The following is a 111885-nucleotide window of genomic DNA, read 5'->3' as shown; positions in this document are numbered from 1 at the left end:
CTCTCTGGTGCTTCCCTCTGCTGTTCAATAACCAAAACCAGGGCAAGAAACAACCCAACTCAACCAAAGCACCGTGTGACGTCTGTGCCACGGGCTGACTCGGTGCCTGTGGCTGTAGGCAGGTGTGGTGATGAGTCAGGATCCCCCCATCCCACCAAACCGCCCATGGGAGCCGCCTCGATCCATGTGGGAGCTGCTTGGACATGCTTCAATGCAGTGAGAAGACGGCGTGTGCTGGGCCAGCGCCGGGGGGCTGGGACGGGGGTAGGTACATGCTGGGGAGGGACTCTTCCTTAGGGACTGTAGTGGTAGGACAAGGGGTAATGGGTTCAAACTTAAACAGAGGAAGTTTAGATTAGATATAAGGAGGAAGTTCTTTACAGTGAGGGTGCTGAGGCACTGGAATGGGTTGCCCAGAGAGGTTGTGGATGCTCCATCCCTGGCGGTGTTCAAGGCCAGGCTGGACAGAGCCTTGAGCCACATGGTTTAGGGCAAGGTGTCCCTGCCCATGGCAGGGGGGTTGGAACTAGATGATCTTAAGGTCCTTTCCAACCCTTACAATTCTATGATGATTCTATGATGAACATGGGCTTAAGGAATCAGTGCGAGTTTTCCTGGTGAGGTCATAGGGAGCTGGCTCATGCCTTGACCCAGCAGGGAGCCGGGATTGCTGGAGGAAAGCAAAGGGGAATTTTCGAGGGATGCGGAGGGGATGGGGCTGGTGCACACTCAATCCTGCTTTTGGAGCAGAGTCTGGCCGCTTGGTCCTGGGGTTACAGCCTGGGCACAGGACAGGTAAATGCACTCTCTGCCTGCACATTTCCCATGGTTTCGTTTTGGACGAGGGGGTTCTTCACCCCCTGCCCTCCCGTGTCGCTCAGACACTCAGGGAGCGTAACACACACTGAACGTGTTTGAATTCACCCATCACTATTCCAGAAAAGCACCAATTTTACCTTCTTTTGAGCAGGCATCTCTTTGTCCTCTGACTGTAGGTTTTCTTCTGCTGACTGTGATCCTCTCTGTTGTATGTCCAGGATTTCCCTGCTGACACTCACCCTGTGCTGCTGCACGTGCTGTTTCTGCGGTGACCTGAGGATGGGACCGAGCTCATCTGGTGCCAGCGCTGCAGATGGAGAGCACCAGCACCATCAGGGAAGCAGAGGTGAGGCTGAGGAAGTCAGAATGTCTCAGAGCAGGAGCAGAGAAGGAGCTGAAGCATCCAGGGCAAACCACCCTGTGCTCAGCTGGACTGGGGTGACAGTGACCTGCGAGAGGACGCAAGGCTCGGGCAGGGGAAGGGGTGCTGTGGGGCTCAGGACAAAGCCATTGCCACAACCACCACCTCCTATGGTGGCACTGGTGATGCTGATGGGTTGGACCCTGACCTGCTGTGATGCAGCACCAGCTTTTGCTCATCCCACTATGATTTTCCAGTCCTCCTCTGCTACAGGAGATCTCCATATGTGTTTGTTTCTGTCTTAGCCTCTCATGGCTCTCAAGGGGGTGAAGTCTCAAAATGAGCAGAAGCAGAAGAAGCTGAATCCCTGCATTTACAGAAAACAGTGACCGAGATGCCCTGACCTGCTCTGTGCCACCAGTGAGCCTGTGGCTGCAGTGGGGCAATGGGCTCTGTCACTCTGCTCATGGTGGGTCTCCTCTCACAGCACCGTGGCCAGGCTCTGGTGCCACCAGCCTTGGCTACGCACATGGGACCAGGGAGATGCTTTTCCTCCCATGGGATCTCACCTCATTCCCTGCTCTTGTTTCCTCCCCTTCTCAGTCTGTAATTTCTGTTCTCTCCTTGTTCAAGGAGCTTCCTGAGAGCGGGATGTCCCAAAGAGCAACCAGAGGCACAGCAGACATGGCCAGATCCCAGCCTGGGCTGGTTGGATGCAGGAAATCAGGAGCCAAGGACCAGGCAGTGGGATGGTGTCAGCTCAACGTGCCAGGTAAGGGGATGGACAGTCCTCTTGGGCTGAGTGTGGCTCATAACCATTGATGTGCATGCAGCCAGGGCTGGGTGGAACTCTGCCTCCTCATCACTTCTATTTCTTGTAATGAAATAAGACTTTTTTGCCTCATGTTGGCCAAAGCCAGAATCAACCGATAAATCCTGCTAACGAAGATGTAAAAACCCCAGTGAAAAACATTAATGAAAAGGAAATGGTTTTGTTTGTCAATATTATTCCTATTAAAGAAGCTCAAACACTGTCGCCGAAGAGTCCCTGTGTCAGAGCCTGTCCAGCCTCAGGGTGCAGTGTGAACTGGGGGGGTCATGCACCCCCTTTTCCCTCACTACCTGGGCTGGGGCCCTTCTTTACCCATTGTAAAATGTGATGAGCTTGCAAAGTCCCACTTTTCAAAGGCAGAGTAAGGTGGGAGGAGGTGACAGAACCTTTCATCCCCACCTCCCTGGGCAGATTCAGTGATTTGGGAGTATTTCATACCCAGCAGACCTGTTCAGCCAGTGCTGTAGCATCGAGTCAATAGTTAAAAATGGAGCTAAAGAAACATTAGCATGAAATTGTCCTTTTTAGCAGAACCTTGGACCAAGTTCTTGTGGTGGTTACAGAGCTCAGCGCTGTTACTTCCACTTATTTCCAGCCTTTGCTTCCAAGCAAGTGCTGGCAGGAGAGTTGCCCTTTACAGAAGAGCTTGGGTTTACCCTCAGAGGCTTAAAAGGTCCCTTACGGGAATTCACAGAGCAAACAGGGTCACGTCTGAAGCATGTTTCTTCTATTTGTTCAGCCTTTGTTTGCTCCCAAGGTACTTGGCCTATAATGCTCGGTCTGGGCACTGCCTCCTCTTAGCTTGAATAAAAGCAGAATATACTAATACACCCTCTGATGCCCTTTATCTTGCATCAGCGTTCTGGGAAACACGGTCAGGAAGCTTGCAGTGACTACACCATAATACCCTTACACAACCCCCTGACTGTTTAGAACCGCAAGTGCTTTAGGTATTATTATCTGGGTTAATATAAAACAGTTTTCCCAAAGCAGCTGTTTGTTTACCCTTTAAAACGATGGCTTTTTCCATCTTACACAATGTTTAGGGAGATGGCAGGCACAGCTTGTTGTGTCTGACTGAGGAGTATTGGAAATCAGAGACCTCGTAGTGTCATCTGGATGTGGAGGAGAATCTGGGTCCTGGTTGTTGTGTGTTATGTCCCTTATCCCCACTCACGAAGAGCATCCAGCAGCCAACATACTGGGTGCCAGCAGTATCCAGTGCTTAGTTTGGGGCTTTCCCAGCTGCTGGAGCTCTAGCTGTGCCATGATTTAGCTGTAACGCAAGGGAATGGAGCCAGGAGACTGGATCATTTTTCTATGGAAGTGCAGGGAATGATGACTGTCATGGCAGGAGGTTGGAACTAGATGATCCTTTCCAACCCTAGCTGTTCTATGATTCTATGACTTACCAGCTATGGCTGTGAGGATGTGAGCTCAGCGAGGATGTGCATTGGGTGGGCTGGGTGCTGCTGCCGAGTCTCAGGTGTGTGGACTTAAAGCTGTTTTCAACCATGAAGTGTAAGGGACTAGCTAAGGGTTTGGAGAGCTCAGCTTGGCCTCAGGGCCACACTCCAATGAGCTGGTTCAGCTTCAGTCAGATCATACAGACAGCCCAATGCTGGTTTCTATTTCTCCGTAGCTCCTCCTGTGATACTGGAGTTTGGTAAGTGATTTATTTGCCTTCTCTCGGCCTTCCCAGAAGTTAAGACAAGGAGTATTTATTAGGAAATCTGGAGGATAAGGAGTGTACATTCCCTGCTTCATGACTCTGAACCTGAAAGAACAACTTAGCTCTGACAAGATCAAACCCAAGTTCTTCTTTCACCCAGTTTCGTGTGTCGTGCACTGACAGGACATCATGCAGGAACAACCTAGGCTGTGATTCAGCACCTCTTGTTTACAGAGATCCCCTGCCCTCTGACACAGCACTGGCGCTCACGGGGCAGTGACAAGGTCCTCCTCAGGCTGTGGTGAAGCCTGTCCTGTGATCCTGCCTCTCCTCGTGGCATGGAGATGAGCTGTCAGAATTTCCACCACGCTGAGGATGTGGGTGCAGGCTTGGGAGAGCTGAATCCTTGCAGAGCTTGGGGCTGCGTGGGATCACCCGCTTTTGATTCAGTGTTTGTCCTTCCCCTTGCTTTCATCTCCAAAGCAAAGCTCTGGTGTTAAAAGTGTGCTGTTCTGTTCACGTGGGTATTATGTGTAACCACTATCTCGTGTTAAAATAAGCCTTGTTCATGTCAGAGGAGCAAAGTCTTTCAACAGGGCAGGAATAACCCTTGGTTATAGGAATAACTCTTGGTATGTCACAGATCATTGTGGTTCCCTGATGGAAAAGCAAGTCTAAGTGTGCTTTGGTCACAAAACCCGGCAAAATTTGGGAGTGAAACACAGTGGCTGATTGTATTCATTTGACTGTTGCTGTTTAATGGGGCAAGCAGCGAGGAGGTGCCATTTGTACCACCAGTTTCTGAGAATAACAAATTCCTTATTTCTCTTTATGACTGTCTTATGGAACCCCCCTTTTTTGGGTGTGCTAAAAGAAATCTACAGATGGTATCAGGTGATTTGACTTCTGAGAACTAGCAGGAGTTCCTGGCTGTGAATTGAGCTTTGATCACAAACGGGAACACAACAGAAAACAACTCGGTCGGTTTCTGTTTCAGGGAAAGCAGTTAAGGATACACTTAATTTTGCAGTGAATCTACACTGAATTTAGTTTCTCCTCAGAGCAGTGCTTATGGTGTATTCTGAATACTGACGTCTTGGGGCTGCACCGGAGCCACAAGTGCCAGTGGTTTCAATCCGTTCCTCCACATGTTCAGCTGAAGGATGCCACTTCAGATGCTGAAGCTTTTTCTGTGCTGCTTCCCCAGTGCTGGGCAATCCCCAAGCAAGCAGTGAGTACAACCCCTGCGTGTAGATGCTCACTTGTGCTTCACATTCCCACAGGTGATTCGGCCCATGAGGAACAAGGGTTTAAGCCCTGGAGTCCTCCTTGGCATGGGCCTGCTTCTGTAATGGCCACGGTGGCTGAAGCAGCTGAGAGAGGAATGGATGGAGAAAGCATAACTGGTTGTGGCTGGTAGAAAGAACTTACCATCTATGGACTTGCTCATAAAGAAGTCATGAGTTACTAGTGTCAGTGAAGGTTACTACATATTCATCCAGTGAGCGGTTTGTTTCAAGGAAAGGATGCTTCATCCTCTGAGTTCTTAAGCAAATTTATCTACTGCCTCATCTTCACAGCTACTTTTGATAGCATGTGGCAACGCAACTGTGGGAAAGGCTGCAAAGGCAGCCTCGGGAAAGGAGGTGGGAAGGTGGCATTTGTCAGAGGAGGCTGGTAACAACGCTGACATTTGGCGTGGCATCAGCAGGTTTAGGAAAGGCAGTGCAACCGAGACGGAATGAGGAGATTCCGCCTCCAGAAAGTGCTTTTAGTTGTGCTTAGAAACAAACGTCAGGCAGAATTCCACAACCAAGTACTTCACTGCAAGTGTTCCTCCTCCTCTTGTTTCCACTGGAGGAGCACCCCATTTATGGAAGGAATTTAGGTCATTCTTCCCCCACTGATGTTGCATATACTGCGCTGTCCGAGCTTTCTGTGCCAGTCCTGTCATGTTCCCACAAGAGGTTCTGATGGCTTTTAGTACCAATTTGGTTTTCTTCCATTAGAAGATGTATGATCAGCCCTTCCTTCCGAGGTAATGTGTGCCATGGGTGAAGGCTTGGGACCGGATTTCAGGTGTGGGAGAGCTGGGACTGTACCCTTGTGGTTTGGGATATCAAAAAGCCAAAGTGTGCACAGAGAAACTACTGGAGAGCCCCCAGCAGTTGTCATGGAAGCTGGTTTTACCAGAGAGGGTTTTCAGGAGCACAAGGGGCAACGCTGCAGGAAATGGCTGAGGTCCAGCCAACAGAACAATGTGTGAAACACACCAGGAATGTTTCATGTGGGATTTCCAACTTGTCTAAAACCCCAGTGTGATAAGGCACCTGCTCTGGTTTCTCTAATATCCTTTATCCTAATGAGAGCTTGGCAGAAGGCAGAGGCTCGTCCCCCCTCTCCGCTGCCTCTGATCCATGCCTGGAGATGGATTTGAGCCAGATTTTAATAGAAAACTCTGCCAAAAGGGATTTTGAGAGAACATCCAGCCTACAACCTGTCCTGTGGCAGGGCCAAGTCCGCCTGCTCTTCTTGTCCAAGCTGCTTCTGGGAAACCTGCAGACAAACACACACACGAGTAATTCCTTTCAGTCTCTGAACACGGTCCCAAGACCGAGGGCAAACTCAGTCTGTGGTGCTTCTTTCAGTGCAAGCTGAGGAGCACGAGCAGAGCTGCAAGGGGCAGATCCCACTTTCCTTTCTGTGTGGACAATACTGTGGTGGCTGCCAGTCAGCATCATCCACCCTGATCAGGCTGCTGGAGCCAGGTGAACACATCACCTTGTGTGGGCATGGGATGGGTTTAGGTAGTACCAGCAATGAGTGTGTAACTTGATTATTCTGTGTCTTTCCATAGATCCAAATGAAGATGAAATCACCACCACGTAAATAGCACTGTGATCATCAGAGTATCCAAAAGCATAAGTGTTTTAGGAACGCTCTTGCCTCCCACTGCTAACAGCTAATAGATGTTTGCACAGCAGGAACATTCCAGCCAGGTATGAGAAAGTTAATCTTCTGCCAATGTTCAAATAAAGTAAGTAGAATAACTAGCAGGATTATTAGCCACTTCCCTTTCCCTCAGTGTAAAGCATGCTAAAGGAAAAAGTGATCACTACATCCAGGTGATGAATCTGTTTCCCCTTGGGAAGATAAAGTGCCTCTTCAGAGAAAGAAATGGCTGTAACATTCTGCCCGGGTGTGGGGTTAGGGTTTTCAGACATCTGAAAACCTGATTACATTTGAGCTACTCAGAAGCATCCTTGCCTTGGCCGGAGGCCTTGCAGGGGGGTCACTTGCAACACAAAAGCATCTTTAATAGAAGTCTGTGCTTCTTGTAAGGGGTTAAATAAAGCACAAGTCTAAACTATGATAAATTATTGATTAAATTACTGATCAAAATATAAAATAGTTATCAGCTACCAGCATATTACCTTTGGCTATCCCAGTGGGATTCTTTTTTAGTGGAGCTTATGCACTACCATCCCTTTTGAGAAGGCTTTTCTGTGCCAGCTGGGTCCATTGATCTGCACTGAGGCATCATTAAGAGGTAGAGACTGAAGCTGCAATAAACCCAGCTGAAGGCAGAAGCCATCCTGACCTTGTGTAGCCATTTATAACCACACAGAGCAGATGCAACCAAAACCCCGCTGCTGACTTAGCAGCACTCCAGCCTTCATGCTCCATAAAGTAACTGCTCAAGGTACCTGCTCAGAGAGATCCGAGCCCAGGCTGTGCTTGCGCGGTGCGATCCTTATCTCATACCTGACCCAGCAGCTGCTCCAGCTGGATTCCTTCACTGCAGTCATGCTGCAGCACAGAGGACACAGCAAAGCAGTTCAGCAACGGCCTGTTTTACCTGCTGGCTTCTCCAGCGCTTGGGAGAGCTTTCAACAGTATCAGGTATCTGTGGTGGTGGAAAAACCTGACTGTGAAGCTCTTTCCTAAAGCAGACGTTGGGAGCCAAGCAGCTGCCTGCGTGTGCCCCGTCACATAACCAGTTATTGCTCTAGAAGCTACACTGCGTGATCCCACATTTTTCACTGCTGGTTTCGGAGAAATCCTCCCCAGTTTTCCGTGCACATCAGAGCAGGCTCATACTTCTGTATCACAGCTGAAGAATCTTTCTGAGAACTTGGAATTTGCTTTAAGACCTCCTGCTGATAGGTGCCACAAAGCAGTCTTTGTGTCTAGATGCTTGTGAGAACAGCTAGAGCCTCAAATTCAAAACTCTTTTTTTTCCTCCCTGGTCTCCTAGGGAATAGGGAACGGAAGAGATTTGAGAACAGTATTTGGAAAGCTTGGAAAAACCCTGGTGTCTCATTAATCAGCCATTTCAAATTACTCAAGTGTTTTGTCTTTCAGGAAAGTCACTGTTTTCCATCTTCAGTTTAATTGTTAGCATCGACCCTGCCAACCAAAACAAGAGCCAGGACCACAAGGATACTCAGGCTCTCCGAGATGGCCAAGTGAGAAGTCGCTGGTGTCCAGTACTTTTGTACACTTCAAACTCTCAGCCCATCACGTGCAGCACCTGGAGAAGGTGCCACCTCTTACGGTAGGTGAGTGGTCTTCAAGGGATCCTCTACATTCAGACAGTGTGTAAGATTCCTGAGGTGGCGAGTCACCAGCTCTACAGGAGCCCAATGACATCTCTGGTGTCTGGGTTAGATCTACCACAGGCTAATTGTTCTGGGATATTGATATGGCACTGACATTGGCACCATTCATATTTAAGCTTGGGTACTGTGTTACACAAGCAATGGAAAGGGATTTGCTATCTCACCTGACATTTTGCCTAGCCTTCTCCTATCCTAGCGTTACTGAGGAGGAGTGAGAGTCTGCTTTCCAGTATTCAGTTATTTCCACTGACTTGATGTGCTCAATGACACAGTCCAGCTGCCCTCACTCTCTGACCCAAAGGGGAGGGAATGAATTATGGTCTCTTAGGAAAACATTCTGCAATGAATTGTATGCAGAACATTCAGCAGGAAGTTCAGCAGAACAGTTCTTTGACAGAAGCCATGTCTCTAAATAAATACTACTAACTTGCTCAAAGAGAGCTTGAACAATGTCCTCTTAGCAATGTGAGCAAACCAGTGCCAGGAGTAGCTCACCCACTGCCAAACTCCTGTAAAAAACACATGTCAGAAGAGATATTTGGGGAAATGTTAGTGATACATCAGCACAGTGACTAGCTGGGCAGGCTACATAAAAAGTGAGCACTATTTGACTTTGAGAGCTGCCTTTCTGCTCTTTCTTGCATGGCAAAAAACTAGAGGGTTAAGTCCCACTATTTCCAAACATCAGTTTTTTCAGCAAGAGAAGTTCAAAGAAGTAGGAAGCTTTATTGCATACTGATTTCTCCCTGCCTAGAGCTTCAGCTTTCAGCCTAGATCACAGAGCGGGCCTCAATTCATTCCAGTTACAGAAGATACCAATTATGCTTATCATTAAAGAGAATGCACAAGAGAGAGATTGGCAGTCAAAGCAAGGCAGTGCTTCTGGAGCTCGTGCCCTGGTCACAATACCCATTTTAAACAGTGTACCCTTGTGCAGTTCTGGCTTCCATATCTGCATTTACCACAGGTAAAAGTTACAAAACAACACATCGACTGAAAATGGAGTTATATTCAACACTGTCCCTCCCCATTATACAAACAGCAGCATAACAGGGCCAGTAACACCCCCTACAGCAACCCTGGGCTGGAGCAGTGTGGTATCTTCTCAGTTTGAAGGGACAGCCATTCCCCAGGCTCTCCTTCCCCTTTCATATTCACCTACACAGTTCCTTCAGGAGTTCCTTCATCTCACTGGCCTCCAGCCTGTTAGACTAACAAATCAAGAACCACAAAGTAATACAGTAGAAAATTAAGTCCTTTGCATCTGCAGCAATGTGTAGGTTGCTACTCGGTCTGTGCTCTCAGGCCAATGACTTAATACTTATGGTAAGAGATTCCCACCCCCCCCACCCAGTTGGAATCCTTTGCTCAAGTATTTTAGACACAGAAAGAGAATGTCTCCAAATTTAGGAAAGAATCAGGTGTAATAGAAATCCAGTGGACCACCTTCTTTAAAGGGAACACAAAACTGTGTGGAAAAAGACTGTCCATTCCTTGGCTGACTTGGAACTTCTTACGTGATGTCCTTCTTCCTTGGGGGCCGGTGAATGTTCCTCACCACACACTTCACCATCCACTCGATTCCTTCGTTCACTCCCTTGCTAAGGAAATAAATAGACAAGATTTAAAACCAACGACAACCAACCAAGAGCAAAACCATGGCTCATGCAGCCCCTGAGCCCCTACAATAGCAAGTAAAAGGTTCTGCCCTGCAGTTATTTATTGGCATGACTATGTTAGCTTCTCACACATGCAAACAATGGAAGGCTGACTGCTTTTAATGAGTATAGAAACTCCATCCTTACTTTGGAGCCTGTACAAGTCTACATCCCATTTAATTAGCCATTAACTCTATGGAAACCTTGGGATGAGCAAGCATCACACCTCTGCTCTGCACAGCTTCCCAGCCAGGACTTCCAAAGTTCATGTTAGTGCAAACTCCGACAGAGATTTTGTAAGGGAATTCCACACAGAAGTGTTCGTACAAACTCCACAGCTGAAAAGGTTGCACTGGAGAAGATTATTATCTAATACTTCTCTTCCAGTCAGTGCTTAACCATTGTTCTTGTGGCTATCATCTGCTGAATGGCATTTGAGTCTTAGCAACGCACACAACAGAGGTTTTTCTCCTGGTTTAAGCAGCTTTTCTTATCCTTTGCAGTAGCTTGTACACTAATACAGATAAAACCCAAAGAAATCTGAAAGCTCTGGATTCAGTACAGGCAGCAATTCAGGCAGGAGAATTTCTGGCCATCCGGAACAGTACTTCTGACTTATGCCAAATAGCACTTTTCACCCAAAGAACTGAAAGTTCAACCAAAATATTACAAGACTCAATGTGCAATAGTGACAACAAGGTATCAGGAATCTAGTGGGTTGGTCAAGGTCATGGCAGCAGCTGTGTGTGTGCAGCTGAAGAAGAATCAGCCTCCCAAATGCTGGTCTGCTCTAGTCACTGTATCTTAAACCACTAGCATCCCCAGTGTAAGAGCACTATTGGAGATTGTAATATTATCTACATAACAAAGCTCATCTGCACGCCAAGAAATCCAAAAGCAAGAGCATAAATTACCACCACAGCAATGGAACACTACTCATGTCTCTGGCAGTGTCATAAACAGCTGTATTTCCAGCAGATTTCTTACACAAAAGGAGGAGCTGCAGCAATCAACGACTGCAAAGATTATTGTGTACAGGGAAGGGATGATAAAGGACAAGAACCAGCAGCTCCACGTTGCTGCTCTCAGCCAGTCGTGTATTTTCATTGTGTTTCATATGTGGGATTTACAGATGAAGTTACTGACCCTGTGCAAGTCCAAGGTTCACAAACAAGGATCTGTATCTGCTGGGAAGGCAGCACAGCTCTCCCTCAGGACTATTAAATCCCATAATACTGCCCCTGCTTGTTGCGACTCCCTGCAGCTGCTCAGTTAACCAGCACCCCATCCGTTCTCGTACTCACCCAGTAAGAGCAGAGCAGGCTTGGGTCAGGCAGTCTCTCTTCCCAATTTTGTTAATGCAGTCACTAAATGCTGTCTTGATGTCAGGGATTGACAGGCAAGTCTGCAAGGGAAACCAGAGAAGAGCTTGCTTTCTACACTACAAGAGATGGTGAGCTTTCCTCCCAAATGAATCCTACCACATCCACAGCTGTGCTTCAGTCAGGGGTGGCACAATGCTGTAAGGTCAAACCACTCCAAGAGGACACCTATTTACAAAGCCTTCTGAACTGGTAGTTTCACAACTCCAGCAGCCTGGAGACCCACCTCTTTCACCTTGTCCATCTTTGAGGCCTTTGACAAGTCCACTTTTCCCACAGCAAAGTGGTGCTGTAGCAATTTTTTCCTCCAGTTTAAATCCAGGATAATCACTTCTCTTTTCACCCTCTGGTACAATCATGGCTTGCCCTACTCCCACAAAGCTGTCAGCCATTGCTCTCCATAGAAATCTGCATCAGGAAGAGTCTTGCCCCTTGAGGAGATTTTGCACCATTCGCACTGTTACAGCAGAATGTTGCGAATCACAACCTACCCCTGCTTTGGGGGAATGTCCCTTTCCCTTGGATGAAGTACAGTAACACCACTGAAGCACCCAATTCAGAGAAAGCCTTGGTTTAGTTTTTAAGGGGAAGCCATGCCTGGAATCTTGTCTTACAGCAGAGGATGAGGCACATTACCCATCACTTCAACGAGGAGCATCTGAGCTTCTCCATGCTTGGAGAAAAATGTCAGCTGTGGCTTCCCCAGTTCCCGCTCTTTCCACCTCCATAATCCCCGTTACAGAAATGTTTGTTTAGAGATGTGTTTTGTTTTCTCACTGAAACCACACCAACCAAGAGCAAATTTAGGGAAGCTGGGTCTGTAATCACGATAAACACTGCACCAACAATAAAATCCACAGCTGATGGTATCTACCACGCATTCCAGAGGAAACTCACACAACTGGACAAATCTAACTTCCCAAAAAGAATGCACCATAAACCATCTTTTCATGAAGGCTCTTGAAAGGCAAAGTGGTAGTCAGGACTGACCTGCCTGCACAACCAAATTCCTTTTATGAAGGGTTCAGCAACCCCAAGTTAAGATTCAGTAACAGCACACCTAGAAAGGTACCAAGCAGCAAGGTTCCGTTTCTGGAGTCACCTGGAGAAAAGCACGAGCCACTGTTTTAGGGGAAAAAAGGTTGAACTGTAGAGTCTGAATCCAGTTGCCAATCCACTGCAGGAAAGACAATGCTGCTTCAGGATAAAACCTGAAGTTCGGCTCTTTGGCCATCTCAAGAGTAGTCAGTTAGCAGAATGGAACTAAGAAACACCAGAAAGGATGGACAGCCTGGGTAAAACTATTTAATAAAGATTTTGAGCAGCCTGACCTATGTTCTGTGCCATCTTTTACAAGCTCATTTTAAATGGAAACTTCAGGTGGTTTGAATTAAAGCAGCTGATTTAAATCAAACAGGGAAGCCTGTGGTATTCAAGGCTGGAAACTTGGCAGCCATGAATAAGGGCTATTTCCTAACAACTGTATGGAAACTTGACAGTACTATGAGTCTTCAAATAAGTGCTGCTACTACCGTGACTCCTCTCGTTTTCCAAAGACGTAAGGAGGCTTCCCAGCATTCTGGAGATTCCAAACTACATTCCTAAGACGTATTTGAAGATTAGGAAGGCAAAACTTCCTCCCAAAGACATCACACAACCTCCAGTTATTTTCATATCCTATTTTTTCCGCTCAGTTTTTCCAGTATTAACAGTGTTCCAAAATGAGCCATTCTATCCTCAAGTTTTAACAGTTCGTTGTGCTCAAATACACAGCTTTTCTAAACCTTTAAATGGCTGCGTTCACATTAAAATGGCAAATACACATTCTTATTTTGCAGCTTCTTCTGCAGTAGGTAAGCCAGACACCTGACATTGTCTGACTTGAAAGGGACTCCACATGAATCATTATATATTGGGCATTTAATTCCCCTGCAAAGCTTTCCTTTAAAAACCAAACTCCCTCCCACAACACATTAATTAATTACAGAATGATCCAGTTTTGAAGCTGCTGTTAAACACAGAGCATTCCCCTGGTACAACCCCCCCCCCATGTAGGTGTTCTATGCAAACTATGACTGTATTTCACCTCCAAATACAGCCAAAGCCCTCTCCTGCCTGGCAGTGCTGAGCAGAAGCAATTTACCCCTGGGTAGTGGTGCCTATTAACAGCAGAATTCTTTTCTACAAGGAATCATCATCATCATGGCCAAAACATTCTTACACTTGATGCAAATTCAGGCATTTCAGGCACCAAGTCAGAACTCTGGTTAGCTTCCTGTGAGGAATGTAAACTGTAAAAAGACATAAATCCATGCCAGATGTACTGCTGCTGCTGTATTTCACCACACGTCTTCTGTTGGCCTTTAAAGATGAAATCATGATGAATTATCATCTCTCATTTGCAAATACCAGCAAGGTTAAGATACCACTTCTCCTCCCTCATCATGATCCGCAGAGGGAGGCTGGTGAGAATTCCCCACTACAATTATGTGTCTGGAGATTCAGAGCAGAAAAATCTCTACCAATGTTAATCCTGTAATGCCCAGTTTTCTTCAATTCTCCTAGATCAGTGGGAGAGAAACAGACTCCTAGTTTCTCAACCTTCTTTAAGTGAACCTGAACAAATACTGAAAGATGAGCTATGGTCCCCTTAACGATTTGTTAACAGCATCGATGTCTCTGCTCTGTGTCCATATCCAAGATCATACTCTAGGAGTAGACCTCTAAATATACAATTTAAGTATTTATTAAATATATAGAGCAAAACTATACCAAGTGATACAGTTTATAATCTCTTGGCACAGTTCTACAACTGCATAAAGTTTATATATAATCTCTTGTCACAGTTCTGTGACAGCATAAAGGCACTAAATCTGTGGGCTGGTCCCTAAAGGGATTCAGTTGTAGTTTTTGAAAGCCTGTTCCAAATACCTCTTTCCAGTCATGTATGAAGTCTGCTTGTTCTCTCATTTTTCTTTAGTCTGGCCAGGGTGCCAGAAGAGCTGGTGTTTGCAGTACAGCCCTACCAAAATATCCATACACAGCCATAAGGAAAAATGGAGCAGCTTTCCAGGTCACTGCATACAGTGTATTTCTCACCAGCTAAAGGCAAGAGTGCAGACTGCTCCCTGCTGTAAAGCTCTAGTGTTGCAAGGAAATATGAGAGTATCACACAGAAAAGACACAGCAGTGATCACGGCGAAGTCAGGAGCATCAATCAGCAGTTCTGCCTCAATCTCATGCTCTCTCTTAAGTGGAATTACTTCTATTTCTATGAAATATGGAACTACTTCTATTTCTATGACTAGATAATGTTACAATCATGCAAAAAATCTGTTGTGCTGCACACATGAAGCACAACCAAATCCTCCTTTAAAGCCAAAGTGGTTTCTATGGAATTCTCAAGTATTCCCACAAGCACATTCACTGAGAGAGGTGTAAATCCAGGGGAAAGTACCTGGATGCATTTAGGTGGCTTTGAAAGCATCTAACTCACCATCATAATCTGAGCACCACAGCAGCCAGGGCTGCTACCTCCAAATTGCTCTGGGAGTCTCTGGCTCCATCTAGAGGTAATCGCGGCGAACTGCAGTACTGAATTCCAGGTACAATGTGTGGAAAAGAGGTGGAAAACACGGAAAACACGGCACTCAACTCCGTGTTTTCCATGCTGGAGGAGGTGAGAACTGCTCTGGATGTGCCACTTAAGCAGCCACTAACTTGTCAAACACAAAGCAAGAGTTTTGCAGTTCTGGATATGCTACAAAAATCCAAATTACGCTATGAAGAAAAAGCATTCCTTGGAACTCACTGCTGGTTTTGATGGAATGCTCTGAGACAAACAGAATGTTCCATTGAACAGATCTTATCTGGTTATGGGAAAGGGATTATATTGCTTCACATGCATTTGTTGGGCTGTTCCCAGGTAATAGCAGAGCAGCATAAACAAAGTGCACTAAACGTCATTTTGCTGAATAAACAGGAAAAAACACTATCACAAGATAACTAAATCTGGTGCAAGAAAGACCCATCATAGCTACACAGTCTGTTATCCTTACATAAGAAGTTCAAAACAGCTAAGATGGAGTAAGCTGTACTAAGCTCATTTATGCCACTGGAAAAGGGTTGGAGGAGAAAGTCAGTTAAAGCTAAATTCAAAGCCATTATTCCCAGCAGTGGGAAAGTGCCACAGGATCAGCCAGAAAACATGAAAATAGTTAACATGAATGCAGAGCTCAACTTTTCCAAGGCTTATTTGCTCACTTAAGAAGTAATCTGCAATAATCTTACCTCCACATCCTGCTTGTTGGCCAACACCAGAATGGGAACCCCTCCAGAGCCTCACTGGTGATCATCTTCTCCTGTAAAAGCACAGGAACAAGAGCAGAGGTTTAGTCACTTCTGGAAGATAAAGTTGTGCAAATGCTTGACACCAACTATGTGGACCTGGGAAGGAAGCAAGAGGCTCCTTCAAGGTCATTACAGGCCACAAAGGTGAGTCTTGCGTTACAGATAAGAACAGGTTTCAACAAGAAAAGTGCAAAAGCACTGCAGATGTGTCATCAAGTTGGCCACACAGCTTTCCTTCAAGGACACAGGATATGGATGTGACAGCAATGGGAGAACTGTGCCCCAGCACTTCATGAAATCACAGGTGCAGATAAAACACAATGTACTCACCAAAAGCTCTTTTAGATTCTGAGAGCCTCTCCTCATCCGTGGAGTCAATAACATAGATCACCCCGTGAGATTCAGCATAATACTGGAAAGGGATAACCACACATTAGTGCATCTATCCACTCAATTTGTTCCTCTTCCTTGATTTTCTGGGGTGAAATTCTGATACACATGGAAGAGATCAAGCACTTGGAGCCAACAGTCTCCACAGTACACATCTGGAGGAATGGTGACCCACATAATGCACTTCTTTTTCTGTTTGTACTTCAGTACAACAGGTGAAAAGCTTATCAGTCCCCCCAAAACCTTATCTCTACTGGCGCAAACCCTCAGGTATGGGTTGGTAAGTGCTGTCTGTAAACACTAATGCAAATATTAAGCATTATCCTTGTTGATCTTGCAGAGATATAGGTGAACCTCTGGAAAAGTATTCATGCTAAATGATTAGGGTTACCAAGAGGCTGCATCATTCCTGAATGATTCATAATGCTTCTAAAAACCAACTTCTCTAAGAGACAAAACATTTCTAAGAGAAAACAAATAAATCTCCTACCTTGTCCCAAAGAGACTGTAGCTCCTCCTGTCCCCCCAGATCCCAGAACATGAGCCGAGTTTTGCCAACATCAATAGTACCAACCTACAGGGAGAGAAGACAAAATCCAATGAAATGAAAAGTGTTTTCTAAAGCCACAAACACCTGCAAACCCCCCTAAGAAACGTGGGGTAGAACAGACTTCCAGAGGAACAAACCACTCCAGCGGAAATTTAGCTTGATCTCAAGAGTGTAAGCACTGAAGTGGAGTAACTTGGGAGGTTTTAAGACTTCAGGGTTTTTTAACTCATAAGCTAAGAAAGCTGATGTTATTCTCTTACAAAAGACACAGGGAGTTGGGGGATTCAATTTCTACTTCCAGGAACTATTTTGCCCTTGTCAATTATTGAAACATTTCAAACAAGAACCAGCTCTTGTCTAACTGCAGCAACGCTGAAAGAATTCCAAAGAGATTTACTTACTGTTTAAGCCTACAGTGGTTGTGATTTTGGACAGGCTCATCCCTTTGTAGTTCTTGTTTAAATCGAGTTTTAGTTTTGTTCAAGGAAGGTCTGAAAAGGAGTAAAAAAATGTATTTAGTGTCAAACTGGGGTAATCCCAACCCAAACCTGCCTTTGTATTTCTGCAGAATCCAGCTCCAACAGACAGTGCTGTGCCTAACCTTGGAACAAACTCTTCTTGTTCCCAATTTTAGCAAGCAAGAGAAGGGATCACGGGTGATTATGGGATTAGCAAAGCTCCAAATACAACCTTCAAGGCTTATGCTAAGTTTTAAGTAAGAGGGTAAAGTTGCTGCTTTGGTATGACATGAACTAAAATAACTCACAATACAGCTGAAGAAAGAGTGACCTGTCTGCTGGATGTTTGGAATTGCATGTGCCCTCCACACAACCGGGTCATAAACAGCACTTACAGTTTTCCCAGGCATTGTCCAAACCAAGGATTAGGACGCAGTACTCATCCTCTGGAACATGTATTATATAGAGCCCGGACAGCAGGGTATACATCCTGCTCCTGCAACAAGTACCAGGAAACATTAACAAACAGATCACTCCCAAGAGTCTCTCATTCCACAACATGTTTCCCAACACCAGATAAACAAATGACGTTTTTCTTTTATCAGTAACTGTCATATTTCAGCTAATCCAGGCAAGTCACAGATCCAAGGGAGATTTGTGTGAGCAACTCAAGACTGAGTCTTCAAATGCCAGTGAGGGATTATCTTCCAAAGAGCTTAACCTCTTTCTGCATGTTGTACCCAGTGTCCACTGCAAACACAACCCTCACTTAGAAAACCACCCTGTCTGCTTCTGGGCTGCTTCAACAAGAGCTATATAAAACAGTATCACGGGATCTTTAATGGTTGAACTGAAGGCAGTGTATCTTAGAAGTGCATAAAACCTCCTACTTGTCTTAATTTAAGTCTTATAAAGCAACAAACTTCTGTTATGGTATCCACTATCCAAGTGTTTTGTCACCTTACAATGCCATGAAGACAAGGCAGGTAATGTAACTAGCCAAAAGCACAAGACTAAGAACCAAAGTGACACAAACAGTGGCACAGGGTGCTCAGAGAAGCTGTGGCTGCCCCATCCCTGGCAGTGTTCAAGGCCAGGTTGGACACAGGGGCTTGGAGCAACCTGCTCTAGTGGAAAGTGTCCCTGCCCGTGGCAGGGGGTTAGAACTGGATGATCTTAAGGTCCCTTCAACCCAAACCATCGAGGATTCTATGACAAGAGTTGCTAACACGCAGGAAGAAGCACGGGCACCAAAAGCTACGTGTGACTCACACAACATTGCAACAACTCTTCTGTTTCAATACAAAGGGAACCTCAAGGCAAAGACTTTGAGATGCAACCGTCTCCGAGCAAGTGTGCAGATAAATAAGCAATTTGAAGCCAAACAGCGCTCCCTAAAGGGGAAAAAACAGTGTTCCAGCCCACGAGTCACGGATTGCTGGGAATGGGGCACGCGGGGTGACGACGGGGCACCTCAGGGGCACGTCCCATGGCAGGCACCGAGGCCGCAGGTTGGGGACAACCCCTCGGCCCTCTCCCCTTTCGGGCCACCAAGTGACCTTAGACGGGCCCAACTACCGCCCGGACCAGGAGACCCGCCGCCACAGCCTGACGGGGGACAAGGGGGGAACCGGCCCTCACCGCCATTTCCCCCTCACGGCGCGGGGCCAGCTCCCGCACCGGCAGCACCTCACGGTCCCGCGCCATGAGGGCCCCGCCGCCCCCCGAGCGCGGAGAACAGCGCCCGAAACCCGCGGGCTCCTCACCAGGTACCGGAGACACCGCCCGCCGCTCTGCTCCTCAGCGCTCGCCATCGGCACCGGCCGCCGGCGCCATCCCCCGCGGGGCGCGCTGGGAAATGTAGTTCTGGCGCCCATGCGGGGCGTTGCGCGGTGAGGTGACGAGGACTACAACTCCCAGAATGCCCCGGGTGAGCAAGCCCTGAGTCAGCCAGAGAAGCCGGAAGAGGAGGTGATGAGGGTGTCATGGTGGCGGTGCGGTAGGGGAAGGGGGCGCTGAGGGGTGAGTGGGGCCGCCGCGGCCGGGCCTGGTCGGGAGCTGCCGCCACCGCCGGGACGGAGGGGTCGCGCCTCAGCGCCCGGGCTGCGGGAGGAGCGGTGTCCCAGCGCCCCGGAGCGGGCGCCGGGGCGGGGGAGGGCAGAGCCGCGCCGAGCCCGGTGTCTCCTCGGCCTCTCCCATTGCGTTTCGCCGCCTCTTTGCTGCGGGAGCATCGGCCTGGTTCCTCGTGAGGGAAGAAGCAGGACGGGGGTGGATGGTGGCTCCTGCGGACAAGGGCTTGTTATCCAAAAAGTTGCTCGTTGTAAGTAACTTTGGGTCTGTGCTGAGTTTCCTTAAAGGACACGTTTAAACACGCCTTTGTTTTGCTGATAATGGATGAAGAGAGTCTGGAAGCAGCGATTCAGACCTACAATGCCCAACTGCAGCAAGTGGAGCTGGCGCTGGGGGCAGGCCTGGACCCATCCCAGCAGTCGGACTTGATTCAGTTGCAGGAGGACTTAAAGCAGCTGATAGAACTGACTGAATCCAGCCTGGTGTCTGTCAAAAAGAGCAAGCTTCTGGCTACTCTAGATACAAACGCTGCCTCCTCCTCCACCCCAGGAGGTCTCCTGGAGCAGGGCACCAACCCAGACACGTCTGCCCAAGACGAGGAATATGCTGCTTTTAAAGAAGCCATCGCTGAGCTTGGAACTGATGAGACCCCTTCAGTTGATAACAGCGAGATGTCATCAAAGAGGGATGAGGAAACTGATGACCAAAACGAATCAAAGCACAGTGAAGAGGAGAAGGAGTCTGACAGAGAGGAAGAGGAGGAGGAGGAGCTGAGTGGGATGAAGGTTAAAGCCCCCTACTACAGTTCTTGGGGGACCCTGGAGTACCACAATGCCATGATTGTGGGGACAGAGGACTTGGAAGACGGCAGTGCAGGGGTGCGAGTGCTCTACCTGTACCCGACCCACAAGTCTCTGAAGCCCTGTCCCTTCTTCCTGGATGACAAGTGCAGATTCAAAGAGAACTGTCGGTAAAGAAGGAAAAAGGGGTGGGAGGGGGTTTATGTCCTGCTGCTGCTGTCATTCAGAGGGATAAACCTGCTCTGGAAGTGCCATGTTTGGCTTTTTACCTAATGAAATTTGGCCTTTTTACGGTTTTAAAGCATGTCTTGGTGCAGTGGCATCAGCTTGGCTGTTTGCTTCAGCTGATGCAGAGGTGAGATGGGAAATCCCAATGGGAAAGTTGCAGAGAATCAACTGCACACGATCAAGTGGCTAAATTAATAACTGATTGAGTATCCTGAAATAAACCAGCAAAGCTTGGCTGTTGATGGTTCAGGCATTCATGAGAGGCTGGAGAGTCTCCAGCTGTGGAGATGTTCAGAACTTCACTGGGTGAGGCCTTGAGCCGGAGGTTGGACCAGAGACCTGCGTATCCCTGTGATCCTGCTTGTCCCAAAGGAGCAGTGGACTTTTCTACTGGATGTGTCACTAGCAAAGAGCCTAATGCTCTGGGCTGGGAGGCAGTCTTCATTACATGACATAAATAATATGTTCAAGGTGAAAAAGTAATAACTTCTGTGGCCTTAGAGCAGCTCCAGTGCCTAGAGGGGCTTTGGACAAGGGCCTGGAGGGACAGGACAAGGGGAATGGCTTTAACCTGCCAGAGGGGAGATTGAGATGAGCTCTGAGGCAGAAGCTCTTCCCTGTGAGGGTGCTGAGGCGCTGGCACAGGGTGCCCAGAGAAGCTGTGGCTGCCCCATCCCTGGCAGTGTTCAAGGCCAGGTTGGACACAGGGGCTTGGAGCAACCTGCTCTAGTGGAAGGTGTCCCTGCCCGTGGCAGGGGGTTGGAGCTGGAGGAGCTTTAAGGTCCCTTCAACCCAAACCATTCCATAATTACCAGTGCAGACCCATCACCCCTGACAACTTGTTTGCATTCCCTTTCAGGAGGGAAGGCATTTTTATTTCAAGGCTGCTCCAATGAGGTCAATAACTCCTCTTCCACCTTCCCTGGCAGGTTTTCCCATGGTCAGGTCGTGTCTGTGGAAGAGCTTCAGCCATTCCAGGAGCCCAACCTGAGCACCCTGGAGGTGGGCTCATCCTGCCTGGCGAAGCACAGCGATGGGATATGGTACACAGCAAAGATAACTGGTGAGTCCGAGTGTGCTTTGCAGGATTCGGTGTGGAAGATGGAGGCTGATGCTTATGTGGATGTAAAATTGGCTGTTTTGGTTAATGGTACAAAGGCTGCAGCCCTGCACTGGAAATCTTGACGTAGCTGAGAAAATACTCTGCATTTTGTCAATTTGGGAAGGGAATAGGCCAGGAAACAGGAGAGCTCAGACAAAAAGGACACACAAAGAGCAGGAATGTGGAAAGGAAATGACTGTGTCCTGGTTAACTGCCCAGGAAGGGAGGAGGCAGGTGCTGCAGGGATTTGCAGGCATGTTAGGTTAGAATTGCAATCATCTCCTTTTGTTTAACCAGAAAGCAGGGACTGGCCCTGCCCATCACCTCCTGATACAGGCTCCCCCTGGCCTGGGAATTCTCTTTCCGTCTTTGCCTGTTATTAGGTCCAAGGGGAGCAGGTCTAACTTCTCTTTGATTCAGTTTCCAACAACCCATCTTCATTTTTAGGAATAAACCTTTAAATCTCAACAGAGGCATTGTGGAAATAGCTTTGCATTGCAGCAGGTGCTTCTTCCTCCCAGACAAAAGCACAAAGAAAAACCCGATTTTCTTTAAAACACATGTTCCTTTGGCCTTCCCCTCTCCCGTAGCATTCCCTGGAGCTAACTGGGTTAGAAAGCCCTCTGCCAGTTGTGTTTGGGAGGCTTAACTGGAGCTCTTGTCTTTGCTTTTCCTCTGTAGACATTGACAGTGGTTACTACACGGTGAAGTTTGATTCTCTGCTGCTCAAGGAAGCTGTTGTGGAAGGAGACAGTGTCATTCCCCCGCTGCGAAGCGAAGAGGCTGCTGAGGCTGCTGAGTCTGATGAAGACAGTGTTGATGATTCTGGTTATGCTAAAGGTGTGAGCAAAACAGCTGGAGATCTAGGTCTGCCTTTCTCTGGGACCTATGGAATTAGTTTCCTGGAGCTGCCCTTAGAAGTGTCTCACCTCTGATGAAAGAGCAGCTCATCTCTTTGTGTGTTGCTGAGCAGTAATTAGCTGTCATGTTATAATTGCAAACTAAAACCTTTGGTTTATGCAAACTGCTGGCCCATGGGTTAATGAAGGTTGGAGGTTTCCATGGGAACTTCCAACATGTGAAAGAAGAAGGTTTTAAGCAGAGTTCCAAGCTCTGAGTCTGCTGCTTCTGTGCCTGGCTGAGTTGAGCTGATAAGTGAATGGGGAGACTTCCTCACCTCTGGGAGCTCCATGTAGCTACACAAGAGTAGGAGACCCCAGTAACACTGAGTGTTTGGTCCTTCCAGTGCCTCGATGAGGTTGCAGGAACAGCCAGGCCCTGTTTGAAAGCTGACACAGAGAGAGCCCAAGTGACTTCTTTGAGATTAGACAGGCAGCACCGTCCCTGTGCCAGTGCCACAGTTATGTCACGGGGACAAAGTTGTGTCCTGGAGCTCTTTACATGGCACCTAATAGAGATTATTGGATCCTAATAACACAAAATTAGCATTGTGGCCTAGAGGAGCCTCATACCAGAGACATGAGCTGGAGGCACAGAATAAGTATGACATTCCACTGTGCCAAGGTTTACTCTGATGGTGTCTGTCAGTCTCTATTTCCATCCTGGAAGGAAGGAAAAGAAGCATAAAAACTCCTGGAGGGTTCTGCCTGGAACTGTGAGGTGATACATGCATTAAATCAAGTGAGATCTCATTTAAGTGACTTGCTGTGCAATGTTCATGAAAGTGAGAGCTCAGTAGGAACCAAATAGGGCTGGAGGAGCATCCACATGGTTCTGGGGTGGGAGAAGGAGATTGTACTGAGGGGTTTTCATGCTGTGTGGGTGCCCCAGGTGAAGGTTTTGCACAGCAGCTTTGTTTCCGTGTTTCACTGATTCTTCTTTCCTGTGCCACAGTGATAGATTCAGGAGTTCCAGAGAATGGGGAATGGTCTCCTGCGTGCAGCTCCTCCTTCGGTGGCTGGGAAGCTCATACTCGTGGTATCGGCTCCAAACTGCTTGTTCAGATGGGATATGAGTTTGGAAAAGGTAAGGGAGAAGGATGGGGGTCCTGCTGCTGCAAGAGCCTGACCGCCTCCGTGGTTCCTAAAGCTAGGTAGGAAAACCAAGGTTTTGGGTGAAGCTAATGCTTCTCTGTGCTGAAGAGCCTGTTGGATAAGGCTGGAGCTGTGTGAGGAATCACAGCTGTGTTGGGAGGCGAGGAGGGATAACTGGGTTGATGGAAGTAGAGGCACATGTGTGCACCAGCCCCTCTATGGTAATAGCAAAAAGTGGAGGCATGTGGAACCGTGGTCAAGTTGATGATTAAAGCCGTGAGAACTGTTGTGTGAGGTGTTCAAAGGCTTTAGGTGGAAGGGAACTGATCTGTGGAGCTTCTGATGTCTGTATTAAAGCATCTTCTGGCTCTAGACACAGACTTCAAAGCCTGCTCAACCAGCTTCTCCCTACACAGCTTGTATTGAGCCTCGGGGGCTTTGGGAGGGCAGTCTGCTGCTTGCAGTCGTCTCTGGTTCTCCCAGAGGAACCAAACCAGTTTGAAGAAGAACCTGCCTTGAGAAGCTGAGAATGTGGTGCTGAACCTGGTTTGACAGAAACCGGCCTGACTGATGAACTCGGGTGTTTTATCACGTATCTTCTGCTGTCAAAGGCTCCTCTCATAGTGTCTGCATCCACCGAGCTGTGGCCTTTGCTGCTCCCCTTGACTTGGGTGGTGGTTACAGCTTGTTGTACCTCGAGAGCCTGTTGAGTTGTTCTAAGCTTGTGTCTGTGAGTGTGAGCTTGTGATGGGAGGTGACTCGGAGAGGGGGTGTCCTCACTCGCTCTAATCACTTGGTGTCTCCTCAGGGTTAGGGAAGAACTCCCAGGGCCGAGTGGAGCCAGTGCAGGCTGTGGTACTGCCTCGAGGGAAGTCCCTTGACCAGTGTGCTGAGGTGCTCCAGAGGAGGAAACAGGGGAAGCTGGATCCAGGCAAATCCAGGAAGTGCCGAGCAAAGGGAAGCAGCCGGAAGCCTTCCCACAACGTGTTTGACTTTCTGAATGAGAAGCTGCGAGGGAAGAGCTCTGGGGAGAAGGCTGGAGGGATGGCACCACCCAGGAGGAACAGCAAAGAGATCTACCACGCCAGCAAGAGCACCAGGAAAGAACTGAGTGTCCGCCTGCTCCAGACAGTGGAGAAGATCGAGCAGACACAGAGGGATATCATAGGAATCCAGCAGGCCCTGGAACGCAACATTGGACGGTAGGAAAACAGCCTCTTTGGGAGTGCAGGGTGGGCTGAGAGTTCTGGTGCTGCTGGGAGAAGGGGTGGGCTTGAAATGAGGTATAGGAGGAGTAAGTGATGTGTGTGGATGAGACCTAAGGGGAAGAGAGAGGCTTTAGCGTGTGCTTCAGACCAGCTTGGACACTGGCAAATGTGTCTGTGGTCTTGTGGCTGGAATTCAGGCTGTGGTGAAGAGAGGAAAGGTGCTGGCGTCCTTTCTTTCTCATGCCCATCTCTTCAGTGTTGTTGAACGTCACAGGAGGATGTTTTCTAGCCCCAAGTGTGCTGAGCATCAGGTTCTTCCTGGCTTTCAGCAGGTCACTTGTGCAAATCCCCCAGGAAAGGGCAAACCCTCCTGGGATGATGACAAGCCTTTGATCTTACCATGCAGGATGACTTTGCCATTGTGCTTTTTGCTTCCAGGCACAGCGTTGCTACGGCTCAGCTGAAGGAGAAGCTGGCTAATGCCCACAAACAGCTGGGGCAGCTGCAGGCCCAGGAAGCCAGCCTGCAGCAGGAGCAGAAGAAAGCAGACACACACAAGAAGATGACTGAGTTCTAGTCTCTGGGAGAGGTGTTTGACTGCAGTGGTTGTCCTTCTGGTCAGCCCCAGTGCTCACAGCCTCCGAGCCTGGGTGAGCCATCCTGCTCCTCCGGCCCTCAGGCTGGAGCCTGTGTGGCGCGCTTGCGCTCGCCGGCGCCCGGCCGTGCAAATTATGGGATGAAAAGCAGTAATTCCTAAACCCAGATTGGCTCTGAGCATTGCTGGGAAGGGGAGGAGCACACATCCTGGAAGCAGTCAGTGGGCCTGAGCCTTGTATAAAGGCTGGCCACAAGAAATAGGATTCTCTGCTCTCTTGCACACTCCTTTGCTATCACTACAGAGTCTGTAGCTCCTTGCGTGGTAACGCTGCTGGCTACACACCAGCTGAGGAGGGGCTTTGAAAGCCCCACATCCTGCCATCAACTGGGGCTTGTGTTGGCAGCCAACTGACAAACAGGAGCAGAGGCAGGCCCGAAGCAAAACAGGTTTGTGCTGGGTGAAAACAACAAAGGCAAATGGCTTCAGCTGCTCTCTGCCTTGTGGGTTTTGCCATAGGATTCATCTGAGAAAGCAGTTTTTTGGGGGAGCAGCTCCTCGTAGCCCCAGTGTAATGAACAGACAGAAAACTGGCAGCTTGGAGGTGGGTACTCGTGGCCTCAGGCTTCAGATTTCATCTGTTTGGGTGTAAGAGTATCCCAGGACATGCTGTAGTCTCATTGACTTGGCATGGGAAGCCACGTGGCTCCATCTGTGGAGTGCCAAAACGGGGGGGAATAAGAGACAGCAGAGTAACAGATCCGCAAACCTCCCACTTGTTCTGTCCCAGGTGGCTCCACGGACACGGGTCCTTTTCTTAACATCCCTCAGGACCCAGATCCAGGCCCTGGGTGAGCACAGAGATGGGTCTGTGTGAGGCAGCCCTGCCTGTGGCAGAGCTTTAGGCTGGGCTGGAGGCAGGTTGAGCAAGAGAAGTGCCCTTCCCTGCAGCATGGACAGTCTGGACAAGGAAGGATGTCGTCTCCTTCAGGTTATATTGTGCATTGGTGGCAGCCAGTCCTTGACCCAGAGGAGATGGTGGCTGCATCAGACTGTTTCTGGTGGGACTGGTGCAGTGGAATTGCTTTTAGAAGAAAGAAAGGTTTTCAATTTCATGCCAGTATCTTCAGGACGATATTTTTTCCTTAATTTAAGGAATCAGTTTCCTTTTATTCCGTGAGTCATTTTTCTAATGAGAACTTTTGCTCCTTTGCTACCACCTTCTCTATGTGTTGGAAAGGTGTCAGCCTGGGCAGGGCTGCACCGACCCGGAGGGTCAGGCTGCCAAACTCACCAGAAAGCCTGAGGCCGAAGGAGATGGGATCAGAGCTGTTCACATCATGTGGGATTCAGCATTGCTGCACACACCCCTTGGGGAACACAGCGACAGCAGAAGTGAACAGGGTGAACATCATCAGGAAACCTGTTGGTGACTTTCTCCTCCTGGATCCTGCTGTGATGGACTCTGCTGATGGGAAAGGTGCTTGTGGACTGCCCTAAGCCATCGGCATCGGTTGGTTTGTCACAAAATTTGCTGTATTATCTTCATTGTGCTGGGCTTGGGTTCTCTGCACTGGGCTTAACTCAAGGGTTTAACAAGGGTTGCTCAGTGCCCTTTGCTCCCAAGTGACTGTTTCCCACACTGGAGTGTTGACAAGGATTAATGTGCCCAGCTTAGCATGAGTGTGTGCTGAGGCAGCACTGGTGAGCTGAGCTGGGCAGAGAAACTTCTTGGGCTTGCTTTGTGCTCTGACACCGTTTAACATCATCACCTCTTGAAGAACTGAGGCTTGTGTCTTGGCTGAGTCGTGTTTTAATCCTTCCTTGGGATTTCCAAAGCCTTACTTGTGAGACTCCTGTTGGAACGGCTGCTGCCTCCCTCCCAAGGCAATTCACATCCCTGGTGAATAAAGTTGGGGTTTATTTTATCCCTCTCTCCTTGTGAGGCGTTGTTCATTTGCAAAGTAATGTGGTGACCCATTCTTTTCCCTACATTCCCTGGGGATAGAGGGCTGGGACTCAAACCAGCCGGGTGGGAAGCAGAGGGTGCTCTTGCAGAGCCCGTTGGTGGTGCTGCTGACAGCCAGGGCGGGGAGAAACCAGCCTCCTATTGGGTGCAGCAAGAACCTCGGCAGCCCAGGAAGCTGTGGTGTGCGCTGCATGGTATCTGCTCGGAGCCATCTGCTCTGGAAGGAGCTGAAGAGGGCTGGGAGAGCTCACATCAAGATGTTTGAACTGTTCGGGAGCACCTAATTAGGAATAACCTTGGGATAAAAGAAGCCAAACCCTCCAGGTTGGCTGGCACGGCGGAGAGCATGGTCGGATCCCCGCTCTTCACACTCACCAGCCTTTGAGTTTCTGCAAGGTAAGTGGTGGCTGTTTTCTCGCCTGGTGAACTTGGGTATCTGCAACTAAACCGGGGTTGAAAAGTACTTTATATAGAGGAATTGCAGCATTCTCGACACGCTGGTGCAGCAAGCTGGATGGGGCAGGCAGGATTCCTGCTCCGCAGCAGGGAAGCAGGAGCCGGGGTGAACTCGGGCTGTGAGGAGAGCTGAAAGCTTTGTGCTGCTCAATGCTTTGTGCTCTGGAAGCATCTGCTCTTAGAAAGGAAGAAGAGGAGCTTGAGCTGGGTCTCAGGCTTGAGCCTGGAGGTTGAGTGGGAACTGATTCCTTTGTAGTGAATGAAGTTGAGTTCAGAGGTGTGGGGAGCCGGGTCTTTAACAGAGAGATTCCTATGGGGAGGGGACTGGAGGATTTGCTGGTGTGTGGAAGGGCTCTTGGGGGACTGCTGAGCTCCTGGCTGCAGATGAGGAGGCTTGAGAGAGTGGGGGCACTGAAACGCTGTCCTTTAAACCTGAAATGATGCGAAACTGCTGAATCTGTGGCAAGAAAACCACTGTGGTAGCAGGTGATTCCCGAGAACCCCGTTTCTACCTCCATAATCCACCTATCCTGTGTTTTGGAGCCTGACTTCCCCTGCCTGCCGCACCGAGATCTCTGCTGGTGTCTGCTGTGGCTCAGCTCTGCAGGAAACCTCTCGAGCAGGTTCTCAGCTTCTGCTTGCGAGTGCTTTTCTCTGCCCGAGTGAGCACGTTTCCAGCAAGCACGGAAGGGTGGAGGGAAGGAAGGTGCTGAAGGGGTGTCACCTCGAGCAGAGCCGTGTTGTGAGCAGGGGGCACCTGCCTTCAGGCTTCAAAACTACATTTCATAGCATCACACACTGGTTTGGGTTGAAGGGACCTTAAAGCTCCTCCAGCTCCAACCCCTTGCCACAGGTAGGGACATCTTCCACTAGAGCAGGTTGCTCCAAGCCCCATCTAGAGCAGGTTCAGTGTTGACTGTTACAGGGGCTTTCATTTTTCATGATTGAAAATAAAAGAAGATCTACTTCTGCTTTTTGGGCCTTTTTCCTCAGCGCAGCTCCCCCGGGTCCCCAAGCTGTGTTTGCTGCAGCCGCGCTCGCAGTCACTGATGGAAATCAGCTTCTGATGTTTGCCCTGGTTTCTTGCAAATACGCTTTTAGGAGCTTCATAGACTTTCTTCTCGACACCCTGCGCTGAACGCTGTGTGGTTTTGTTGGGTGGATGAATCAGAGGCCAAGCAAAAGCAGCAGCACTTAGTTTCCACCGTAAATTCAATCTTGTTTTCATGAGGCCCAGATGAGAAACCTGTGCCTTTTGTAGAAGTCACGTCCAGGAGTAACAAACCAACTGCACTTACCAGGGCCGTGCTCAGGGATTGCTACAGGGAGTTACTCCTGCTCGGAGGCTCCGGGTGCACATCGCACTGGCTGTGGCCGCTCTCGTCTTCAAACCCATCGTGGCTCGTGGAGCCTTACGAAACCCCGTCTGTGAGTCTCCTGCCCTGGAGAACAGCCCCAGGGCCAGGAGATCAATAACTTCATTGGCAGGAATTCAGGTGTATGTTTGTTGAGGCCTGTTTGAGACGTTGCCTCGCAAACTGCTCAGTCCTACCTGAGTCGTGTGCGGTGTTTTCCTCTCAAATCTGTCATTTTGGGAGAATCAACGTGTTGTCCCAAGAAGTGGCATCTCCCAGTGACTCAATACACCAAAGAGTGTGCACTGAGTATTTCTGTAGGTCAGAGATCCATGAACAACCACTGACCTCCTGCACAACAGAAAGTGGGTCAGGAGAATGTCTTCATTAATTTCCACTTAGGAAGCTTCTCCATTCCTCAACCTTAAACACACAGGGATGGAAAATGCACTCGCTTTGAGATAAGCTGCCCGGTGCCTGTGCCTGCCTCAGCTTCCTAAAAGCTCCCACTTCCATCCTAACACACCACCAGCCCCATGGTCCCTGTTGAGCGGTGCCTGCGACCCTCGGAGCCTGCCACGGCTCTGCCCTGAGCGCAGCCTCTCCAATGAGCTAACAAGTTGAGCCAGGGCTGTGTAAAGCGATGCCCGTGTGGCAGGTAATCCCTGTCGTTAATGTGTGCTCAGACAGGAAAGCTCTCTTGTCTAATTAAAACATCATTAGAGAGGGAGCAGCCGTCCCTTCCCAGCTCTGATCTCAGCCAGTCGGTCCAGCCTGCTTAGTCCCTAAAATCTGTCTCACTTTCCGTGCTGAAATAATTGCTCTCCAGGGGTTAAAGCTTCAGCCAGGGAAGTGTCCGAAGGTGTGGGAAGCTCTCAGATAAAAGGGTGCTGTGAGTGGGCAGGGACTTGCTGGTTGTTGGGATGAAGATGTGACAAAGATGCTGCCCTGTGGTGCAGGGTGCAAGGGAGAGGGCAGCGACATCAGTGCCTTGATGGGCCGTGGGGCTGCTGTAGCACCCCAGAGGCACCCGAGGCAGGGTGGCTCCTCACCAGAGCTCATCTGATCTTTGTCATCCGGATTCAGATATGTAAGAGGGTGACTAAGAGGCGCTTAGTGTGCCCCATGGGATCTCCATGTCCCCAGCTCTGATGGTGGAAGCTGCTTGATTCTTCCAGCCCCGTCTTGCTTGGAGACTCTGGATCAGCTACTGAGGCTGCTTCAAGCCGTGCTTTACCCCAGAGCTGGGAACTGCCTGGATTTCCCTTTGGATCTGGCAGTTTCCAGCCACTGCCGTTCCCATTTCTAGTACCAGGCCAGCCTGTTTTGGGGTGCAGGATGTGCACGGAGCCGCGCTTGCGCAGAGCTGGGAGCAGCAGCCGTTGGCTTGACGCGGTGCAGGTGAAGTGGTGGCAGCTTTTGCCTGGGCTTTGCTGATGGTTCAGCAGGGACAAGGACGATGGGATGGGATGGGATGTCACCATGAGACCCTTGGGAAAGGCGTGGGATGCTGACGGGGTGGGGAGCGTCTGCCTCTTTGTGCCGGGCTCCCCGGCACCTTCGTTCCTCTGCCACCGCTTGCTTTGGCCTTGCTGCTGCTCTGTTTTGCAAGGAGGACCCTTTCCTTGGATAAGGCACGGGGGAAGAGGGCTGGGTTTGGGCAAGGCACGGCTTTTCCTTTAGGAAGAGGAAGGTGGTCGAAAGGCCTGGCATTCTCTGTGTGATGGTGGTGGAGGAGGTTTGGGGTCTGTGTGTGCTGCGCCGCCGGTGCCCAAGAGCTGCCCTGGCTGGGTTGGTGCTTGGTTGTGATCCTGCAGCTCCTGCAGCTCCTGGCTCAAGTGTGGATCATGCTGGGATGCTGCAGGGAGCAAACAGGGTTCCTATGAGAGCTGGACGTTACAGTGGGGTTTGCACCCCTGGTGCCTGCAAATGGGGACACACCGGTGACACCGGCAGCCGCCGTTGCTCCCACCCGGTGACTCCACAGGTCTCATGGCACGGATCGATGGGGCTGAATCCCACAGGGCTCAGGGCGGGAGAGGGGGAGACCTGAGGAGGGAGAGGCTGAAGCTCGCCCCGTTTCCGGGAAGCTGAGTCATGTGTTTGCTGGTCCTATCTGGGCCACCCCTATTCCGGTGTCCCCAGAAAGCATCCGGGCACTTTTAGGGTGTCCCAGAGGATTTTTGGGGGCCCATTTTGGCATCTCAGTGGCCACCTGGGAGCTTGAATCTTGTTGGGTTGGTTTTGTAAGAAATGAACCCAAAATCTGATGTTTCCTGGAGGCAAAGCAGTGGAGGTGTCATGGTGACATAGAAAGGGCAGCGGCTGGCCAGAAAATGGGGTCCATGGGGCATGTCCCCCTCCAGAGCATCTCCCTACATGGGGACTGCACTGTGGGGGCTGTGGAGCACCATGTCCTGCCGCGGTGAGCCCGGTTCCACCCCAAATCGTGTGTTCTCTCTGCAGAGCTCGGCCCCGCGGTGGTGCTGGAAGCGGCTGCCCCATGGCTGCAGCGGGTGGCGAGGGGCCGGAGGGGACCCCGCTGCTGCCAGCCGGTGCTGCCCTGGCCCTGCTCGGTGTCCTGGTCTACCTGGGTGCCCTGTGCGCTGCCTGCAGACGGTACGTGCTGCCCGCGGCCCCTCTGCTCTCCCTCCTGGGGATGGGGACCCCTAGGTGGCACGTGGAGACCCCGTTTGTGCCTGTCCTGGGCTGGGACCGTTGGGATCTTGCTGCTCTGTTTTGCCCTGAACCCCCAACCACAGCCCCAGCACAGCTCTGCCTGGCCTGATCCTGCCACCCCTGTGCCTCGTTACCCCCTTTATCCCCCCTGTAGTCAAAGGACTCACAGGAGCAGGCTGGAGAGGGCTTGAGGTGTGAGTGGGACGGGCAGGGTGGTGATGATGGGGTGCCCCCATGGCTTGGTGGGATGCAGGATACACTCAACACCTCCCCAGCCAACACAGATCCTGCTGAGGGACTGGTGATGGAGCAGGGTGATGGGTTTGGTGGTGCTGCTGCTCCAGTGAGGGGCACACAGTGATGCCCATCATGGCCAGGTCAGGGTCTTGGGGCACCCGCTTCTCACCTCGGTCTCAGCCCCACTTCTCCCCACAGCAAGGGCAGGAAGAAGAAGGTCCCGCCGGATGGGGTGAAGCTGGTGGATGAGGTAAGTGTGAGCCGGGGCGGCAGGATGAGCCCTGGGGGTGCTCCGAACCCCCCCAGCTCCCATCCATGATGCTGGGGGTGCGTGTCCCCACTGCAGTCCCTGCTCAGGCAGACGCAGCTGCGGTCGCTCAGCAAGTCGGACACGAAGCTGCACGAGCTGTACCGGGTGAAGGCCAGGGATGACGGTGAGTGCCCAGCGAGCCGGCGGGGACCCGCGGCCCCGGTGAGCACATGGCAGCATCACGCACGTGCCACGGCGCTGGCGCAGGGCTCGGTGCCTGCTGCACCCCAGCGTCCCCCATCTCCTGTCCCCGCAGCCCAGCGCCCGGCCAGCCTGGACTTCACCTGCCCCACGGCCCCCACGGCCGGTGCTGACCCCCAGCACGGCGCCAGCATCCTCCTGCACCGCGAGCTGCCGCAGATCCCGGTCCCCGAGCCCCCGGTGCCCGACCAGACCTACTCCAACCTGCTCTTCACGCCGCGGGCGGCGCCCGGCGCCCGACACCGGTGTATGAGTGCGTTGCCATGGCGGGGATGACGCGCCGGGGTCCCCCCCACGGGCCGCGCACGGGCGGGCCGATTACGCCTGTGTGCGCAAGGCGAAGAAGGGGGTGCCCATGGAGGCGCAGGACGGGGCTGCAGCGGCGCCCCCCGCCGCGCTGCAGTGCTGGGATGGCACAGGAGGTGCCCCCCAGGCGAAGGTATGGCTCTGGGATGGGGTACCTGGGGGATAATGTCACATCGCGCATCCCTGTGATGCTCGTGTTGGTGTCATACCATGTCTCCCTATGATGCCTGTGTTGGAGCAGAGCATCCCAGGGCACCCAGCCTAATGCACATTAAGCTACTGCATTTCTAGTAGAGCTTTTGGGGGGAGCAGGATGAAGCCAAGATGCTGAGCGCAGGCGATGCTACTCTCTGTGCCCTGAAGAATGCTCCCTGTGTTGTACAGAAAGGGGATCCCTAATGGTGATCTGCTTGCCAGGATCCTCCTGGCATATTGGAAGCTGGGAAGGGAGCACGGGCATGGGATACCCCAATGGGGCCAGGATTGCTCCAGGCCCCAACATTCCAATATCTGAAGGGGCTACCAGGGTGCTGGGGAGGGACTCTTCATCAGGGTCTGTAGTGACAGGACAAGGGGTAATGGGTTCAGACTGAAACAGAGGAGATTGAGATGAGCTCTTAAGGGCAGAAGTTCTTCCCTGTGAGGGTGCTGAGGCGCTGGCACAGGGTGCCCAGAGAAGCTGTGGCTGCCCCATCCCTGGCAGTGTTTCAAGGCCAGGTTGGACCACGGGGCTTGGAGCAACCTGCTCTAGTGGAAGGTGTCCCTGCCCGTGGCAGGGGTTGGAGCTGGATGAGCTTAAGCTTCCTTTCCACCCAAACCATCCATGATTCTGTGATTCCTTCCGCAGCTGGAAGAGATGTACTCGACGGTGTGCAAAGCCACCAAGAAGAAAACCCAGGTCCTCACGTCACCCTCGAGGGAGGTGGGTGCTGGGTGGCCACCCCCCCGCCCGGAGGAGGGTGCCCAGGCCAGGTCCTGGTCCCCAGCAGCCCCCGGCCCCCCGGACCCCTGCTACGAGTCCATCAGTGACAGAGCCTGGAGCGCGCAGGGCCGCGGCCCCGACCCGGACTATGAGGCCGTGGATGTTAACTGGAAGAGGGCGGCGAAGCGGGACAAGCCCCCCGAGAACCTGTATGAGAGTGTTGGGGACATCTGGGCCGGGGGGTCCCAGCGAGCCGCGGCCAGGACGGCGGCCAACGGCCTGGAGGTGTACATCACCAACCTATAGCACCCAGGGAGCAGGGACTGAGCCCCAGGGTGCTCCCAGCCCGGCTGGAATCCCCTGGGACCAGCTTTCCGGGGGGCTGAGACCCCAAGGAAGGGCGCACACGAGGCCGGTGCCTGGGAGGTGGCTGCATCCCTGCACTGCCTTTCTGTATATATTTTATATTACTTTAAGCATCCTTGTCCCATCCCAACCCAGGCCGCTGCTGGGATGCCCTGGGATGGGTGGCTTGGGGGTGCCACGTGGGAGCCTGGTGGGTTGGTGCTGCCACCACAATGGGAATGGGGTTGGGACAAGCCGTGGTGGTGGTGGCAGGGTTGTGGGTCAGCCCCGTGGCTCTGGGCTGCAGGATCAGGCCCTTCATCACCGGGGTTATGCCATGAGTGAGGGTCTCCATTCTCCTCCCTCTGCCCTGGGGGGAGCAGGGCCCCATCCAACCCCCCAGGAAGCCCCGAGCAGCTCACTCCCATCACTGAACATCCCCGGTTATGGGGACTGGGGCCAGCCCCTGCCTTGGGGCAGTGCAGGCTGTGGGCTCTGCTTTGTTCCCATCTCCCATTCCCACCTTTCGGGTCTGTACAAGAGTGAGGTCCCTCCGTGAGCTGCCCTCTCCCACACACCATTAAAAGGCTGAGATGGGGTTATCCGTGTCAGGAGGAAACACTTAGACTGGATCTAAACCCCTGTTGTGGTGGGTGCTGGTGCTGGGAGAGCAGCTTTGGGCGCAGTGAGACTGTGAGCGGGTGCACCCCCGCCCTGATGGTTCTGCCACCTCCCAGATGGGGATGTGCAGCACCAAGAGCTGCCAAAATGGGCCCTGGGGCTCTGCTCAGGGTTGGAGCTGGGGACCATTAACACAGCGCTTGCTGCTGCTCACCTCCCATGGGTGCTGCAGCCTCAACCCATGCCAGACGTGCCCTGCAGAGCTGCACATGCACCCAGAGCTCTTTGACCCCCACAGTGTTCAACCTTTCCTCCTCCCCACGGCAAGTTTGGCATCCCTTCCCCCAAGGGATGCCCTGTATCCCTGAGGTGATGCTCTGACGGTGATCCCATGGTGCTGTAGCCCAACCGCTTTACAACCATCTGACCTCATCGCACTGGTACTTGCTGGAGGTGGCAGGGACCTGTGGCAGCAGAGCCCCCATGCCATGCTGTGCCATGCTGTGCCATGCTGTGCCGTGCCCTGCAGCAGGCAGGAAGCCGCTTTGCCCTCACATCACAGAGATTAAGAAGCAGCACGAGGCGCTCGGCAGCCCCCGCTGCAGACGTTGGAGCCGGCGCCAGCACGGTGCCAAACCACAGGCGCTGCTCGCACCCGCTGCCAGATCAGGGCACTGATAGAACCCACGTGCGGCGCCTGGTGAGATGCTGCCACGTTCTTCCTGCCGGCAGCCGCGCTGCGCCGCTGCGTGGGCTCCCCCCGGCCGCATCCGTCTCCATCATCACATCCCGCAGCTCCCAAGGGCTCCCGCAGCACCCAAATCCCATGGGAGCTGTGTTTGGGTTGCGCCAGCCCTGAGCGGGAGCATTCCAGGGCAGGATGGGCCCTGTGGTGCTGGTGGGGTTGGATGTGGGTACCCCTGTGCTGCTTCGCCAGGGTAAGGCAGGCTCCGCACAGCATCAGGCTGTATCCAGGCCAGGGAAAGCTGCTGCTCATGTTGAGCTGGGGGTGGCCAAAGCATCTCCCAAACCTGCCCCAACACAGGAGGAAAAGCCCCACATGCAGGGCTGCCTGCTTGTCCATAATTCCCACAGGATTTGGGAGAGACCAGCTGCCCAACCATTTTGGGGTGATGGAAAATGTGCCCAGAGCCCTGGATGAAGGCTCAGAACTGGGTGGTGAATGAAGGATCCATCCCGAAATGTCACTTCGAGTCTTGTGGTCTGGCCGGGAAGGTCGGGCTTGGGCCAGAGTGAGGGGAGTGGGTTGTGCTGGGAGCATCCCTCTGTATCCCAGGGGATAGCTGGGTGCGGGGCCCTGTGGGCTGCAGGGTCCCTGTCATTGTTCAAGGGGACAGTGCTACGAGGGGACAGCGCTGCACGGTGCCATTCCCGCAAGGGGGAGTGAGCAGGAGCGCAGCACACACTGCACGGTGCTGCACACACTGCACGGTGCTGCACACACTGCACGGTGCCACACGCCGGACACTGCTGCACTCTGCAGGGTGGTGCATGGTGCTGCATGGTGCTGTACGCTGCGCTGCATGGTGCTGTGTGCTATAAGGATCTGGACCCCATATGGCTCCAGACCCCATATGGCTCTGCACACTGTACATGGCAGCACCCAGCACATGGCTGTGCACCCAAACCAGGTCCACATCCATACAGCTCCACACACAAATGGCTCCAGACCCCACAGTCCCCTACCCCATGTGTCTTCACCCCCCACATACCCCTGTCCCCCCTCCAGCCCCGTACCCCTCTATCAGGCAGGCAGCAGCTCAGGAGAGACCGGCAGCACCGCCAAGGCCCTGGCTTCATCGGCAGCACCCCTCAGGATGCACACCCAGCCAGGGCATGCGGGTACCACAGGGGCATCCCCAGGGATGCCAGGCCGGGATGCCACCCCACAGAGCCACCCTGCTCAGGGATGGGGTCTGGCTGGTGGCACCGGAGCCCTTGTGCAATGGGTGATGCTCGACGCTCGCAGGAGTTGCACAAGACCGGAGCCAGCTCAGCGCTTCAGCGGCGTTAACGATTAAACCAGAGCGGGGGGCACCAGAGCCGAGGAGCCACCGCCGCGTCCCACCATGGCTGGTTGTCACAACCTGGGGCGACCAGAGGCTTGTGCCTGCCCCGGGGCTCCCTCGGTACCTCCATTGGGGTCCCGCTAATGAGCGCCATGGGGCTAGAGCCCACCGGGATGGGGATGCAGGCTGCTCTGGCTGTGCTGCTCCTCTGTGCTCCCGGGGCAGGTCTGGGCCCCCATGGGTGCCCCGGTCCCTGCGGGATGCTGCCCCTCACGCGGACACCCCACGGGTGGCCGTGCCGGTGGCTCCCGCTCCCTCGGCCAGGAACTTCGGGGTTTTCCCTGTTTGTGGCTCTTTTTCCTGCTTACGAAAGCACCACGGAGCAGGGCGGGGGGGACACCTCCAGCCACCCCCAGGGCACGGGCAAGAACCACGGGACTCCTGCCCCTCTGCCACACCGGGGATCCCAGGCCCCCCATGGCCCGGGAACCCCCCGTGTCACCGGCCCCGGGCTGCGGGGGGACGGGGGGGGGGACGGACAGGCGGGGGCCCCCGGCCGGGGCAGCCGCACGGACTCTGTCCTGGCCTTCAGGCTGCGGGGGGGGGCAGTCAAACAGCCGCGGGGCCACAGGCGGGGACCCGAGCACGGGTGGGTGCCGGCCCCGGCTCCCCCTGCACCCCCTGCACCCCCTGCACCCATCCACCCCATGCACCCCTATGTACCCCAGGCTTCCCATGCACAGCAGGTACTCCATGCACCCCATATTCCCCATGTACCCAGGGCGCCCTAAGCACCCCAAGAGCTCCATGCACCCCCGTACCCCATGCACCCCATCCCCCGCCCACGGCACCCCAAACCCAGCCCTGCCATTCTGGGTGGGTTTTGGCAGCATTCCCTCATGGCAGGCGGAACTGACCCAACCCTGCAGGGCTGGGGATCCCTTTCCCGCTGGGAACCGCTCTTGCACCCCAAAATCCAGACAATTCCCCCCCCCAGCAGACACCATGACTTTGGGGGGAGCCTACAGCTGATGGGGAGCCCTACAGCTAATTCCAGTGGGTATAAAAGTTTAGGGGGGATCTTTAGAGGGAGACCCCTAAAACTTTTGGGGTGTACAACTTTGTAGGGAGCCCCGCAACCTTTGGAGAACCCCTATAACTTATCAGAAACCCTCTAATTTGGGGGGGTGTGGCATAACTTTGGGGGGGGTGTCACCCCCCCCAAGTTATAAGTAAGTTTCAACCCATAACTTTGACAGAGCCGCAGGAGTTTAAGGGGGTCCCCCAGGCTGCCGGAAGCCCCGAGATTTTGGGGGGCGGGGGGGGCTTAATTGGGTTAAAATCAGGACTTTTGGGGGTCATCCTGCAACTTTTGGGGACTTTGGCGGGGGGGGAGGTATGGAGTCCAGTTCAAGCACTAATGGGGGGGTGAAAGGAGGGGTTTGGGGGGAGTTGATGGAGGGGTCTGAGGGGGGGGGTCGGGTTTTGGGGTTCCCCCCCCCCCCGTTGAGCGCGCGCGGCGGCGGGAGGGCGGGGCGCGCGAAAATGGCCGCTGCGGCGGGGGGCGTGCCCTGGGCGGGGACGAGGGGGCGTGTCCCGGCGGGTCAATTGACATCTGGAAATATCCAATCAGAAGCTCTTAAAGGGCTGCCGCGGGGTCGAGCTAACCAATAGCCATGAGCTTAGTGGGCGTGGCCTTTGCCGGCGCCGACACCCGGGGCCGCGCTCCCCGGGGCCGGGCCGCGGGCCGCCGCCGGTGCCGCCGCTGCCGCCGCTTCAGCACATGGAGCCCCCTCGCCCGGTCCTATTGCCCGCAGCCCGGCGCCGCCGCCGCGATCCTCCGCCTCTGCCTCTACCCGAACCCGGAGGAGGAGGAGGAGGAGGAGGAGGAGGAGGAGGAGGCGCCGCCCCGAAGGTACCGGGGGAAGAGGCGGCGGCGACGGCGGCGGCGGAGACCGGGGTGGGAAGCGGGGAGGAAGGCGGAGGGGGGGCGGTGACAGCTGACAGCGGCCCGCCCGAAACTTTCCCTCCGTTAAAATGGCGCCGTAAGGGGATAAACGGGGGGGGGGGGAGCGGGGGGCGACGGGGCGCGGGGGGGGTACCCCCCCCCGCGCCCCGTCGCCCCCCGCTCCCCCCCCCCCCCCGTTTATGATGGGATTTGATCCCGGTAAATCCCTCCTGGATCTACCCCGGAGGGATCCACTTGGTGCTGACAGTGTCCTGGAGCTCCTTCCTTTGGGAGAATCCTTTGGGATCAGCCCTGGAGGGATCTGCCCGGGCATGGGTTATAAGAGGGATGCAATGGATCCCTGGGTCAGCCCCGCTGCCTGCTTCCCGAGGGATCACCGCAGGGTTCAGCCCCGCTGCTTGCTTCCCAAGGGATGCGGGTACAGGGGGATCGGTTGGGATCCCACTTGGAGTGGGATCCGCTTGGTGGTTGGGTGCTGCTGTTGCTGTGGGATGCGGGTACAGGGAGATTGTTTGGGATCTGCTTGGAGTGGGATCCGCTTGGTGGTCAGGGAATGGGTGCTGATGTCTGGGCTTAGTGTGGCAGGGACAAGTCAGCTCCTTGCTCTATGGGGATCTCCATTGGATCCCTCATTGGATCCACCACTGGATCTGCTCAGAGAGGGATCCACTTGGTGCTGTCACTGGGCATATGGATGCTGCCACCTTGAAAGTGGATGCTGGAGGGTGTCAGGTCTTCTGGCTCCGTGGAGATTCTGCTGGATCCCTGCTATGTCCATAGGGATCTCCCTATGGAGGGATCCACTGGGAGGATCTTTCCCTGCTCTCACCTCTGTGGTGGGATCCACTTGGGATCTACCCACCGAGTGGCCAAGCAGGGTCCTGCCACGGTAGGCGCTGACCTGGCTCCCTCCCCATCAGGTTGTCAGGATTCCCACGGGATGGATCCCGAGGGATCCCACACTGACTCCACTGTCTCTCCCGCAGGCTGCTCACCCCTGCGGCGTTCGGGGGCTGCCAGCGGGGCCCGGGGGGTGGCTGCCGCGCCTGGAGCCCGGCAGCCAGGAGGCGATGCTGCGGGTGCTGGACGCGGGGCTGGAGCGATGCCTGGCGCTGCATTCCGCCTACATCCCGGTGCCCCGGCACAGGTAGAACCGTGACAGCGGCGCTGGGACGGGCAACGGTGACAGCGACCACCCTGCCAGAGCCTGCTGCTGCACCGCGGAAGCCGGGAGGGTTTCCATCGGCTGCAGGAGGACTTTGGCCGCTGGTTGCAGCGCCGGGGCTCTGGTTGTGACCGGCTGTCCCGGTACAGCAGCACAAGGCGGGAGATGGAGCCGGTGCCATATATGAGCCCTGGAGCGGTTCTGGCTCTGGCACCACCCCGGCTTGGGGCTTGATGGGCATTGCCACCCTCCAGCGCTGTATTTACCCATCGCCATGGCACCAGGGGTTGCAAAATGGCCCCGGAGCTCCCCACTTCTCGCTTTTACAGTTTAATTCCATTTTTTCGTAGTTATTTTCCACCTCAGGAAGTTGTTTGGCCCCGGCTCAGCAGCAGGATGCAGGTGCCGGTGCCCTTTCGTGCTGTGCTGCCCATGGATGTAGAGGGTTCCCCCCCTGCCATGGTGAACAGCAGTGTTTTGACTGCCTGTACCACTGCCCATTGGGATTCCCAGTCTGGCTACTGGGATGATGCCCGGCATCATCAGCCCCAGCATCTCAGGGTGCTGCACGGCACCCATGGGTGCTTTTGCCCATGGTCATGCCCCTGGCACAGTGTGACATGATGCCACCCATGTTCCCCTGCACCTCGAATCCTGTGTCAGTTCTGGGCCCCTCACTACAAGAGAGACATTGAGGTGCTGGAGCGGGGCCAGAGAAGGGCACTGGAGCTGGTGCAGGGCCTGGAGCACAAGCGTGATGGGGAACGGCTGAGGGACCTGGGGGGGTTTAGTCTGGAGAAGAGAAGGCTCAGGAGGGACCTTATTGCTCTCTGCAACTGCCTGACAGGAGGATGGAGCCAGGAGGGGGCTGGTCTCTGCTCCCAAGGAACAAGGGATGGGACAAGAGGAAACGGCCTCAAGCTGCACCAGGGCAGGTTTAGATGGAGATGAGGAACAATTCCTTCCCCAAAGGGTGCTCAGGCATTGGAACAGGCTGCCCAGGGCAGGGCTGGAGTCACCAACCCTGGGGATGTTCACACCCCGTGTAGCCGAGGCCTCAGTGCCACGGGTTAGTGGTGGCCTTGGCAGTGCTGGGGAGCGGTTGGGCTTGATGATCTTAAAGGTCTTTTCCAGCCTGGTTGATTCTATGACCCAGCCACAAGCCACCCCTGGGCTGGGTGCAGACCCTGGGTAGGGGGTCCTGGTACCTCGATGGGTGGTGGGGAGGGATGAAGGCTCCCAGGGGCCTCGTCCATCCCCACCTCAGCCCCTCTTTGCTCTCGTTGGCAGGAAGCTCTCGGGCAAGGCCGGCATCGACGAGGTGATGGCAGCCGCGGTGCTCACCAGCCTCTCCACCAGCCCGCTGGTGCTCGGTCACCCACCGGCCGCCCCTGCGCCGGGTAAGAGCCTTCCCCTGTGCCACCATCCCTGGACACGTGTCCCATGGCAGCTCCTGACCTTCCTCCTCCTCCTCGTCCTCGCCAGAGCCCGGCGGTGAGGTCTGGAAGGAGGCGCCCACCATGTCCTCCAGCTGCAGCAGCAGCAGCAACACCAGCGGGGACTGGAGCTGGGACCCGGCCAGCGACCGCTCCACCCCGTCCACCCCGTCCCCCCCACTCTCCAGCCACGTCCCCAGCACCTTCCTGCCTGCCCCGCTGCCCGACGAGGGCCCCGACGAGCCCGACGGCACCCACTTTGTCTTCGGAGAGCCCGTCCCGCGGAAGAGGAAGGTGGGATGATGGAGGGAATGATGGAGAGAAGAGTTTGGGGATTATGAGGGTGGTGGGGAGGAAGAGGAGGATGCCCTTGGAGATGGGAATGATGGTGGGGATGAGGTTGGGATGACAGTGAGGATGACGCTGGAGGTGGGGATAACGATGGGGATGAGTTTGGGGATTATGAGGATGGGGATGAAGGAGAGGATGCGGTTGGGGATGGGGATGATGGTGGGGATGAGGCTGGGGATGAGAGGATGATGTTGGGGGTGGGGACAACGTTGGGGATGACAGTGGGGTTTGGGGTGAGGTTGGGACTGGGGATATCAATGAGAATGAAGCTGGGGATGATGCTGGGGAGGGGGCTGCCAGCCTGACACCCCTCTCCTGCAGAACTCCACCAAGGTGATGTTCAAGTGCTTGTGGAAGAGCTGTGGCAAAGTCCTCAGCAGCTCCTCAGGGATGCAGAAGCACATCCGAACTGCGCACCTTGGGTAAGCATCCGGGGTCCCGCCCGGACACCCCAAACCCCTCCCTGGTACCCCCTGTGGGGGGAGAGAGACCCACCCCAACCAGACCCCGCTCTCCCCGCAGCCGTAAAGCCGACCTCGAGCAAAGCGACGGCGAGGAGGACTTCTACTACACGGAGCTGGACGTGGACGTGGAGTCGCTGACGGACGGGCTCTCCAGCCTCACGCCGGTCTCACCCACCTCCTCGGTGCCACCCGCCTTCCCCGGCCCCGAGGCGCAGGGTCCGGTGCCGCCGGTGCCGCTGCCGAGCCCCGACGTGGCGCTGGGCTCCCCCCGCAGCCCCCCGCAGCCCCCTGGCCTGTGCCACGTCCACACGGACCACGCGTACCAGGTGAGACGAGGGGGGCACGGCGCTGGGGGGGCTGCTGTGACCCCATCACCGTCACCCTGTGCTCCGCTCTGATGCGGCGCCGTGTCCTCTCCCCGCAGGGCTGCCCCGTCCCCCCGCGGCCACCGGTGCCCCCCGCAGCGCCCGCCCCGCCGCCGCCCAAGCCGCCCGCTGTCCCCAGGTGAGCGCCGTCACCGCCTCCCCATCCCTTCACATCCATACGTGTGTGCCCCCCCCCCAGCCCCGTAACACGTCCCCTGTGCCCGCAGGAGGCCGCGGGGGGAGGCCAAGAAGTGCCGCAAGGTGTACGGCATGGAGAACCGGGAGCTGTGGTGCACGGCGTGCCGCTGGAAGAAGGCTTGTCAGCGCTTCCTCGACTGAACCGGAGCCCCCGGGGCCGCGGCGTCCCCTCCTTCTTGCACATTTTGCACTCGAGGTGCCTTCGCGCCCCCCCCCCACCCCTTCCACCTCCAACGCCACCCCGGGGTCCCCCCGGACTCAGGGAACGGCCCCCCCCAAAGCTTTATGCACACGGAGCTTGTCCCCCCCTTTATTCCTTTGGAAGATAAGCTAAATGTGCCCCCCCCCACTCCCCTATGCCGGCACCGCGGGGGGGGGGCTGCCGGCTGCTCCTGGGGACACCCCCCCCACCCCGGGGGCTGCCCATGGCTCGGATAAGCTGTGCCTGCACCCGCCGGGGGCTCAGCAAAGGGGCGGGGGTGCCTGTTCCTGCCCCCCGCCCGCTCCCGGGGGGCACCCCCAGTGCCCGGGGCAGAGGTGGGCTCCTGCCCCCCCCTCCCCTTACCCCCTCCCCAAAGGGGTTTTTACTCTTTGTATCGTTGTTTCTCTCTTCTTTCGTATGGGGGAGCCGCGGCTCCCGCCGGGGCGATGCTCCGGGAAGTGCCTGCAGGAACGCGCCCATTTGCACTAAGCCAAACTGCACAAAGAGGTGGCTTTTTATCGGGTTTCCCCCCCCCCGCCTTTTTATTTTTTCCCCCTTTTTATTTTTTTTTTCTTCCCCCCCCCCCCCCCGTGTGTTTTTATTTTTTAAATAAAATATATGAAAATTCGTATTTTTAAAGAACTCCCTCCCAGGGCAGCGGCTGCAGCTGCCTCCAAACCTGGGCAGGTTTTAAGGGGCTTTATTCCCTTCAAACCCCATTTCCCCCCCCCCTTCCCAAACCCCTTTTTATCCCCCCAAACCCCCTTTCTCCCCTCTCATCCCATCGCTTCCACAGGCAGCGGCTCAGGGCTGGGTTTGGCCGAGCCCCTTCCCTGTGCAAGGACGGGTGGGATGGGGATGGGGATGGGGATGGGTGCGTGGCCGGCCCAGGGCAGGCCCCCACCTTGCAGCGGGGTTCCCTTTGCATTGGGGACCCCCCTATTGAAGGGTCTCCCCCTTGCAGGGGGGGTCAGACCACATCAGCCCCATGGGCTGGTGCTGTGCCAGGCTGGGCCCCCCCCCCGCCCCGTTGTCCCCACAGGGATGGGATGTGTCAGATCCGGAAGAAAAAAATAACAAAATAAATATTTGGATTCTTTTTTAATTATTATTATTCATTATTAGTGTGTTTTACTTACTCCTGAGAGGGGCTCTGCATGGGGGGGCAGCCCCAGGCCCCTCGGGAGGGGAGATCATAGAACCACAGAATAGTTTGGGTTGAAGGGACCTTAAAGCTCCTCCAGCTCCAGCCCCTGCCACGGGCAGGGACACCTTCCACTAGAGCAGGTTGCTCCAAGCCCCTGTGTCCAACCTGGCCTTGAACACTGCCAGGGATGGGGCAGCCACAGCTTCTCTGGGCACCCTGTGCCAGCGCCTCAGCACCCTCACAGGGAAGAGCTTCTGCCTCAGAGCTCATCTCAATCTCCCCTCTGGCAGGTTAAAGCCATTCCCCTTGGCCTGTCCCTACAGGCCCTTGTCCAAAGCCCCTCTCCAGGTTTCCTGGAGCCCCTTTAGGCACTGGAGCTGCTCTAAGGTCTCCCCTTCAGGAGCCTTCTCTTCTCCAGGCTGCCCCAGCCCAGCTCTCTCAGCCTGGCTCCAGAGCAGAGCTGCTCCAGCCCTCGCAGCAGCTCCAGGGCCTCCTCTGGCCTCACTCCAACAGCTCTGGGCACGGGAAAGGGACAGGCCGAGGAACATCACCCCCAGCCTGGGGTGAGACCCCAACCAGCCCCGGGGTGCTCAGCCCTCCATGTGGGTGCTGCCCCTGGATGCAGCAGCATCACCCCCAACCACACCCCCAGAACAAGGAGGAAAAGTAACACCGTATTCAACAATAAAAGCCAAACCCAAGCCAGAAGTATAGCAGCAATATCCCAATTTATTGAAACGGATTGATTTCTGCAAGGATGTCTAAGCTAAACCCCATCACAAAGGAATTCCTGCCGAGAGGAACGCTCCGGCATGCCCAGGCGGCCGGAAACCCGGAGAGCAACTAGAAAAGAAGGTCGGAATTACCTGAACTACATTTACAGAGCATCAGAACACCACAGCCACAGCCTCCCGCTGCCTCCTGGATACCCAAAACCTCCTCCACCACCTCCCCAGAATATTAAACACATCTTCAATACAAACACAGGTTGATAATAATTAATATAAAGTCAGTATAATATAGAATATTCCCAGCAAAAAATAATAATAATAATAATAATCGTCATCAACAATCTTCAAACTCTGTCCCGGGTTTGTCTTTTTTCTCTCATTTCTTTAGCTTTATTTTTGTAGACAGGTTTAAAGCACGTTGAAAAATAAATATCTCTATGTGAGAGCATACACACAGCACTCGGACTACGCGGGACTACAGTGAAAATCCAAGGCAGAGATCCCAAACACAAGAGAGAACGCAGGGAACAGAAAGACCCATCTCACGTATGGCTTCCGCAGGAGCTGATGTGTTGAGGAGGAGCTCGAATGAAGATTCTCTTTCAGCATATTGCAAAGAATTCCAGTTTTTGCCTGTAGTTTCAAGGAGTTTCTTTGTTAAAGGGCGACGTGCAAAGGGGTGAGGTGCAGGGGGTATGAACGGAGCCTCCGTCCAAGTCATCCGTCCCCAAAACCCCACCAGGACGTGGCTTTAGCAGGGGGAAAGGGGAGTGTTTAAAGGTGTGGGGTGGGAGGAGAAATAAAGCAGGACCCGATGCCAGAGAGGGTTTCCTCGTGCATGGAAAGGATTCCTTTTTGTAGGCCAAACCAGAGATTTTTGGTTACACGTAAAGGGAGAAGGACAACACAAGGGAGGAGGACGGGCACTTTGCAAACCTTCACTGGCACATCCCACCACAGCTGCGAGGCTTTAGGGTGACCTTAAAATACATAAAAAATGGGTCATTTATGACTTTTAAATAAAAAGAAAATTTACAAAGCTTTACAAGGGCCTGTAGGGACAGGACAAGGGGATGGCTTTAACCTGACAAAGGAGAGATGGAGATGAGCTCTGAGGCAGAAGCTCTTCCCTGTGAGGGTGCTGAGGCGCTGGCACAGGGTGCCCAGAGAAGCTGTGGCTGCCCCATCCCTGGCAGTGTTCAAGGCCAGGTTGGACACAGGGGCTTGGAGCAACCTGCTCTAGTGGAAGGTGTCCCTGCCCGTGGCAGGGGGTTGGAACTGGATGAGCTTTAAGGTCCCTTCAACCCAACCCATTCCATGATAGTCAAGCACGTTCCTCATGGGGTTGTGGTGGGGCTCGGGCAGGACGGTGCCGTTCACACCCTGTTCTGTGTTGGAGGGGTGTGAGGCTGGAACGCTCCTTGCACTCTCAGATTAGAAACCAAATGAGGATCGTGGACGAAATCCAGGGAGGAACATTGAAAACTATGTACAAATACTTCAAAAAACTCAGTTGCAAGCGATCGAGACCAAGTGTTTCAACTGTTTTACCCAGAAGGGAATTCTCCTTTTTGAAACTAACTCTGTATATTTATATACACACACATATATATATTTAGAAAAACTTAAAAAAAGGGGAACCTCAGTGAAGTATACAAAGCCCTGAAGGGAAATACAAAGACGAGATGCCGGAGGTCACTCGAGCTAGTGTTGGCTACAACAGGCAGAGTTGCTTTTCTCCAAGAGCAGAAGACGTTTGCATAGGCAGTAGATCCCGAGGGATGTGGCCACGCGGAGCAAGTGGTGAAGTTTTAGAAAGTTTCAGCATTAAAAAAGGGAGGAAAAAAGCCCAAATTCCCTGGTTTGGAGCTGCAGCCTCGTGCGGCGCAACCGGAGCGCGGCAGGTTCAGTTCCTGCACTTCCATAGCAGCCACCTCCATCATCACAGCACTTAGGATAGACAGTGGGTGTCGGATGGGTTTAACTGGTGTATAAGGTGTAGGATAGTCAGAGAGATCCTCGTGGTAACATGGTCAAAGTCAGCTTGTAGGTGCATTTTCTGGTTTTCTCTCCTTTTTGCTATATTTTTTGCATCCTCAGCCCCAAGAGCTCCCAAGTGGCACCATTAGGAAACACTTCCCAAGCCCCTTGGTTTACTGCCCACCCTTTAACTAATAAAAAGGAAAGAAAAGAGAATTAAAGTATCTTTCCAAAGGAATTCCAAAGGAATTCCAAAGTGAAGCGAAGAGCCCCAGAACTCTGATTACAAAACCCAAGGGTGAGGAAGAGGAAGACCAACATCCCCTGCTCCTCCTCGGAAGGTATGACAGCAGATCCACACACCAGCATGGGAGGAGATGGCCGAGATGGAATGTCACAGAAACCAAAGGGAATCTGAACGGTTTTGGGGTTAAAATAGATGTTTAAATAGATTTGTACACAGGAAGAGCGAAGCTACAGCTATCTGTGAAGCGCTGTATGTATTTGTCTACACGTTACAGGTGAGGCTGCAAGTTCAGGACCTCAGAGACCCCCCCATATTTACAGGCTAAATGACAATAAATACAGAGCCCACACGCCGAGAGGCCAAAGTCAAGGTAAGGAACCAGCAACCTCGCTCTGGGACCCCTCAGCTGCTGGAAAAGCAGCATCCAGGGGTCCAGTCGTCACGTTCTGGGGTGTTCATGTCTCTTTAGCTACGGGAGGAGGGATTTACAAGAAGCTAAAATGTAAAATGAGGGGCTTAACCCCTTAATAAAAATGTTTCAGCGTGACCCTTCTGCTCTGTAAGTACTTCAAGAGGAGGGTTATCCGTTCTCCCTGCCCAAAAGCAACAAGTCCCACTTAAGCCCTTCAATCGTAAGGAGCAGCAGCAGCACACAGCGCTCGCGTGGCCTCATGGAGCCCAACAGAGGATTTCAGGGAAGATCCATGTTCCCAAATCCCCGGTGTGCACCCGAAGCGAAGGACCAGGAGCTGCTGGATGCTCCCAGTGCAGGGAATTCTGCAAGGAGCTGCGGAGCAGAGAGGGGAATCGAATGCCATAAACCCAGGATGTGACTGAAATCAGGGAGTGAATAAAGAACCGGCTACTGCAGGTGCCAGGACCGAGGCTCCCACCACCCTCCATCAAATCCTGGCACCAAGTGGCTTCGGTCCTTCTGGATTATCTGCTTTACTGGGGTTTATTGTACAACACACTGGGTGGAACCAGGCTTTTCACTAAGGACCACCAGACCTGCAAGAACATTCTCCATCCCACCGGGATCGCCTGTCCCACCACGGGGAGGGAAATAGCACCGTTAGTCATTTGGCTTTCTGGTAACGGGTTGTCTTCTGTGGCAGGTTTCAAGATAACCATCGTCACAGACAGGGTATAAAACTGCTCCGTGGCAAGGAAAGAGTGAGGTCGTCAGCTCTGTCGTGTCAAAAAGCACCAGAAGCAAAGAGGTGAAGGGTAAAAACCAGCTTCTTCTCAGGAACGAGACACTTCCAACGCACTTTTGCTGCTGTCGTTTAGGTGTAGCTGGAAGAAGGCAACAGCGGCCGGTATGAACAAGGAGAATCCAACCACCTGGAGCAGCCCCAGAGTCTCTTTGGAGACGTTGGGAGAGAAACCTGGTTCTTGGTTAAAATAAATAAGGTTTCATTGAGAATTTACACAGAACCAGGGCAGCTAAAGCTGAAGGGTTTGGCATGGCTTCAGTAGGTGTTCTGCCTACCCATGGTGAACGTGAACTTCGGGAGGAAGACCAACGTACCCAGGTGAAATCCTGCCCCACCAACATCTATGGGATGGGAGCAGCAAGATTTCCAGCCAGCTGGGATCTCCTCACCTCGGCCTCTCCCAGCTCATCCTGCACTTTGCCAAATGTCTCGGTTTTTGCTACGGTTTGCATATATTTACGAAAAGGCAGCTGAGCAAAGGGAGAAAAGTGAAGATATCTGCAGAGAAGAACGACAGGTAGAGAATTACCTGTGTCCTTTACAGCAAAAGGTGCTTCTGGAAGCACCAACGTGCATTGCAGTGCCCGCGGATAACCAAGGCTGGAAGACAGGACGTGGGTAAGACGCCAGTAGGTCCAAGAAATGGCATCATCTTTCTTTGATGGTGACTCTTTTGGAAGCTAAGAGTCTACAAGAAGAATCCATAAGGCTGTAATCTGACTTGCCTTTTGATCTATTTGGCTCCATAAAAAACAATAAAAACTCTCTTTCAATAGCTTTGCAAAAAGGCCTGTATCATCAAGGGAAGCCCTCCAACACATCCATCAATCCGCTTTCACACCACCAGCTTGTAATCCCGCTGCTGCCGGGATTTCAGCACACGGACAAGGTGTTAAACAGCAAAAAGGAAAGAAACAAAAACCCAGCCACCACGAAAACAACCTGCTTTGGACACAGAGCTCTCCCCACGCTGGCTGCAGGGTGGGAAGGGAGGGAGGGAGGGCTCGTGCTTCACCCAGGCTCCCATCACGCAGTGCTCGCACCCTCACCTCGTCGACCCGGCGCCTGCGGCCGGGGCTGCTGGTGGAGGGAGAAGGAGGAAGGCGAAGTCAGTGGTGCCGCTGGGAGCGACACTGCTAAGACAGTATCTGAGTGGGACAGAGAAGGACTTGTTTAGAAAACACAAGAGTTATTTTGCACACATGGACGACAACAAGGCTACTTAAGTTTTTCTTCCGACACACTCCTTCCTTCCCACCCTCCCTCCCCCTACAAACAACAGAGCGGAGCAAAAAAACCCAAACAAACAAAGGAATCCCTAAGAAATCCAGGTAAAATCCTTGTCGTTCTCCCCAGAGTTGTCCTGCTCCTGCGGAGAGTCGACGTCTTTGTCGTCATCTAAAATCACGTCATCCTGTGACATTCCCACGTCGTCCTTCCACTTGATGTCGTCGTCGTCTCCCATCTCCTCGTCTCCTTCCACTTTGATGTCATCTGGGTCTTCCATGTACTGGCCTTCCCCGGGGTAGCACTCGTCTGGAGAGCCCTCTCCCCCGTTGTGGTCCAGGTGACCGGCCATGCCTCGGCCAGAGCAGTCGGCACAGACGCCGTGGCGGCGGGAGCCGTGCTTTATCCCCACGCTGGCCGCGGACATGAACACTCGGTTGCACACTTTACACACGTACTTTTTGTCTTTGCTGTGGACCTGGGGAAGGAGAATCACCAGGAGAGTTAGCATCAAACCAACCAGGTTGGAAAACACCTTCAAGATCATCAAGTTCAACCTTTACCCCAGCACTGCCAAGGCCACCACTAACCCATGGCACTGAGGGCCTCATCTACACCATGTGCGAACACCTCCAGGGATGGTGACTCCAGCGCTGCCCTGGGCAGCCTGTTCCAATGCCTGAGCACCCTCTGGGGAAGGAATTGCTCCTAATATCCAGCCCAAACCTCCCCTGGCACATTTCTTCTTGTCCTACTGCTTGTTCCTTGGGAGCAGGGACCAGCCCCTCCTGGCTCCATCCTCCTGTCAGGCAGTTGTAGAGAGCGAGAAGGTCCCCCCTGAGCCTTCTCTTCTCCAGACTAAACTCCTGCAGTTCCCTCAGCCCCCCAAAAAACCCACCTTAAGCACCAGTTCTCTGCAGATCAGAACAGAACAACCCTTAATCAAACGTGTCAGTACCACATTAACTCCATGATCTCCCTCCTGATCCCACTGCTGCCAAGAACCAAAGAGCAGGAGCACTGGGAATGCACCCTGCATCTCTCCAAAAATGCAGCTAGAGGTACTTCTATCCTCATATCTGACTACTTTGGTGGCTGAAAAGTGGTTTGTCATGCTGCCGTTTCATAAACACGCTGCATTCTATGTCCAAGAACAACAGGCACACAGAGCTACCACAGGGAGTCAGCGTTAAGCGGGGAAATCTCTGCAGGATACCAGATATCCCTTCAAGATTCAAACTCCACTACGCAAGGAGCAAAATTGCATCCTTTGAGAGCACAAAACCACCTCATCAAAGGTGGAATCTGCTGCTGCCTTCCTTTTGGGGAAGGCCAGGAGCTTGCTTAAAATGTTCACCTGCTCTTTCCCTAAAGAAACAGTGAACCAGCGCAGTGAGAATGCCTCAATTCCACCACAAGCAGCCTCCTCGGGTACTTTCATACCCCTATTTTATATCTATATAATAAACCACAGATAAAATACATATAAATATTCATTTTACTTATGTATAGAATAGTTCAGTTGGAAGGGACCTACAACTATCACTTAATCCAACTGCCTGAGTACTTCAGGGCTGGCCAATATATCTTATATTATAGACTTATATATTTTCTTTTTTACATATACATTCTTTATATTTTTAACACATTAACACCACAGTGGGACAGCCCAGGAGCTTGCCTCGGCCACTGCCCTCTCCCTGATCCACAGGAGACACTTTGGGAAGTGGGGTAGAAACAGAGAGGGATCCACCTTGTACTTCAACTGTTCAGTGCCAGTGATTTGGGTTTGTCCTGAGCATCACCACCAGCTCCCAGTGCCTCTGGGCATATATCACCAGCACCTAACCCTTTCTTTGACTCATTTACTCTTTTCCTGCTCACAACAGCCCGTAGGAAAGGTTTTCCTGGTTCTACACACCCTGTGTGGAAAAGTCCTTCCTTTTATTCTAAGCCAGCTGCCCAGTGAGGCCAGTTCCCTGCTCCTGCCTCCGCATGGGATCGCCTGCTCTCACATCTGGATTCTCCAGAACCCTCTGCTCATCCGCAGCACCCAGCTGAGCTAAAGCTATTTAGGAGAGGACAAATTGACCCATCTTGTCCCCTCAGCCCTCATAACCGCAGGCCACTCGCTCAGGCTTTGCATAACACTGGTCCCAACCACGTTCAAAGCCTGGAAGCTCTTGTGATGTGCTCTGGCCTCAGGCTCTGCGTGCCCTGAGCTAGTCCCCACGATGTATTCTTCAACTGCATCAAGCACAGTCACTGTGTTTCATTTCTTTTTCAAGAACTATGTGTAAGGTTTTGTAAAGGCAGTTGGACAGGGCTGGTCTGAGGCATCCAACAGGATCTATAGGAATCGCTCGTTTTAACTGCCAGAAGAATGACTTTCAGGCATCAAACGCTGAACAGGGTTACAGAAGGTGAGCACGGGTACAAAAAAGAAATGATGAAACAGGTACTGAAAGGACACATAATTGAAATACCTGTTAAAAACCTGATCACCTCTCTCCCTCTCTTCCAACCCTGACAGTTTAGTTGGCATACTCAAAGTGAACATATTGCTGGATGCTGCTGAGCAGAGATTAATCTTATTTCCCTTAGCACCAAATTCGTATTAAACACAGGAATGGTGTTTGTCCCTCAATGTCTAACAAAGCCATGGGGAAGACCATATTCTGACTGGCTAAATACTGACATTCCACAGGAAAGAGGGGAAAACACTGTGCTGACAGTATGCTAAAGGTCTGAAAAAGAATAAAGACGGAAAGTCCTCCTAAATAACACGACAGCAACTCAACACGTGAGTCCCTTGTCCACCCCTGTGTGAGGGGCTGGGGCTGACCACAGCAGGCAGCGCCGCTGCTTGGCAAGCTCTGCCTGGAGAGGGGCTTTGGGCAAGGGCCTGTAGGGACAGGCCAAGGGGAATGGCTTTAACCTGCCAGAGGGGAGATTGAGATGAGCTCTGAGGCAGAAGCTCTTCCCTGTGAGGGTGCTGAGGCGCTGGCACAGGGTGCCCAGAGAAGCTGTGGCTGCCCCATCCCTGGCAGTGTTCACGGCCAGGTTGGTCACAGGGGCTTGGAGCAACCTGCTCTAGTGGAAGGTGTCCCTGCCCGTGGCAGGGGTTGGAGCTGGAGGAGCTTTAAGGTCCCTTCAACCCAAACCACTCTGTGACTCTGTGTTACTGCTGTTAGACTGCCTTTGCAGGAAGGCACACAAGGGGACGCACACGCCTGCAGGAATGGGATGAGGAAATTGAAAGTTCTTTGTGGCTTCTTGAGAATTACAGTCAGGAAAACAGTACTTACTCCAGGCACCTCCTCCGGTGCGTTATTCTTTACACTCAAAATCTAACAGATACTATAAATATTATATATATATAATATTAATATGGAAAAACTTAGTTAAATGACCTCAACAAATCAATTCTTAGTCACTATCTGTCAACACTCCTTGATTTTTTTTAACACCTCACTGCATCAGAACCTTACTGCTGCCATCCTCAGCATTTAAAATAGCCCAAATTTTCTCTACAAGCTTAGAGGGGCAACAGAGCTTGCTGGGGTGCATTACTGACATAACTACACAGAAACTATTTGCTCTTCCACGCTATCACCTCTATAGCAAGCTCTGAGAAAGCACTTTAGGATGGCAACTTAATTCTTACCTAAAACTAATTAAAGTTTGGCTTAAAAAGTTGTTCCTGAAGGAGTTGTGACAAGCAGCCAGGGGCACAAGCCTATCTGGCTTTGAGTAGCTGTCTTTAATAAGGAATAATGTGATTTTTGATAATTAAGCATTGCTGGACCAGAGCAGCTTTGCCTGGAATTCTTCTTGCTGAGTGCTTTAAAGCTTCCTAGACTGTGCTAGGAGAGGAGGTGGAGGGTCCCTCTGGATGAACCGGCAGCGAAACACCGAGCCTTTGAATGGTGGGGAAAAAAGATGCTGGAGAAGTCTTTAGAAAACAAAACACAGACCTCACTCACATGAAGCTCCTTTATCTCCTCTTTTATCTTTATCTTGTCTCTAAGTGACAACTGGCGCTGCCAGCCGAGGCCGTGCTGGGCTCTCTTACCAACGTGTGCCGCTTCATGTGCTCCCGGCGCGTGAACTTCTTCCCGCAGATCTCGCAGGGATAGGGCCTCTCTCCCGTGTGGGATCGCATGTGTCTCTTCAGGATGCACTGGTGCATGGCTGAGAAACTGCAGTAGGGGCACTTGAACTTCTTCCTGATGACCGTGAACTCGTTGACTGGAAGAGAGCAAAGCAAAAGATGCTGATTAAAAGTGGTCGGGCTTCTTGTTTACTACTTCACTATTGAATTGGTTCACTGTGAAATCACAGTCTCACCCCTCGACTATCTACAATGTTTTTAATCCTTATGTTATTGCACTTATATTATTAAAGAACTTCAAGTACCTTCAACAGAGAAGCTTTTGAACAAGTCAACACCCAAACATTCAGCCGCAGCCTGTAACGCACATTGCCCAGCGCTTGCTAAATGGTAACGATGGCAAATAACTCTGTGATTCTTATTATCATGAATTATCTTAAGTGTTAAGATCTCAAACTCTAACACTGTTATTTGTGGAGGCAGCAGCTAGCTGTGAGCAGCAGACCACAAACCTAACACCCCTTAAAGCTCCTCCAGCTCCAACCCCCTGCCACGGGCAGGGACACCTTCCACCAGAGCAGGTTGCTCCAAGCCCCTGTGTCCAACCTGCCCTTGAGCACTTCCATCGTGCTTGATGGACTTTGTCCTGCCCCCTTCAGCTGTACTTTGCTGAGCTAGAAAAGGGATGGATTCCTTGAAGCCTTTCTGACATGGTTGAGTCTTTTCTTCTTGCCATCTCCATAGGAGCTGCTGAAAGTGGCCCCAGGGGATGCGGATGGTACAGACAGCCCAAGGGTCTCATTTGCCAGGGAAAATAACAATACCACTACCAAAAATCAATACAAGCACCTACTCACCTGGGCCATGGCTGCAATACTGACACCAGGGAAATCACTAAGCAATATCCCATTCCCCTGTCAGTAAAGATCACTCACTGTGATCAGGCTGACTCTTGAAGGGCTGGTTTCAAGTGGCTCTGCACTTGCACTGCTTTAAGAACCTTCCAGAGGAGGTTTCTCCTCCTCTTTTCTAGTATAGGAAAAGAATCTGTTGCTTTATCTTCTCCTCTGGGTTTGACACCCCCTTGTCTATACAACCAGAGGCAAGGAGCCCACTTTCTTCAGTTCTACAATACAAAGCTATTTATGAGAAACACGTTTCCAGCCTGCTCTTGTCACAGCTTGGTTATTAGTGACACGCCACACAAACACTTGTAGTCCCCAGGATCACTCTAAACCTCTTACTACAGAGTCTAGACAAGGCAAGGAAGCTGTAAGCTGATCGAGGGGAGCCACGAGGGGACGTGTAACCTCCCTCCTCCAGCCCCAGGCCATGCCTGGTGCTACTCAACACCACAAACACAGCGTGGACCACAGCGAGTGGCACAAGTGGCTCCACACGTCAGGTTTAACCACCTCGTGCTGGAAAATACTGACATGGAGATCTCAACAGCAGCCAGATCCTGAGATTATGAAGGAAAAGTGCTTTAGAGAAGGGAATAAGAACTAAGGCAAGTGGGGAAACTCTGGCTTCCCAACCTGCAGGCACCAGCCCTGATGTGGCACAGACACAAAGCTCTGGCTCCCAGCAGGAATGGGCAGGGCAGAGCCACACCAGACCTGTTCCTTCTCTACGAGCACAAGGGCAGCAGGATCCAGACAATCTCTCTCATCCCGCTCTCCATGGGCAAGAAACTCTCCGAATCCACCTTGTGCACAACCAAGTGTTGCTCATTTTGGTCTCCCTGAGATGCAACAATATTACGAGGAAGAACTTCCCCGAACACCTCCAAAGATCATGTGGAGAAGCTGCTTTCATCCTCTCAGGCATCTCTCTCTCACGTTAAGGAAATCAAGCCTACAATGCTGCAGCTCAAGCTGCTGATAGGCAGTGCTGTACCCGGAGCAGCTGGGAAGCACCACACTTCATTACGCTACTTTCACAGTTCCTATAATCCTGTTTTGCATGTAAATATAATAGCAAGAGATACAGAAACATTTAATCTTTTTAAAAAATATCAGATTTTCATATAATAAAAAAGGCATTACAGTAAGAGTACCCTGCAGTGACAACCATTACTGCTTTTGTATGCACACCCTAAGTTACATTAGATCTGCTGGGTAAAGCCTCCTCTCCTCAGTTTCAACAATGGCACACTCTGGCTAACTTACGTGGTATAAAATAAGTCAGAAAATCCTACAGAATTCCTGAAAACCACAGCCACGCTCCAGTGTATCTTTTAGAAAAGGTCCTAAAAGTACTCAGACATAATGTCAATAAATACACAAGCCTTCAGCCAACATTCAAGCCCAAATCATGTCCCTTGTTGCACACATGAACAGGCAGCGTGGTTTTCTCTCTTCAATGCATAGAAACCCAGACTTTACATCAAGCTTACAGGGCTGAGCACCCCAGCACTGCCACAGCTCCTTGTCTCAAGATGAAATGTCTGACTTGTCTAATGGGCAGAGCACTAGGCCAGAACTCAGCAGACTGACTTCTATTATTAAGACTATTGCTAACACACTCAACAAACTGAGGTATGTTATTTTCCCAGGGAATACAAGGAAAATGCCACCATTTCTTTTATAAAGCACTTTGAGATCTACTCGTAGGAAGTTTGAGGTTGTATAAGCAAGCACACAGCATGATCACACCAGTAAAACAGCCGAAGTGCCCATTATACGGACTGACCCAAGTTATCTTTGCACACAAATCACACCATGGCTGCAGTTACACAGTGCCTGGACCCAGCACGTTATCCCCTGCTCAGCTTTGGGGAGTTACTCACTACTATTACACCTGTGGTAGGTTTATTTGCAGCATGAGAACAACGGATCAAGTTGCTTTTCCTAGTGTAAGTGTCTCATACACACAACAGCAGCTATGTGTCCTCAGGATCCTCAGTTTGTCCTACCCTGTCCCAAAGCCCGAGCCCATCCAGCAGGGCAGAGCCTGGGTAACACGCTTCCACACGGCTACTGAGGTTCTTCTGTGTACACAGCCCTGGCCACAGAAGAGACAGACACAAGCACTCGAGTGCACAGACATAAGGTGCCTGTTTAAGTCTGTCTTGTCTCGAAACAGCTTGGCACAGTTAGGACACTGCATCTTCTTACAGTGCAAGTGGATGGTCTTCTCGTGCCGATCCATGTTTGATTTCAGAGTGAAGGTGGCAGGGCACTGGGAGCACTGGAAGCGGGAGAGCGGACTGGGAAGCACGCTGTCAGTGAGGCCGGGCCGGGGGCAGTCAACCAAGTCCAAGGGGAAAAGCATGGAGAAGGCGTGCTCATGGATGTGCTCCTTCAGCTCTTCAGCACGTTGGAAAACCCTCCTGCAGAAACCACAGGTCAGCCTCTTGGCGAGGCTGGATTCCAGGGAGAGGCCATCGGTGGTTCCATCCATGTCTTCGGATCTGGAGAAACTCGTATCTAGGAGAGAAATAGAGACACACAGACAGATCAGTGTCTTCTGGTGTAAAACACTGATAGTTTTAAAACACATTTTTCTCTCTACTTACCTGAATCAGAGTTATCAAACTGCCAAAGTGCTAAAAGTCCATCATAAGTGGCCTGCAAATGGAAAGCATCCTGGAGTTAAGGCAGGCATTTACAAGAACACATTCCTGTAGTCAGTGCTCAGAGCCCCATCTTACCTCTGCCTTCACCCCTTCGTCGAGGGAGGCTCAGCACTTCACCGACCTGCCTTTGCAAAGCTCTCACTCTTGAAGCAGCCAAGTAAATGGGTTGCATTTGGCAAGGTTTGGTGTTTAGAAGACAGTAATCAACATGCTCATCGGGTCCTGGGTAACTCCTCAGTTCCCAGTCTCACTAAGCACCCACAGCTCCCACTCTGGCCAATGAATAGAAAATCTCCAGCAGGTCCAGCAGAACTGGGGAGCTCTCCCTTAGCCCTACACAGCTTTTCCTTTCCCCATCGAAAAGCCAGTAGAAAACAAACACCTTCTGCATAGCTCCCTTTAGGCAGTGCTCTGGCACTGCTGATCCAAATGCTAAACAAGAGCTGATTTTTAGGTTTCCTACAGCATTTGCAGCGTGCCAGCGTGTGGCAGATGGCAGCCCTCTATGGGGCAGAGGCGTGATGCAGCCTGGGCAGCTCTGCTGGGGACGGGCGAGCGGCCGTTCGGAGCAGCTCCCTGTGCTCTAAAAGTGACTGCAAAGGAAAATCTGTGTTTCTCCCCGTTTCTTTAATGGAACTAAAGCATCATTCCAAAATATAAAGCCTAAGAAATGCCACAGGAAGCTATGGATTTGATGTCAGAGTGTAACACAGAAGCCAACCTGCTTCTATCCCAATTTACATAGTTAGAAGAAATCTAAATGCAAAACACCAGAGGTGGGCAGTGGATAGCTGTGGTCTCAGTTGTCTTTATGCCATTCTCATGTTCTTGCATGCAATGCTTTGCAAACAAAGGGATTTACAATAAAAAGGGCATGTATATTTCAAAACCATACAGTTTTGTGAGTGCAAGTTCTGTTGAGGGTAGGCACAAAGGCTAAAATTAAGACAGCACCAGCCCTGACCTCAACAGACTTCCTAGTTTTAAAATACCCTGTATTTAAAACCAAAGCAAAACTAACAGATCGAAGTAGAAGGCGTTGGGTTTTACGAAGTACTCCTATGTCCTGAAACCAGGACATCCTAAACCAGGGAGAATTTGGTTAAACAGATAGCTTTGCACTTCAGTTTGTTGCCATTTCCCCCCACGATCTTACCTGGGTGGAGGAAGGCACCTCTCCTTTTGCCACGGTTTCTGGTGACATGTCACCAGAGGAGCAGATCTCGGGGGGGCTCTGAGTGGCAAGGTGTGATGAAGGCAGCGGGGGAGATGGTGCTTCCACTTTGCCATCACATTCGCCCCTTGAACGATTCGAGTTGGTGCCAGGCCCTGGGGAACACAGGAAACGAATCTCACCCACGTGAACCAGCACCAGCTGGTGGCTGTACACCAGGCCTCCAAAGGCAGCGCTCGCAGCGTGTCTTCCATCAGCGGGAGGAGGGAATGCAGCAGGACACTGGTGCCAGAGGCTTTGTGGTGTTTGCTGTGTTCAAACCAGCCTCCCCACCCGAATGCCTGGTGTGTGGGGTGGTGTCACAGCGTGTGGCACCGTCACTAAAGAGTCCATTGGGAGAAAGCAGCACAAATATCCAGAGCAGTCACATTGCTGAAAGCCACCTCTGGGAGAAGCACCGTTTCAGACACATCTCAAGCTTTAAGTACCATACACAGAGACTTTATTCTACTACAAACTTGCTTGAAACTTGATGGCAAAGCTCCAGATCTCCAGATTTGACCACGGTGGATTTATTATATACTGTCAGTCCTTGATCTCAAAGTGCTTTACAAAAGATGGGGAAAAGTATTGCTTTCGTTCTCTGGTGACCAAGCATGGAAGTGCAGCTATTTGTACAAAACTATTCGATTACACCTGACAGCCAATAGATTCCGAAACCCTGCCGTAGATTAAAAAGGAAAACATCAGTTGCCTGCCTGAAACAGAATCTGTTGCAACAGTCCATCTGTAGCAGCAGTCGAATGGTAAATGCTCTCCCAGAAACTGCCCTTCTAATCCACAACATGTCTAAACACAAGGATGGAGCGTGTAATCGAGAGCAACAGACGTTAGAAACTGTTAAACAAACTTTAACAACCCCCTTGACTGAACATTGGAACGACATATTGAGCAGGTCATTCCTTCTGAAAGGCAAACAGGCAAAATCAGGAGCAAATATGGCACGAAAGTAAATAAACTCCTATTTAAAGCACTCGATGCCCTAAAGGCTGTTTTATTTCTGACACAAAGGAGCCTGATTGAAACCTTTACAGATATAAACCCCACACTTTAATGCAGCTACAAATAACAAGTCAAAGTTTATTCTCTGTCCAAATACAATACACTGTGATCTGGGGCACTACAAAGGTTTCTAAACACCAGCAATCCCAAACCCAGCTTTGTGTCAGCTCCCAAAGGAAACTCTGCTCTTGTGCCACAAGCTGGATGTTTGATGTACCTTCCTCTGCTTTGATCACAGATTGAGATCTTGCACAACTTGGTTAACTCTGTTCAAGTGAACAATACTTCACGTTTTCGTGCTGGTGCTGCTCGTCTGGAGCTGTTGTAATTTAAAGGCAGGACAAGAAAATGCTAAAACCAAGATAGGAAAAAAGTGAATTCATCAGTATTTCCCACTAGAAACGGGGACCAGGAATCCAGCTCTCCACAGAGTTCCTGCCTAGACATCCACACATCCCTGTTTTTCCTCTGAACATCCCACACCGGTTCCAACCTCCCTGTTTACACTGAAGCTACACACTGTGAGCACAGAGAACTTGGAGGCATCTCTGGGTTGCACTTCCTCAAACAAAGGGTACTTCAGCACACAGTAAAAGGTCTGGCTGGAGTCATTCTGTATTAGCACCTCTAAAGAGTTATACAGGTTCCTAAACTACACCCCTCTGAAAGCAAAAGGAGGAAGAATAAACTCCATCACCCACCGTGAGCCACAAAGATGCACAACACAACAAAGCACAAAGTGATTCGTAAAACAGGAGTTAATATTTATTTGGTTTCAACAACTGCAAGTAACACAGGAGGAAAACCCCACATAAATGACCCCCAGGTTGTACACGAGAATGCAAACACCACCTGAGTTTATGTTTTGTCCCATTCTAGTACTGTGAGAAACCTTTCTCCCCTCCTAAATTTGTATTGAAATGGATTTTAATGACAGGTGTTTTAACTTCTCAATCAGAAATCAGTCAGCTTCGCATATGGATGATGCCCTGGTTTGACAATATTCCTATGAATATGGTATTATCTGGAGAGGAAACTCTGAGGAAAAGAGAACGACAAAGGTTATTATAGTGTTTTAAATCACATCCATTCTCCCGTAAAGCTTCATGTACCATGTCCAAAAATTCCATGTCAAACTGAACCCCTTCAACTCCCTCTTGGGGCTGTTGACCGCTGGGTAAAATGTATTCCTTCAACAGCCAGTGCCAGTGGAAGTGGTTGGCTCCAATGAACCACTACCTAAAAATAACATATTAGCCGGTTTGCCCAAAGAAAAGGGCTCTGTGTACCATGTAATCACTTGGCCAGCGAGCTTCATAGGAATTGCTTCTATAAACAGTTGCAGTTGCAAGAGGGTAAACAGGAAAAGCCAAACTTAGACAGAGAAAAAAGTAGGCAATGTACTATTCTGGAAGCGTGGAAGAATCGCCCTTCAGGGGAGCCCAGCACCCCTGAAGGAGAACAAGGACATGAACTGACCAGCTCGTTTGCTAATGAATATTAAAAGTCTCATTCTCTTCACGATACTTGGCAAAAGCAGCTAAAACCAGTCAACTAAAGCCTTTGAGACTTTTGTAGCTGTGGTGTAACCGTCCGGAACAATGCTACCAAAGTTCAGGACCACAAGTGAAGTCAGACACACGTTCTGAAGCCAAGGAGCTCAGGAGGAGAAGCTGGAAACCAGCATGGAATAACCAGCATGGAATAACCTGTTTTTTACAGCCACAGCATGAAAACTCAACCTCTTACAATGGCTTAATCTAAAGATCCCCAACAACAAACTGGGCAGGTTCAGTAAGGAATGGTTCCCCAAGACATACTCGGTGTTACCCATGAGTAACTTACACGTTCTTGCAGCAAATCCCACGTGTTCTTTAGGTTTCCAACAAGCACATGAACAACGTCAGTCTTGACCATACACCATGAACATCAGAATTCTCAGAGCCCTTTGGCTGCAGGTTCTCTACAACTGCGTTACCCAAATGGCAAGACACTTAAATTTCCCCTCCATGTTTTAAATGAGTTGGAACTGGTTCACTTTAGAAATGCTGCACTTGTGTTTGACTACATCATAGTGATACACCACACATCCCAGGCTTCGTTTTCCATCAGGAGAGTGTTCAGTCATTTCACGCTTCAAATGATCATTACAACATACAATGAATTAGGAAAGCAGCACACAAGGTAAAGTGAAAACTTTGGGGTTTCCTCTTTTAACTTCTACAACAGTGTGAGCTATGCAGAAGGAAAAATGAAAACTCAACATATGCAGTGACCTGGAGAGCAACAGCCCCTTTAGACCCAGCTCATCACAGTTTTACCATGTATAATAAACACACACTTCAGCTCTGTCCACTTCCAGTAAGTGTTTCCTCCAGAGAAGACAAATAAACCCAAGCACTGCTCCTTGAGTCAGTTACTTACTGGAGTGCCTCACAAGTGCACACAGACAACCCAGTGACAACGGTTAAGGTTAAAACCACAGGTTTGAAACTCCAGAGAAATGGATCGCTTCACATTCTTGACATAAGCGTTTCCTTTTCAAACCTGACAGATGAAACCTGTGCTGGTTTGGATTAAAACAGAACTAAAATCTTTTTCCTTTCCCTGGGCTCCTGCCTGCTCCCCCCACCTTTTTTTTTTTCCCTTAAATATAACCCAGGACTTAAAATGACTCAACATCCTCAAATTGTGTTTGAAGTAGAATGTGAAAAACACCTACAAAGCTAGCACCAACCCAGCCTGTGCTTTTAGATCTCCAGAACCTTCTTACCCCTCACTTTACTGTCGTTTTATACACTGAGAATTCTCATTAAACTTGATGTCCTATTGTATTCATACTGACCACTTAAAAGCAAGTGAGTCTTAGAGCAGAATGTCTCTTTTAAGTGATTAAAATGAATTGATAACTTGAGTTGGAATAAGAGGAAAGAAAAGTATGTCCCTTAACTCCTTCCTCCTCATCCATGCTCTGGTGTGAGAGTTACAGACCCAGTGACCTGTCTTCTGTTTGCCTCATGCAATTCACTTTGCTCCCATAAAGATGAGATCACTGGAGCTGAGCTGATGAAACTGAAGTCATGGTGAGAGGAGAGGAACACAGGGACCTCAGACACAGGCTGGAAGGACCTCCTGAGTCACTGCACCCCCTGATGATCTATAATTCAGCTTCCTTTCTAAAGGTATCACACTTCATTTTAAACCCTGTTGGCCTCCTGCCATCACCACGCCTGTTCCCAAACTCCACTCCTCAGCTGGTTGGGCAATCTTTGATTTCCAGCCCAAATTTGTCTGTCTTCTACTCATTTGTCTTTATGCCAAGTGGTGCTTCAGCTTCTAAGTAAAACCTAAAATCCTCCAGCGAAAAAAAGATGATGGATGGAGGCAGCCCTGTCGTTATCAGCATTTAGCATGACAGAGATGACACCACTGATTCACCTGTCACGAGACAGAGCTGAACCCACGGTGCATAAATCACCCTCCTGAGCTCCCCTCGTCCCGGTGCCAGCTGAGGGCACTCTTCCCACTGCACACAAGGCAGAGCCTGAGCTGCTGCACAGGCTCTTTGCTGCTTCCCTGCAACAAAGGGATTTTCAACCCAGGAGCCTTGTTTGAACCGTCTAAATCTGATTTAATTGGAGATCATCCAGTAAGAAAACCACTGTGGAAGGAAGGAGAACACTGCATCAGCCGTTCCCCCAAACACTTCAGCTGCAGAATAAGGTACCACAACTTCATCTTTTCTAAGTTGAGAAAGAGCATCTAAAAAATAGTTTTACTGTCTAGACTGAGAAGGGTAAAGAGATACTGAGACTGACACCACCTGGTGCAGTTATTTCCCTCTATCACACAACTCAAGTGACCAGTTGGCCACTTGGACGGGGCTTGGAGCAACCTGCTCTAGTGGAAGGTGTCCCTGCCCGTGGCAGGGGGTTGGAGCTGGAGGAGCTTTTAAGGTCCTTTCCAACCCAAACCAGTCTGGGATTCATTCTATGATCCTATAACCATTAAAAGTTACCTATCTTTTGCCACTGTAGATAGTAAAAGCAAAATAAGTGAACTTTTAATTCTATTTCATTGGTTAATTTTCTCTGTATAGATTAAAATAGACCTTTTCTGCTGGAACCTCAGATGCAGCACTCAGAAAGCCACTGCCTGCTCTATTTTAGTCCCATCTTCTGAGAGCATTATTAAAATACAACATTAATAATTTTCCTTTCCTTGTGCACTAGAGAATGAGGCTATTTTATGATTGCAAGGGATACAGAAGTATGCTGAAAAATCAACTGCCCACACCTAATGGGCACGTCAGCTGTCCCCAGCACATCACCAGGAGAAAAACGTTTCTTTCCATGCACAGGTAGAACAGAACAATCAATAGTTACTCAACAGAGAAAGGTCTAAAACTACACAGCAAGAAGTAAAGATCCTGTGATGTACAAACCCACAACTGTTCCTGCAGAGGCAGGAGCAACACCAAGCCTGTCAACATCAGTCAGTTTGGGATTCAAATCCTTTGGGGTCCTTCTTCTACCGTAAGGACTCAAATACTTTGCGTTTTGTTTGTGAGTAACGTTGTGCAAATGAGTAAACCAGAGATTTGAGGACAAGCACAACACACACACACACTAAATACTTTCTTCCACGGCTCCAGCAGTTAACATTCAAGTTGGATCAATACCAGACACAGTTTCCAAAGTGGGATTAAGCAGGACATAAAACTGGATATCAACATCTCACTTGTAATAAAGACAATGACCTGTGTTTTCTTCTCGCAAACCATTTCACTTAAAGTGTCAATAAACACAAAGTAGAGAAACACAAACTTACGAGAGAGGGAGTGGGTGCCTTTGGGCAGGTACTCGAAGAGCAGAGAGCTGTCCTCTCCCAGCATGTCGGCTTTCAGGGACAGCAAGCTGTTCTTACTCATGAGGGCCGCGCGCAGGTTGGCCACGGTGGCAGCCTGGAGCACATCCTCCTTCTCGGGCGTGAGCGGCTGCGGGATGTAGGTGCCCTCGCCGCCGAGGAGCGCTTCCTCCACGCTGCCGTAGGGCTCCGAGCGCTCCACTCTGCTGTCAGAGCTGCTGGGCTCCGGCACCGGCACCTCAGCACCTGCGCGGGGAGAGATGCTGTCAGAGAGGGAAGAGGATTCCCGAAACGTGGCACATCGCAGCTTCAGCACCGCGTGCCATGGAGGGAGGGCAGAGGGAGGTGCACGACGTCCCCACGAGCAGTAACTGGAGAAAACGTTAATTTAAACTATGATTTCAGGGTATCTGCTAGTGCTGATAAACATTCACATGTTTAATCATGGAATCACAGAGTGGTTTAGGTTGGGAGGGGCCTTAAAGCTCATCCAGTCCCATGGGCAGGGACACCTTCCACTAGAGCAGGTTGCTCCAAGCCCCTGTGTCCAACCTGGCCTTGAACACTGCCAGGGATGGGGCAGCCACAGCTTCTCTGGGCACCCTGTGCCAGCGCCTCAGCACCCTCACAGGGAAGAGCTTCTGCCTCAGAGCTCATCTCAATCTCCCCTCTGGCAGGTTAAAGCCATTCCCCTTGGCCTGTCCCTACAGGCCCTTGTCCAAAGCCCCTCTCCAGGTTTCTCAGAGATGCACTCCATGACGCTGTACTGTACACCAGCACCTCGCGCTGACAAGTTTTTCCCCTTCCTTTAAAAACCAAAAAGCCTCAAAGGAAACAACAAGGAAAAGCCAATCATCAGCTCAGTCCTCCTACACCCCAGAGATGGAATACCCCAGGCTGGGGGCTGCAAACGCAGCAGCAGCAACTATGTGAGCGATCAGAGATGTTCCCTCTTTAAAGCAACCCATTTTCCTCCTCCATCGGTGTTTTGCTGCTTTAATCTCCCATCACCAGTTTTAGCACCTATCAGCTAAGCAGAGGGATTCAATTGTTTTGAGTTCTTACATATTTTGTCATCCCTCTGTTACAGAGCGAGCAGCTGACAGGTATGTAATATACATTTTTCTAGACGATAATGAAGTTTGGTTTAAGAACTCATGTTTCTGAGGAAAGGGAAATGAGAAGACTTCAAAAACCTTACAGAAGGTGGCAGAGAAGGTCAATTCTAACCCGTTCGAGTGGTAAGGGAACAGCTTTATCCATCCCAGCCGTGACAATACCTCTGCTGCTCACAGCCTCCGTGGCAAATCCCAGCAAAGAGCCCGGGCCAGGAAGGGTGTCTGTCAACAGCCCGGCGCTGCCAAAGGAGCAGGAGGCAGTAAATCACCTTGTGTTTCCTCCCGGCCTCTTCCCCTGCCAGCTCCAGATGCTGATTGACAGTTGCCAGCCCCGTTGCTGCCTGCTGCACATCAACACTAATTGCTAAAACACACGCAGATTAATTGTAACCACAACAAGACAGTAAATGCTCCTCAAAAGCCAAGAGTAGTGACAGGCAGTGAAATAGAGGCTTTAGAGCTTCCAGTATTTATAGCTGATGTAACCTAATCAAACCCACATTAAGGCAAAATAAATATCCACTTAGTCACACGAGGACTGAAATACAGTGCACCAAAACCCCCAAAACTCACAAGCTCCGCATCTCGGTGCCTCCAAAACCACTTCTCGCTTTTCTCCAGCACGCGACTTCTTTCACCAAGGTTTAGGGAAGAATTCTATGAATCAAAAGCTCCCGTCACTTCCCACTAATCCAAACTGTTTACTACAGCGCTGCAGCCGTACGTAAACCGATAGTAAATGAGCTTCTCTTTTGCCATTACTCAAGCAAAGGGGTCACATGGAGGCCTGCGAGCTCCATCCAGCCTCTGCACAGCTCATTCCTCACCCTGCTGAGACAGTTGCAGTGACCGCCCGGGCTCCAGCCCCACTTGCAGGGAATCCTGCTCGGAGCAGGGAGCTGAGCAGGGATTAATGCTGCTCTGAACCACTGAGCTCATTAGTCTCTTTAGCAAAGAATTATTTTGCAGTTATTCTATTACAGCAGCTGACTTTCCAAAAGGCAGCAGCTTTAGAGAAGCTTTATTAGCTTGTTGGCTTCGAGATTTTGTTATTTTTGTTTCTTTTCAAACGAAACACAAGGCTGATTTTTTACAATGTTGGCAACAGTATTTCCACACAGCTCAAACTCCAAAAGCAATGTTAAACCAGTAAAGTCCTTGCCGACACATGAAAACCTATTGTAAAGGGAATATCGGAAACCTGATTGGAATCACAGAATCCCAGATAGATTTGGGTTGAAGGGACCTTAAAGCTCCTCCAGCTCCAACCCCTGCCACGGGCAGGGACACCTTCCACTAGAGCAGGTTGCTCCAAGCCCCTGTGTCCAACCTGGCCTTGAACACTGCCAGGGATGGGGCAGCCACAGCTTCTCTGGGCACCCTGTGCCAGCGCCTCAGCACCCTCACAGGGAAGAGCTTCTGCCTCAGAGCTCATCTCAATCTCCCCTCTGGCAGGTTAAAGCCATTCCCCTTGTCCTGTCCCTCCATCCCTTGTCCAAAGCCCCTCTCCAGGTTCCCTGGAGCCCCTTCAGGCACTGGAGCTGCTCTAAGGTCTCCCCTTCAGGAGCCTTCTCTTCTCCAGGCTGCCCCAGCCCAGCTCTCTCATCCTGGCCCCAGAGCAGAGCTGCTCCAGCCCTCACAGCAGCTCCGGGGCCTCCTCTGGGCTCACTCCAACAGCTCCACGTCCCTCTTGTGTCAGGGGCTGCACAATTCAAGTCTTAAGGGGCTTCAGGAGAATGACCACCACCATCCCACCAGCATCCTCTCAACCCAACATCAGTAGCACTGTCAACTAAACCCAGCCAAAGCCTCCGTCCGCCTGCACTTGTGGACACTTGCCAAAGCTTGGGGTGACAGCAAGATCCCACAACTCTCTGGAGCTAATTAAAGAAACGCTGGCTAATCTTCTATCCTCCTCTTATGTATAAAGCACACTTGACAGTCATAAACAGTAGAACCTCCAGCTAAGTCCATCACATACTTTTCCTCCCACAGCCAAACACGAAGCAGGGCTGGCAAGTTGTGCTGCTCGTTTTAACACATGTAGGAAGAAAACACATAAAAGCCCACAGCAAAGGTTGTGTGGAGAGAATGTTCTCTTTATATCAATTTGTATCTGGGGCTTTGGACAAGGGCCTGTAGGGACAAGACAAGGGGCTTGGAGCAACCTGCTCTAGTGGAAGGTGTCCCTGCCCGTGGCAGGGGTTGGAACTGGATGAGCTTTAAGGTCCCTTCCACCCAAACCATCCCATGATTTTATGAACATCACTACTTCTCCCACCCCAAATCCTCATTCCTGCATCCTCCCCTGCTACTCCCTCAGCTGTACCATGACTACGTGTGTAGCTGGGGGGTGAACTCGAGACAGGAACTTAATATGTTATAAATAAACTGGTTTATTAAGAAAAGGTTATATTTAAAGCCCGAGCAGTTCCCACTCCGGATCACTACATGGCTGCACAGACATTCGCACCGGAACAACTGGAGGAGAGCGTGGGGGGGACAATTCACCACCAAGGGAAGGTGGGAGCCACTTAAAACTTTGCTTTTCATTCAAGGACACTGCCAAACCATGACCTGAGCTGAACTCATCAGGAGAAAACTCAGGTGAAACCAAAGACTTCATTTTCTGAGCTGGTTCTACCTCTTTGTGTCAAGTACCTATGGAGTTCTGCCTGAGAGTAGATTTCAGCTGTCATTTCAAGGATGATGTTTCTGGTGTAAGCTGAGGAAGATTTGGCTTCATCTCCTTCTGTGCAAAAGACAATAAAGTTTTAAACTTGCAGAGAAAAAAAAGAACAAAAAGCTTTCATTTCTTACTGTTTATTTCTTGGGAATGAAAGAAAAAGGAGCACTTGGGCTGGTAGGAAATGACAATCTCTTACCAGTTGCTAAATATATCCTTGCAGCTTCTCTTGCAGATACCCCCTTCTTTTCTAATAGAAATCCTTCTAAAGTGTTTCCCAACTCCCTGTTTGTTCAGCAAAGGCAGTGTTCTCCCACGCTGTCATGTTTACACACAGAAGTGATGCCATGAGCTGTACTGGGTTTGATCAGCACTGGTTTACAAACATAACACTATACCGGTGGATAGGATAAACACGCACAGCATTCAGAATAAGCTCCAGTTTCATAACCCAGGAAACTATGAGGCAAAGAGAGATGTTTAACCACGACATATACGATCATTTAAAAACTGCCTTAAAGACTTAAAGCTCTTCCCTGTGAGGGTGCTGAGGCGCTGGCACAGGGTGCCCAGAGAAGCTGTGGCTGCCCCATCCCTGGCAGTGTTCAAGGCCAGGTTGGACACAGGGGCTTGGAGCAACCTGCTCTAGTGGAAGGTGTCCCTGCCCGTGGCTTTATGGATGAGCTTTAAGGTCCCTTCCAACCCAAACCATGCTGTGATTCTATGCTATATTCATCATAAATGTTTTACCAACAGAAACATTCTTCTCAACACCTCTAGAATGCTATTTCTGAAATAAACCAGGCTGTTTACACCAATACAACCAGGTTTGACACGGGTATTTCTGCACTGCTATGCTACAAGCACAAGCGTATCCCCATCTTTGTCTTCCCCAAAACAGTCATCCGTGTACAAATACCAACTGGAAAACTCCCTCCACTCCTCCAGGTATCTGAAAAAAAACCCCTCATATATAAATTTTTCTCTCTTTCCTGTGCTATTTGTTTTTGTGACTCTGAATCAAACTCTGCAGATGTTTTTCTGTGGTGTGTGTCAGCAAAAGGAGCTCCTGGCTCCAATCCCAGCCGCTCACTGCTGCTCTCCCACCGCTTGTTAGTGACCCCAACTCAACTCTCTGCAGGGCTACAGAGCAAAGCTGGTCAGAGAACTCACCTTCCCCAGAACGTGACACTAAACACCCACATCCAAAGAGAACTGGTTACATTGGATGAGTTGGTTTTGAAACTACTCGAAAATGGAATAATAAAGTGGGCCTTGCAGGAGCATGAGGAATGCCTGGGCAGTGCAGAAGTACCTTAAGGCACACTTATTCCCCCCAAAACACGCAGGGAACCACAGAGGAACTTCAGACTATCACTTCAACAATACTCAGCTTGAGTTTAAGCTTAACCTCTTTAAGCCTGATACCTCCTGCAGCAAAAGGACTGATTCTATTCTCTGCTGCTCCTGGGTACAGTCTCCTGCTGCACATCTGCACGTGAAGAGACACCAACGTGAAGGGACAAAAATCTAACTCTCAAATACCACATCAAATATGAACACAGGGACTTGTGATGTGAGATGATGCCGAGTTACACCCTTTGTAAAGCCCTCAGAACAAACAGTTACCTTTTGAAACAAGTGCCTGCAAGAAAGGCAAAGTATATGAAATAAACCCTGAGACCAGCACAGCAAAGTCAGGTTTGGGTTTGATTCCTGCGTCTGCAGAATGAATTCCTACTAGGTTTTAAGGCAAAAGCAGCTCTTCAAATAGGGAAGTGAAGGTCCTGAACGGTGCTGATCACAGAGTAGAATTCTTTTTATGTTACAATTCTCAAACCTTCTTGATTTCTCACTTGTAGTTTCAGTAAAGAAACAAAAACAGGGTAAATTTTTCTTGTGAAAGGGTGAGATGTCTGTAAAGATGAGCCGAGCACAGCCCTGGCACAGGGAACAAACAGCACACCGAGAAGGGCACTTGAGAGAGGGGAAGTGCCTCTGATCTCTGAGTTAAAGCAGATTAACAGAATCAGGGCTGCTACCACAGGGAGGAGGAAGAGGAGGAGGAGGAGGAGGGCTTTGGAGCCTGGGGAAAATGGAATGCAGGGTGGGGAAAGGAAACAGACACTGAGCTTTGAGCTAAAGCTGGGTTAGGGTGGAACCATTTTAAAGCCAGGGTGTAGCCAGGGAGTAAGTGCCTGGGTTTAAAGCAATGGTTTTTGTTTCCAGACTTGAAAATAACCTGATCTAACCCTTTAATACCAGCAACTCAAAGAGTTATTCCTGCAGGGACTGCATCCTGATGATTTTGTTACCCATAACCATGGTGATACGGAGAACCCGGGTTGTTCACTGAGCACTCTGCCACCTCCAGAGTGATTGTTCAGGCCATGAGGGGAGAACCGAAGGCCAGGAACGGGGCAGCTCCAGAAGGAAGCCAGAGGAATGCAGGACACGGGCTAAGCCGATTTCACCCAGTTCGGCACAAAGAAGGAATTCTGGGGGTGGCATCAGAGCCCAAATCTGTCACCCCTCCAGGCCTGGCTCCAATGGAGGCCTGGCACTGCCAACTACCACTGCTTAAAGCATCCGAGCATCTTCTCAACAAAACCAACATTAAGCCCTCCCTCAGTCATAGCACAGACTATTTTAATGCCTTGCACCATAACTGTAACTTCACAAAGAGCAGGTGGAAAAATGGAGTAATTCATTCCCAAATGGCAGGGTATTCGGAATCTACTGTTACCTACTCTCAAAAATGTGACAACACCTTCTCAGTAAGCTGAAGGTTTCAATCCAAACCATCCACCTTCAAAAGTGATCTTTCCAAAACCAAGCATAAGAGTGATGTAAATAAGGAACTATCAGTAGGAAACTATTAGAGCTGGAGCTGTGTTGGTTTAGGACATGAGATATTCCTCTGAGAACTGACATTTTAACCAGCCCAGCTTTCATTCGTGGCTGTAACAGGTCACTAAACACCTGCATCATGCTCTGACACTGCAACCAGAACTCGGGCCATGGCAGGCGGAATGGAGGCTCCTGCTCTTCAAAGCAAAAGCCATTCAAAGGAAGAATAAATGACTGTTTTCTGTCCCAGTGACTTCTTTCAGCTGCTACAATATGCGGATCACTTCAATCTACCTACTATTACCTACTACTACTGCACGTTGTCCCATCTACCTACTAAAACTCCCCTTGGCATCTCCTTCAATACATGGTTTTGTCCCATACAAATCTAGAGTTTACCAATATGTCTATTTTAGATAAAATGAACAGTGAATATCAAGTATGAGATACCACATCTCAAGAAGTACACTTCTCATACCCTTTTTGAGGAGCAGGGAAAGAAGCTTGGGAGAGGCCAGAGCAGATGGATTGATGTGTTACTATGGGAAGCCAGACAAAGCAGAGCAGCACGTGGGAGCACCGTTATTTCCTGTGCTGCTGCATTTCAAACTGGAGCAAAAGGGGTTTAACACTGGGCTGCACAAGTTAAAAGGAAGAGTGAAGAATGAATGGACAGGAGAGTTAAGCCTCAGTAAGGTTCATCCATCTCTAATGGGAATAGCTGGGTGCTACAGCCTCAAAATCAATTCACTGGGGCCTCAATGCTTACCAGGTACTCCCCGTACAGACACATTCTGGTTTAACCCTGTCCCTGCATCCCCTCAGTCTGCCTCAGTATGACCTTCACTACACCAAATTCAGGCTCTTTCTTCCCAGCACTTGTTACCAGTTCTTATTTTCTACTATCCCTCTTCCCACTCCTTATTCTCTTCCTCCTATGTGTCCTACCTCTCCTTCCCTTGCTCTATCTCCATTCCATGCTGGCATAATCCTTCACACCGAACAACCTCCATCGCTGACTGCAAACCCATCCTTCTGAGCTCACTCACGCTGCTGTTTCTTTATTTCTTCATTAATATTAACCTCCAGTGCCAGCTACAGATCTTTTTGCTTCTCTTTTAAACACTCAGCTCTTCAGGGCAGGTCAATAGATTATTTATAAAGCATCAGGTAAAGGCAGAAGCATTACACAGGTTTTGCAGCACAAAAATCCTGAAGTGCTCCTTGAACACCTGAAGCCTGAACACAACCACCACACTCATTTTGCTTCCTCTTCCCATTATACAAGAGCTCTATTCCACTCCTTGGACTAATCTGCTTGCCAAGTATCACAACAGAAACAATGGCATCTTAAAATACTAATAATTCCAAATAATCAAGGCAAGATTGGATGATTTGCAGTGAAAGAGTTCCAGGAAGCCCCAGAGTTTGCTGAGAAAAAGACTCATCTGCAAGAATAAAACCACCCTAAAATCATCTTCACATTCACCTACCTGCACTCAGACAGGTCCCGAGACCTCATCTGCACCAAATTAGCTGAGAGTTCATCCAGACCAAGCTCTAGATGGGATAAAGGGATAGGAAAAGGCTTTTCCAGGAGCTGCCTCCAGTCCTGCTGGAGGGGCAGCAGCACAACTCCCGGCAGCAGGCGCTGAAATCAGATCGTGCCATTGGAAAATGAGGAACCCGAAGGTGTCCTCAGCACGAGGGAGGGGACTTGTGCATAATGAATGAGTTTGGTGATTAATATTAAAGGCCCTGGGAGCCGTGCAGAGCCGGGAGGATGCGGTGAAGTCCTGCCCACCCTTCCCATGCAGGTCACTGCTTACCTCCTGAAGCTCTTCCTACAGACTAAACAAATGTCACTACTTGTAACCGTACTGAAGCAGGAAGTTCCCAAAGGGCAGCAGCTTTAAACCCCGCTGTTCTGTCTTGAAAAGAATCACCTTCATTTCACAGCCAACTGCCACACGAATCCACTCACAGCTTTAGGGTGCAACCACTGCCAGGCTGTGTGGGAGTATTTCCTAAGAAATAAACTCCTGAATCACAACTCCTCTGATTGAACCAACACATTAATAAAACCATCAATAAATCCTTCAAAACACAGCCTCCAAGTGACAGAGTTCTGCAGTGTATGAAGAGGTAAAACCAGCAACATTTTGGCAGCTTAAAGGCTCTTCTAGTGAAGATAATGTCCTCTTTGGTGAGAGGCTTTTAAATACCATCCAGACCCGTAGTCCCACGTACTCATGTAACCCTGTAAAAGGAACAGCAAGCTAAGGAAAATGAAGATGCTCAGGGCATCTTCACTTCTGAATTTCAGAAACATCTCTAAGACTAACAAATAACAAGATGTTTCTTTAGAAAACCTACAAAAATCAAGAAGAAAAGGTTAAAATAAAAGGCAGAGCTGTTCTTTTTCAAGGCTGGGGAGGAAATTCTTCTTGGCTCAGTTAGGAAGAAAGGTGTTATTTATAAAAGCCCATCCATCAGTTTACTTTGGAGATCGGCTCTTCCAAGTTACTGCAGCTTGGTAAGGAAAACATATATGGAACTGTGTCAGACAAGGAATGACAGACTGACATCCTGACCAGCCCAAACAGGATGAGAAATAAAACCCTAACGTGTTTTATGCTAAACAGAGAATCCAGATTAACAAATTGAAACTAGGATGGAGAGATGATCCCCATCGAGCTGTGGGCTTGACTGACACCAGCCTGTAGGGCCCGAGAGCTTCCCCATCTCACATCCCAACTTGGTTTGTGCTCTATTGCACATTCTGTTTGATCATTCTTTCCGGGATGAAGAGGATACACTCTTCAGACAATAGGAATCTCTTGCTTCAGTTGCTATTGCCACGATGTTAAATTACCATGCATAAGATTACTCCAGACATTCCTTTTTCTTTTAATCCACAGTGTGATCAAATTCAAGGACTCTCTGCAGCATCAGGAAAAGAACCAACTGATTTGGAAAGAATCTTTTTATCCTTTCAGTTAAAAGAACACTGTGCCTTTCTGAGGCCTCATGGATTCACGTTTAAGTTCAGCCTGTCATGGATTTGGGACACGTTAGTACACCCTGTCTGCATTGATAACAACATACTTCCCACTGGAAGAAGCACCACCACCAAGTGTACACGAGCTGTCAGTTGTTTCAACAGCAAAGTTTCAGTGACTGCAACATGCTGCTTTGTAACATAAATGAAGTAATCCTGTATAACACAGGAAGAGCAGAGTATTTTTATCTGTGCCCCAAATAACCACTGAATTAAAAGGGTGATGCAATGGTTACTTGCAAGATCCACCTTCCAAATCGCTGCCTGCATGTTGCTGAAATGCAGTGCTGCTTACAACCAAGACCAAACGAGTATCTTGCACAATTCCAGGAGGAAAACACTAACACTGAGCTTTGGACCCTCCTAAATCAGCTTTTGCATTGCCAGAAGGGCTGTTAGTTCTCCAGAACAGAGACTTTTGCAAATGGTACCCAAATTATCCCACAATGGAGGCTTTCAGACTTAGCAAGCAGCATCTTAAAATAACCAAATAGATCAAAAGAGTGAATGAGCCAAAGAACAGAGAGTTCCAGGTAACTTTTTTCCTCTTAGCTACTTAGGAAAGACCCCTCAACACCCATTTCCTCAGCAAACAAGTACCTTTTCATCTTCGCTATGACCAATATGTACAGGGATATTTCCAAATGGATGAGGTAAAAAGAGCCCTAGACTATGAAGCCTGTTTTAAAGCATGAACCCTGACACTACTAAATCAAAGCCAACTTCAAGCTGAGATTTAAACACATCCCAAACATGCATTATGCAGTGGAGACACTTGCCATCATCTGTTTTCACACAAGAGAATCCAGTTTTCTTCATGCACAGGAGCTAAGTTGGTGGTACCCCTATACTGCTCCCAAATTCCAGCAGGAGAGGGAAGAACCTGGGGTACCAATAAGCAACCCAAGCAGAACCCTGAGGCTTTTCACCTTAGGAGATGGAGCAGTTCACAAGAGGGCTGCTTCCACCTGCTGGAGATGGGAAATATTAGTGGAGACCAAAAGACCCTACTGCTTGTAGGGACCAGGACAGTGATGGTTTGAGGGACCAGCTCTGATTTCACCCAAACCACACATCTATACACACAGCACGTGTAGGCTTGCTGCTGACAAGATGTCTATGTGTTAACCAAAACTGAATGTGCAAAGATCTCAAATCCTTTGAAATACCAAACAAATCCACCAAAAGACACGAAAATGTGACCTAAGATACATGCAGGGCTGCTCAGGGGAAGCACATAGAGATGCTCCTTGTGTTTGGTCCATATGTACCCATCCCACGTTGTGCTGCTGTTTGGTTTTCCCCTTTGCTTTACAGGCACTAGTGGAATACTGGAACTACTCCCACAAACATCACCATTGAGCTTCCCCTCTCCCATCATTAGAAACACCTCTTCTATTGGAAACCACCTTTAAAACAAGATTTGGCACTATCTGCTTGTGCCTGTCAGTGAGCTGTGTCAGCGCTGCGCTGAGCCAACACCCAAAGCCACCTTCCTCTCCTCTGCAAACTGTTGTCAAGAAAAAGGCCACTTACAGTTAATTCCTTAACAACGAGGAATTAAAGAATCTAAACTTCATTCAGCTTCCAGTAAGACCATCTCTTTGTTTTGCCCTGTTTTCAGCCCATGCCCAGCTGGCTAAACCAGTCAGCGCTGCAGTTGTGTTACTGCAGTTACCCAACACCAAAAGTGTGGTTTTACTGCATTGACCTCCCCAAACCCCACAACACCCCCTGGACAGTGCAAGTGACTGAGCTGTTTTTATGGGATGCCATGGAAGTGAAAGGCGGTTGCATGCAAATAGCACACCAGGCAATCAATGCCGAACCCTGCCTCCAAACACCCTCAAATCCATGCTGAACCCTGCTTCTAAACACCCTCAAATCCATGCTGAACCCTGCTTCGAAACAGCCTGAAATTCCACACTGAACCTTGCTTCAAAACAACCCCTAAATACACACATTAGAAACCCAGGATTCATTATAAATCACTTATCTTAAGTTATCTCCCATTTTTCTTCTAACTGCTGTTGTGTAGATTTTATCATCAGCAATTAAAATAATTACATGCAAGCTTGCAGCAGCAGCAGACACCCATAAAACAGAGTAAATCGAAAGACATTTGTAAAGAGTTACCCTTCCAATGAAAACCACATTTAAACTCCAGTATATAAGCATCTTAAACCTCCTTTTCCAGCCCATAAAGACTCTTCAGACTTTCAGTACTATTTATATTGCTTTTTCATCTGAATTTGGCAACATAAGGGTATATAATCTCACGCACCCTCCTCCTGGCTGACTCGGGCTCTGGTATGCAATGAAACACAGGCTAACTCACCACACAGAGCTCTTCAAGGCAGCTTGAGGGAGTCTGATACCACACTCCCTGAAAGTCCTTAGGAAAAAACCACCCAGACTGCTCCTGTATCAGCAGCATTCCTGGATCTATTAATTGCCAGGGATTAATGAATCAACCAGGACAGCTATTTTGAGACAGAAAATAACTCCTGAAGATGCAAAAGAACTCAAGACCACATTTGTCTCCCTGGCTATATACTTTAAAAGCAGCCACACATCTGAGACTACAAGTAGTCACACATCAAGACAGAGTTTAAGCGTTAGAAGTACCTCAAAAAACACACATTATTCTGAAGAGTTACCAAACATTTCTCTTGCCATGAGCAGCAACAAGCTGTGGTGGTTTTCCTGCACATGAGAAAGTGACACCTGAATAGCAGGAAGCACTGGAGATAGTATCATTCAGACTAAATTACACCCGTGTGTGGTGTAATTACATCATCAATACACTGTGCAAGGAACATTCTTCATCCTTGACATCAGTTTGCACACCTGCTAAAATGAATTCCAACCTTTTCTATCATGGTGGGTTTGGGGGTGATGTAGGCCATTGTATGTTCAAGGCGACAGAAAAACTCCCAACTCTCTGTCCTTCCGGAGGAGAACAGGCTGAGTGCTGTGACACTGAGGTTCCTGACTGAATTCCTGGTAGCCCAGGTTTCTGCACTTTTCTGGCAGGCTCAGCTATCTCAGAGGCTGGTAAGATCATACCCCAAACAGATTTCAGCCACAAAAATCAGAACAACTTACCAGGGTCTCGACTGCTGTAGGGCCATCCTGAGGCGGGTAAGAACGACGGCATTGGAGAGCTTGCCCTGCTGTCCTCCTCCACTTGCTGTGTGATATGCCTCACAGTGTCTTTGTTTTTCCTGTTCTTCCTGCGCCCCGTGGGCTGCCAGCCATCCCCTACTCCTTGCTCTGAGAACACAGTCTGTATTGCACTATCCTTGCCAGAATGCAGTTCACTCCCTCCGTAATGCGACGGTGAAACCTGTTCCTCCTTGATCCGTAAAGAGCCATAGCCCATGTCACTAGACCAAAGAGACTGGGATGAAATGTCTTCGTGGCTGTCTGTTTTTGGTTCTTGATCCTCTTTGCCGTAACTGCTCCCTCCTTCATGGCAGCTGGCAATGGCTGAGTCTCCAGAAGAGTTTGCAGGGCTCGTGCGCCGAGCTAACCAGGGAGATATACTCCTGCCGGCCACCACTGCCGAAATCAGAGCATCCGTGCTGCTGCTGGAGGGGGCTCCAAGTTCATAATCAACGAGATCATCCGAAGCATCAGACTTTATGCTTATGTCGAGAGCTGCTTTGATGAAGTTGTGACAGGCCTGGACAATGTCTGTCATCTGCAGGTAGCTCGCAGCTGACATCACCTCAATGACGTTCCGGCTGGTCAGCGCGAGGTGCGCCGAGTACATGAAGTCAATGATGGCTTTAAAGCCTTGTGCAGTCACGATGTCCAGGTGGGTGACAGTGGCCTGGTCGGAGGTTTTCTGTACCTGGCAGTAGAGCGTTTTGAAGTAGCGACTACTCCCGAGCAGAACGTTTTTGTGAGCCTTAAATATCTTCCCCTCCACTATGATGCAGACGTCGCAGAGGATGCCGTGCTGCCTCTGCTCGTTCAGCTCCCGCAGCAGGTGACGGTAGTGGGACGCGATCTCCATATCTTCCTTGCGGTTATTCATCTGGAAATCTTTGTGTTTCCTCTTCCACAAGTCCTGTATGGGGAAGGAAATGACAGGATTACAAAATCCACTACAAGCTGACAGAGATTTTCAAAGGCTCAGACAAACCCCAAGTTGCGCCAAATTAAGTAACAAGTTCGTCTTGAAAGGATGCCACAAAATACAGGCACTGCCTGGAAACACCACACATTCATTACATGCTGCAGCTTCTTTTTACCAGCCTGCAAATAATTGATGGTAAAAAGGAGATTAGATTTGAAGCTCAGTCCTCCAGTGGCTCATAGCATCCCGGAGAAACACTTCTTTAAATGACTACAGCCCTGTAAGCAAACCTGTCTTAAGTTACTTGGGTAAAACAACCATCAACTTTTACTGCTGGAGTTCAGTGAAGTTTGGGTTTGAAACTGTGCTGCTGGAGACAAACTGCTGAGGAGCACGCTGTAACACAATTTCCTCAAGGGAACAAGTATTATGCGTAACACACTGAATAGCTAAACCCTCCAACAGTAAAAGGCAATTGAAACCAGCTCTTGCCCTCACTATATTGCCTTGGAGAGGCTATAAATACAGTGCAGAAGGGCAATAAGCAAATCCAAGACTACAGATCACAAAACATGAAGTCCCCACCCGAACTAAACTGGCAATAGATGAGAACTATGAAATTAATGTTATTTGAAGCTGAACTGCTTATAAGCACAAGATCTTTAACTTGGCAATAAAGCACGTTATCTCCTTGGCTTTACATCTCCAAGCTTACCCTAAATCACCCCAAGATACTGTAGAGGATAGAGAAATGCTAATGATCACCTGAACATTCACGTTCAGTAAGGATGCTTGTGACCAAAACAACAAAGCATCCGTCAAGCTGAGATGAATTCTGATCACCTTTCCTAACATTTGGCAGCATTATCCAAACAAAGGCTAGTTAGTGCCAGCAGCATGGCAAGAGACATGTTTTCTTGTAAGTTATGCTCCAAATTACCCTCCTCTTACACCCCAAAACAGAGAAAAAGGTCTTAAATGTGGATATGTTGATTCAGATTGAATTTTACCCCACCAGCAAAGTACAAATATGAGAGAAGTAACACGTCAGTGCTGATTTCTGCCATTTTATCTAGCTTAGATCACTTGGAACCTACCATCAAGGTTTCTATCCTGTTTAACAGTGATTTAATGGTGCAGCTAATCAGGAGCACTGAGCTGCTACACAATGTGAAGGATACCAACTCCTTCCTCTCCAAAACTTCAACTTGTTCCAATATAAGAAGTTCCAACTGTAAAATTAGCACATGGGCCCACATGTCATCACATAACTGTAAAACTGGTATCTGCTGACAAGACCAAATCCCAATGTAATTATGGGCAAGCCCGTGCACCAGAGCTTGGATTTGGGCTGCTGGTGGTTGCTGATAAAAGCACAACCACTGCACTTCTAAGGCTGCACCGTCTCAAAGCATGCACAGTTAAATATAAGCACTGTCATTAAGAGGCTGATATGACTTGGAGCAACTTTCTAACATGCATCTGATTCAAACACAAATTCAGGCCCATCTGTCCATCAGCTCCCAGCAGTCACGACTGATGATGTCCAAGTGGGTTCCTGTGCTGGGGAATACAATCTGTGAGACCTCATTCCTCTTAGTCTGTGCTAGTGCCAGCATCTACAGGAGCAGAACAGCTACAGTTCAGCCAACACCACTGGAAAACCACGGAACATACATGGCACAGACCTTTCTTCTAGAGAGCCACCTGATGAGTCAAGAGTTCAAGCTATGCAAGATGCCTGCACAAGCATCTCCAGTTCCACAAGAACTGTCTCTTCAGCAGGGTCACAACTGCTCATTTGCAAGACCAGCTGGTCCTTGGTCATTGAGAAGCACTTGCTTCCCTCCAGAGAGGAAGGTCCGTGTTCCTGCACGACAAACAGGCTGAACTGGTGCTCATCATTTCAAAGCCATACAGCTTTTCCATGGAATTAAGCGCAGAGCGCACAAAGCAGCTCATCTTATTGCTGTTTGAATTGGAAGAGGTCAATAAGAGTGCAGCTCCACATTATCTGAATGCTACTTACTCACTATTGAAACCTGCCCAGAGACCTCAAATCAAGTTCTCACACAGAAGCCACCTGCAGCTCAAATACATGAAATACATCAATAAAAATCAACCCAAGAATTGAAAAACCTCAACCTAAAGAATTGATTTTCCAGGTGTTTGGCCTGAGAAAGCTGCAACGGAACCAGGCAGCCCAGCAGCTCTCACCCAGGCGTGCAAGGTGCCTGCCACCACTTCCCAACCTCCTTGTGCTGGAGAGAACCACCTCTTAAGAAGGAATGACAGTTCACTCTTGTCTTTACTCCAGAAACCACTGCTGCAGCTACTTTTAGGAGGCGAGGAGTCAGCATAGTCCCCTCAGGAAATATGAATTGCCACATAGGATAAAGCGAGTTGTCCATCACCAATCCTGGCTTCAACAGCTGCCAGATCCACATGGTTCAGAGGAAGAGGCAAGAAAACCTCAAGAAAACCTCAGAGCATACAATTATGGAGCCATCAAAAGGGTTCAGATATGGCATTTCCCTTTGCTGTTCCTTCAACGGGCAGCAAAGTCCCTATTCCAAGACATCAGCTCCCCAGAATTAGTTAGGGGCTGGGGGGAATCTCTCACAAGGATCATTTTCTCTTCCTCTGTTTAATACAGTGGGATCAGGAGGATTTGTCAATGTCTTCACCCACTTATGTGAGTTTATGCAACAGCAGCTTCTCTTCTTGCATGTTTTTCACCTGGAAATTACACCAATTCCTCAAGATTTTATGTATTTATTACTTCATATGTTGCTTCAGCTTAGTTCAGTGCCTGGTTTCCCCCTCACTGTTGGGAACAGACTGTTTTAGACACACCTTGTCCTTTGTTTAAGCTGCCTCTTTGCCTGTCTGTCTTTTTGCTCCCTTTGGCTTAGACCGGACCAGTTTGAGGTTCAGGCACTGACTAATCCGGTGTGTTTTCTGCATGGAGCACTTGCTGGCCTCTTTGGGAAACAGCTTTTCTCTGACTTTATTTCACACCCAAGGGAGTTTTGCTAAAGACAAACACAAAACTAGAACCCATGCAAGGCTCCTTAGTGGCTTCTGGCCCATCCACCAGGCTCTTGACAGCAGAGATGCTCCAGGCAAGCCAAAGCTGAACAAAAGCGTGTCACTGTGGTGGGATCCCACAGTCCTTGTGCTGCACTCACCCACATTGCCAAGGACACTGGGGACAGGAGCAGAGGGAGGGGGGTTGGTACCTTTTGGGCAAGAGGCAAAAATACTTGACATTTTAAAGTATGAATATAAAAACCTAAGTAAAAGCAATAACAATATGTGTTCCTCTATGCCAAGGGAAGACAATTTGTCCTTGTTCCAAAGTACTTGAAGAGACAGAGACACAAATGGGGAAGACACCCATGGAAGAGCAGCATCCTCTCCATGGACAGGCAGGGACAGTATCACACTTCCAAGCACACAGCAATGATGTGGATACTCCTGTGTTCAGTCCAACCAACAAAGCTTATCATCTTCCAAACCAGCAATACTTATTGTAGACGTCTTGATCTTCCTCTGTCTAAAGGTCTGTTACCTCCTCCCCATCGTTCCACATTCAGCATCTGTCACAGCACTGCACCTTTCCAACGAGAGGTCTTTGGGGGAGAGAATTAAATATGCCTCCAATTCAGAGGAATTAATTAGTTTTCTGTCTACCCATGTCAAACCAGAACATCCGTTTAATGTCAAGGATCACCAGGGAATTAATCCAAGTTAAATTTAAGGCAATTTGCTAGTAGTTAAGAATTCGGGAAGCTTCAAAAGCCTGTGCTCTTTTGTTCCAATTTCACATGCTGTTTTGTGGCTTGTCGTTGGGGGTTTTTTTTTCCCCCTTTTCCTGGTATTGATATTTATCTCCACTTAAAACATGTTGTGGAAAGATTCCTTCAGCAAAGCAGCACCCTTCAAACTTCCAGGGGAAGCATTGTGGAAGATGGAATAACTGCAGAGACTGTTTAGACACAGACCTCAAAAGATCGACGACATATTTTGGGGTTTATCTCAGCTCTTTTTAGGACACTGAAGGATTTCAAAGTTCAGCACCTACTCAGAGCTTTCGGCCTGGGCCGGTGCTGACAGCACATGGCCACAACGCAGCTTTCCAAGAAGCCAATGAGCCGTGAAAGCTCATCTGTAGGTTTGCCACAAAATAAATTGCAGCAGAGGAGCCTTTCTTCATAAGTCAGTTCACAGACAGCGCAGGCATTCGAGCCTGTTCCCTCCCCAAACCCAACTAAACTAAATCCCTGTCCCTAAACAAACAACACTTGCACATAACAGCAAAAGGAACAAACCAAAACAGATTTAATAATGTCTTTCATGCAAACTTCTGTCAAGGTAGAGGCCAGCTTTGTCTTTCTCAGGTCATCAAAACCCTGGTCTTCAAATAAGCATTAATAATTTATATAATCTTGAAGCCTGGCTGGAACGAACCTCGTTCTACAAACACAACATCCACAAAAACTGTTTATTTTGCACTATCAGTACAGCTATTTGAACATGAAAATATCACCTGGTGACATAAGAGTCTAAATAAACACAGTCTTCACCTCCTGTTGGAAAGGTTTAAAAGGAATAGCCAGTACTTACAAGGCCAACTGCTCAGAGTAAGTACCCACAGTAAGTCTCTGACCCAACCAGCAGTAAAATGAAGAGGTACAAATGTGATGTATCTAAACCTCAGTGCGTTATTTGGATTTGGACATAAAGCCACTTGTAAGAAATGGAGAACACACATGAAAGTCCCTTCAGTGCAGTCCCCGGGGAGATAGTGGGGCCAAAAATAAACTCCTTTTACTCAGAAAGAAAACAGGGGAATGAAAATAAGGAAAAATCCCAAAGGACTAGAGAGGTTTGGGGGAGGTTTGTTGCTTGTTTCCTACTTGCGCTCTCAGAGTACAAGGGAACCCAAAATTCAACCTACAGGACATTTAGTCTGTTACAACTTTCTACACTTAATAGTAAGGACACAAGTTACAAAGTACCAAAATACTCCTAAGTGCTCTCCACCAGCAGCCACCATGTGCTCCCTAGGGAAAACATGCCAACTGGAATTTGACCAAAAATGTGTTGTTTCCTCCCCCCTCTCCCTTCAGAGAAAAGGAAAAACAGATCAAGGAAGAACTCCAGTTCACTCCAATGGTTTCTTATACAAAAAGCCAACAAACACACCCCACTTCTCTGCTTCCCCTGTGTCCACAGCTCCACTCCCAAGACATTCCAGCATTTTTTGAATTCCTCTGCAAAGGAGCTGTGTAAGGTGAGATCGGGCTCCAAACGCCGCCTCACACACGACACTGTGTGTAAGGAGTTTCACTTTTATGCAAGTAAAGACAACAGAAATGCAGAGGATTCCTCCTGTCCAAGCGCCCTGTGGTGACAGGAACAGAGAACAAAAACCCCAACGTAACCTTAGCAACAGCAAAGGATGGTACCTGCACTCACCCTCCTAAAGGAGAGGCAAAGCACAAGACTCAGGATATTAACAGATAACTCCCTGCAAAGACACTGCTCATGAGCTTCACAGTACAAATCTCCACAAGCACAGTGTTATCTCTTCCCAAGCGTGTTTGAGGAAGAGCATTGAAACAACATCTCTGCTTAGCATCTCTGTAGCAGTTACAATGCAGAAAGGCTATGAGTAAAGTTCAAACAGGAGGAGGAGGGCAGCATCACGCCTCCAGCAGCCGGAACACAGCAGCAAAGAAACCAAACTCAGGGCAGGAAGAGACTTCAACTCCCCATCTGTCCCAGTTAGACTTAGTCAGGAAACACAAAGCATTTAAGACCATATCATCAGTTTACAGCTGCTTTTACCATGAAAATACATTGATCCAGACTCAATTTGGAATTAAAAGGTGGCAAATTTCAGCAAGAACAACAAGGACACCCAAAACACTACATGCTTCTAGTCATGCACGATAGCATTACAGCTTTGTTTCCACAACCCAAACACGAGCCACAAGCACAATCCAACTCCAATAACCAGAACACAAAACAACCAGGAGCTATCATGAAACATTTCACTCTCTACTCCAAAACTTTAAACCAGCAACTTGGCTTTGGCCTTTGATATCAAACCATCTACCTGGAGTTACAGAGCCAGCAGGGTGCAGAAGCTGGACACTACAGAAGTGCAGCCAAAAGACAGGATTTTGGAAGGGATCTTAGGAAAATCCATTTATTAACCTTAGTAGCTCTGACAGCACACGAAGAATTCCAAGAGAAAACCAGGTCTGAAGATGAAAGCTAAGGGAAAGCTCTTTGCCTCCACCGTTTGGAAGGAGGGCAATTGGTAATTAGGATAAGAAATTTACAAACTATGAAGTTAAAAATAGGAGGCAAAAAAGGCAAAACCATACCAGAGATGCACATTTTGCTATCGTGTTCTTAAAGTCATAAGCAGTGGATAGAGTTTTACTGATTCTGTTAGAGAAAGCAATGCAAACCTTCACATTAAAAGAATAATCAAACAAAATCCAAGCCAATTACTCCTTACCAGTAACAAACTGGGTTCCAGGTCTGGGGTTTCTCCTACAACAGCTGAGGACATCAACAGCCCTAGGGCAGCACAGGTAGTGCACCACTGTGTGACCTCCCGACAGCACTGCAGGCACCTCTGGTAGGAGAAGGACAGAACTATGACACAAACCAAAACCACAAGAAGTTATGAGCATTAAACTACAAATTACTGAACTACTGTGATACATTTTGAAGGCTTTGCCCTCCAAACCCACAGTTATAACACCCAAAAAATGTGAACTCAAAGCATAGCAATACATTGCAGGTGATGAAAGCCTGGTTACTTTATTGCAATACTACAATCAAGAGTTACTTCTCAAAAGTATGAGAAAAAAGATATCTAATTTTAGATACTAAAACTTCAAACAGGCCCTTGAAACAACAGGGTTTCCTGTTTGGTAGCATTTCCAAACATTCTCACTTTAATGACTTTGAAAAGAGACATTTGTGGCCCAAAGGGCACTAATTCACCTCATCTGACCTATAAAATAGGAGGTTAAGAAGCTACTGAGGCTGCTCCTGAGAGAAGGTTGCAATGGAACAGCCAAAAGAATTTCCTCTTGACATGTTTAGTTGCCAGTTCCTACTGGCTGGCACCATTGTGGGTGAAGAGACTAAATAATCCCAAGATTGTGAGAATTCTGTGGGAAAAATAGATCCTTAGCTATAGAAAGACACATTCCCAGATAAAACACTGATGTTTAGGATCACAAGGTACAAAGATTAGGAACAGTTCATCCAAACAAAGGGGGTTTTGTCTGTGAGGACACATCAACTGTAACTACCATCATGTCCATCTGGCTTTCCTATACAAAATCAACTTTATTCTCTTCAGGAGAGCATATTCACTGCCCTTGCAACATTTGACTTCAACTAAAACTTCTGACTATGCTTTAGTCAAAACTTTACACTGTTTAGGTACTGTTGGCCCCTCCAGCAAAGTGTCTGCCACGTATTCCTGATCTCTGCCTTCAGCCCTCTTCAATCTACAGCTTAGCTCTCAATGAAAATCAGCTGTAAATCAATACTGTTTATCCCACCTTCTGTAGTAACAGAAAACCTCAGAAGATAAAAATTAAGAAAGCATTTCCAACACAAACTGATGTTATTGCAAGTGAGAGAATAAGTATCCAATACACAAACAGAGCATTAAGGCAAATCCAGGCACTTTTATGGCAACAGGCACAACTGTGAAAATCCTGACAACAAATATGACCCAACTGAAGCAAATACCACTGAGTTTGTTCTCAGTGTCTATTTCAGACTGCCAAGTCTTGCCTTTCTCTGATTACTTCTCCATAGCAATTGTTTTGGCTCCTTTTAGTCCTGTTATTTAGACAGTTAAAAAAACAAAGTGGGGGAGTGAGGGAACACATGGGAAACGACTTTTTGTTAGCAAAGGGTAAAAGTAAGTGGTATTTTCGCTCAGACTTCGGGCTGTGACTGTTGAAACTCTCATCTACACCCCTATCCCAGAGCCCAGAATGAGCCAGAACAGTCCAGTAAGAACAGCAAAGCTCAGACCCGCGTTAGTTTGCACTGCTCTGCGTTTTTCCTCCTTGCTTTGAGCTCTGCACCTGCTTTCCTCTTGTAGTTGAACAGATGAGAATCAAGTGACCATGATTAATAGAGGCACCTCTGCTACAAGGTAGGAGCAGAATAGCCAGAGGTATTCCTCCAACTTCTGCAGCTGGCTAAGGTTCCTAAATGAGCCTTTCTTGAAAGAACTCTTAAGCCCATATGACAAGGCCTAATCCAGCTACTCTTTCTCTTACCACATTACAAAGTAGCTTTAAATGCTGAGAACTTACCAACAGTTGAAAACGTTTCCTGTTAGCAAAAATAAATGGCACGATGTTTCACAGCTGGCAAGTGCATGTTTTAATGAAGAGAGGAGAAGGGGCTCTGCTGACAGGCTCCAAAGGGTTCATCAGACGTCCTGCATTTGGAATGGGAAGAATAGGAGGCACAGATTAAAATCTAAACTATAACTTCACATAAATGCCTTCAGTGTCACATAATTACAAGCAGCACATTTACAACTTTGCCGTTTCAAACAAGAAATATTATGATATATTTCTATAAATAAGCATAAAGGAGAAATTATTTTGCTTGTGTTAAGTTAGAGTTTAACACACACATTTTAACACTATAACTCCTGTGCTCCCAGACAAGTGCTTTGAAGAAGTCACTGTAAAACCCCAGTATGAGGATTTCAAACAATTTTAACAACATGACACAGAAAAAGATGCAAACACCCAACAGAGGGTAAGTTTTCATTTCCATGCCTGTAAAAGCGATGCAGCCACAACACAATATTCCAACTGGTAACAGTTTGCTTATACAACAGGATGCACCTTTCCAACAGGGCACTAGGTGTGTGTTTCTAGTTCAAAACGCTTCTTGCAGTAATATTTCTGCTGCTCTTTCCATTTCCTCTGCATTTCCCTTCTTTAATTCCCCATAACTTCCACCTCTGTCCATCTGCCTGCCTCACCATCTTCTCTCCATCATGGTACAGAAACAGTTGCTGGTATGGAAGGAACATGGAAGAGCCAACCAGCACTTAAAGAGCAAGAACCTTACAGGGTACCAGGCTTGAGGAGTCTGGTCATATTAAAAACAATATAAGAATTTAGCTACAGATATATGTGCTACTCCAGCAGTGAAGATTAAAAAGCAACCTGAAAAACCCCAGGTGCCCATGGCTGGTATGACACTTACCAGTCCAAGTGCCATTAACTCCTCCAAGATCCTAAGATGCCACTTAAAAGAGAGTCACAAAAGAAATCTGAGCAAAAGCCTTGTGCATCTATTAGCAAGAAAAAAGCCAACATAAAAAGCACCTAAAAAAGACAGAAGATTAAAGAAGTGTGAACATATCGCACTGGGAATTGCCCTGAAGAATGGTTCCCCCCAAACTTTCACATTGAGTTTTGGTTTTTTAACTCGGGGATCTTTGTGAAAGTTCCCAAAGTCAGTACGTGAAAAGGGAGGGAGGCAAAGAAAGAGGAAGAATCATGAGGGAATTTTTAAAGGGAAATATAGCCATGGGAGCAACTGAGGGGAAGAGCACGTAAGAGACAGAAACACATGTAAGGAGTCAGGAATACCCTAGGAGTAAACACTTCAGCTGATGCAGAATGAAACAGAACACGGGAGGTGCTCTGTGAACAACCTCATTGTGTTTGTGTAACTCAGGGCACAAGCACTCAGCGCCTCGGGTATTATCCCATTTTACTTTTTAGTCCAAATCTCATAATCCAGATTTGATCAACTCTTACAAAAACCTCAGAAGTAGAAGAGTGAAGGCAAAAAGGATACAGCAGTAATAAGAAGGAAATCAGTAAGTGAGGGTTTTATCCAGCCCCCACCTCATCCTCCAACCCTACAGTGGTGGGACTGTTCGGAGCTCTCCATCCTGACTGCTTCCTTCATGGGCACTTCAATCAGCTGGTTTCAGGTTTGGGTATTTTAAGCACGTAATGGCTAATCCAGACCATTGATGCTTCTGTTTCAGAGCAGGATTTGAGCACTGGTCAGAAAGGTATTTCCTCCAATGGTCTATTAGTGCAAAAGGTGCACATTTGGGTTAACCCTTTCCTCAGCCAGAGTGAGCCAAGTGCCTCAAGTATCCACCCTGAGTTCTTCTTCACAAGGTGAGAAATACCAGGAAACAAACTCACTTGGATGGATGAAGTTTGTTCAACGCTTGAGGAGGAAACAATTGGGAAAGCTGACACAGCTATAAACATATTCCTTGAGATGCAAAACCCTGCTCGCTTTTCCAAGCAGGGTTCTTAAGCAGCAAAGTTCCTGGCACACACTCCGACATCCTTATTACAAGGCTTATTTTAATCCACACACAAGCTGTGTTTGTAGAATATTCCTGACACCTCACTGCCTCTCTCCAACACAGCAGACCCCAACTCAGCTTTACTCCAAAGCAAACACCAAGCAACTTCGAGCATTTGCAGGATGTTTTTCCTCCTGAATGCCGAGTAAGTAGCAGGGCAGAAGGGATCACCACTGCACGGGCTGGAAAAGCCATATTCCCAAAAAGTGAGGCAAAAAAGGTGAGTTTCAGCTCTACCTCAGCACCTACAATGCCCAGGTACATCCTTACTTGACGTACACGCAACAGAACACCCCAAAGTGGAACACATTTCCATCTAATTGGAATAGCTGTCAAGGAGCTCATCCTGCACTCGGAAGCTGATCAAACCCAATATTTCAACAGCAGGATGATGGGTCTTAAATATGTGGGTATGGAAGAAAGTTAAAGCAACTGTTCAGGAAAGAATTGACTTGGTAAGGGACAGAAAACCCCACCCTGGAGCCTCTGAGCTCCACCATTTGGGAATTCGGTGAGGACTTCACACTAGTTTGTGTGTACGAAGTACAAGCAGTTTTAGCACAACTATGATTTTTGTCAGTATAATAAAAACTGCGTGGAAGATCTGAGCAAGCTCCACACCCCTGCTTCACAGAAAGGGAGGCTGATAAAAAGCAGTGACAACACCAGCACAGTCAGTCACAGCTACAGGATGGAACTGAATCCCAAGCAGCTCTCGTTCCAAACTGGACATCCCCGTGCAGCCAAACACACCCCAGCAGCACGAACCCGAAAGCTACTGAACTCTTCAGAGAAGGTGAGAGCCTTTCCTCTTCCATCTCCAGTGAAAGAAGCCCCACAACAAGAACCACACGCTTTTATTTCACATCCTGCCTAAAGGACTGAAGATCTAGAGGGAATTGAGAAAACCAACTACTGAAGGTTGTGCTTAAGGGGGCTGTAACACATCACCTAGCGAAACAGAAAGCCCTCAAGAAGGAATAAAGTGAAGGTTTGAAGCCACAAACAGAGTCCCGACTGTCACTGGATTTGACCAAAACATCCTAAACCCGCTCACAGAGACCCCGGGGTGAGGAGCAGATCACAGCACTTCAGAGAGAACAAATACCTCCCTCTATCTCGCAGCAGTGGTAGGTCCGTGTCCTCTCGCCTAACGTGACCCCTGCTATCTGCAGGCAGCCCCACAACGGGCCTGCTTTCACTATTAATACACTTGGAGTTTCACATATCACCCGTAAAACACAGGTAAGTTACTCACTTCAAAATATTCAAGCCAGTCACAAAATACAAACACGGTATTAATCCTTTTGTGTCAGTATTTTCCAGGGTAACGCTGGCAGCCAGGAATGGACACGACCTGCTGGCTCCTGGGAATTCTAACGGACATGTGGGATAACCATTACAGCTGCAGGTAGCTCTTCAAAGACTTAAACTAAGCCCTCGCTTTGCCCTTTTGTTTGCCCATTAAACTGAGCACACAGGAGCGAGGAAAACCCCTGCGAGTGCTTTCTATCAATTTAGGGGAGTTTGGAGACTGGGGCCACCAGTAAAACCAGCAAGAACATGAAGGGGAAAATGCCCTGGGAAAGGTTGAGCTGTTTATGAAGTCAATCTGCTCTGGAAGCAAGCAGCAGCAGTTTGGATCGGGTGTTATCCTGCTGCTGCGCTGCTGGGAGGACAGGAAACTTTGCTGAGAAACTTCAAAAACACATATCTAAACATGAAAATCCACCCAAGTGGATAGCAAAGACAAAAAGAACATGTTCGAGCTCACAGCAACACAACATGTTACAGGAGGAAAAGCAGTTTGCTATCCACAGCAAACCACAGACCTTTCAAACACGAGGCATTTCGCCTTTCCATGGGGGACTGCTGGGGAAGGGGGTGCTGCTAAACTGGTTTTCCTCTAAGCACTCCCACTTATTAAAGAAGAAAAAAACCCTCTTGCAAAGAACATCTCCACTGTTGTACAACTGTCCCAGAAAACAAAGACCACGGGGAGAAAGTGGCCCATTTTCCTCAGCCTCCAAGAACCCCGTGTACGGGTCATGTTTTCAGCGGCTCGATCCTACACGCTCAGGATGAAGCAGCATTTAAAGCCTATGAATAAACATCTCCCGGGTGAATTATCAGAACCCCCCCCCCCCCCCCCCCCCCCCCATTTTTTGGTACCACGCTCAAATTGACTCAATTACACCAAACAGTCACAACATATATATGAAAACAACTGCGAGAGAAGTTTAGCTGCGAGTGAGTTTCCCCCTCCTGGACAGGCTGCATCAAAACCAAACGACTAGTTTTCTGTTTCAGTTACACTTATCCCACCAGCGCAGCAAAACACAGAGTATCTGCCAGGCACATACATTTGGGAGCTCCCCTAAACACTGCTTTGTAGCTGTGCCCCCCACCCATGGGGCAAGACTCCTGTCCCCTGTTCTTGTCAGCTCCTCAAAAGCACCTTACAGCGAGAATCCCTCCCCACATGTTGGAAATATTGTGACTAATAACACACACTCCACCCATTTTTATTTTTCCATCACTAAAGGATTTCAAAACCTAAAACTTGACAAACAGCGAGAGAAGCTGAACGGAGTTTAGAAAGGGAAAGGCACATTTTACTTGCAATTACAAGCTGCTATAAAAACATACAATGTTTAAGCAAGGTATTGCTAGAAGAGCGATCCGTTCACAGCAAGCTGCTTCCTCCAAATTACGTTATTCTCACTGTTGGATAACGCAGCTTTTCCCTTTAATCCCCCCCAGAGCAAATAAAAGAAGAGAAAGAAAGAAGACTCCCTCTCCTTCCGTAGAAAACACATTTCAGGCATTAGTCGCAGGGCTGCTCTTTGCACACAGAGAATCCACACTCGTAATAAATACTTCATCGACTTCAAGAACCGAGACCTAGATCTGTACGACAGCCCCTAAATGCCAAAAAAGATGCGAGGGATGCAATTAAAATGCAGGCAGGAACTTTGGTACAGGTGTCTGCACCAGCACTGTTTACTAAACACGGCTCTAATTAGCATGGCTTTAAACAATGCTGATAATAATCCGGTCCTGGCAGGCTTGCAAATGAATCACTGGGATTGCAAAAAAAAAAGCATGAGGAATTCATTAAAGAGCGGTTCAAACTCTCCTTTGTTTATCTTCCCCCTGTCAGGTGTAAAGAATAAATAAATCTGGGATTCTATCCCTGGATTCCATCCCAGCGCTCAGCTCCACAATACCGCGCCGCTCGAGAACCTCCTCAGGAGGTACCACCGCTGCTTTATTTCCCCCCCGCTCCGCTTCCAAAAGAGAAATCCTCCCACTATTCCCGTCCTGAAAATCTGCTCCATTCTCTATTTGTCATCTGGGATTGAGTTATCAGACACTACTTGTATTACTTTGGGAACTGACATGTCTATTTACAGAGACACAAAGGCAATCCAGCAGCACAACCCCTGCTTCTAGCAGCACCTTTCCCAGCACCTCTCCTTCCCAATTTAACCACCACTTTTCTTCTGGAGAGGGGGGACGACACCTCACTAGTTGCCCAGCATAACAGCAAACATTTCCAGCCACTTTTGCACTTGTTACAGCCTCCTGAAAAACCACCTTTATCCCCCCCCGAAAGGAGAAGCGTTATTTTTCCAAGGGGTTTTTTGTTGTTTAGTGGGGTTTGATGGGGGGTTTTCTTCTAAAAGAGGGTCACTTCCCCCATTTCAGCCTGCAATTAAAATGGAGGCAAGGCCAGGCGATCTATGTCTGGCTTTAGGGGGAGACAATAACCCAAAACAGGCCTGGCTTAAAAAAAAAAAAGAAGGGGGGGAAAAAAAAAGAAGGAGAGAGGATAGGAGAGGGAGAAAGAGACAGGCAGAAAAGAGAGAAATACAACATGCTTCACCAGGATTATTACCTCATCCCTTTTTTCCAAGCAGTTTTGAACCACACTCCTGACAAACTCTTGGTCCAACTTGCACGGATGCTGGTTTTTAGGGGGCGGAAAGGGTTTGAATGCTGGAGCCGGGATTGAGGCTTGGCTATTCGCAAGTGGAGCTGCTGTTAAAATGCCCCCTTGTCTCTTCTCCTCTCCCTTGAGCTGGGTGTTGACGCAGCAGAAATTACCAGCTGGAAAATTCCCCTTTTGGAGGTTACGGGGAGGGGAGGGTTGGGGGGGGGGGCGGGCGGAGAGGGGAGGGGAGGGCCGGGGGAGGGGGGTTAAACCCTGCCACTTACCAAGTTAAGCCATCCACCCCACACCAAATAAGACATCGCGTCCCAAAGAAGGCACCGTTCACCCCTTCCGCAGGCAGGGAGCGACCGGCCCCCCGCTCCCCCCCGCCCCTGCGGCGGGTTGTGCCCGCGGAGGGCGCGGGGCTGGGGAGGGGGCGATGATAGCGGTGAGCACCGACGAGGCGGGCGGGGGAAGGCGAAAAAGAGAACCGGGGAGGCGGGGGAGCGGGGGGGAAGGAAAAGCGCTGCCCGCCTCGCCTCGCCTCAGGGCGGCCGCGGGGATGGGGTTGGCCCGGCGCTGCCGCCTCAGGGGGCGGGCGGGCGGCCATGGCGACCCCCCGCTCGCCTCAGGGGGCGGGAGGGCGAGGTGGGGGGGGGGCATCGCGCTTACCTGAGCCCCATGGAGGAGAGCGGGGTGTGGGAGCGGCCGGAGCTTGTGGCTCCGTCGGTCACTCCGAGCCTCTCCTCGGGGTGGGGAGGGGAAGGGGAAAGGGGGAGGAGGGCGGAGGAGGTTGGGGGGGGGGGGGAGAAGAAGCCGGTTGTGGGGGGGGGGGGGCCCCGGGCGCGCTCCCGCCGCTCCCTCGGGCGCGCGGGGCGCGAACCCGCGACGGGAGGGGGGGGGGTGTTGGACGGGGGGGGGATTGAGAAGGGGGGGGGGAGGCGGTGCCGCGCGGCGCGTGCCGGCGCTTTCGCTCCGCCCCTTCTCCCACAGCGGCGTGCGCTGATTGGTCAGAAGCGCGCACGGGCCTCCGGTAAGCCCCGCCCATTTCTCCGCCCCCTTTTCTTCTCCCCCCCCCCCCCCCCCCCCCCCTTCCCCTTGCGCCGGGGGAGCGGGGGCGCCGGCGGCGGCGCTGCCACTGCCGGACACCGGAAGTGAAGGGCGGGTTGTGGGGGGGGAGCGCGCACGGGCTCGGCAGCGCGGGGCATGACGGGACGGCGGCGGGGCAGCGTTGAGGCGGCGGCGGACCCGACCCTGTCCCGGTGGCCGTCCCGGTCTGGTCCCGGTCTCCGTCCCGAGCCCCTCTGGGGTACCTGAGGCGGCTCCTGGCTGACCTTGCGGTGGCCCGAAGAAGGAGGGACCGCGGTTGTGTCCCTTCAGCGGGTGCGTCCTCTCAGGCTGCACCTGAGGGATGAGGGGCAGCGGTTTGCTCCCCACAGGAGCCTGTGCCTGGGCCGAGCTGTGCCCTCCTCGGCAGGTTGTAGGGGGGGGGAAAAGCACTTCTTCGCTGTATTAAGAACTAAGAGGCTGTATTTGACATAAAAATTAATAAGAATAAACGATCTGCAGCCCGGCAGAGTTCAGAGCCCGTTAAACGGGTGAGCAGCGCGGCGCTGGCCTGGCTTAATGGCTAGAGTGCGTGGCTGGAGGTCTGGAGAATGAGGGTCTGCAGGATGGAGATCAGAGTCCCTCATCCGTCAGATCCAGGGATGAAAAACCCTCTTGTTGCAGCAAAGGGCAGGATCCTGCCCTTTCGGCTGCTGCGCTGAAGGATCTGACACAAACTGCCCTATATTTCAAAGGACGGAGCTTAACAGGACAGGATAGGTGTGGAGCGGGGAGGAAGCCGATGTCGACCCTGCGATGGCTGCGGCGAGCAAGGGAGAACGGCTCCTGGATCTCTGGATTGTGAAAGCAGGAGCTGGTCCAGCAGATGTGATGTTTGCACCCTGTGTATCAGCATCCACACACTGTGATTGTGCCCCAAAGTGGGGAAATCCACGTGGGTTGGCCGTTTGTTTGCCTTGTTAACCAGCTTAGGTGTGTAATCACGGATAATTGTGTGCCTAAGGCTTGGAAATGTCCTCCCGGGTTTCCTTTCCCCATGTCCTATAGATTTGCTTCGTCTCTGGCTTTTAAGTAGAGAGACCTACTGCTGAAACCTTGGAGTTGACTTTTATGCCTATTCTGTATTCAAATCCTCTTCTGCGAGGTGCTTTTAATCTCCAGGACGTCCCTTCACAAAAAAGAAGAGATTATTTTCCACTTTTTAATCTGTGATTTAAATAAACAGATGTTGTGTGGTGTGTTTTCCACCCCCCATTTCCTCCCACACACCCTAAATACCTTTAATTTTGAAAAGCCTGTGAATGAACCTGATTAATGAAAATGAAATGTCTTTTAACTCCAGCGTGTTTTTAATTACCTCTTTATTCTACATTGCAACAGAGTCCAAGCAGCACCTTCCTAGAAAGAGTTCCATTAAAATGCAAATGAAGACTCTGCAGAAATTGTCTCTCGATGCAAAGAAGGACTCGATTTCTTACACTTAAGCAACACGGTGCCAGGCGGGTGTCCCGCTGCCTCCTGCACATGCAGTCCTCTGCCTTCACCTCCTCATACGTGTGTTTGCCAGTCCCTGTCACCTGCAGGTGAAAAGCACCGGAGCTGAACAGCCAGAATCCCTTTTTCTACCCTCAATGCTCAAGTGTTCCATGTGAAGCTCTTCCCCGCAGCGCCTGCAGGTGCTAAATCCTTCTGTTGTGTAAGTCGGCTAAGTTTAAGCTTTAAGTTGGTCTTATTTTTTAGGGTCTGTGTTGAAATGTGAAGGTTTGAGGGGCTGGTTGAAGATGGAGCTATATCTTTATGCAACTCTATTTTGCATAAAATCTATATCATACCTGGTCACAGCTATGAGCACTCCTGCGCATAACTCACTCACTCCTGCTTATCCTTGCTCCTCCCTGCTTGAGACCGAGCTTCCCCTTATCCCAAAGCTGCTCCGGTTCAGTGTGTACATTCCCTTCCTCTCCTCCCACCCAGGGTTTCTTCCTCGGGTCTTTGTTGGCAGAAAAGTATTTATTTATGTAGTATTTCTTTGCGTGTGGGGCTGGGCTGAGTCCCCAGAGCAGCAGCAGCTGCAGCCTGGGCACTGCCCTGGGGAACGCGCTCCAAGAGGGGGAGGCTGGCGGAGGGCCGAGCTTCCCAAAGCTGCTCCACACAAAGGAGGCTTGGAAAGCTTTAATATTTAACATACCCACACCCCTTCCTCCTTTAATTAGAAGTTTGTGTCTTATTTTAGGTAAATACTGCAAGTGCTCAGCCTGTCCTCAGAAGAGAGGTGGTTTCTCCTCATAAAGGAGGGAAGAACGTGCGTGGGGGAAAAAGAACAGGAAAAAAGAGCTGGTGGAAAAATCAGGGTAGTTCATGAGATTTTTGGTGTGCAAAGTGCCAGGAATGAGGTGAACAAAGGAGAGGTCAAGAGCACAGATGCACCTCTGTGAGATTAAAGAGACTGTTTCTGGCTCAAATCAATGTCGTTTGCGCGCCACCATGTCAGAGAGTTCATCGAGGCAGAGACCACTGGAGGTCTGGACTTTAATTGTTTTTAGCCACTGGGAAAACAGGTAAATTCTGTATTCCTATAGCACAGGAGTGCTTGGAATCACCCCGTGGTGGGGTGAGGTGGGACCAGAGTGGGGACCAGCATAGAGGAAAGCTGCCTTCATACCACATCCCATCTGCAAAATCATCAGGAATGCTGAAGCGTTCTCATCCCAGCTCCTCTCTTCAGCTCTGCTCCACCTTACATTCATCACGCTTGTAGGAGATGTTATACCTGATAAATTAAAATGATTTCTTGTGTGTCCTTGCCATGTGGTCAGTTTGGAAGCACGCTGAGAAAACCCAAATGGCCTGATTACCTGATTGCTCGGGGGGCTGTTTTTTCCCCCTACAAGTTTTGTGCTCTCGAATAGAGGTACAAAGAAAATTCTCAGGAATCTCTGATCTGTGAGCTCTGCTTACAGCAATCCCCAGTTTGGTGCCACGTTCCATACATGGTAGGCATGGATCTCCATCACCAAAGCCTATTCTTCCCTAAGCGCAGCAGGGAAGGAAGCCTTTTTGCAGGGCTCTGCTCCTGCTCTTTACAGCAGGAGTAATCCTTGGGCCATGAGCTTTGTCAGCTACACTGAGAGCATCCCACTGATGGTGGAGGAAAGGGTTAAAGGACCCACATTCCTGTCCCTAAGGCTCTGCTCAAAGGTCAGGGGGTCTTTAGGTGAAGGAAGGGAGGGAGGTGGTGGCAGCCCTGACCAGGTCACTTGAGGAGTAAACCACAGCTGAGGGGAGCTAATGAAGCAGTGTTTGTCTCTCTCACAGCACATACTCCCGGGCTGCGCCGGGCGAGTTAGAATTCCTTCTCTAGTGGGAGTGAAGATGTCGATTGTACTTTTTCCATGATGTGTATTGAGGCATTTGCTAGGTTGTGGGAGTAAACACTTGGGGGAATTCTCCATCAGCTAAGCAAGGGCAAGTCACAAGCCTACTAAATATGGTGAATGAAGATTACAAAAAAACGCCCTGGAGAATCAACCTCCCTCTTCCCACCCCAGCTCCCCACCACCACCACCGCTACCCCCGCATAGTTTTCCTCATTATCTTGTGCTGCTGGTTCACTGCTTCCCGGATAAATCCATGGCCGTTTGTGTGACTAAATACGTAGTGCTGCTTTAGGTTTGTGTTCCGAACCAAAGGGCAGCGCTGGGGTGGTCCTTCGCTAACAGAGACACCCTGCACCATCCTGCTGCAGAAAGCAGAGACACCAAATAGTCACCAGTGGGGGGGAACAGCAGGAAATGCTCCCAGGTCTGTAAATACTTGAGGGGGTGAGAGATGATGTTCATGGACAAAATATTTGACCAGCCGCATCCCACTGACCTCCTTCGGTGCTGCTCTTGAAAGGGATTGGCCGGAGACAGAAACAGTTGATCTTTAATGCTCCAAAAATACATTCCCTTTCAAAGCCTCTCAAGTGGAGGAGCAGCCAGGCTGCCAAACTCCAGCCCCACTCCCAACTTCTCGTGCCCTGGGTGAGCTCGGCTCCAGGGTGTTCGCTGAGGTTCACCCAAGGGTGCAGGTGAGGGGAAGGATGAAAGGTGCCGGGGCCATGGGATGAGGAGGGCAGGAGCGTGTTGGGGGGGACACAGCAAGCTCTGTCCCCAGCTTCCTCCTGGCTGCTGCATCCCTGGTGTGCTGCCCTGGCTCTGCCCCATCTCTCGCCTGCTCCCCTCCCTGGCAGCAGGGTTCTGCAGCCCCCATTGGGAGCCTAGAGCCAACCTGGGGCCTCTTTGGTTCCCACCCAGAAGCCAGTGATCATTTCAGTGCTGGTCCAAGCTCAAGCAGATCACTGTGCTACACCAACATCACCCTCCTGCAACACAGGATCTTTGCTTTCCTCTTCTTGAACGTGGGCTCGTCTTGGGGTTACTTTCTGCTGTATTTTACATCGTGGTGCTCTGGTTCTTCACCCCTTTAGCAGGTTTCCTCCACCACGGTGTGTTTCAGACACTACTCTGTAACCAGATGTTTTACAGCTCCTCGCTGACATTCACCTCTGTACATCTGGGAAGAACCAGTGCCTGGGCCATGCTGTCTCCTGAGGCCAAGAGCACAACATTGGCACGTTTAGAACAGGTTTTGATCCTTCCTCCTCCAGTATCACCATCCTTCACACCTGCATCCTTTCCAGCACTACCCAGGGGCTCACACCAGCCCCTGTGGAAAGGAACAAACCCATTTCGCTTTCCAGTGGACACAAAGAGGGACAATCCCAATGTGCCAGCATCTGATTTGGCTCTCAGTTAAGCTCAACCCTTTTTGCTACAGCACTTTAGAGAGATGCAGCTGAAATTAATCCCTCTGCAAAGATTCTGTTTCCTTCAGAACCCAAAGAAGGTGCCGGGCTGCACGTGAGTCTTGTTCCATGCAGCCTGTATACACCGTGTGTGTACAAGCCACGCTTGGAAAAGGCAGAAGCAACAGTTAATATAACTGCTGAAGTCTGGGAAGTGTGGTTTGGGGTTTAGTCAGGCAAGTGGTAGTTTTCCTGGCGACTCAGGCCACATTCGAGGTTTAAATACAGTAACTTGAGTTTTGCTCTCCCTTGTGTGGAGCTGACACTGCAGTGGGCACGGTCCAGCCCTTTTGGGGTGAGTTAACCCCAGCTCCGCGCCCCTTGGCTGCACAGGGATAAAAGCTCAACTTCACAAAATGCCCTTAAGTGAATCAGAACCGCTTTGCACCGTATTTGAATTTATATTAAATTGCTTGTCATGAGGAGTGATGAGGCTGTCGATGAATTAGTTTCTGTTGGAAGCCGTTCAAAGGCAGTTAATAGCATTTAGCACCCCAAGACACCCCGTGAGCAGCAGTGCTGACACCCTGTTCCTACAGACCTGGGAGCTGCTGGGATCATGCACGTGGTGGGCAGCATCTTCCTGCTGTGATGCCCACGGCCAACCTCTCCTCCCACCCTTCCCAATGGGAAAATGGCTCATTTAAGTGCAGGAAACCTCTTGTTGGTGTTAATGGCACATGTATACTGGTGGGGGTCCAGTGTGAGCACTTCATGGTGGTCTCCATGCTCCCCCCCTGGGTTTCTCCTGGCTGGCTGATGGGACCTTTAGCTGCAATCCCGGTGCTGCCCAGCCCTGGGAAGAGCTCGGCCGCCGTTCCCAGCCCTCGGCTCCCACAGGATTTCCTCTGGGCAGAGCCGGGGTCAGCAGGGAGCGGTCCCGCAGCCCCCAGCCCTCGCCCTGCTGCAGGAAGCGCTTTGGGAGCACGGGGTGGGGTGGGGAAAGGAGGCTGGAGGAGGAAAACGGGGAGTCACGGGGGGAGCTGCCAGATAAGGCCAGGCTGGAAGCGCCGGGCGGATGCAGCTCCAGCCGGGGCTCGGACCTGCGCCCCGGTCACTTCCCTCGTGCCGGAGCCGCTATGGGAGCCCAGGGATGAAATTCCAGCCAGGGAGCTCCAGCACCTGAGCAGAGGCCGTTGGCTCTGGCAGCACATGGCAAACAGCGGAAAATCCCGCCTGGAGCCAGCTGCCATCGGGAAGGTGTTTCCTCTTCCTCTGGTCAGGGGCAGAGCTCTGTGGCCAGGGCCAGGGGGATATCGGTCCAGAGGGGTCCAGGGAAAGCCGGGCTCCTTGTCCCCAGGGCCTGACTGTCACCAAGGCACCAGCAGGGATGGATCCAGCCTCGCTCTGCTCGCCTTCATCCCTTGTGTGTGCTCAGCCCAGTGCTGGAGCCTCTCACCCAGCCATCGCGTCTGACCTGATTTCAACCATCAGATGGGAAACAGTCACTGGATGAGCCCTGAAGCCCATCCCGGCAGACCTGTGCCATTTGGGAATGCTCCCAAACAGAGGGAGAAACACGGCTCTTCCTAAAGCCTGGAAAAGCCCCTGTTCTCTGGGGAATGCCACAGGGATGCAGGCAAAGAAGACAGATGCCTTCTTTATTTCCTTTCCCCCTGGATTTAGTAGTTCCAACCCCCTCCAAAAATGCCTTCCCAGCTCTTTCCTAAACCAAACCACTGCCTTCATTATTCCTCTGGGAGTTTGTTCCCTGTACCACATTATCTGCTCCCTGCAATGCCGCACCAACCCTGAGCTTCAATTCCTGCCCTTGACTGCTGGACCCTGCACCGGTTGGAGCAGCCCCGCGGCGCCTCCCTCTGCACTCCTCAGCCAGATCCCGCTCCAGCCTTGGTATTCCCAGAGAACACAGCGCCAGAGCTGCCGGTGTAACCTCCCATGATCCTTCATCTCCAGCCTCCGAGGGGCTTTTGGGGTGATGGGAGTGGAGATACCCCAGGAGATGATGCTACAGGTCGTGCAGACCCCTGCATAGGGTAGGAACACCCTGGCCCTGCATCCCCTCGAGCATCCCATGGGCACAGGCAATGCTGAGACCTTTGGGGTACTCCAGGGGGTACAAGCACACCCCAAACCTGCTCTGTTTCCCTGCCCAGGCTGGGGTTGGTGAGCAGCCAGCACAGGTGCTTTGGGTTTAATCTGCAGGGAAATCTTCACACCTCCCTTTGCTCTTTCCCTCGGCAGCCCCTGCTGCAGTGCGGCTCCGTGGCGGGGGCAGTGCCCATCTGCTGGTGTGATTTCAGGCGTCTTCCTCCCTCCCTCTTCCTCCTCCACCCAGAGCCCCCTCTGCTCCTCCTCTGCTCACCCTCACCTCTGCTTTCTCTGTGCATTTACTGCCGGTGCCGCATGGATGCAGCTCAGTGGGATGAGGGAGGATGGAGGGATGCTGTGCCGGTGCCAGCTGGGATTTGACTCTCCCAACCTCCAGCAAGGGCAGTGTGAGATGTGGAGAGCAGCTCCCAGCCTCGCCACACGCATGAGCAAACCCTGCTGCTGTGGCTGGAGGTGTCTCTCCTAAGGACAGGGTTAAGGCAGCAGACACGTTGCCTCCTCTCTCGGCGCGGGGTTAGAGGGGGTATAGCCTGCATCCGTGCAGATGCGAGCTTGTTTATTCTTACCAGATAGTTTGATGGCTTTATCTGATCACAGGTTTTCCTGAGGAAGGAAGGGTGAGTCTGAGTCACTTCGAAATGGGGGCCCTGCATCTCTGGGTATTAGCAGAGCCCCGTGCTCCTGGTGCTGGCTGCTCTCCAGCTCTCACTCCACCTCACTGCAGGGTGGGCATTGCCACGGTCATTCATAGATGTCAATCATTAATAGATTAATAGATGTAAGCACCGGTGGGAGGGAGGATGCTGTGGTTTGGGGGGGTCATAAGAAGCACCCAGGACGCAAACCATGTATTGAGTCCATACTGGGTGAGTAGAGGAGCTGCTGACACCGTGGCCCTGGTACCGAAACCACCATCACAAGCAAATTGAAAGCAAGAGATAAAATCCATCAGCGATTGATAAATTCAACGGAGAGACAGGTCCGTGCCCTCCTAGAAGAAAACCCAGATAATTAAACTCCCTTGTTCTTCCATAAGGGGCCGGAGGAACCAGGCCATGCAGCTCATCTGCTCCTGGAGCGCTGGGGGCAGAGGGATGCTCAGGGCACTGGTACCCGGCTCAATGGGAGATGGGAAGAGCTCCATGAAACAGGGAGCTGGGCTGGGGGCTCCCGACCCACCCTCACACCCACATCCTTCCCGACTGCCTCCGTGTCTGAGGAAACACATGAATTTCCCATAAGGTGCCCTCAAAGCCCTCGCACTCTGCATTCTATGGAGCTTTGGAAGCTCCGTGAGCCCAGCCAGGCTTCAGAGAGGGGAGCGGAGCAGGCGACACCGAGCTGCTGAATGCACACAGAGCCCGGCCCCTGGGGTCCAGAATTAATAGGACAGAGCAGGGGCTGTTCCCTGCATGTTTTATTTATGGGAATCAGGCCAGCGAAGTTCCCTCAGCTCACTGAAATAGTCACATCGCCTCTGCTGTGCGCTGCCCACGGCCGTGACCTTGAGAAATGGGTCAGTGCCCAACCCGGGAGGATGCTCACCCCATGGGGATGGCTGGAACCCCCTCCCAGCACCCCAAATCTCAGCCTTAAGGTGACCAAATGCCTCTCAAGAGCATCGATGCTCCTGCCATGGGTGGCTTGACGCCGCTGCCTGCAGCTACCAGCTCTGCCCACAGTGGGAGTGACCCGTGAGAAAGGGCCCACGGGAACTCCACCAAAAATCCCCCAAAGACAGAGTGGGCACCGGGCACCCCCTGCTCCCCCTTCCGAGAACAGCCCCTCCGGGAGCCATAACCCCAGCACCGAGGTGGTGTTTGCTTCTCACACCAAACCCAACCCCCAGGCGCTGGCTGGAGCCCCCGAAACAGGAACCAAAAGTGGGGCTTCAGTTGGTTTCTTTATTGTTTCTTTCTTTAACCTGGATTTTAAAGCCATTTCCCCATGGCAGATCATAGGCACGGCCTCACCACGCTCACCACTGCAGTGGCAGCTCCACTGGTCCCACTCGGCAGCCCTGGGACCACCAAAGCATCCCTATGGTGGTACCCGGAAGGGAGGGATGCTGATGTGAGGATCACACCCTGCTGGGGTAAATCCAGGTCAGCTCCTCTGGTTTACCCAGAGAAACTGCAGGTTGGCACCCCAGGAATGGGGCAGGAAAGGTGCTGGGCCAGGTTATCAGTGCCTGTGTTTGGTAGTTATGGGTCAAGGCACGTTCCCAGGGCTGCCGGTGGGTGAGTCAGTGGTGGAGCTGGGAGCAGCGCGGTTCCTCTCCCCACCCTCTGGCCCTGGCACAGCGTCTCCCTCCCCACTTCCTTCCCTTGCCCAGCATTAGCCGGGTTTATCCTCTGGCTTTACGGGTTCCTGGTGATTCCCCCGCTGGGGGCTGGCAAGGACGTGTGAGACCCGCGCTCACGCCAGCGCCCACTGCGGGAAATGACCATGGAGCGGGGAACCGGGAGGCGTTTCCCGAAAATCCCATGGCCGGGGGCATTCCCGGTGCCCTTTGCTGGGGCAGGAAATCCTCCCCGGGGCTCCCACATGGATCCCTCTGGATCCCTGGAGCATCGCAGGGGCTCCAGACCCTGCCCTGCTCAGGTCCATCAGTGCAGGGCAGTGGTGGTGGGTGCAGGCAGTGGGTCCTGCTCTGGTTGGGACCATCACCCAGCAGATGCTGCACACCCACCCGGTGTTTGCTTGCTCTGAATCCAGGGCAGCTCCCAGCTCAGATGGTCCATGGGAACAGTGTGTGGGGATGGGGCTGTCCGGAACCCATCAAGGACCTTCACATGGATGTCACCAACAAAAGGCTCCGGCCGCCCTTCCTGCAGCTCCAGCTTCCAAACCCACCCTGACCTGACCTCTGGATCCTTCATGGCTCAGGGTCCTGCACAGCGCCGGGATGCCCAGGGATTGGCTTGTGGTGTGGTGGAGGCTGGGGCAGATAATGGGATGCCATCAGGACATGGTGGGCTCCCAAGCTCTGGTGGGGTCTGCTCTTCCCCATGCTCTTCCACAGCCTGGATCCTCACCCGGATTCATCCTGCAGCGCCCCTCAGCATCCTGTCCCACCCAGGAGACACATGGACATGACCTTGGCCTTGCCACTTCCCTGAAGATCCCTCTCTGCACCCGGCAGCCCAAACCGGTACCCTTGATGGGATGAGGATGCCGCAGCCCTGCTCCATCCCCTCAGAGCTCCACTGCCTCCATCCCCACAACCTCTCCAGTGTGGCACATCCAGGAATGGGCACTGCTGCCCGCAGCTCCTCGGGACTGGGGACATGCAGGGGTTTGTCTCCAGCCCCATCAATGCCCCCACTTTGCTGGCGCCAGATTTCCATGAAATACAATCAGCAAAGTGTAAGATAAAGGCTGTTGGGGACAGAAAGCGGCTCTCAGGGAGCGGGTGAACCACAGGACAGAGCATTCATGTTCTCAGTCCCTGGATCCACAGGGTGGGATGAGCAGGGCAGGGGCCAGGGGGTGTTTCCACCTCATCCCTCCACAGCCTCATTCCCTGCAGCTCCCTTTGGGTCCGACTGCATCTCGGTTTCACGGCACAGGTGGAATATCCCCATTTGGCATCATTACGGCTGCCCAGCGTGCAGCACATGGCACCAGCCTGTTTACCCTTTCCTAAGGAAAAGAAGCATCTGAAGCCGGAAAAGGTTAAGAATAAATGAATTCAATTAATAAAAGGAGCCCTGATAGAGTATGGAAATGATGTATGGAAAGGGGGAATTCTCCAAGTGGAATAAACCCGGAGCAGTTATCTCTCATCTTCCCATGGTGGCAGCCGGTGTAATCAGCCATTCCTTATCTCCACACTGACGTTTGTGTGTGTTAGCAGCCAGGCAGGGCTCAGATCACTCCCCCTGGCCCCTGATGTGGGGTTTTGCCACAGAACGGCTTCTCCATCACAAGGAGAGCTTTGCTGTCCTGCAGGCTGTGTGCTTGCTCTTGGAAGGGTACAGACCTTGAAGCATCGTGTGCCCACACAAGAAGGATTTCTCCTTCTCTGCTCCAAGCCAGGGTTACATCCTTCCCTGCTGCCTCCACAAGGACTTGAGAGGATTTACCCAGAGCTACGTGTCCTCCAGCAGCATCTCAGGGGCTGGGCAGTGAAATCAATAACAGAAATGATGCTCAGCTTCTATACGGAGCTTTACATCCTCAAAGCCCTTTATGGAGGCATTAGCAGCGAGGAATCGGATCCCCATCACACAGGTCTCATGGATGCAGATCTTGGGGGTGATGGAGCAGAACGTATTGTAATAAGGAAGAGCTGCTGTCGGTGGCCCCGCACGCAGGAGGGCCCCGAGGAGCCGGCGGGAGCAGATGGAGGAGGGAGGGATACGATGGAAACGGTGCCCAGGGCAGGCTGGCAGTATCCTGGCAGCATCCTGGCAGCAGAACTGCTTCCCTCCTTGCAGCAGCCAGGGCTGGGGGCCCGACCCCGCCATGGGTCTGTCGCCTTGTCCCCCACATCCCCGGGGTAGGACCCCCATTGCACCCGGACAAGGGATGCTGAGGGATGACTTCAGCCACGGTGTCCCCCCGGGACTCGGGGCGCGCTCCCACCCGCGGCCCTGGCCTCATGCCCGTGGCTGGGTGGGGAACCACAGCTCCTATTTGTGGTTGTCTCCCTGGGAGGTGCTCCAGGAGGGAGGATGGGAACACCCTGACCTGGCCCATGCGGTCCCCGAGGTCCCGTCTCTGGGATGGGTCAAACACACCCGTGCCCAGGGGATGGCAGTGATGGGAACAGGGAGGGATGTCCTGCACCTCTCCCCTTCCCCATCCCTCCTCCCCGTGGTCGGTACCCTCTCTGTGCCTCTCCCTGTGCCTGTCCCTGCCCCTCTGGTGGCAGTGAGGCCCCGGGAGGCTCCTCGGCGTGGGGGGGCACACAGGGATGCAGGGACACAGAGGGATACGGGGGCATGGAGTGATACAGGGGCACGAAGGGATGTGGGAGCATAGAGGGATGCGGGGGCATGGAGGGATGTGGGAGCTCAGAGGGATGCGGGAGCACAGAGGGATGCAGGGGCACAGAGGGATGCGGAGGCTCATCCAGGGTTACCTTGGCAACAGTGCTTGAGCCACACGTCCCTGTCACCACCGAGGGACTGAGCCATGGCGGTGGCCAAGCGCTGCTTGCCGGGTTGGGGTGACAACAGCGGGTCGGGAAACGTGTCCCCCCCCCCATCCCGCTCCACGGCCAGTGCCGGGCAGGGGGAACAGGGGGGCATCTCCCACCCTCCCGGCCCCGGCTCCCTCCCGGCAGGACTCGGTGCTCCCGCAAAGCCGGAGCTTTAAATAAATAACGAGCTGCCGACATCTCCCGGCTCCGCTGGCAGCGCCACGCTGGGAGCTCCGGATGCGCTGGGAATGGGGACAGCGACAGCGGCAGCTCAGCACGGGGTGGGGGGTCCTTAGGAGAGTCCGGGGGGGTCCCGACAGGGTCAGCATCTGCCAGCCCCCTCCTCAAAGCCTCCTGTCACGGAGCATCACATCCTCGCCTTGAAAATGTGGTTTAAATGCTGAAGGTTGGCCCAGGAAGAAGCCCTCAGTGTCTACCCCGTGGTGCTGGTGTGGATGTAGGGGTGCAGGCAGGGTGCAGGGGTGCAGGTAGGATGTAGGGATGCAGGCAGGGTGTAGGGATGCAGGTAGGATTTAGGGATGCAGGCAAGGTGTGGGGATGCTGGGATGGATGTAGGGATACAGACAGGGTGTAAGGATGCAGACGGAGCTCAGGCAGGGCAGTGGGATGTGACCCATCTATTTTTCCCTGATGGAAGATGCCGCATTGACAAGGGTTTTACACGGTGCAGTGCTCCAGAAGCTCGGGCAGGCAGGGGCACAGGCAGGGGCACAGGCAGGGTTCAGGCAGAGGCCAGGCGAGCCATGAGCTGCACAGGCAGGGAGGAGAAGGACCAGTGAGCCAAGGAGCCTGGAAGGGCAGCCACAGGCTTCAATTAGCCAAGGAGTGATGGCAGGATCCTGCCTTAAATAGAGCCTCCGCAGGGGCAGGCAGGGAACCGTGCCCATGGGCAGCATGGCCTCGCACCCTTTGGCTGCCTGCACCCAGCACCAGCATCCAGCACCCAGCACCCTGCACCCCGTGAGGGTGTTGGGGGGATGCTGGGGCTGGTGTGGCCGGGTTGGGGGAGCAGGGCTGGCCTCAGCTCCAAAAGCAGCTGAGAGGAAGGAAGAAGCAGCTAAAATAAGCAGGTGGGTGGACAGGGAGGAAATAATAGTGAGGCTGATAACGAATGGGCTGGGGAAGGGGGAAAAGGACCAAAATGTCCCCAGGAAATAGGAACTGGACCCTGGGAAGCAGAGGGAGGTCACGGAGGGCACAGGGAGGGCATCCAAGGGAGGAGGGATGCGGGGAACTGGGATCCCAGGGTTGGGTGTGCAGGCAGGGAAGGGCAGGATGGGAAACACCAGCCAGGAGCAGGATCAGCTCCAGACCCCATCCTGCTTTAGGCAGAGGGACAGCAGGAGGTGGGGGCATCATGAGCATCCTCGGAGGCTGGATGGGAACCTGTGGTTGAGCCCCCCAGGGGTGAAATGCTGGGAAGAGGTGGGAAGCACAGAACCCGTGATGGGAATAGTCCCACTTGGTCATGGCACAGGGATTGGGACCAAAACCAACTGCCCAGCACTCAAAGAGCAATTTGGGCTGGACCTGAGGGAGACAGGGCAGGAGGTGGTGGGATGCAAAATGCTCTCTCAGGCAGGTCCCTTCCTTCCTTGCCCTCTCCTGTTAGCATCCTGGGGTCTCCCACAGCATCCCAGGGTCCCCCGCAGCATCCCGGGTTCTCCCACAGCATCCCACCTCCCCCTGCATCCCTAAGGTGGGGAGGATGATGCTCTCTGCACCCAAGGGTGGGACGATGGGTGAACACCAGCAGACGCGTGTCTGTGGTCAGGGCAAACCCATGTGCGCGTGCGGCGGGGTCCGAGGGTGCTCGGGGTGGGGGGGTCCCTGTCATGGGGCACGGGCAGCGGCCGCTGCCGGGGAGTTTCCCCGTTAACCACACGCCGTTTGCGTCTCAGCGCTTTCCCCCCGCCGGGGCTGCCGCTGCCGGGGGTTGTTTCCTGCCCTTCGCTCTCTCCCCCCGCCGCCCCGGCCCGGCCGCTTCCTCCCGGCTGCCCCGGGGGCTTTCCGCGCTGCCGGAACACAACCCTCGGGCTATTTTTAACAGAGGGGAAAGGTCCGCTCCAGCCGCGGCGCTCAGCGCCCACGGGCACCCCCGGGGGGGAGGAATGAGCCGGGAAGGATGTGGGAGCGCAGAGTGAGCCCCACTTCCATCTCCCGGCCGCTGGGGCAGGGTTTGGGGACAGGCAGAGAGGAGGGTGCTCAGGGACCCCCTTGCCCTCTTCCGCATCCCTTTGCAGCAGAAGCAGCCCCTTAGTCCCAGCACCCTTTATTGATGTCGCCCATCACAGGCAGGAGGCGATGCAGATGGGTCACCCCATGTCTGCCCCCACCGCCCCAGCAGGGAGGGGATGGAGGGATGGAGATAACACCCATCGCTCTCCTGGAATGGGGTGTCCCGATGGAGCTGGAGGGTCCCCTGGGGTCAGGGCTGGGCCAGTTGCTGTTTTTAACCCCTCTAAGTGCCTTAGGGAGGCTGCGAGCGGGATCAGCCGGTTAATGCCCGGCGGGGGCAGAGTGGGGCTGGGGAGAGGATGGGGCTGATGATAACTGGGGTGCACGTTCAGTCCCCTCCTTGAGCCACTGTCCTCCAGCAGCCATTCTCATGAGCATCGTTCTGGCTCTAACAGCATGAGCCGGGCGACCTGTGCTTTCCTGTGGCTCCAGGAGGTGAGGATTTATTCCTCACAAGGCTCTTTTTGCCTGTCCCTGCAGCCCCCGGCCCCCCCATCCGAGCCAGAGGAGTCCCCGCGCTCCCCTTCTCCCAAAGGAACACACTGCACAAAGCCCAGGGCCAGCGGAAATGCGGGAAGAAAAGCAGGGGGAGAAAGAGGAGCCGTTTCCAAGCGCTGGGCGGGAGGAGAGCAGAAAACAGGAGGTGGAGGTGAAAATGTCAAACCCAGCTCCCACTCCCGGGGCTGTGCTGAGGACATGGTGCTCAGTGGTGGCTTTTGGTCCTTGTTCCTCGTCACTGTGACCACCTTTGTCTCCGGTCCCTCCTGTGCTGGACCATAACATGGTGGTGATGGCAGCAGCCACCTCCCCACTCAGCACACGCCATGGCACGGCCATCGCTGGGCGCTGGGGCTCAGGGTGGATTCCCATGTGTCCTGGGGGTCTCCTGAGCAGGGAGAAGGGGGGATCCCAGCTCAGCTGCAGCTCCTGGGGTCAAACAGCCCTGACCAAGCACTAGGAGAGGGATGGGAGTTTACACACAAGGCAGAACCCCCGGGGCTGGCCGGGATGGGGGGGGGGGGTGTCCCAGCATCACCCCAGTTTGGGGTTTCCAGCACTGGGAGTGGGGCAGCCCCAGTGCTGTGGGACACCCACATTGCTCCAGGCTGGGCTGACCTGTGCCTGCCCCCGGCCGGGACTGACACAGCCCACAGAGGAAACGCTGATGTGTGCCCTGGGACAGCCGAGAGCATCCCTGGGGACATCACAGAACCACAGAGTGGTTTGGGTTGAAGGGACCTTAAAGCTCCTCCAGCTCCAACCCCCTGCCATGAGCAGGGACACCTTCCACTAGAGCAGGTTGCTCCAAGCCCCTGTGTCCAACCTGGCCTTGAACACTGACAGGGATGATCCCACCTCTCCAGCCTGTCCAGGTCCCTCTGGATCCCACCTCTTCCCTCCCGCATATTGACCTCATTGCACACCTTGCCCTGGGAAGGGGGATAACAGAGCTTTGGGGTCCATCCCTGCCATGGGGCCGTCTGGGATCACCCGGAATGGGCCTGATCCTGCAGCCAAGGGGCCAGATGGCTCCGAGGAGCCCTGAGCTCCCCTTAATGCCCCTAATTGTCCCATAGAGCAGGAGCGGGCGGCCGGGCCCAGCTGGTGCCTGTGTCCCCCCGCGGCAGCGGATCCAGGACCTCTGGCTATTTTTAATCCCAGGAAGCTATTTTGGAGCAGAGAGGCTATTTTCCCTGCCCGCGGCTAATCCTGTCTTGCTTTTCAACCTTACCCAGCTATTTGCTGAGGCTGGGTGATGGGCAGCTCCCTGCCTGGGGCAGTCTGCATCCAGAAGGATTCCAGGCACAAGGAATTGGGTGGGAAACACTGGCTGGGATAGGATGGTCCTGGACCCTCTGCCCTGCCCTGGCGCTGGGCAATGGCACCATGGTGGGGAATACACCCCATTTGGGGACACAAGCTGACAGTCCCCGCCATGGGAGCCAGGAAAGCCATCAAGGGATGGGGATGCCAGAGGTGATGGGGCCACATGTCCCCTGGGTGTTATGGGGATCGCGGGGTCCTGGGAGCGCTGGTGAACTGGGACTGAACTGGGACTGGACTGGGACTAACTGGGACTGAACTGGGATTGAACTGGGACTGAACTGGGACTAAACTGGGACTGGACTGGGACTAACTGGGACTGAACTGGGATTGAACTGGGACTGAACTGGGATTGAACTGGGACTGAACTGGGACTAACTGGGAGCGGGTGCTGGGCACGTCCCATCCCGCAGGACGGAGGGCGCCGGGTGCAGCCGCCGGGGGGAGCGGGCGCACATCTGGCCGCAGAGGGGTGGCAGGAAGCGTCGCGCTGGTCCCGGGGGGGCCGCGCCGCTGCCAGATGTTGTGCAGCTGTGTCCGGCGCTTCCTCTCCCCCCCTCCACGCCCCGCATCCTCCGGGAAGCTCCCCCCTGCGCTTCCTCATTGGGAAGAGCGGGGGGAGACTCCCCCCCAGCCCCAGCTTCCTGAGCCGCCGGGTTCAGCTCTTCCACCCCGGCTGGTCCCCTCCATCTCCTCTCCCTCCTCTCCCCGGCCCCTCGCTCCCTTTCTTCTCCTGCCAGCTCCCGGCCCCGGGGGTCTGGCCGCTTTGCTGCCTCCTGATCCCGGGTCACATCCTGCGCTCCAGCCCCCTGCCCTGGCTGCAGAGAGGAGGGAAGGGAGGTGGAAGCGTCGAGCATCATTTATTGCTTTTCTTCCCTCTTCTCTCCAAGCATTTGGCATTTTCCCGCAGCACAGGATGGATCCTGTCCAGCGCCCAACCAGGCCCTGCACCACGGGCAGGGAAAAGCTGGGAATGCCATAGGAAGCACGGCTGGGGGAGATGCTCCTCGCTGGCAGCTGACTGCGGGACGCAGATAGGATTCAGGGATTAGAGCAGCTTAGGGAGCAGGGTTTTTCCAAGCGGCAGATGGTGCTGGATGGAGCCCAGGGTGAGGTTAGCAGGGTGGGAAGCAGGTCCCTGAGCAGCACTGGGCAGGGCAAGGGAAAATCAGGCAGCAGCAGGGAGGAGGAGGATTTCTGCCCGGCCTGTTTCCGGACAGGAGCATGAGGGAGGGATGGAGGCCGGATCCGTCCCCAGCTCCCAGGCACACTGAGTGCCAGCAAGGACATCACACGCTGAGGCCCAGAGCTGGTCACAGCCCCAGTGACAGCAGCAGCTCTTGCACCCTGTATCCCTTGGGAAGGATCCCTTATGCCCCAGCTGGGCTGGAAGCTCACGGTCATGGGATGGGATGTGGCTCCATCCCAAATCCCACGATGGGATTTGGTCCTCCAGCTGCACATGTCCCCCTGTCCCCAAGCATACACATGTCCCCATAAGTGTGCACCTCATTCTGTGTGTGCAGGGGAAGTCCCAGGACCGCAGCCTTCCCCCCACATCCCCCTGGGATGGGCTTGGCCATGGGGGTGAGGCTCGTGGGCAGCAGGGTGCTGCTGTGGGGCTGGAGTGGGACAAACCCTCCTGCCCCACAGCGCTGGAGGCTCCCTGGGCTCTGCTGCAGCGATGAGCAACTTCACCCCAAACGCTGTGGGGGGAATTCCTGGTGATGAGGGTGGAAAGAAGCAACATAAGAGGTTCAAGAGGTGACAAGGCAGGGATGGAGGGAAGCCCCACAGCCGGGGAGGCAGCACTGGTGGCTGGCACTGTGGGATGTGTAATGGGAGCCCCTGGAGCTGCTTCCCAGCTGGGAGCAGCCAAACAAGCCAGGATAATGAGGCAGAAAACAAGGGACCCATTTCCAGGTGGAAGGGTGCAATGAGGGGATCCAATCCTGGCCCCAAAGGAAGCAGGAGGAGGTTCTTGGCCATGGAGAAGAGTCCGACCTGGCCTACCATTTGCTGGGATCAGTTCCATGGCTCCCGAAGGGATTTGGGGTGGGAGCTGAGCGTGTACATGGGGAAGCCCAGCTGCTGGCTGGGAATTCACCAGGGAAAAGCAGAATCCAGGCAGGAACCCCTTGGGCATCCCCAGGATGCAGGACCTGGCCCACCCCGGCTGCTCCATCCGTATATCCACACCAAGCCACCTGCATCTGCAGGGACACAGCAACGTGGGGATGTTGGGTTGGTCCAAGCATTCCACCCCCAGAGGATGCTCCAGATCCAGCCCATGGTCCCACGGGTGACGTCTGTCCTGCAGCCCCAGCAGCTGCACCCACGTCCCTTGGTTCAGCCCCGCTCTAGAGTCCCTGGACTTTTTCCAGCAACTCGGAAAGAGGAACCGTTCCCCCTCCAGTGCCCCCACTGCGGGCTCGGGGCTGGTTTGGGCTGGGGGGAAAGCGGAAGGCAGAAGCGGGCGGGCGATGT

General features: G+C 51.3%; 5 protein-coding genes and 1 long non-coding RNA gene across 18 annotated transcripts; 4 read left to right on the top strand and 2 right to left on the bottom strand.

Moving 5' to 3' along the window:
- Positions 1 to 11264: 11264 nt before the first annotated feature.
- Positions 11265 to 18948, bottom strand: ARFRP1 (ADP ribosylation factor related protein 1). Its single transcript, XM_030503147.1, is given in 8 exon segments — positions 11265 to 11369; positions 15637 to 15680; positions 15683 to 15707; positions 16016 to 16108; positions 16577 to 16659; positions 17038 to 17127; positions 17490 to 17590; positions 18861 to 18948. Coding segments are annotated over 7 exon segments (534 nt in total). The 5' UTR covers positions 17584 to 17590; positions 18861 to 18948.
- Positions 18949 to 19130: 182 nt separating this feature from the next.
- On the top strand, positions 19131 to 25181 carry ZGPAT (zinc finger CCCH-type and G-patch domain containing). The gene is made up of 6 exons (XM_030503070.1): positions 19131 to 20134; positions 21122 to 21255; positions 21976 to 22134; positions 23149 to 23280; positions 24097 to 24490; positions 24935 to 25181. Exons 1-6 carry the CDS (start codon positions 19485 to 19487, stop codon positions 25071 to 25073), a joined length of 1608 nt encoding a protein of 535 aa, XP_030358930.1. The 5' UTR covers positions 19131 to 19484; the 3' UTR covers positions 25074 to 25181.
- A 6179-nt stretch (positions 25182 to 31360) lies between these two features.
- LIME1 (Lck interacting transmembrane adaptor 1) lies at positions 31361 to 33832 on the top strand. The gene is given in 6 exon segments (XM_030503114.1): positions 31361 to 31490; positions 31986 to 32037; positions 32134 to 32221; positions 32354 to 32520; positions 32522 to 32737; positions 33452 to 33832. Coding segments are annotated over 6 exon segments (1020 nt in total). The 5' UTR covers positions 31361 to 31374.
- A 1818-nt stretch (positions 33833 to 35650) lies between these two features.
- On the top strand, positions 35651 to 43780 carry SLC2A4RG (SLC2A4 regulator). The gene is made up of 12 exons (XM_030503476.1): positions 35651 to 35728; positions 36243 to 36355; positions 36748 to 36865; positions 38340 to 38437; positions 38739 to 38835; positions 39385 to 39638; positions 40947 to 41056; positions 41142 to 41386; positions 41765 to 41865; positions 41966 to 42233; positions 42332 to 42411; positions 42500 to 43780. Exons 1-12 carry the CDS (start codon positions 35651 to 35653, stop codon positions 42609 to 42611), a joined length of 1674 nt encoding a protein of 557 aa, XP_030359336.1. The 3' UTR covers positions 42612 to 43780.
- Positions 43781 to 44528: 748 nt separating this feature from the next.
- Positions 44529 to 92924, bottom strand: ZBTB46 (zinc finger and BTB domain containing 46). 9 transcript variants are annotated; one of them, XM_030503041.1, is made up of 11 exons: positions 92849 to 92924; positions 92141 to 92323; positions 86195 to 86322; positions 84361 to 84500; positions 76844 to 77813; positions 63985 to 64266; positions 58075 to 58247; positions 56859 to 56910; positions 56458 to 56769; positions 53300 to 53475; positions 44529 to 49702 (listed from the first exon to the last, which is right to left on the bottom strand). In XM_030503041.1, exons 4-11 carry the CDS (start codon positions 84412 to 84414, stop codon positions 49316 to 49318), a joined length of 2406 nt encoding a protein of 801 aa, XP_030358901.1. In that variant the 5' UTR covers positions 84415 to 84500; positions 86195 to 86322; positions 92141 to 92323; positions 92849 to 92924; the 3' UTR covers positions 44529 to 49315. The 9 variants fall into 9 exon arrangements, with proteins under 9 accessions (XP_030358901.1, XP_030358904.1, XP_030358903.1 ...); XM_030503044.1 differs by having other exon boundaries at positions 84361 to 84480; XM_030503043.1 differs by having other exon boundaries at positions 92141 to 92365; positions 92849 to 92918.
- LOC115615228 lies at positions 92431 to 96044 on the top strand. Of its 5 annotated transcripts, none has more exons than XR_003993983.1 (4): positions 92537 to 92624; positions 93979 to 94216; positions 94625 to 94940; positions 95478 to 96044. It is a non-coding gene; the product is annotated as an uncharacterized LOC115615228 (long non-coding RNA). The 5 variants fall into 5 exon arrangements; XR_003993984.1 differs by lacking the exon at positions 92537 to 92624 and adding an exon at positions 93112 to 93209; XR_003993986.1 differs by lacking the exon at positions 93979 to 94216 and having other exon boundaries at positions 92431 to 92624.
- Positions 96045 to 111885: the final 15841 nt, after the last annotated feature.

The sequence above is a fragment of the Strigops habroptila genome, chromosome 13 (genome assembly GCF_004027225.2).
Source record: "Strigops habroptila isolate Jane chromosome 13, bStrHab1.2.pri, whole genome shotgun sequence".
NCBI classification, from domain to species: Eukaryota; Metazoa; Chordata; class Aves; order Psittaciformes; family Psittacidae; genus Strigops; species Strigops habroptila.
This window is presented reverse-complemented; position numbering and strand designations above follow the sequence as displayed.

What these genes read in the sequence shown, in the direction of transcription:
- SLC2A4RG (XM_030503476.1), top strand. Translation starts at nt 35,651, where the DNA reads ATGAAGGCTCAGAACTGGGTGGTGAATGAAGGATCCATCCCGAAATGT. An exon ending in CCGTCCCGCGGAAGAGGAAG is followed by an intron (nt 41,387 to 41,764) that starts GTGGGATGATGG and finishes CCTCTCCTGCAG; the next exon opens with AACTCCACCAAGGTGATGTT. An exon ending in AAGCCGCCCGCTGTCCCCAG is followed by an intron (nt 42,412 to 42,499) that starts GTGAGCGCCGTC and finishes CTGTGCCCGCAG; the next exon opens with GAGGCCGCGGGGGGAGGCCA.
- ZGPAT (XM_030503070.1), top strand. Translation starts at nt 19,485, where the DNA reads ATGGATGAAGAGAGTCTGGAAGCAGCGATTCAGACCTACAATGCCCAA. An exon ending in AGATTCAAAGAGAACTGTCG is followed by an intron (nt 20,135 to 21,121) that starts GTAAAGAAGGAA and finishes CTTCCCTGGCAG; the next exon opens with GTTTTCCCATGGTCAGGTCG. An exon ending in GGGATATGAGTTTGGAAAAG is followed by an intron (nt 23,281 to 24,096) that starts GTAAGGGAGAAG and finishes GTGTCTCCTCAG; the next exon opens with GGTTAGGGAAGAACTCCCAG.
- ZBTB46 (XM_030503041.1), bottom strand. Translation starts at nt 84,414, where the DNA reads ATGTCCTCAGCTGTTGTAGGAGAAACCCCAGACCTGGAACCCAGTTTG. An exon ending in AGGCACCCACTCCCTCTCTC is followed by an intron (nt 58,248 to 63,984) that starts GTAAGTTTGTGT and finishes TGTGTTCCCCAG; the next exon opens with GGCCTGGCACCAACTCGAAT. An exon ending in AGGTGCCTTCCTCCACCCAG is followed by an intron (nt 56,911 to 58,074) that starts GTAAGATCGTGG and finishes TTCCATTTGCAG; the next exon opens with GCCACTTATGATGGACTTTT.